Source organism: Oncorhynchus keta, chromosome 1 (assembly GCF_023373465.1).
Source record: "Oncorhynchus keta strain PuntledgeMale-10-30-2019 chromosome 1, Oket_V2, whole genome shotgun sequence".
In the NCBI taxonomy this organism is placed as follows: domain Eukaryota; kingdom Metazoa; phylum Chordata; class Actinopteri; order Salmoniformes; family Salmonidae; genus Oncorhynchus; species Oncorhynchus keta.
Window position 1 is genome coordinate 13,397,331 of NC_068421.1, and position 144,179 is coordinate 13,541,509.

Genomic DNA, 144,179 nt, shown 5'->3' on the forward strand with positions numbered 1-144,179 from the left:
GTGATCTGTAATAAGTTATAGCCTGTCAGTTATTACAACAACTGTTGTTGTTTCTGAACGGAATAGTCCATGACAGTGTGTGACAAACTAATGTTCTTTCAATATTAACTAATGTCCTGTAACACTTAGAAGGCATGCCAATACACCGTCAATCACCAAAGCACAACATGATAACAAGTCACTATCAAAGTCAGTGTGCAAATATTGCTCAATCGCAGGACTACTAAACATCCATAACATCTTATCAACTGGGTCGTTCCACCAATTAAGTGCCTTTTGAGTAATGAATTTTAAATAGTTTATTTAACCTAATTCTAACATTCTGTCATAAAGAGCTTGCAAGTTATACATTTCACTGTACTTGTGCATGTGACAATAAAACTTGAACTTGAACTAAAGAGCAAATGTTCAACTTAATAAAAAACAGTTTTTCCCATCTCTAGCAGTTGATAAAACATATTTTCTATAGTAAGTGCCTATTAAATGCCCAAAAAAGTAACAGGGTTGAAAACTTTATCTTAAATCAGCCCGAAATCCCCCTGTGACAGGGGGAATGGAAGCTTGTTGTGTGCAACAGGAAGGGACAATTGAATACAAGCTTCACAATAAATAAAAAATGTGAATACATCTCTAGCCTGTTTATCTATGGGTAACAGGGTTGACATAGTATACACGACCTGCTCAGTTTTCCACCACAAAACACCATAAAATGTCCTTAAAGAGTAAATCCAGTTCATCTGGTTTTAAGGAATAATTCCCCATGTTAAAATGAGAGTTTGGTTTATTTAACAGGGTTGACATTAAAATGAGGGATAGGATTGGAATCACTAATAACATTAAATAATTCATAATTCATTACTTTTTTTTAAAGCAAGTCTATTCATATTAAAAATCCGATTATTGTGTGAGTTGAATCCATAACCCAGCCATTGGTTATTGTGTGAGGTGAATCCATAACCCAGCCATTGGTTATTGTGTGAGTTGAATCCATAACCCAGCCATTGGTTATTGTGTGAGGTGAATATATACTCCAGCCATTGGTTATTGTGTGAGTTGAATCCATAACCCAGCCATTGGTTATTGTGTGAGTTGAATCCATAACCCAGCCATTGGTTATTGTGTGAGGTGAATCTATACTCCAGCCATTGGTTATTGTGTGAGTTGAATCCATAACCCAGCCATTGGTTATTGTGTGAGTTGAATCCATAACCCAGCCATTGGTTATTGTGTGAGTTGAATCCATAACCCAGCCATTGGTTATTGTGTGAGTTGAATCCATAACCCAGCCATTGGTTATTGTGTGAGTTGAATCCATAACCCAGCCATTGGTTATTGTGTGAGTTGAATCCATAACCCAGCCATTGGTTATTGTGTGAGGTGAATCTATACTCCAGCCATTGGTTATTGTGTGAGTTGAATCCATAACCCAGCCATTGGTTATTGTGTGAGTTGAATCCATAACCAAGCCATTGGTTATTGTGTGAGTTGAATCCATAACCCAGCCATTGGTTATTGTGTGAGGTGAATCTATACTCCAGCCATTGGTTATTGTGTGAGTTGAATCCATAACCCAGCCATTGGTTATTGTGTGAGTTGAATCCATAACCCAGCCATTGGTTATTGTGTGAGTTGAATCCATAACCCAGCCATTGGTTATTGTGTGAGTTGAATCCATAACCCAGCCATTGGTTATTGTGTGAGTTGAATCCATAACCCAGCCATTGGTTATTGTGTGAGGTGAATCTATACTCCAGCCATTGGTTATTGTGTGAGTTGAATCCATAACCAAGCCATTGGTTATTGTGTGAGTTGAATCCATAACCAAGCCATTGGTTATTGTGTGAGTTGAATCCATAACCAAGCCATTGGTTATTGTGTGAGTTGAATCCATAACCAAGCCATTGGTTATTGTGTGAGTTGAATCCATAACCAAGCCATTGGTTATTGTGTGAGTTGAATCCATAACCCAGCCATTGGTTATTGTGTGAGGTGAATCTATACTCCAGCCATTGGTTATTGTGTGAGTTGAATCCATAACCCAGCCATTGTTTATTGTGTGAGTTGAATCCATAACCCAGCCATTGGTTATTGTGTGAGTTGAATCCATAACCAAGCCATTGGTTATTGTGTGAGGTGAATCCATAACCCAGCCATTGGTTATTGTGTGAGGTGAATCCATAACCCAGCCATTGGTTATTGTGTGAGTTGAATCTATACTCCAGCCATTGGTTATTGTGTGAGTTGAATCTATACTCCAGCCATTGGTTATTGTGTGAGTTGAATCCATAACCCAGCCATTGGTTATTGTGTGAGGTGAATCCATAACCCAGCCATTGGTTATTGTGTGAGTTGAATCTATACTCCAGCCATTAGTTATTGTGTGAGTTGAATCTATACTCCAGCCATTGGTTATTGTGTGAGGTGAATCTATACTCCAGCCATTGGTTATTGTGTGAGGTGAATCTATACTCCAGCCATTGGTTATTGTGTGAGTTGAATCCATAACCCAGCCATTGGTTATTGTGTGAGGTGAATCTATACTCCAGCCATTGGTTATTGTGTGAGTTGAATCCATAACCAAGCCATTGGTTATTGTGTGAGTTGAATCCATAACCAAGCCATTGGTTATTGTGTGAGGTGAATCTATACTCCAGCCATTGGTTATTGTGTGAGGTGAATCTATACTCCAGCCATTGGTTATTGTGTGAGGTGAATCTATACTCCAGCCATTGGTTATTGTGTGAGTTGAATCCATAACCAAGCCATTGTTTATTGTGTGAGTTGAATCCATAACCAAGCCATTGTTTATTGTGTGAGTTGAATCCATAACCCAGCCATTGGTTATTGTGTGAGTTGAATCCATAACCAAGCCATTGTTTATTGTGTGAGTTGAATCCATAACCCAGCCATTGGTTATTGTGTGAGTTGAATCCATAACCAAGCCATTGTTTATTGTGTGAGTTGAATCCATAACCAAGCCATTGGTTATTGTGTGAGTTGAATCTATACTCCAGCCATTGGTTATTGTGTGAGTTGAATCCATAACCAAGCCATTGTTTATTGTGTGAGGTGAATCTATACTCCAGCCATTGGTTATTGTGTGAGGTGAATCTATACTCCAGCCATTGGTTATTGTGTGAGGTGAATCCATAACCAAGCCATTGTTTATTGTGTGAGTTGAATCCATAACCAAGCCATTGTTTATTGTGTGAGTTGAATCCATAACCCAGCCATTGGTTATTGTGTGAGTTGAATCCATAACCAAGCCATTGTTTATTGTGTGAGTTGAATCCATAACCCAGCCATTGGTTATTGTGTGAGTTGAATCCATAACCAAGCCATTGTTTATTGTGTGAGTTGAATCCATAACCCAGCCATTGGTTATTGTGTGAGGTGAATCTATACTCCAGCCATTGTTTATTGTGTGAGTTGAATCCATAACCAAGCCATTGGTTATTGTGTGAGGTGAATATATACTCCAGCCATTGTTTATTGTGTGAGTTGAATCCATAACCAAGCCATTGGTTATTGTGTGAGGTGAATATATACTCCAGCCATTGTTTATTGTGTGAGTTGAATCCATAACCCAGCCATTGGTTATTGTGTGAGTTGAATCCATAACCAAGCCATTGTTTATTGTGTGAGTTGAATCCATAACCCAGCCATTGGTTATTGTGTGAGTTGAATCCATAACCAAGCCATTGTTTATTGTGTGAGGTGAATCCATAACCAAGCCATTGGTTATTGTGTGAGTTGAATCCATAACCAAGCCATTGGTTATTGTGTGAGTTGAATCCATAACCAAGCCATTGGTTATTGTGTGAGTTGAATCTATACTCCAGCCATTGGTTATTGTGTGAGTTGAATCCATAACCAAGCCATTGTTTATTGTGTGAGGTGAATCTATACTCCAGCCATTGGTTATTGTGTGAGGTGAATCTATACTCCAGCCATTGGTTATTGTGTGAGGTGAATCCATAACCAAGCCATTGTTTATTGTGTGAGTTGAATCCATAACCCAGCCATTGGTTATTGTGTGAGTTGAATCCATAACCAAGCCATTGTTTATTGTGTGAGTTGAATCCATAACCAAGCCATTGTTTATTGTGTGAGTTGAATCCATAACCAAGCCATTGTTTATTGTGTGAGTTGAATCCATAACCAAGCCATTGTTTATTGTGTGAGTTGAATCCATAACCAAGCCATTGTTTATTGTGTGAGTTGAATCCATAACCAAGCCATTGTTTATTGTGTGAGTTGAATCCATAACCAAGCCATTGTTTATTGTGTGAGTTGAATCCATAACCAAGCCATTGTTTATTGTGTGAGTTGAATCCATAACCAAGCCATTGGTTATTGTGTGAGTTGAATCTATACTCCAGCCATTGGTTATTGTGTGAGTTGAATCCATAACCAAGCCATTGTTTATTGTGTGAGTTGAATCCATAACAGACGGACAACTCTGAAACACCGACCAAAGGACTACAGAGGACCGTTGCCTGTCACACCCACCACCAGACCCAGCCAGGTAAATGCCCAATGGCTGACATGTTATACTGTCTAGATAGACACTGTAGATATGGAAGTGTCTGTCAAGTTACTTACTCTTCTCTGCTTCTGCAAATACAGAAAGGAATCTTGAATCTTGCCCTGGAGGCAGAACTGAATGATTTCCACTACATGGGCCAGATGCGAAGTCAACATTTTGGACTTCACTTCAGGTTAGGGTTAGACATTAGGGTTAGCTGTGTTGTTGAGGTTAGTGTTATTGTTAATCGAGCTCTCACAGTCTCATGTCAGAATTAGATGTTCCTCCATGTTTCTCAAACATCACATTTCAAAGTTGTTCCAAATTTCACATTTCAAAGTGATAAAGGTTAAGTTTGGACATTAACTCCAAGTGTTTTCAGTTAGGGTTAAATTTAGGCATTAACTCCAAATTATAAAGGTTTGGGATAGGCTTACCTTCTTTTTTTTTTACATCAAAAACAACTTTCTATTGCAGGATTCAAACTTGCAACCTTTGGAATTAGAGGCAGATCCTTACACCCATTTGCCATCCCCCATCTACAACACCAGAGCAAAACCGAAACCTACTTGAAGGTAACAGTGCTCACTGTTGCCCCTAGTGGATGACATCTCCCGTTGTCCTCAGACAACATGGATGGATGTCGAATACTGACTTGTATCACGGATGACCTGGCTGTAAGGTTCGGGTTAGGTTTAAAATCAGATGTTATGACAATAAGATTCCTGACAATAAATGCCAACCTACTACAGAAAGGGTAGGAGCTAGAGGAAGGAGCAAGGTAGAGAGAGACTGGTCATAGGGCAATTCTGGCAAAAATGTCAAATGGGCTGGCTCACCTTAAGCCTAATGGGCTTGTCTAAACTCTAAGTTTGGCACAAAAGTATCCTTATTCAGCTAATAATAGGTGCCTCGAGATAGAATGGGCGTAAATACGGGTTCCAGTCTGTCCCTGGAGTAAGGTGTTGTTTTGGGATACCGTTTTAATTTGTCACCAGAAAATTCAAGGTCAACATCTTCCCCCCCTTTCAGATTACACCTTCAGAGACTTTTGCCTCCCTGACAGAGTGACCTGCCCTCCCAAGCAAGGTGTGAGGACCCTCATCCTTCCTGTCTCCACACATTCCCATTCTTCTTCTCCTCTGCTGCCGCACCTCTCAGGGCAGAATGGACCAGTCTGTGCAGGAGCTGTTTCTGAACTTCACAGTAGTCTTGATCACTGTGCAGCTCATGTGGATCCTAGTCAAGACCTACCAGGCCTGAACCACCAGGGGACAGATACAGCGGGAGAGAGATGAAGGGCTGAGAAATGGGGGGAACTGGGTGGTACATTTCAATCCAGTTACTGCAGTTGCAAACAATCTTGAAAGCTTACTGGGCGACAGGTAGCCTATTGGTTAGAGAAGTGGGCCAGCAGCCCGGGTTGCTTGCATCATCCTAGATGCCATTGCCTGCTGTTGTGTCCTTGAGCGAGGCACTTGACCCCCTACAATTTCTCTGCGGCTGATCCATGCGTCTGACCTATTGCTTCCAGTCCCTCGTCTGTGTTTGTCTCAGGGGTTTGGGGTGTGAGCATAAAGACACATTTCCATTAACGGACAACATAGCGAACGGACAATATAGCGAACGGACAATAAAATACAATACATCTTATATTATCTTAACTCTGAAACATAGCAGTTGCACATGGTTCTTGATAAATGAAGTGAATACAAGAAATTGAAAGGTATAGATATAGCTTCACTGCTTCAGCAGTGTGCTAAGAAAGACATGCAGTTCCTCACTCCTGCCTCTTAGAGGGACTGTAGTGTTGGAGATGAGTTGGCAAGCATTCTGTTTACACGCTCTACAATAAAAATAACTGTTATTGTACCCAAAATGTTTTCTCTTGTTTGATGCATCCAACATTATGTTTTAAATAATACACGTGCACCCAAATCATGAAAGTAAGCAGAGCACACACCCTACCTACATTTTTTGAAAATGTAAGAGAACCCCTTTTTGGTTCCAGATAGAACTCTTTTGGGTTCCACGTAGAACCATTTTGGAGTCCGTTTTGTTTTGGAAGCTAAACCCCTTGTCTTTATACTCAGTTAGGCCATGGAAATCAGCAATAAAACACTTATAAAGCATGGATTTACAAATATACAGTATAGTATTTTTATTTGATTGAACAAAAAATAATTTATTAGTCCTATGCGATCTTATTGAACGTGCACTTGTATTCGTCTAAATCGTTTGATCATTATCTGTTTTATTTCATTAGTTCTTAGACAGTATATCAGTGGATTGATCATGGGAGGGAGCAGGCTATACAACATGATAACAACAATACGTAAATCAGTGCTGAATCTAATGCCGATATTACTGGCCAGATAAATAAAACACCTGGGGAGAAAATACAGGGCAATGATGATCATCTGACCACTGCAGGTAGAAAGGGTTTTGAGGCGGCCTTGGGAGCTCGCAATCTGAACAACTGCCACAATAATAGAGCAATATGAGAATATAATGAAAGCAAGAGGTCCCAGTAATACCACCATTGCTAAAACAAAAGCAGGAAAACTATAAGGAACCCTATCAGTGCATGCAAGCGTTGTTATAGCGATATGATCACAGTAGCACTGCATGATTTTGTTTGAGTCACAGTAAGGAAGAGGATAGGCCCTAATTACCATTGAAAGAGAGGGAAGATGTGCAAGCACCCACGCAGTGACATTGAGTATATGAATAGTGGAGTTGTTGAAAATCATTGGGTATCTGAGCGGGAAACAGATTGACACGTATCGGTCTAAAGCCATTATCAATAGGAGAAGGCTAGTTACGGATCCAAAATAGTGAACTAAGTACATTTGCAAAAAACAACCAAAGAAAGAAATTGCTCCTGCCTGAAACCAATATCTGGCAATAATCTTTGGTAAAGTGGTGGTGCTGAATAGCACGTCAGACACAACCAGATTCAAAATGATAAAATACATGGGTTTATGGAGAACGTTATGAGTTGCGAACAAGATAATAACAACAACATTTCCTATTAAAATGCAGCAATAAACGAGGAATAATACAGTTGAGGCAAGACCATAGAACTCTGGCTGAAGTCCAGGGAACCCAACGATGACAAACTCTGTCACAAAGCTGTGATTCCTCACTGACATGGTGATGTGTTCTCTTAGAACCAACACTGGAAAGTAATGAACATTTATGTTATAGTACATTATCCATCATTGCAACCTAGAGCAACCTAAACGTTTTTAACAGGTTTTTGTCAAATCAAATGTAACATTGCTCATGATACTGCAGTGTCAAATCCTACATTGACATATGCATATGTGACTTTCATGTAAATCATGCATATTGTCAGAAGAAGATTTTAACAAAGAAATGTTATGATTGCAGATTTCATTTTGGGATTTGGCCCATTGTGCATTTACCAATAATGATTTCAGCTCACAGAGAGAAATGTTTTGCAATGCCAACAATCACAATATATATGTATTTTTTTTAGTTTGTAGATAACCGTCAGTAAACCTTGGAAAATGATAATGTATAATTTATTCATTGATATGATTAATTACATGTGAATGTATTACATTACATTACATTTAAGTCATTTAGCAGACGCTCTTATCCAGAGCGACTTACAAATTGGTGCATACACCTTATGACATCCAATGACTTACATAATGTTTAACCAGGACCTTTAAAGCTAAACTAATCATGAACAACAGGCCTTATGCATGGATTTACTAAATGTAGTAGGAAACAAACAAAGCAATAATATGTGTAAGAAGTTTAAAAGCAGACTTTCAAATAAGGTGTTGGCAAATCAAATGAGAAACGAAGTACCTTCATCAGTCATCATCCATGTTCTCAGTTTGATACACCCAAAATCAAATACATTGTTAGAGAAATGTCCTTACCTCGATTACAGTAAACTAAAATGTGAAAACGAAGACACTTCCTGAGAAGCTCTTCACCAAAGATCTTTATGCTCACAATTTATATACTAAGTGACCGAATAATTTATGATGACGTTGACAAGTTCTGGAGATGGCAAAGCCACAAGGGGAAAAACTACCCAGTGAGCTAACGCAATACTCTTTCCACAACAAGAAACCCAACATGCTGTGTCTGTGTCACTCTAATGAAATGTGTTCCCTACTGAGCAGGTTAAACAGAATCATGGCCTTCCTTGTATGTCAGTTTTGGATTTTAAGGTAGGATTTGGTACTCAGTTTCTATTGTTGTAGGGAATTCTGAACATAATCAAAAATCCTCTGATTCAAAACAAACGTAATTTTTGGCTATACCTGGCAATAATCTTTGGTAATATGAATATGAATATCAGAAACAACCCAATTTAAAATAACAAAATAGATAATGTTCTTCGTACAACAATTAACACTAAATGCTATATATGTGTCAATCTAACAAGGTGTTCGCTACTGTTACACAGCGTTATGTCCATTTTGGCATTGAGGTCAGGATTTGGTACTCAGTTAATATTGTTGTAGGGACAAGTTTTTCCAAACATAATAACAGAACTCAATCTCTGATTAAAAATCAACTTGAATCATTGGCTGACAGCAAATACATTATCTTTCTGTGGAGCAATTGACTTCTTGAATATTTTCACAAGGCTTGTTTTCATATGTTTTGTCTTGAAACAGTATATCAGTGGATTGATCATGGGAGGGAGCAGGCTATACAACATGATAACAACAATACGTAAATCAGTGCTGAATCTAATGCCGATATTACTGGCCAGATAAATAAAACACCTGGGTAGATAATACAGGGCAATGATGATCATCTGACCACTGCAGGTAGAAAGGGTTTTGAGGCGGCCTTGGGAGCTCGCAATCTGAACAACTGCCACAATAAAAGAGCAATATGAGAATATAATGAAAGCAAGAGGTCCCAGTAATGCCAGCATGGCAAAGATAAAAGCAGGAAAACTATAAGGAACCCTATCAGTGCATGCAAGCGTTGTTATAGCGATATGATCACAGTAGCACTGCATGATTTTGTTTGAGTCACAGTAAGGAAGAGGATAGGCCCTAATTACCATCATCAATGGGCCGGCTTTCGCAACAATCCAAGCAGTGGTACTGAGAATATGAATAGTCGAGTTTTTGATAATCATTGGATATCTGAGCAATCGGTCTAAATGTGATACAATGCGTCTCGGTGAGAGGTGTAGGAGTCAGGCGCAGGAGAGCAGGGATGTCTGAGAAGCGTGTTTAGTAATATAGTCCACCAATACAAATATGGCACAGACAAAAATCCCCGAAAAACTACGCTCTCTCGGATACTCAGAAACTTGTGCAAATGCACTGAGGAACAAACACAGTTCCAACACTTTACATTCACGTGCGTAATGTGCCCTATATACACACTGAAATAAACGCAATTGAAACCAGGTGTGAAAAGGAACACAGACAAAACAACTAGAAAAGGAAAAAGGGATCGGTAGAAGTCGTGACAGTATCCCCACCATGACGCGCGGCTCCCGCAGCACGACGACGCGGGCCTCGAGGACGACCCGGAGGACGAGGCGCAGGGCGATCAGAATGGAGGCGGTGAAACTCCCTGAGCATAGGTGGATCCAGTTCGTCCTCCACCGCCACCCAGCATCTCTCCTCTGGACCGTACCCCTCCCAGTCCACGAGGTGTCCAGTATGGACCGAACTGCATACGCCGGCGCCCCCCCGATTACCAGGCGGGGGGCGGAGGGACCTCCAGGACCTAATCTTCTTGAAGCGGACCAGCCACCACCGGCCTGAGGAGAGACACATGAAACAAGGAGTTAATACGGTAATACGGGGGAGCTGTAACCTATAACACACCTCGTTTATTCTCCTCGGGACTTTGAATGGCCCCACAAACCGCGGACCCAGCTTCCGGCAGGGCAGGTAGAGGGGCAGGTGGAGGGTCGAGAGCCAGACCCGGACACACCGGGGCCTCGCTGCGGAGGCGGTCGGCACTGGCCTTCTGCCGCCCTTCGGCCCGTTTAAGGTACCCATGGGCGGCCTCCCAGGTTTCCCTTGAGCGTCTCACCCAATCGTCCACCACAGGAGCGTCGGTCTGGCTCTGATGCCATGGTACCAGGACCGGCTGATAGCCCAACACACGTTGGAAGGGTGACAGGTTCGTGGCGGAGTGAGTTCTGGGCCATCTCTGCGCAGGGGATGTACTTCGCCCACTCCCCTGGCCGGTCCTGGCAATACGACCGCAGAAACCTACCCACATCCTGGTTCACTCTTTCCACCTGCCCATTACTCTCGGGGTGAAACCCAGAGGTTAGGCTGACCGAGACCCCCAAACGTTCCATGAACGCCTTCCACACCCTGGACGTGAACTGGGGACCCCGATCAGAAACAATATCCTCAGGCACCCCGTAGTGCCGGAAGATGTGAGTAAACAGGGCCTCCGCAGTCTGTAGGGCTGTTGGGAGACCGGGCAAAGGGAGGAGACGACAGGACTTAGAAAACCGATCCACAACGACCAGGATCGTGGTGTTGCCCTGTGATGGTGGCAGATCGGTCAAGTAGTCAACCGACAGGTGTGACCAAGGCCGCTGTGAAATGGGAAGGGGTTGTAACTTCCCTCTGGGCAGATGCCTAGGAGCCTTGCACTGAGCGCACACTGAGCAGGAGGACACATAAACCCTCAAGTCCTTGGCTAAAGTGGACCACCAGTACTTCCCACGAAGACATCGCACCATCCTACCGATCACCGGGTGACCAGAGGAGGGGGATGTGTGAGCCCACCAAATGAACCTGTCTCTAACCTCCAGCGGAACATACACCCGTCCCGCTGGACACTGTGGTGGAGTGGGCTCAACACGCGATGCTCGCTCAATGTCTGCGTCCACCTCCCACCTTACAGGTGCCACTAGACAAGAAGCTGGGAGGATGGGCGCAGGATCAATGGCCCACTCCTCCGTATCACATAGTCGGGACAGTGCGTCTGCCTTAGTGTTCTGGGAGCCTGGTCTATAGGAGATGGTGAACCTAAATCAGGTGAAAAACATGGCCCACCTTGCCTGACGAGGGTTCAGTCTCCTCGCTGCCCGAATGTACTCTAGATTACGGTGGTCAGTCCAGATGAGAAAAGGTTGTTGGGCCCCCTCAACCCAATGTCTCCACACCTTCAGGGCTCTGACAACAGCTAGCAGCTCCCGATCCCCCACGTCATAGTTTCGCTCCACCGGGCTGAGCTTCCGGGAAAAGAAAGCACAGGGGCGGAGCTTCGGTGGCGCACCCAAGCGCTGGGAGAGCACGGCTCCAACCCCAGCCTCGGATGAGTCTACCTCCACTATGAATGCCAAAGAGAGGTCCGGATGCGCCAGCACGGGAGCCGAGGTAAACAGAGCCTTCAGGCGACCAAAAGCCCTGTCCGCCTCAGCCGACCACACCAGACGCGTCGGGCCCCCCTTCAGCAGTGACGTAATGGGAGCAGCCACCTGCCCAAAACCCCGGATAAACCTCCGGTAGTAGTTGGCAAACCCGAAGAACCGCTGCACCTCCTTTACCGTGGTTGGAGTCAGCCAATTACGCACGGCTGCAATGCAGTTATCCTCCATCACCAACCCCGATGTGGAAATGCGATACCCAAGGAAGGAGACGGCCTGTTGGAAGAACGAGCATTTCTCAGCCTTGACGTACAGGTTATGCACCAACAGTCGCCCAAGTACCCTGCGCACCAGAGACACATGCGCGGCACGTGTAGCGGAATAGACCAGAATATCATTGATGTAAACCACCACACCCTGACCGTGCAGGTCCCGGAGAATCTCATCCACAAAAGATTGGAAGACTGCTGGAGCATTCTTCAACCCGTACGGCATGACGAGGTACTCATAATGGCCGGATGTGGTACTAAACGCTGTCTTCCACTCATCTCCCTCCCGGATACGCACCAAGTTATATCCACTCCTGAGATCCAGTTTTGTGAAAAACCGTGCTCCGTGAAATGACTCAATCGCAGTGGCAATGAGAGGTAGCGGGTAACTATACCCCACCGTGATGGAATTTAGACCTCTATAGTCAATGCACGGACGCAGACCTCCCTCCCTCTTCTTCACAAAAAATAAACTTGAGGAGGCAGGTGAGATGGAGGGCCAAATGAACCCCTGCCCCAGAGATTCCGATATGTATGTCTCCATAGCCAACGTCTCCTCCTGTGACAGGGGATACACGTGACTCCTGGGAAGTGCAGCGCCTACCAGGAGATTTATCGCACAATCCCCTCGTCGATGAGGTGGTAATAGCCAAATCGGCATATTCTGAGGGAATGTGCACGGTGGAGACTTGGTCTGGACTCTCCACCGTTGTAGCACCAATGGAAACTCGTACACACCTGCCTGAGCACTCCTCCGACCACCCCTGTAGAGCCCTCTGTTGCCACGAAATCCTGGGGTTGTGACGGGCCAACCAGGGGATCCCCAACACCACCGGAAACGCAGGAGAATCAATGAGGAAGAGACTAATTCTCTCCTCATGACCCTCCTGCGTAACCATACCCAGTGGAGCCGTGGCCTCCCTGACTAGCCCTGACCCTAATGGTCGGCTATCTAAGGCGTGCACTGGGAAGGGTTTGTCAAGCTGAACAAGGGGAATCCCTAACCTGTTCGCTAAACCACGGTCAATAAAATTCCCCGCCGCGCCTGAATCTACTAGCGCCTTATGCCGGGAAAGAGGGGAAAATTCAGGAAAAACAATCCATACATACATGTGACCAACAGGGGGCTCAGGGTGAGCCTGGTGCCGACTCACCTGAGGTGTCCGGGCAGTGCTCGGCCTGGCGTCTCGACTCCCGGGGGGACCCCCCCAGCACCGGTCAGCAGTGTGCCCTCTGCGACCACAGCTGACACAGGAAAGGCCCCCTCCTCCGGTCGCCCTCGCTGAAGCACCTCCTAGCTCCATGGGTGTTGGAGTGGTGGAGCTGGGGGATGGAACTGACAGAGCCCGATCTGGACGTCCGCGGGTCGCCAGCAAGTTGTCCAACCGAATGGACATGTCGATCAATTGGTCCAAGGACAGGGTGGTGTCTCTACAGGCCAGCTCCCTACGGACGTCCTCACGCAAACTACACCTATAGTGATCGATCAAGGCCCTGTCATTCCATCCCGCGCCAGCGGCCAAGGTCCGGAATTCTGGAGCAAAGTCCTGAGCACTCCTCCTCTCCTGCCTCAGATGGAACAGCCGTTCACCCGCCGCTCGACCCTCAAGTGGGTGATCGAAACACGGCCCAAAAGCGGCGGGTGAACTCTGGGTAGTGGTCCCTCGCCGAGTCAGGATCGTTCCATACCGCCTTGGCCCACTCCAGGGCTTTACCTGCGAGGCAGGAGAAGAGGGCGTTCACGCTCTCACCCCCCGAAGGAGCCGGACGAACGGTCGCCAGGTATAGGTCCATCTGGAGTAAGAAGCCCTGGCACCCGGCCGCCGTCCCGTCGTACTCCCTCGGGAGGGCGAGTCGAATCCCACTGTGCTCAGGCAATGAAGGAGAGGGTAGAGGTACTGGTTGGGGTGTGGCTGATAACGGTGTGGGAAGGCCACCTCTCTCCCATCTCTCCATCTTCGCCATCACCTGATCCATGGCGGTCCCCAGTCGGTGTAACACTGCAGTGTGGTGTTGAACTCGCTCCTCCACGGACCCTGGCAGTGCGTCTGCTCCTGCTGACTCCATAATTATCTGGTGCAGGATTCTGTGATTCAATGCGTCTCGGTGAGAGGTGTAGGAGTCAGGCGCAGGAGAGCAGGGATGTCTGAGAAGCGTGTTTAATAATATAGTCCACCAATACAAAAATGGCACAGACAAAAATCCCCCCCCCAAAACTGTGCGTAATAGAGAAAACAACAAACATCAAATACAATTGAGTGCAATACACACAGGTCTAATCCTGCACGAATTAAGGCAGGTAACAGGTGCCCTATATACACACAGAAATAAACGCAATTGAAACCAGGTGTGAAAAGGAACACAGACAAAACATCTAGAAAAGGAAAAGGGATCGGTAGAGGCAAGTAAGCCGGCGCCGCCCGAACAGGGAGAGGAGTTACGGTCGGTACAAGTCGTGACACTAAAGCCATTATAAATATAATATATGAATTTACAGTTCCAAAATAGTGCACTAAGTACATCTGGACAAAACAACCTGTGAATGAAATGGCCCCTGCTTGAAACCAATACCTGGCAATAATCTTTGGTAATGTGGTGGTGCTAAAGAGAATATCAGAAACAACCAGATGTAAAATAACAAAATACATGGGTTTGTGGAGATCCCGGTCTGTTGCGAACAATACAAGAATAACAACATTTCCTACTGCAGTGCAAAAATACACCAAGAATAATACAGTTGAGGCAAGACCGTAGAACTCTGGCTGAAGTCCAGGGAACCCAACGATGACAAACTCTGTCACAAAGCTATGATTCCCAGCTGACATGATGATGATCTCTTAGACAACCTGCGGAAATAAAGGATTCATTCATTATTGAATCCTTCATTGAAATCTAAATGGAAATGTTATCTATTTCATCGTAAAGTATATGAGTTACCCTCATGACTTAAAATGTTATATTGTATGAAGTTGTAACTCATTTTATTGGGCCTAGTTTTGTCAACTCAATTTGATTTGACCTAACTTAAGTTACCAGGCTGCCTTTCATCTTTAATGTACAGTATGTCAACTCAGGAAATCAAGTTGAATTAACAAAACTAGGCAAAAACTAGGGAGCACAATTGGTTGTATTACATTATAAGTTCATACATTTTCATACATTTTATATCAACGGAGTAAAATCTTTTTGTTGTTAACGCTAAACATTTTACAGTGAAAAGTACATTAATAGGATGTTAATGCAACATGTATCACTATAGGTTAATGTACATATCTCTTCTAGCATACCGGTATGTTCAGTGTAAATGAAGGGAAGGAGACAGGTTAAAGAAGGATTGTAAGCCTTGAGACATTTGAGAAATGTATTGTGTATGTGTGCCATTCAGAGGGTGAATGGGCAAAACAAAATATTTAAGTGCCCTGGAACAGGGTATGGCAGAAGGTGCCAGGTGCAGCGGTTTGTGTCAAGAACTGCAACGCTGCTGGGTTTTTCACACTCAGCAGTTTCCTGTGTGTGTGAAGAATGGTCCACCACCCAAAGGACATCCAGCCAACTTGACGCAACTGTAGGAAGCATTGCCGTCAACATGGGCCAGCATCCCTGTGGAACACTTTCGAGACCTTGTAGAGTCCATGCCCCGGCGAATTGAGAATGTTCTGAGGGCAAAAGGGGGGTGCAACTCAGTAATAGGAAGGTGTTCCTAATGTTTGGTATACTCAGTGTATGTCCCACTACATATTACTGTCAAGATATGAAGACATTTAAAGAACAATACTAAAATAATGAATAACCATAATGTAATTATGTATGTTTTCCACCTGTCCAATAGCATCACTCCATGTTGATATTTCCCAGAACACTCCATCAGTGCTGTCTGTGGTGGCAGCGGGACACAGATGCAAGGCCTCCATAATTCCAGTAAGAGACAGTCCCCTGGATTATATTAATCCTCTTGGAATACCTATGGAATCCTGGAATGAGAGCGGCTCGGAAAACTCTCTCAGCAGTCCTGCTGTGACCCCAGTGTGTGTGTGTTATACATTTAACTGTACTTGTGCATGTGACAATAAAACTTGAACTTGAACAAAAGAGCAAATATTCAACTTAATAAAAAACAGTTTTTCCCATCTCTCGCAGTTGATAAAATATATTTTCTATAGTAAGTGCCTATTAAATGCCCAAAAAAGTAACAGAGTGGACTGTAACAGGGTTGAAAACTTTTATCTTAAATCAGCCCGAAATCCCCCTGTGACAGGGGGAATGGAAGCTTGTTGTGTGCAACAGGAAGGGACAATTGAATACAAGATTCACAATAAATAAAAAATGTGAATACATCTCTAGCCTGTTTATCTATGGGTAACAGGGTTGACATAGTATACACGACCTGCTCAGTTTTCCACCACAAAACACCATAAAATGTCCTTAAAGAGTAAAACCAGTTCTCACCTGCTTTTAAGGAAGAATTCCCCATGTTAAAATGAGAGTTTGGTTTACAGGGTTGATGTTAAAATGAGGGATAGGATTGGAATCACTAATAACATTAAATAATTCATCATCTTCAGAAATGACTTTTTTTTAAAGCAAGTCTATTCATATTAAAAATCAGATTTATTGAATTTCAATGTGGTCTATTTTAAAGGCTGCTTAATTTAATATAACGGGCTTGTAAAATGCTATATTTCCTTTTAGTGCCCATGTGGCCCACTAAAAGGATACAGGGAGTCATAGAGGTGAATTGTGTGAGGTGAATCTATACTCCAGCCATTAGTTATGGTGTGAGGTGAATATATACTCCAGCCATTAGTTATGGTGTGAGGTGAATCTATACTCCAGCCATTAGTTATGGTGTGAGGTGAATATATACTCCAGCCATTACTTATTGTGTGAGGTGAATCTATACTCCAGCCATTAGTTATGGTGTGAGGTGAATCTATACTCCAGCCATTAGTTATGGTGTGAGGTGAATCTATACTCCAGCCATTAGTTATGGTGTGAGGTGAATATATACTCCAGCCATTAGTTATGGTGTGAGGTGAATATATACTCCAGCCATTAGTTATTGTGTGAGGTGAATCTATACTCCAGCCATTGGTTATTGTGTGAGGTGAATCTATACTCCAGCCATTAGTTATTGTGTGAGGTGAATCTATACTCCAGCCATTAGTTATGGTGTGAGGTGAATATATACTCCAGCCATTAGTTATTGTGTGAGGTGAATCTATACTCCAGCCATTAGTTATGGTGTGAGGTGAATCTATACTCCAGCCATTAGTTATGGTGTGAGGTGAATATATACTCCAGCCATTAGTTATGGTGTGAGGTGAATCTATACTCCAGCCATTAGTTATTGTGTGAGGTGAATCTATACTCCAGCCATTGGTTATTGTGTGAGGTGAATCTATACTCCAGCCATTAGTTATGGTGTGAGGTGAATCTATACTCCAGCCATTAGTTATGGTGTGAGGTGAATCTATACTCCAGCCATTGGTTATTGTGTGAGGTGAATCTATACTCCAGCCATTAGTTATTGTGTGAGGTGAATCTATACTCCAGCCATTAGTTATGGTGTGAGGTGAATCTATACTCCAGCCATTAGTTATGGTGTGAGTTGAATCTATACTCCAGCCATTAGTTATGGTGTGAGGTGAATCTATACTCCAGCCATTAGTTATGGTGTGAGGTGAATCTATACTCCAGCCATTAGTTATTGTGTGAGGTGAATCTATACTCCAGCCATTAGTTATGGTGTGAGGTGAATCTATACTCCAGCCATTAGTTATGGTGTGAGTTGAATCTATACTCCAGCCATTAGTTATGGTGTGAGGTGAATCTATACTCCAGCCATTAGTTATTGTGTGAGGTGAATCTATACTCCAGCCATTAGTTATGGTGTGAGGTGAATCTATACTCCAGCCATTAGTTATGGTGTGAGTTGAATCTATACTCCAGCCATTAGTTATGGTGTGAGGTGAATCTATACTCCAGCCATTAGTTATGGTGTGAGGTGAATCTATACTCCAGCCATTAGTTATTGTGTGAGGTGAATCTATACTCCAGCCATTAGTTATGGTGTGAGGTGAATCTATACTCCAGCCATTAGTTATGGTGTGAGTTGAATCTATACTCCAGCCATTAGTTATGGTGTGAGGTGAATCTATACTCCAGCCATTAGTTATGGTGTGAGGTGAATCTATACTCCAGCCATTGGTTATTGTGTGAGGTGAATCTATACTCCAGCCATTGGTTATTGTGTGAGGTGAATCTATACTCCAGCCATTGGTTATTGTGTGAGGTGAATCTATACTCCAGCCATTAGTTATGGTGTGAGTTGAATCTATACTCCAGCCATTAGTTATGGTGTGAGGTGAATCTATACTCCAGCCATTAGTTATGGTGTGAGTTGAATCTATACTCCAGCCATTAGTTATGGTGTGAGGTGAATCTATACTCCAGCCATTGGTTATTGTGTGAGGTGAATCTATACTCCAGCCATTAGTTATGGTGTGAGTTGAATCTATACTCCAGCCATTGGTTATTGTGTGAGGTGAATCTATACTCCAGCCATTAGTTATGGTGTGAGTTGAATCTATACTCCAGCCATTAGTTATGGTGTGAGGTGAATCTATACTCCAGCCATTAGTTATTGTGTGAGGTGAATCTATACTCCAGCCATTAGTTATGGTGTGAGGTGAATCTATACTCCAGCCATTAGTTATGGTGTGAGGTGAATCTATACTCCAGCCATTAGTTATGGTGTGAGGTGAATCTATACTCCAGCCATTAGTTATTGTGTGAGGTGAATCTATACTCCAGCCATTAGTTATGGTGTGAGGTGAATCTATACTCCAGCCATTAGTTATGGTGTGAGTTGAATCTATACTCCAGCCATTGGTTATTGTGTGAGGTGAATCTATACTCCAGCCATTAGTTATGGTGTGAGTTGAATCTATACTCCAGCCATTGGTTATTGTGTGAGGTGAATCTATACTCCAGCCATTAGTTATGGTGTGAGTTGAATCTATACTCCAGCCATTGGTTATTGTGTGAGGTGAATCTATACTCCAGCCATTAGTTATGATGTGAGGTGAATCTATACTCCAGCCATTAGTTATGGTGTGAGGTGAATCTATACTCCAGCCATTGGTTATTGTGTGAGGTGAATCTATACTCCAGCCATTAGTTATGGTGTGAGTTGAATCTATACTCCAGCCATTAGTTATTGTGTGAGGTGAATCTATACTCCAGCCATTGTTTATGGTGTGAGTTGAATCCATAAACAAGCCATTGGTTATTGTGTGAGGTGAATCTATACTCCAGCCATTGGTTATTGTGTGAGGTGAATCTATACTCCAGCCATTGGTTATTGTGTGAGGTGAATCTATACTCCAGCCATTGGTTATTGTGTGAGGTGAATCTATACTCCAGCCATTGGTTATTGTGTGAGGTGAATCTATACTCCAGCCATTGGTTATTGTGTGAGGTGAATCTATACTCCAGCCATTAGTTATGGTGTGAGGTGAATCTATACTCCAGCCATTAGTTATTGTGTGAGGTGAATCTATACTCCAGCCATTAGTTATGGTGTGAGGTGAATCTATACTCCAGCCATTGGTTATTGTGTGAGGTGAATCTATACTCCAGCCATTAGTTATGGTGTGAGGTGAATCTATACTCCAGCCATTAGTTATTGTGTGAGGTGAATCTATACTCCAGCCATTAGTTATGGTGTGAGGTGAATCTATACTCCAGCCATTAGTTATGGTGTGAGTTGAATCTATACTCCAGCCATTAGTTATGGTGTGAGGTGAATCTATACTCCAGCCATTAGTTATGGTGTGAGTTGAATCTATACTCCAGCCATTAGTTATGGTGTGAGGTGAATCTATACTCCAGCCATTGGTTATTGTGTGAGGTGAATCTATACTCCAGCCATTAGTTATGGTGTGAGTTGAATCTATACTCCAGCCATTGGTTATTGTGTGAGGTGAATCTATACTCCAGCCATTAGTTATGGTGTGAGTTGAATCTATACTCCAGCCATTAGTTATGGTGTGAGGTGAATCTATACTCCAGCCATTAGTTATTGTGTGAGGTGAATCTATACTCCAGCCATTAGTTATGGTGTGAGGTGAATCTATACTCCAGCCATTAGTTATGGTGTGAGGTGAATCTATACTCCAGCCATTAGTTATGGTGTGAGGTGAATCTATACTCCAGCCATTAGTTATTGTGTGAGGTGAATCTATACTCCAGCCATTAGTTATGGTGTGAGGTGAATCTATACTCCAGCCATTAGTTATGGTGTGAGTTGAATCTATACTCCAGCCATTGGTTATTGTGTGAGGTGAATCTATACTCCAGCCATTAGTTATGGTGTGAGTTGAATCTATACTCCAGCCATTGGTTATTGTGTGAGGTGAATCTATACTCCAGCCATTAGTTATGGTGTGAGTTGAATCTATACTCCAGCCATTGGTTATTGTGTGAGGTGAATCTATACTCCAGCCATTAGTTATGATGTGAGGTGAATCTATACTCCAGCCATTAGTTATGGTGTGAGGTGAATCTATACTCCAGCCATTGGTTATTGTGTGAGGTGAATCTATACTGCAGCCATTAGTTATGGTGTGAGTTGAATCTATACTCCAGCCATTAGTTATTGTGTGAGGTGAATCTATACTCCAGCCATTGTTTATGGTGTGAGTTGAATCCATAAACAAGCCATTGGTTATTGTGTGAGGTGAATCTATACTCCAGCCATTGGTTATTGTGTGAGGTGAATCTATACTCCAGCCATTGGTTATTGTGTGAGGTGAATCTATACTCCAGCCATTGGTTATTGTGTGAGGTGAATCTATACTCCAGCCATTGGTTATTGTGTGAGGTGAATCTATACTCCAGCCATTGGTTATTGTGTGAGGTGAATCTATACTCCAGCCATTAGTTATGGTGTGAGGTGAATCTATACTCCAGCCATTAGTTATTGTGTGAGGTGAATCTATACTCCAGCCATTAGTTATGGTGTGAGGTGAATCTATACTCCAGCCATTGGTTATTGTGTGAGGTGAATCTATACTCCAGCCATTAGTTATGGTGTGAGGTGAATCTATACTCCAGCCATTAGTTATTGTGTGAGGTGAATCTATACTCCAGCCATTAGTTATGGTGTGAGGTGAATCTATACTCCAGCCATTAGTTATTGTGTGAGGTGAATCTATACTCCAGCCATTGGTTATTGTGTGAGGTGAATCTATACTCCAGCCATTAGTTATTGTGTGAGGTGAATCTATACTCCAGCCATTAGTTATTGTGTGAGGTGAATCTATACTCCAGCCATTGTTTATGGTGTGAGTTGAATCCATAACCAAGCCATTGGTTATTGTGTGAGGTGAATCTATACTCCAGCCATTGTTTATGGTGTGAGTTGAATCCATAACCAAGCCATTGGTTATTGTGTGAGGTGAATCTATACTCCAGCCATTGTTTATGGTGTGAGTTGAATCCATAACCAAGCCATTGGTTATTGTGTGAGGTGAATCTATACTCCAGCCATTGGTTATTGTGTGAGGTGAATCTATACTCCAGCCATTGTTTATGGTGTGAGTTGAATCCATAAACAAGCCATTGGTTATTGTGTGAGGTGAATCTATACTCCAGCCATTGGTTATTGTGTGAGGTGAATCTATACTCCAGCCATTAGTTATGGTGTGAGTTGAATCCATAACCAAGCCATTGGTTATTGTGTGAGGTGAATCTATACTCCAGCCATTGGTTATTGTGTGAGGTGAAGCTATACTCCAGCCATTGTTTATGGTGTGAGTTGAATCCATAAACAAGCCATTGGTTATTGTGTGAGGTGAATCTATACTCCAGCCATTGGTTATTGTGTGAGGTGAATCTATACTCCAGCCATTGGTTATTGTGTGAGGTGAATCTATACTCCAGCCATTGGTTATTGTGTGAGTTGAATCCATAACCAAGCCATTGGTTATTGTGTGAGGTGAATCTATACTCCAGCCATTGGTTATTGTGTGAGGTGAATCTATACTCCAGCCATTGTTTATGGTGTGAGGTGAATCTATACTCCAGCCATTGTTTATGGTGTGAGGTGAATCTATACTCCAGCCATTGTTTATGGTGTGAGGTGAATCTATACTCCAGCCATTGTTTATGGTGTGAGGTGAATCTATACTCCAGCCATTGGTTATTGTGTGAGTTGAATCCATAACCAAGCCATTGGTTATTGTGTGAGTTGAATCCATAACCCAGCCAAAACACAACATGCATATTTTCCAGCACGCCTCATCTCTAATTCTTATAATTCAAAGAATGAGTATTGTATTTAGAACTACTGTAAACCAGCCCAGGCTTTAAAAATAACACTTGTGTCCCCCATCCCCTGGGTCCTATCCTCATCAGCAGAGGAGGTGTGTGTGAGGGTCCGCATGTGGTTGCATGTCAGGTTCCATTGTCAGGCTCCAGAGGGTTCGGCTCCACCCCACGGCCCAAACATCCAGAAACTATATCTGAACCGTGGTCAGTCGATTGGCAGGAGGTTACTTTAGGGGTGGACCCTGGCCCTCAGGACAGTTTTTTTTTATTTATTTTTTTATTTCACCTTTATTTAACCAGGTAGGCTAGTTGAGAACAAGTTCTCATTTGCAACTGCGACCTGGCCAAGATAAAGCATAGCAGTGTGAACAGACAACACAGAGTTACACATGGAGTAAACAATTAGCAAGTCAATAACACAGTAGAAAAAAAATGGGCAGTCTATATACAATGTGTGCAAAAGGCATGAGGAGGTAGGCGAATAATACAATTTTGCAGATTAACACTGGAGTGATAAATGATCAGATGGGCATGTACAGGTAGAGATATTGGTGTGCAAAAGAGCAGAAAAGTAAATAAATCAAAACAGTATAAAAACAGTATGGGAATGAGGTAGGTGAAAAAGGGTGAGCTATTTACCTATAGACTATGTACAGCTGCAGCGATCGGTTAGCTGCTCGGATAGCTGATGTTTAAAGTTGGTGAGGGAGATAAAAGTCTCCAACTTCAGCGATTTTTGCAATTCGTTCCAGTCACAGGCAGCAGAGTACTGGAACGAAAGGCGGCCAAATGAGGTGTTGGCTTTAGGGATGATCAGTGAGATACACCTGCTGGAGCGCGTGCTACGGATGGGTGTTGCCATCGTGACCAGTGAACTGAGATAAGGCGGAGCTTTACCTAGCATGGACTTGTAGATGACCTGGAGCCAGTGGGTCTGGCGACGAATATGTAGCGAGGGCCAGCCGACTAGAGCATACAAGTCGCAGTGGTGGGTGGTATAAGGTGCTTTAGTGACAAAACGGATGGCACTGTGATAGACTGCATCCAGTTTGCTGAGTAGAGTGTTGGAAGCCATTTTGTAGATGACATCGCCGAAGTCGAGGATCGGTAGGATAGTCAGTTTTACTAGGGTAAGCTTGGCAGCGTGAGTGAAGGAGGCTTTGTTGCGGAATAGAAAGCCGACTCTGGATTTGATTTTTGATTGGAGATGTTTGATGTGAGTCTGGAAGGAGAGTTTGCAGTCTAGCCAGACACCTAGGTACTTATAGATGTCCACATATTCAAGGTTGGAACTATCCAGGGTGGTGATGCTAGTCGGGCATGCGGGTGCAGGCAGCGATCGGTTGAAAAGCATGCATTTGGTTTTACTCGCGTTTAAGAGCAGTTGGAGGCCACGGAAGGAGTGCTGTATGGCATTGAAGCTCGTTTGGAGGTTTGATAGCACAGTGTCCAATGACGGGCCGAAAGTATATAGAATGGTGTCGTCTGCGTAGAGGTGGATCAGGGAATCGCCCGCAGCAAGAGCAACATCATTGATATATACAGAGAAAAGAGTCGGCCCGAGAATTGAACCCTGTGGCACCCCCATAGAGACTGCCAGAGGACCGGACAGCATGCCCTCTGATTTGACACACTGAACTCTGTCTGCAAAGTAATTGGTGAACCAGGCAAGGCAGTCATCCGAAAAACCGAGGCTGTTGAGTCTGCCGATAAGAATTTGGTGATTGACAGAGTCGAAAGCCTTGGCGAGGTCGATGAAGACGGCTGCACAGTACTGTCTTTTATCGATGGCGGTTATGATATCATTTAGTACCTTGAGTGTGGCTGAGGTGCACCCGTGACCGGCTCAGAAACCAGATTGCACAGCGGAGAAGGTACGGTGGGATTCGAGATGGTCAGTGACCTGTTTGTTGACTTGGCTTTCGAAGACCTTAGATAGGCAGGGCAGGATGGATATAGGTCTATAGCAGTTTGGGTCCAGGGTGTCTCCCCCTTTGAAGAGGGGGATGACTGCGGCAGCTTTCCAATCCTTGGGGATCTCAGACGATATGAAAGAGAGGTTGAACAGGCTGGTAATAGGGGTTGCGACAATGGCGGCAGATAGTTTCAGAAATAGCGGGTCCAGATTGTCAAGCCCAGCTGATTTGTACGGGTCCAGGTTTTGCAGCTCTTTCAGAACATCTGCTATCTGGATTTGGGTAAAGGAGAACCTGGAGAGGCTTGGGTGAGGAACTACGGGGGGCGGAGCTGTTGGCCGAGGTTGGAGTAGCCAGGCGGAAGGCATGGCCAGCCGTTGAGAAGTGCTTATTGAAGTTTTCGATAATCATGAATTTATCGGTGGAGACCGTGTTTCCTAGCCTCAGTGCAGTGGGCAGCTGGGAGGAGGTGCTCTTGTTCTCCATGGACTTCACAGTGTCCCAGAACTTTTTGGAGTTGGAGCTACAGGATGCAAACTTCTGCCTGAAGAAGCTGGCCTTAGCTTTCCTGACTGACTGCGTGTATTGGTTTCTGACTTCCTGAACAGTTGCATATCACGGGGCTATTCGATGCTATTGCAGTCCGCCACAGGATGTTTTTGTGCTGGTCGAAGGCAGTCAGGTCTGGAGTGAACCAAGGGCTGTATCTGTTCTTGGTTCTGCATTTTTTGAACGGAGCATGCTTATCCAAAATGGTGAGGAAGTTACTTTTAAAGAATGACCAGGCATCCTCAACTGACGGGATGAGGTCAATGTCCTTCCAGGATACACGGGCCAGGTCGATTAGAAAGGCCTGCTCACAGAAGTGTTTTAGGGAGCGTTTGACAGTGATGAGGGGTGGTCGTTTGACTGCGGCTCCGTGGCGGATACAGGCGATGAGGCAGTGATCGCTGAGATCCTGGTTGAAGACAGTGGAGGTATATTTGGAGGGCCAGTTGGTCAGGATGACGTCTATGAGGGTGCCCTTGTTTACAGAGTTAGGGTTGTACCTGGTGGGTTCCTTGATGATTTGCGTGAGATTGAGGGCATCTAGCTTAGATTGTAGGACTGCCGGGGTGTTAAGCATATCCCAGTTTAGGTCACAGAACAAACAGCTAGAACAAACTCTGAAGCTGAGATGGGGGCAACAGTGAGAGACTTGTTTCAAGTAATTTTCAAAATTAGTACAAATGGTGTCCCCTTGTTTACAGAGAGCTGACTGGTGGGTCCTTGATGATTTGCAGGCGGCATCTAGCTTAGTGTAGGAGAGCATATGTTTCTAACAGAACAAACTCTGAAGCTAGATGCGATCAATTCACAAATGGTGTCCAGGGCACAGCTGGGAGCTGACGGGGTCGGTAGCAGGCGGCAACAGTGAGAGACTTGTTTCTGGAGAGAGTAATTTTCAAAATTAGTAGTTCAAACTGTTTGGGTATGGACCTGGAAAGTATGACATTACTTTGCAGGCTATCTCTGCAGTAGACTGCGACTCCGCCCCCTTTGGCAGTTCTATCTTGACGGAAGATGTTATAGTTGGGTATGGAAATCTCTGAATTTTTGGTGGCCTTCCTGAGCCAGGATTCAGACACGGCAAGGACATCAGGGTTAGCAGAGTGTGCTAAAGCAGTGAGTAAAACAAACTTAGGGAGGAGGCTTCTGATGTTGACATGCATAAAACCAAGACTTTTTCGATCACAAGTAGAAGACAGACGGACAACTCTGAAACACCGACCACAGGACTACAGAGGACCGTTGCCTGTCACACCCACCACCAGACCCAGCCAGGTAAATGCCCAATGGCTGACATGTTATACTGTCTAGATAGACACACTGTAGATATGGAAGTGTCTGTCAAGTTACTTACTCTTCTCTGCTTCTGCAAATACAGAAAGGAGTCTTGAATCTTGCCCTGGAGGCAGAACTGAATGATTTCCACTACATGGGCCAGATGCGAAGTCAACATTTTGGACTTCACTTCAGGTTAGGGTTAGACATTAGGGTTAGCTGTGTTGTTGAGGTTAGTGTTATTGTTAATCGAGCTCTCACAGTCTCATGTCAGAATTAGATGTTCCTCCATGTTTCTCAAACATCACATTTCAAAGTTGTTCCAAATTTCACATTTCAAAGTGATAAAGGTTAAGTTTGGACATTAACTCCAAGTGTTTTCAGTTAGGGTTAAATTTAGGCATTAACTCCAAATTATAAAGGTTTGGGATAGGCTTACCTTCTTTTTTTTACATCAAAACCAACTTTCTATTGCAGGATTCAAACTTGCAACCTTTGGAATTAGAGGCAGATCCTTACACCCATTTGCCATCCCCCATCTACAACACCAGAGCAAAACCGAAACCTACTTGAAGGTAACAGTGCTCACTGTTGCCCCTAGTGGATGACATCTCCCGTTGTCCTCAGACAACATGGATGGATGTCGAATACTGACTTGTATGACGGATGACCTGGCTGTAAGGTTCGGGTTAGGTTTAAAATCAGATGTTATGACTTTGTGCCTATGCCAGCTAGTGACCATTCTGCAGAGCTGCCTTCGGGGCAAGATTCCTGACAATAAATGCCAACCTACTACAGAAAGGGTAGGAGCTAGAGGAAGGAGCAAGTTAGAGACAGACTGGTCATAGGGCAATTCTGGCAAAAATGTCAAATGGGCTGGCTCACCTTAAGCCTAATGGGCTTGTCTAAATTCTAAGTTTGGCACAAAATGATCATTATTCAGTTAATAATGGGGGCCTCGAGATAGAATGGGCGTAAATACTGGTTCCAGTCTGTCCCTGGAGTAAGGTGTTGTTTTGGGATACCGTTTTAATTTGTCACCAGAAAATTCAAGGTCAACATCTTCCCCCCCTTTCAGATTACACCTTCAGAGACTTTTGCCTCCCTGACAGAGTGACCTGCCCTCCCAAGCAAGGTGTGAGGACCCTCATCCTTCCTGTCTCCACACATTCCCATTCTTCTTCTCCTCTGCTGCCGCACCTCTCAGGGCAGAATGGACCAGTCTGTGCAGGAGCTGTTTCTGAACTTCACAGTAGTCTTGATCACTGTGCTGCTCATGTGGATCCTAGTCAAGACCTACCAGGCCTGAACCACCAGGGGACAGATACAGCGGGAGAGAGATGAAGGGCTGAGAAATGGGGGGAACTGGGTGGTACATTTCAATCCAGTTACTGCAGTTGCAAACAATCTTGAAAGCTTACTGGGCGACAGGTAGCCTATTGGTTAGAGAAGTGGGCCAGCAGCCTGGGTTGCTGGCATCATCCTAGATGCCATTGCCTGCTGTTGTGTCCTTGAGCGAGGCACTTGACCCCCAACAATTTCTCTGCGGCTGATCCATGCGTCTGACCTATTGCTTCCAGTCCCTCGTCTGTGTTTGTCTCAGGGGTTTGGGGTGTGAACATAAAGACACATTTCCGTTAACGGACAACATAGTGAACGGACAATATAGCGAACGGACAATAAAATACAATACATCTTATATTATCTTAACTCTGAAACATAGCAGTTGCACATGGTCCTTGAGAAATGAAGTGAATACAAGAAATTGAAAGGTATAGATATAGCTTCACTGCTTCAGCTGTCTGCTAAGAAAGACATGCAGTTCCTCACTCCTGCCTCTTAGAGGGACTGTAGTGTTGGAGATGAGTTGGCAAGCATTCTGTTTACACGCTCTACAATAAAAATAACTGTTATTGTAGCCCAAAATGTTTTCTCTTGTTTGATGCATCCAACATTATGTTTTAAATAATACATGTGCACCCAAATCATGAAAGTAAGCAGAGCACACACCCTTCCTAGATTTTTTCAAAATGTAGGAGAACCCCTTTTTGGTTCCAGATAGAACTCTTTTGGGTTCCACGTAGAACCATTTTGGAGTCCGTTTAGAACCCTCTGTGGAAAGGGTCCTACATGGAACTCAAAGGTTCTTCAAAGAATAATCCTATGGGGATAGTCAAATAATTATTTTAGGTTCGAGACAGCACCTTTTTTCTAAGAGTGTAGAGAACTTCACCTGGACTACCTGTTGATTGTGTGATGATGAAACAATAACAAACAAGCTGTTTGTTTTGGAAGCCAAACCCCTTGTCTTTATACCCAGTTAGGACATGGAAATCAGCAATAAAACACTTATAAAGCACACATGTACAAATTTACAGTATAGTATTTTTATTTGATTGAACAAAAAATAATTTATTAGTCCTATGCGATCTTATTGAACCTGCACTTGTATTCGTCTAAATCGTTTGATCATTATCTGTTTTATTTCATTAGTTCTTAGACAGTATATCAGTGGATTGATCATGGGAGGGAGCAGGCTATACAACATGATAACAACAATACGTAAATCAGTGCTGAATCTAATGCCGATATTACTGGCCAGATAAATAAAACACCTGGGTAGATAATACAGGGCAATGATGATCAGCTGACCACTGCAGGTAGAAAGGGTTTTGAGGCGGCCTTGGGGGCTCGCAATCTGAACAACTGCCACAATAATAGAGCAATATGAGAATATAATGAAAGCAAGAGGTCCCAGTAATACCACCATTGCTACAACAAAAGCAGGAAAACTATAAGGAAACCTATCAGTGCATGCAAGCGTTGTTATAGCGATATGATCACAGTAGCACTGCATGATTTTGTTTGAGTCACAGTAAGGAAGAGGATAGGCCCTAATTACCAGTGAAAGAGAGGGAAGATGTGCAAGCACCCACGCAGTGACATTGAGTATATGAATAGTGGAGTTGTTGAAAATCATTGGGTATCTGAGCGGGAAACAGATTGACACGTATCGGTCTAAAGCCATTATCAATAGGAGAAGGCTAGTTACGGATCCAAAATAGTGAACTAAGTACATTTGCAAAAAACAACCAAAGAAAGAAATTGCTCCTGACTGAAACCAATATCTGGCAATAATCTTTGGTAAAGTGGTGGTGCTGAATAGCACGTCAGACACAACCAGATTCAAAATGATAAAATACATGGGTTTATGGAGAACGTTATGAGTTGCGAACAAGATAATAACAACAACATTTCCTATTAAAATGCAGCAATAAACGAGGAATAATACAGTTGAGGCAAGACCATAGAACTCTGGCTGAAGTCCAGGGAACCCAACGATGACAAACTCTGTCACAAAGCTGTGATTCCTCACTGACATGGTGATGCGTTCTCTTAGAACCAACACTGGAAAGTAATGAACATTTATGTTATTGTACATTATCCATCATTGCAACCTAGAGCAACCTAAACGTTTTTATCAGGTTTTTGTCAAATCAAATGTAACATTGCTCATGATACTGCAGTGTCAAATCCTAAATTGACATATGCATATGTGACTTTCATGTAAATCATGCATATTGTCAGAAGAAGATTTTAACAAAGAAATGTTATGATTGCAGATTTCATGTTGGGATTTGACCCATTGTGCATTTACCAATAATGATTTCAGCTCACAGACAGAAATGTTTTGCAATGCCAACAATCATAATATATATGTATTTTTTTTAGTTTGTAGATAACCGTCAGTAAACCTTGGAAAATGATCATGTATAATTTATTAATTGATATGATTAATTACATGTGAATGTATTGACTTACATAATGTTTAACCAGGACCTTTAAAGCTAAACTAATCATGAACAACAGGCCTTATGCATGGATTTACTAAATGTAGTAGGAAACAAACAAAGCAATAATATGTGTAAGAAGTTTAAAAGCAGACTTTCAAATAAGGTGTTGGCAAATCAAATGAGAAACGAAGTACCTTCATCAGTCATCATCCATGTTCTCAGTTTGATACACCCAAAATCAAATACATTGTTAGAGAAATGTCCTTACCTCGATTACAGTAAACTAAAATGTGAAAACGAAGACACTTCCTGAGAAGCTCTTCACCAAAGATCTTTATGCTCACAATTTATATACTAAGTGACCGAATAATTTATGATGACGTTGACAAGTTCTGGAGATGGCAAAGCCACAAGGGGAAAAACTACCCAGTGAGCTAACGCAATACTCTTTCCACAACAACAAACCCAACATGCTGTGTCTGTGTCACTCTAATGAAATGTGTTCCCTACTGAGCAGGTTAAACAGAATCATGGCCTTCCTTGTATGTCAGTTTTGGATTTTAAGGTAGGATTTGGTACTCAGTTTCTATTGTTGTAGGGAATTCTGAACATAATCAAAAATCCTCTGATTCAAAACAAACGTAATTTTCGGCTATACCTGGCAATAATCTTTGGTAATATGAATATGAATATCAGAAACAACCCAATTTAAAATAACAAAATAGATAATGTTCTTCGTACAACAATTAACACTAAATGCTATATATGTGTCAATCTAACAAGGTGTTCGCTACTGTTACACAGCGTTATGTCCATTTTGGCATTGAGGTCAGGATATGGTACTCAGTTAATATTGTTGTAGGGACAAGTTTTTCAAAACATAATAACAGAACTCAATCTCTGATTAAAAATCAACTTTAATCATTGGCTGACAGCAAATACATTATCTTTCTGTGGAGCAATTGACTTCTTGAATCTTTTCATAAGGCTTGTTTTTACATGTTTTGTCTTGAAACAGTATATCAGTGGATTGATCATGGGAGGGAGCAGGCTATACAACATGATAACAACAATACGTAAATCAGTGCTGAATCTAATGCCGATATTACTGGCCAGATAAATAAAACACCTGGGTAGATAATACAGGGCAATGATGATCAGCTGACCACTGCAGGTAGAAAGGGTTTTGATGCGGCCTTGGGGGCTCGCAATCTGAACAACTGCCACAATAATAGAGCAATATGAGAATATAATAAAAGCAAGAGGTCCCAGTAATGCCAGCATGGCAAAGATAAAAGCAGGAAAACTATAAGGAGCCCTATCAGTGCATGCAAGCGTTGTTATAGCGATATGATCACAGTAGCACTGCATGATTTTGTTTGAGTCACAGTAAGGAAGAGGATAGGCCCTAATTACCATCATCAATGGGCCGGCTTTCGCAACAATCCAAGCAGTGGTACTGAGAATATGAATAGTGGAGTTTTTGATAATCATTGGATATCTGAGCGGAAAACAGATTGAAACATATCGGTCTAAAGCCATTATAAATAGAATATATGAATTTACAGTTCCAAAATAATGCACTAAGTACATCTGGACAAAACAACCTGTGAATGAAATGGCCCCTGCTTGAAACCAATACCTGGCAATAATCTTTGGTAATGTGGTGGTGCTGAAGAGAATATCAGAAACAACCAGATGTAAAATAACAAAATACATGGGTTTGTGGAGATCCCGGTCTGTTGCGAACAATACAAGAATAACAACATTTCCTACTGCAGTGCAAAAATACACCAAGAATAATACAGTTGAGGCAAGACCGTAGAACTCTGGCTGAAGTCCAGGGAACCCAACGATGACAAACTCTGTCACAAAGCTATGATTCCCAGCTGACATGATGATGATCTCTTAGACAACCTGCGGAAATAAAGGATTCATTCATTATTGAATCCTTCATTGAAATCTAAATGGAAATGTTATCTATTTCATCGTAAAGTATATGAGTTACCCTCATGACTTAAAATGTTATATTGTATGAAGTTGTAACTCATTTTATTGGGCCTAGTTTTGTCAACTCAATTTGATTTGACCTAACTTAAGTTACCAGGCTGCCTTTCATCTTTAATGTACAGTATGTCAACTCAGGAAATCAAGTTGAATTAACAAAACTAGGCAAAAACTAGGGAGCACAATTGGTTGTATTACATTATAAGTTCATACATTTTCATACATTTTATATCAACGGAGTAAAATCTTTTTGTTGTTGACGCTAAACATTTTACAGTGAAAAGTACATTAATAGGATGTTAATGCAACATGTATCACTATAGGTTAATGTACATATCTCTTCTAGCATACCGGTATGTTCAGTGTAAATGAAGGGAAGGAGACAGGTTAAAGAAGGATTGTAAGCCTTGAGACAATTGAGAAATGTATTGTGTATGTGTGCCATTCAGAGGGTGAATGGGCAAAACAAAATATTTAAGTGCCCTGGAACAGGGTATGGCAGAAGGTGCCAGGTGCAGCGGTTTGTGTCAAGAACTGCAACGCTGCTGGGTTTTTCACACTCAGCAGCTTCCCGTGTGTGTGAAGAATGGTCCACCACCCAAAGGACATCCGGCCAATTTGACGCAACTGTAGGAAGCATTGCCGTCAACATGGGCCAGCATCCCTGTGGAACACTTTCGAGACCTTGTAGAGTCCATGCCCCGGCGAATTGAGAATGTTCTGAGGGCAAAAGGGGGGTGCAACTCAGTAATAGGAAGGTGTTCCTAATGTTTGGTATACTCAGTGTATGTCCCACTACATATTACTGTCAAGATATGAAGACATTTAAAGAATAATACTAAAATAATGAATAACCATTCTTCAGCAACCTATTTTTGCCCAATGTGTGGCATGTCAATACAAAAGCTGCATCTCACAATAAATCTTTCAATGGAGTCTTGTCATGAAGTGAAGTTATCCAATGTTATCATCTAAAGATTAGAGAACATATTCCATCTCATTCAGAAATTCAGAAAACACATTAAGAAGATGCATAAAGTGAGTTATCAAGACATGCCATGTAACTCCAGATCTGCATAGTAGTAAATCAGGGCTTACCCAAGTCTGATGTCTGACATGGACACTTAGCGTGTCCAATTTATAATAACGGTTGACACCCCGTGACATAATTCTGCACCTGACCTTACTCCCTAAGGTCATTTTCCTCAAGGTGTTTATGAGGGGTTTTCTCTTGTTTGTCGTTATTTATTTCAATCATGATGTAATGATGCAAAATAAGACATTTTATTTCATCATACTTAATGATAAAAGCTAGCTAGTTAATATCTTAATCTATCTCATAAATCTAGCTAGCTGCTATGGGAGACCAACATGGTGATGACCTCTTTGGGTTTAATGGTGGCCATCTTGAAGCATGTGGGGACAGCAAAATTGGGTAGGGAGCGATTGAATATGTCTGTAAACACACCATCCAGCTGGTCAACCCATGCTCTGAGGACGAGACCAGGGGTGCCGTCTGGGCCAGCAGCCTTGCGAGGGTTAAAATGTTTAAATGTCTTACTCATGTCGGCCACGGAGAAGGAGACGGGGGGGGGGCTGCAGTCCTTGTTTGTGGGTGGCAACAGTGGCACTGTAATACACTCAAAGCGGGCAAATGTGTTAAGTTGGTGTCCGTGACGTGGCTGGTTTTCCTTTTTGTAGTCCGTGATTTCCTGTAGACCCTGCCACATACGTTTCATGTCTGAGCCGTTGAATTGCAACTCCACTTTGTCCCTATACCAACATTTTGCTTGTTTGATTGCCTTGCGGAGGGAATAACTACATTGTTTATATTCTGCCATATTCCCAGTCCTCTTTCCATGGTTAAATGCGGTGGATCATGCTTTCAGTTGTGCGAATGCCACCATCCATCCACAGTTTCTGGTTAACAACCTATATAGCACTGTAACTGTAATGCAATTAACAACCCAAATAGCTCTAACAGTCATCAACTTGATAAGCTATATAACATTGAAACAGTAATCCAATTAACAACCCAAACAGCTCTAACAGTAATCCAATTAACAACCCAAACAGCACTGTAACCGTAACCCAAATACAATTTACACATACAGTTTATACACCGGATGAATATACACAAGATGTACTAAGAATGATATGTAGAGCAGTAGAATGATATGTAGAGCAGTAGAATGATATGTAGAGCAGTAGAATGATATGTAGAGCAGTAGAATGATATGTAGAGCAGTAGAATGATATGTACAGCAGTAGAATGATATGTACAGCAGTAGAATGATATGTACAGCAGTAGATATAAACTCTGCAAAAAAGGAAACGTCCCTTTTTCAGGACTCTGTCTTTCAAAGATAAATCGTAAAAATCCAAATAACTCGACAAATCTTCATTGTGAAGGGCTTAAACACTGTTTCCCATGCTTGTTCAATGAACCATAAACAATAATAAACATGCACCTGTGGAACGGTCGTTGAGACACTAACAGCTTACAGACGGTAGGCAATTATTAAGGTCACAGTTATGAAAACCTAAGATACTAAAAAGGACTGTGTACTGACTCTGAAAAGCACCAAAAGAAAGATGCCAAGGGCCCCTGCTCATCTGCGTGAACGTGCCGTAGGCATGCTGCAAGGAGGCATAAGAACTGCAGATGTGGCCAGGGAAATACATTGCAATATCCGTACTGTGAGACACCTAAGACAGCGCTACAGGGAGACAGGAGGGACAGCTGATCGTCCTCGCAGCGGCAGACCATGTGTTACATGCAGGTGCCTTGGTGGAAGAGTGGGGTAACATCTGACAGCAAGAACTGGAAATTCTGGTGCAGTCCATGAGGAGGAGATGCGCTGCAGTTATTAATGCAGCTGGTGGCCACACCAGATACTGACTGTTACTTTGATTTCCCCCCCTTTGTTCAAGGACAGATTATTACATTTTTGTTAGTCACATGTCTGTGGAACTTGTTCAGTTTATGTCTTTGTTATGTTCATACAAATATTTACACATGTTAAGTTTGCACGTAAGTCTCACACGTTTTGGCTGCGGTTGTCCATCCTGATGGCCAGCGTTATCAGGGACTCAAGGTCCTCTCTCAGCTCCCGAGCGGCCAGTTCATCCTTGGAGTTAGGTGGAAAGCGATGACCAGTGCCTCAGTTTTCCACCCACCTTTGGCGGCGAGGGTTCGGGAACTCAATAGTGAAGTCAGCCACTGGTCTAGCCTCTTGGGGGAGGTAGAACAGTCGGCTAGCTGCTTCTCGGCGGAGACTGGGTGGTTGAAGGTGGTGGTTAAAGAATCTTCGCAGCTCGGCAGTGAAGGATAATATAGAGTTGCATGACGCTGTTCCAACACCGCCGTAGCACCAGAGAGCACTGAGTTAGGAAATCCTTGCCTCCTCCCGTGTGGCTGCCACAACGTTCGAGGGCTGGGATCTTGGGTTACCGTTTCAGGTTCCCTGGAGGAACTAAGGCGATGCCTGTTGCACTGGGCGATGAGACTTGGGCATTGGCTCCTCCTGAGCTAGGGTTTGGCCGTGGTTGGAGGGAATCGGTAAGTGCCCGGAGGGTCTCTAATATTTGGGAAGTTGTTCTTGCTGCCGCCCCTGCAGTGCTCCTTCTTGGGTTATAGCATTCTGGATCTGGCTGATCTCCGATGGGTCCATGTTGAGGCAGAAGTTTTCTGTGAAGTGCTGAAGTTGGACCCAGGTGCAGAGAAGAGACCAGATGAGGAATCAGTGTTTAAGGATAAACATAATACTTTACTGAGACACATTAGCTGCAGGATCACAGTACACTCGAAAACTCACTCAGGAAACGGACACACGGTAAACAGTTCAAGCTTCTGCAAAGAACAACAGAAAACACACCTCTCTTAATAGGGAAATCATAATGATTAAATTGGACACAGCTGAGTGTCATTATCGTCTCTAGGACTGTCTCTGCCGCCCTCTGGTGACAGGTGGAACCATGACACCTTGTGAAGGTTAATACGCTTGAATGACTTACTCACATTGGCCACAGAGATTGGGAGGACACAGTCCTCATGAGTGACGGGGGCCCACCTCAGTGGCTGGATGTTGTTTTCCATGAGCGGCGAAGGTGTTTAGTTTGTCCCTTTATAAACCGGGATTGTCTGGAGTCCCTGCCACATGCGTCTCCTGATTGAGCCATTGAATTGCGAGTCCACTTGTCGTTTTGTCTCTTCTATTGCCTTACGGAGGTCAAAGCTGGTCTGTTTGTACAAGTTCATGACCTTGCTGTGACCTTGCTGTCATTAAATGTGGTGGTTGGCCCTTTCAGTTTTGTGTGAAATCTTCCATCTATCCACTGTTTTTGGTTTAGATAAGATCTAATCAATAAACATCTTCCTTGCACTTCCTAATCAGCCCAGTCACTGAGTTAGTGTACACGTCGATACTCTTCCTAGAGGCGACCCGGAACATTTCCCTGTCTGCGTGATCAAAACAGTCTTGAAGAAAAGATTCCGATTGGTCACACCAATGTTGAACACTCCTTACCACAGGAGTTTCCTGATTAAGTTTCTGCCTATAGGCGGAGAGGGGCAGGATGGAGGCATGATCTGATTTCCCGAAATTAGGTTCTTGTAGCCGTCCCCAAAGGGAGAGGAGCAATAGTCAAGCGTGTTCTCTCAGGCTTTAGCACAGGAGATGTTTTTGCACCAAGTCCAGTGTAGTTCCTTTAGCACTGTTGTGGTGTCGTCTTGGAGGGGAATATACACCGCAGTGACAATAATCAAGAAAATTCTCTCTGCAGGTAATGCAGTCGATATTTGCTAAGATATTCTAGAGAACAAAATTATTTGAGTTCCTGTACGTTACCACAACCACACCGTGAGTTGTTAATCATGGGACATACCCATCCACATCTGTTTTTCCCGGAGAGTTATTTCTTCCTGTTATCGCACAAAACGGAGAACCCCGGTGGTTATATGGATGGGGACAATATATCTGGAGAGAGCCATGCTTCCATAAAGCAGAGTATGTTACAGTCCCTTATGTCTCTATGAAAGGAGATCCTCTACTATATTACCCAAACTTGTCCTTTCTTTGACGGTCCATGAGGGAGTGAACAAGTGCACACTTTGGCAAGGAGCTAGAGGGAGAAATGGAATTGGCCTAATGCATGTTTCACTTGCAAGGCCGGAATTCAATCATAGTGTACATACAACCTTTGCTTCAGATACAATTATGGCACATTACGGCACTGCAACAACAATAAAGAGTATTGTTGATATTGTGCTATTCTATCAGAAATCACCTTATAGCTAGAATCCTTTGTAGAAACAATATCAAAAAGACCACCCTGCCTCTGTTTTGGTAAAAAGCTGAGGGATAGGCCTGTAGAAATGTAACCACTTTCAAATTCATAGACATAGCCATGGGTGCAAGGAATACTAGGTTTCAATCCAATATGAGATAGATATCCACCAGAGATGTGTTCCCATCAAACTCACTTATTGTGGATACAAGTCTGTGCGTGATGAAGTAGTGCATATAAAATAAGGTTTGTGGTTAAATTCCCATGCTCCCAATGAAAAACACAAGTTAAATGAGTTTCCTTCGCATTTTCAACTCTTCTGATGGTTTTGTCACAGAAGCTGTTGCGTTATATACTATAGCAAATGTGTCCACTCTAGTCTTGGCATGTGTGCTGTAGCCAAAAGCCTGCAGATACAGTGTGTATAGGCTACCTACATTTGATTATCATGGATATGAGCGTTATTGTTTTATGTGTCCAATGGCAGCCAACCATCCATCATCATGTCACAAGAAAAATACCCTTGATATTTATTGGAATGGAATATCAAGATCATCAGGTGCACTTTCACCACCCTGTGAAGTTCATCACAACTTATTTCATCTGTAGTCTAATAAATGGCATGGTTTCCCGAGTCGTAGTGGGAGGACCACACAACATATCATCACGTGACTCCAAGTTTACGTCGATATTATTATATCACTATTTGTGCAAAAATGTGTTTCCACTGCAATGTGTTACCTAGTTCATTTTACCAACAAAAAGATCACACCATATCAAACAAACAAATTCTGTTGGTATTTATACAATTGTTGCCACATATCCTGTTTAATTCAGCCTAGTTGTGACTTTTTGAATGCGTTTAACATTTTAGTTGTAACTGTGTTTTAAGGTTTACAGTGTTTGCTTACATTTACATTGTTTTACTCCAACGTTTGTAAACAATCTAATTTTGGGTTCTAAATGGGTCAAACAGCTGAACTAATCTCATTGTAACCGCATTCAGAGGTGGAAGAAGGATCGGACCAAAGCGCAGCGTGGTAAGTGTTCATGATGATTTATTCTAAACGAACTGAACACTGAAATAAAAAACAATAAACGATGTGACCAAAATGAACACCTAAACAGTACCGTGTGGCCTAAAGACTCACACGGAAACAAACACCCACCAACCAAAAGTGGAACCCAGGCTACCTAAGTATGATTCTCAATCAGAGACAACTAGCGACACCTGCCTCTGATTGAGAACCATACTAGGCCGAACACAAAAACCAACATAGAAAAACAAACATAGACTGCCCACCCCAACTGATGCCCTGACCATACTAAAACAAAGAATAAAATAACAGAACTATGGTCAGAACGTGACACTCATGAGGAATGTATAGGTTACAGTGAGCGCCAAAAGTATTCAACACCCTGAGGAAGGCACAGTGATGCTGAAACGTTGGTAAATACCCATTAAATTGGCACAGTGATGCTGAAACGTTGGTAAATACCCATTCAATTGGCACAGTGATGCTGAAACGTTGGTAAATACCCATTCAATTGGCACAGTGATGCTGAAACATTGGTAAATACCCATTCAATTGGCACAGTGATGCTAAAACATTGGTAAATACCCATTCAATTGGCACAGTGATGCTGAAACATTGGTAAATACCCATTCAATTGGCACAGTGATGCTGAAACGTTGGTAAATACCCATTCAATTGGCACAGTGATGCTGAAACATTGGTAAATACCCATTCAATTGGCACAGTGATGCTGAAACGTTGGTAAATACCCATTAAATTGGTACAGTGATGCTGAAACATTGGTAAATACCCATTCAATTGGTACAGTGATGCTGAAATGTTGGTAAATACCCATTCAATTGGCACAGTGATGCTGAAACGTTGGTAAATACCCATTAAATTGGCACAGTGATGCTGAAACATTGGTAAATACCCATTCAATTGGCACAGTGATGCTGAAACATTGGTAAATACCCATTCAATTGGCACAGTGATGCTGAAACGTTGGTAAATACCCATTCAATTGGCACAGTGATGCTGAAACATTGGTAAATACCCATTCAATTGGCACAGTGATGCTGAAATGTTGGTAAATACCCATTAAATTGGCACAGTGATGCTGAAACATTGGTAAATACCCATTCAATTGGCACAGTGATGCTGAAACATTGGTAAATACCCATTCAATTGGCACAGTGATGCTGAAACGTTGGTAAATACCCATTCAATTGGCACAGTGATGCTGAAACGTTGGTAAATACCCATTCAATTGGCACAGTGATGCTGAAACGTTGGTAAATACCCATTCAATTGGCACAGTGATGCTGAAACGTTGGTAAATACCCATTCAATTGGCACAGTGATGCTGAAACGTTGGTAAATACCCATTCAATTGGCAAAGTGATGCTGAAACGTTGGTAAATACCCATTCAATTGGCACAGTGATGCTGAAACGTTGGTAAATACCCATTCAATTGGCACAGTGATGCTGAAACGTTGGTAAATACCCATTCAATTGGCACAGTGATGCTGAAACGTTGGTAAATACCCATTCAATTGGCACAGTGATGCTGAAACGTTGGTAAATACCCATTCAATTGGCACAGTGATGCTGAAACGTTGGTAAATACCCATTCAATTGGCACAGTGATGCTGAAACGTTGGTAAATACCCATTCAATTGGCACAGTGATGCTGAAATGTTGGTAAATACCCATTCAATTGGCACAGTGATGCTGAAACGTTGGTAAATACCCATTCAATTGGCACAGTGATGCTGAAACGTTGGTAAATACCCATTCAATTGGCACAGTGATGCTGAAACGTTGGTAAATACCCATTCAATTGGCACAGTGATGCTGAAACGTTGGTAAATACCCATTCAATTGGCACAGTGATGCTGAAACGTTGGTAAATACCCATTCAATTGGTACAGTGATGCTGAAACGTTGGTAAATACCCATTCAATTGGCACAGTGATGCTGAAACGTTGGTAAATACCCATTCAATTGGTACAGTGATGCTGAAACGTTGGTAAATACCCATTCAATTGGCACAGTGATGCTGAAACATTGGTAAATACCCATTCAATTGCTGGGAGTTTATACATGGAGTGTGCGACTTTCTTTATTTTGATAGTTTATAGTTTATTCGCCATTAGTCGGCACTTCCACACAAACACATTTTTTCTGGGTGTTCTCCAGCTCATGTTTTTTAATCCACGTTACAGATCAAATTAATTCGGAGAGTGACAATTTTGTTGTTGCTTTGGCTCTTAACTCCAGCACTTTTGTATTTGAAACAATACAATGACTATGAGGTTAAAGTGCAGACTGTCAGCTTAAACTTGAGGGTATATTCATCCATATGGGGGGAACCATTTAGAAATGAAAGCACTTGTTGTACATAGTCCCCCCATTCGAGGGGTCCAAAAGTATTGGGACAAATTCACAAATATGTTTATTCAAATCGTCAAAAGTTTTAGTATTTGGTCTCATATTCCTAGCATGCAATGATTACATCGAGCGTGTGAATCTACAAACTTGTTGGATGCATTTGCTGTTTGTTTTGGTTGTGTTTCTGCTTGTTTTGAGCCCAATAACAGGGGAGGTTAGTATTTTTGGTGGGTATGATATTTGTCCATCTGTGACACTTTCACTCGTCATTATTCACCATTCACTCAGGACTATCCGTAACCATGGTAGCATCCACATTAATGGAGACGTGTTTAGAATGTATTATTCACCATTCACTCAGGACTATCCGTAACCATGGTAGCATCCACATTAATGGAGACGTGTTTAGAATGTATTATTCACCATTCACTCAGGACTATCCGTAACCATGGTAGCATCCACATTAATGGAGACGTGTTTAGAATGTATTATTCACCATTCACTCAGGACTATCCGTAACCATGGTAGCATCCACATTAATGGAGACGTGTTTAGAATGTATTATTCATTTACACGTCCCAAAACATCTACCAACAGCAGATTGTAGCTTTATAAATGATATTGGCATTGTTTAGTGATGTTAACTAACTTTCAAATGAACACTTTTACTAAGCAATTCAGTGTTGAGTAAACAATGCTAAATACAAATACGTGGTAAAAATAGAGAAATACATTTTTGTTTTATTACATTTTGTTTTTATAAAGAATACTCAATAATTAAGCATATGTACACCATAAGGAATTGGATGAATTCAAATAATTGCAAAAGTTTGAGTAGTTGTGTTACATAAATCAAGATACAGCAGGGACACTCTCCTTCTGTGGATCAGTCGATTTTTTGAATCTTTTCATCAAGCTCTGTTTTATATATTTGGTTTTGAAACTGTAAATCAGTGGATTGATCATGGGAGGGAGCAGGCTATACAACATGATAACAACAATACGTAAATCAGTGCTGAATCTAATGCCGATATTACTGGCCAGATAAATAAAACACCTGGGGAGAAAATACAGGGCAATGATGATCAGCTGACCACTGCAGGTAGAAAGGGTTTTGAGGCGGCCTTGGGGGCTCGCAATCTGAACAACTGCCACAATAATAGAGCAATATGAGAATATAATAAAAGCAAGAGGTCCCAGTAATACCACCATTGCTAAAACAAAAGCAGGAAAACTATAAGGAGCCCTATCAGTGCATGCAAGCGTTGTTATAGCGATATGATCACAGTAGCACTGCATGATTTTGTTTGAGTCACAGTAAGGAAGAGGATAGGCCCTAATTACCATCATCAATGGGCCGGCTTTCGCAACAATCCAAGCAGTGCTACTGAGAATATGAATAGTGGAGTTTTTGATAATCATTGGATATCTGAGCGGAAAACAGATTGAAACATATCGGTCTAAAGCCATTATAAATAGAATATATGAATTTACAGTTCCAAAATAGTGCACTAAGTACATCTGGACAAAACAACCTGTGAATGAAATGGCCCCTGCTTGAAACCAATACCTGGCAATAATCTTTGGTAATGTGGTGGTGCTAAAGAGAATATCAGAAACAACCAGATGTAAAATAACAAAATACATGGGTTTGTGGAGATCCCGGTCTGTTGCGAACAATACAAGAATAACAACATTTCCTACTGCAGTGCAAAAATACACCAAGAATAATACAGTTGAGGCAAGACCGTAGAACTCTGGCTGAAGTCCAGGGAACCCAACGATGACAAACTCTGTCACAAAGCTATGATTCCCAGCTGACATGATGATGATCTCTTAGACAACCTGCGGAAATAAAGGATTCATTCATTATTAAATCCCCATTTTCACAAACTTCAAAGTGTTTCATTTCAAATGGTATCAAGAATATGCATATCCTTGCTTCAGGTCCTGAGCCACAGGCAGTTAGATTTGTTTAGATGTCATTTTAGAGGAAATTTAAAAAAAGGGTCCGATCCTTCATTAGCATCTTATTGATATTACAAGTGATATAAAATGATTGATCACATTACATTTCCCACTACATATGACTATCAAGATATTAGGCCTTGTAAAGAATATTACAAAAGTAATGAATTTTGCATAATTATTTTTTCAATACTTTCGACTGCATCGCCCAATTTATGGCATGTCAATACAAAGGCTGCACCTCACAATAAGCCCTTCAATAAGCCTTTCATCTAAAGATTAGAGAACATATTCCATATCATTCATAAATTCAGAAAATACATTAAGAAGATGCATAAAGTGAGTTGTCAAGACATGCCATGTAACTTCAGATCTGCATAGTAGTAAATCAGGGCTTACCCAAGTCTGATGTCTCACACGGACACTTGCCGTGTCCAATTTATAATAACGGTTGACACCCCGTGACATAATTCTGCACCTGACCTTACTCCCTAAGGTCATTTCCCTCAAGGTGTTTCTGAGTGTTTTTCTCTTTTCTTTGTCATGTAAACTCAGCAAAAAAAGAAACTTTTCAGGACCCTGACTTTCGAATATAATTTGTAAAAATCCAAATAACTCAACAGATCTTCATTGTAGGGTGGAGGGTCCGTCATGGTCTGGGGCGGTGTGTCACAGCATCATCAGACTGTCATTGCAGGCAATCTCAACGCTGTGCGTTACTGACATCCTCCTCCCTCTTGTGTTATTTTTCCTGCAGACTCATCCTGACATGACCCTCCAGCATGACAATGCCACCAGCCATACTGCTCCTTCTGTGCGTGATTTCCTGCAAGACAGGAATGTCAGTGTTCTGCCATGGCCAGCGAAGATCCAGGATTTCAATCCCATTGAGCACCCCTGGGACCTGTTGGATCGGAGGGTGAGGGCTAGGGCCATTTCCTTCCAGAAATGTCTGGGAACTTGCAGGTGTCTTGGTGGAAGATTGGGGTAACATCTGACAGCAATAACTGGCAAATCTCGGTGCAGTCCATGATGAGGAGATGCACTGCAGTACTTGATGCAGCTGGTGGCCACACCAGAAACTACTGACTGTTACTTTTGATTTTTACCCCCTCTTTATTCAGGGACACATTATTCAATTTATGTTCGTCACATGTCTGTGGAACTTCTTCAGTTTATGTCTCAGTTGTTGAATCTTATGTTCATCCAAATATTTATACATGTTAAGTTTGCTGAAAATAAATGCATTTGACAGTAAGAGAATGTTTCTTTTTTTGATGAGTTTCTTATTTAAATCATGATGTAATGATGCAAAATATCTACACAAACACAGACTATTCAAAGACACATTTTTATTTCATCATACTTATCAATTTAAAAAGCAAGGTAGTACACATATATGGTTACCTATCTTAATAAATAAAAACATATTATTTTTCTGTTGTTAGCTTTCTTAACCCATTTGTTCCCAGACATGCCACGATGGAAATCATATGCCATTAGTAACCCTAACATGTAATCCATATAGTTTATAGTTTTAAGTTCCTCGGCGTGACATGGGGATTTATGTGGTTTGTTTTGTCTGGGGTTGTTTGTAGTTATGGGATTGTGGTTAGAGTTGTACTCTAGGTAAGTCTATGGTTCTCAATCAGAGGCAGGTGTTTATCGTTGTCTCTGATTGGGAACCATATTTAGGCAGCCATATTCTTTAGGTCTCTTGTGGGTGATTGTTCCTGTCTTTGTGTTTGTGGCACCAGATAGGACTGTTTCGTTTTTTTCACGTTTCTTGTTTTGTAGATTGTTGTATTTTCATCTTTATTAAATATGTACAAAACTAACCACGCTGCATTTTGGTCCGCCTCTCTTTCACCAGAAGAAAACCATTACAGAATCACCCACCAACCAAGGACCAAGCGGCGTGGTAAACAGAGGCAGCAGCAGCAACAGCAGCAGCAGGAGAAGCGACAGGTGCAGCAGGAGCAACAGCAGCAGCAGCAAAAGCAGCAGCAGGAGAAGCAAGAGGCAACAGCAGCAGCAGCAGCAGTGGGAGAGGCTGCACTATTTGGAAAAATGAACTTGGGAGGAGATCCTTGACGGTAAAGGACCCTGGGCAGAGCCAGGGGAATATTGCCGCCCCAAAGCCGAGCTGGAGGCAGCGAAAGCAGAGAGGCGGCATTATGAGGAGCTAGCACGGCAGAGCGGCTGGAAGCCCGAGAGGCAGCCCCAAAAAATTATTGGGGGGGGGCACATGGAGAGTGTGGCAGAGTGAGGAGCCAGACCTGAGCCAACTCCCCCTGTTTACCATAAGGAGCCATGGATGTTATCGGAACTATCGGCGAAGCTGAGGGCTGAGTCTGAGAGGGTCGATGAGTTATTGGACAGAAAGGAGGAGAGTGAACGGATGGGAGATGAGGAGACACTCGAGGAGGTGTTAATATAATTGGGGGAGTGCGAAGAAAGAGAGCAGTTGATTTGGCGTAGTATGCAAGGCATTCGCCCTGAGGTGCGTGTCCCCAGCCTGGTACCACCAGTGCTGGCACCCCGTACCAGGCTGTCTCTCCATCCCATCAACACAGGTGCTCCTGCCTGTCCGGCGCTACCAGAGTTTCCGCCCCTCAGTCCAGAGGCGCCAGAGCCCCTCAGTCCAGAGGCGCCAGAGCCCCTCAGTCCAGAGGCGCCAGAGCCCCTCAGTCCAGAGGCGCCAGAGCCCCTCAGTCCAGAGGCGCCAGAGCCCCTCAGTCCAGAGGCGCCAGAGCCCCTCAGTCCAGAGGCGCCAGAGCCCCTCAGTCCAGAGGCGCCAGCGCCACTCAGTCCAGAGGCGCCAGAGCCCCTCATTCCAGAGGCGCCAGAGCTCCTTAGTCCAGCGCTGCCAGAGCCCACCTCTCCAGCGTTGCCGGAGCTGCTCGTCTGCCCAGCGCCGACTGAGCTGCCCGTCTGTCCAGAGCCGCCAGAGTCTCCCGTCTGTCCAGAGCCGCCAGAGTCTCCCGTCTGTCCAGAGCCGCCAGAGTCTCCCGTCTGTCCAGAGCCGCCAGAGTCTCCCGTCTGTCCAGAGCCGCCAGAGTCTCCCGTCTGTCCAGAGCCGCCAGAGTCTCCCGTCTGTCCAGAGCCGCCAGAGTCTCCCGTCTGTCCAGAGCCGCCAGAGTCTCCCGTCTGTCCAGAGCCGCCAGAGTCTCCCGTCTGTCCAGAGCCGCCAGAGTCTCCCGTCTGTCCAGAGCCGCCAGAGTCTCCCGTCTGTCCAGAGCCGCCAGAGTCTCCCGTCTGTCATAAGCCGCCAGACTCGCCAGTCAGCATGGAGCCGCCAGTCAGCCAGGATCCTCCAGAGCCGTCTGTCAGCCAGGAGCTGCCAGAGCCGTCTGTCAGCCAGGAGCTGCCAGAGCCGTCAACCAGCCTGAGCTATCTCTCAGTCCTGAGTTACCTCTCAGTCCTGAGCTACCTCTCAGTCCTGATCTACCTCTCAGTCCTGATCTACCTCTCAGTCCTGATCTACCTCTCAGTCCTAAGCTACCTCTCATTCCTGAGCTACCCCTCAGTACCGAGCTACCTCAGTACCAAGCTGCCTCTCTGTCCCGAGCTGCCCCTCTGTCCCGAGCTGCCCGTCTGTCCCGAGCTGCCCGTCTGTCCCGAGCTGCCCGTCTGTCCCGAGCTGCCCCTCTGTCCCGAGCTGCCCGTCTGTCCCGAGCTGCCCGTCTGTACCGAGCTGCCCGTCTGTCTCGAGCTTGGTGAAGTGGGGTCCACGTCCCGCGCCAGAGCCGCCACCGCGGACAGACGCCCACCCAGACCCTCCCCTATAGGTTAACATTTTGCAGCCGGAGTCCGCACCTTGGGGGGGTACTGTTACGTTCTGACCTTTATTTCTTTTGTTTTGTATTTATTTAGTATGGTCAGGGCGTGAGTTGGGGTGGGCAGTCTGTTTGTTTTTCTATGATTTGAGGATTTGTATGTTTCGGCCTAGTATGGTTCTCAATCAGAGGCAGGTGTCATTAGTTGTCTCTGATTGAGAATCATACTTAGGTAGCCTGGGTGCACTGTTTGTTTGTGGGTGATTGTCTATGTTAGTTGCTTGTGTCAGCAGAGGTCTCATTTATAGCTTCACAGTCGTTATTTGTTTATTGTTTTTGTATAGTTGGTATTCAGTGTTCAGTGCTTTCTTTTATTAAATATTCATCATGAACACCTACCACGCCGCATTTTGGTCCTCCGATCCTTCTCGCCTCTCCTCTTCAGATGAAGAGGAGGATGACCGTAACAACTGCACTGTCAGAACTAGAAGCACAAGCAATTCGCTACACTCGCATTAATAACATCTGCTATCCACGTGACCAATAAATTTGATTTGATATTTCAATTTAAAAAAAGTGTGTTTTATTCAAGTTGCAATTGTGACCGATGGAAACATACAGTGCTCTGACTATAATAAAATTAAACCTCCATTCCTCAGCCCCAATATCTGTATACCTCAGCCCACTTACCCACACTCATAAACCCAATTACCCCCTCACCCAAGGCCTGTCACCCCCATGTCCTAACCCTAAAACCCATATGCCAATACCCTGTTGATACAGTCAAGTACCAATTCACCCATATCCTAGACCTAAATACCCTATTTGTTACTTGTTCCTTTGCCAATACACTTCATCCCTGTTACTTGCCTAATCTCAGCCCTTTTACCCACTTAGGCCTGTATTCCCCAAGTCACCAACCATAACCTACATCCAGCTATACGCTACACCCCCCAACCCTGTTATTTGCATATATTAGTCCTGTGACCTCTGACCTGTATATGATAATCATTTCACATATAAACTCATAGTACAGTTTTATAACATGTGCCCAAATCACTTTTTTATTATCACAATATATATATATATATATATATATATATATATATATATATATATGTAATGTCATTACACGTCATGATTCTTATTAGACAACTACTGCCTATTGGAATCCAAAAATAGGTGTAAAAACTGCACTCGAAAACATGCATACATGCTAATTTGCTCAAAGGCCTATAAGGCACATAAAGACTGACATATTTTGAGTGACCAGCCCTGTAGTTTTCATTGGTCTGTAATTGCTTGAATTGGACCCTGTGTCCTTTCATAGGTAAACTGCAATCATTGAGGGCCAAATCCCTAATATGATAACCCAATCTCTCTCATACTGTAAGTATTGCATTGATGACAATGGTGGATTCCATGCACAGATCTCAAGATAGGCCCTAGTCAGATAGGACCTAGTCCTGAGGGGAAATTCCTTCCTCCTCCACTTTATACAGTCACCACCAAAATTATTGGCACCCTTAGGTGCGTAGCACCCTTAAAATTATCTCTAAAATAAATAATACAAATACTAAGCTACATTGTATGCAAACATTTTTTTAAATCATATTATTTTATACTAACACAGTTGTTCTTTAACAAGTAATAAAACAAATCTGATTGGTGTCAAAATGACTGGCAACCCTAACCATTCTTTTAAATAAAATCAAACAGTCTGTTCTACTGTAAATCTCAGTTTGAAGTGACTGTATTTTGGCCTTTCAGCGATTGATGTTTCACTGGGGTATAAAAACGAGATAAAGCATGTCAAATCCATCTGTCATCCATCACCACTGGGAAAAGCAACAAACTCACAAACAAAAAGAGACAAATGGTTGTTGACTTTCATAAATCAGGCAATGGATGCAAAATCAACACCTGAAAAACCAAATATACCGCATAACACTATTAGGGCAACAATTAAGAAGTTAAACTTGCCTGGAAAAGTGTATCATGTCCTCACGCACAGTGAGGAAGAACGACCGGGAGGCACAGAAGAGTCCAAGTTGGAGAATAACAAAATTTGGTTGCATCTTCGGGTCACCAAGTCTCCAAATCTTCCATTAGAAGCCACCTCCATGCCAATAGGCTCTTTGGAAGGGTTGCCATCAAAAAGCCTTTACTGACAGCAAACAACAAATGTAAATGCCTGGAGTTACAACATTGCCACTTGGATTGGAACCGAGTGCTATGGTCAGATTAGATGAAAATAGAGCTCTTTGGCCACGCCCACCAATGGTGGGTTTGGCCTCGAAAGAAGGATGCATATGCAGAAAAGAACCTTGTACCTACGGTAAAATATTTTGGTGAATCTTTGATTACATTTACATTACATTTAAGTCATTTAGGAGACGCTCTTATCCAGAGCGACTTACAAATTGGTGCATTCACCTTATGACATCCAGTGGAACAGCCACTTTACAATAGTGCATCTAAAATCTTTTAGGGGGGTGAGAAGGATTACTTATCCTATCCTAGGTATTCCTTAAAGAGGTGGGGTTTCAGGTGTCTCCGGAAGGTGGTGATTGACTCCGCTGTCCTGGCGTCGTGAGGGAGTGTGTTCCACCATTGGGGAGCCAGAGCAGCGAACAGTTTTGACTGGGCTGAGCGGGAACTGTACTTCCTCAGTGGTAGGGAGGCGAGCAGGCCAGAGGTGGATGAACGCAGTGCCCTTGTTTGGGTGTAGGGCCTGATCAGAGCCTGGAGGTACTGAGGTGCCGTTCCCCTCACAGCTCCGTAGGCAAGCACCATGGTCTTGTAGCGGATGCGAGCTTCAACTGGAAGCCAGTGGAGAGAGCGGAGGAGCGGGGTGACGTGAGAGAACTTGGGAAGGTTGAACACCAGACGGGCTGCGGCGTTCTGGATGAGTTGTAGGGGTTTAATGGCACAGGCAGGGAGCCCAGCCAACAGCGAGTTGCAGTAATCCAGACGGGAGATGACAAGTGCCTGGATTAGGACCTGCGCCGCTTCCTGTGTGAGGCAGGGTCGTACTCTGCGGATGTTGTAGAGCATGAACCTACAGGAACGGGCCACCACCTTGATGTTAGTTGAGAACGACAGGGTGTTGTCCAGGATCACGCCAAGGTTCTTAGCGCTCTGGGAGGAGGACACAATGGAGTTGTCAACCGTGATGGCGAGATCATGGAACGGGCAGTCCTTCCCCGGGAGGAAGAGCAGCTCCGTCTTGCCGAGGTTCAGCTTGAGGTGATGTTATTGGTCTGTTTTGCTTCTACTGATCCTTGGGCCAATGTTAAGGTCAACCACATCATAATCTCCACCAAGTACCAGGACATTTTAGCCAAAAACCTGGTTGCCTCTGCCAGGAAGCTGAAACTTGGCCACAGGGGGATCTTCCAGCAAGACAATAACCCCAAGCACATATCAAAATCCAGAAATTAATAGTTAATTGTACCACAAATCAACATTTTGCAATATCTCAGCCTCTTAAAACCTGTGGTTTGATTGAAGAAGGCAGTCCATCACCGTAGATTAAATCAAATCGTATTTGTCACATGCGCCGAATACACAGGTGTAGACCTTACCATGAAATGCTTACTTTACAAGCCCAACAATACAGTTCAAGAAAGAGTTAAGAAAATATTTACAAAATAATCTAAAGTAAAAAAATAATAAAAAGTAACACAATCAAATAACAATAACGAGGCTCTATACAGGGGGTACCGGTACCGAGTCATGTGCGTGGGTACAGGTTAGTCAAGGTCATTTGTACATGTAGGTATGGGTAAAGTGACTATGCATAAATAATAGACAGAGCGTAGCAGCAGTTCTAAAACAAATGGAGTGGGGGGCATGTCAATGTAAGTAGGCGGTGTCAGAGGAAGGCCCAAAGAATTGTCGAAGACTCCAGTCACCCAAGTCATAGACTGTTCTCTCTGCTACCTTATGGTAAGCAGTACCGGAGCGCCAAGTCTAGGACCAAAAGGTTCCTTAACAGCTTCTACCAGCAAGCCATAAAACTGCTGAACAATTAATCAATGGCCACCCCGACTATTTACATTACTATATAGGTCCTGGATGTCAGGAAGCTTGGCCCCCGTGATGTACTGGGCCGTACGCAGTACCCTCTGTAGTGCCTTATAGTCAGATGCCGAGTAGTTGCCATACCAGGCGGTGATGTAACCATTCAGGATGCTCTCAATGGTGCAGCTGTAGAACCTTTTAAGGATCTGGGGACCATTTGCAAAAAAAATTCAGTCTCCTGAGAGGGAAAAAATGTTGATGTGCCCTCTTCACGACTGTCTTGGTATGTTTGGACCATAATAGTTTGTTGGTGGTGTGGACACCAAGGAACCTGAAACTCTCGACCTGCTCCACTACAGCCCCGTCGATGTTAATGGGGGCCTGTTCGGCCCGCCTTTTCAAAGGATGTCAAGGATCTGGAAAGATTCTGTAAGGAGGAAAGGTCACCTCCCAATGTGTTCTTCAATCTCATGAAACATTATAGTAAAAGGCTGAGTACACAAAGTATGTTTTGCTCATCTTTATCAAGGGTGTCAATAATTTAGGTTGTTAATTGATTATGTCTTTGGCTGCAACCTTTTTAATATTGCATTCCCTTGATCTCCCTTCTCTCTCAACCGTTCATACTCTGTGAGGAGGTTTGGACAAGTTGAGGTCATTCATTAGTGTAGTCACCCTTTCACAGACAGTGCAGTGCCAGGGGACTGCTAAGGGTCAATGGGAAAATATATTATGCAATCCCTAAGCCCAGCTTGTCTAATGATATTAGTAAACCACTTATAAATCCCCTAGGAAGAAAAGTAAGCAGCAGCCTGTTAAACGATCCCAGAGGGGTTTCAGTATTAATAAATTGATACAGTAGGTAACATCCCCAGCGACTGTTCTGAGATGTGATGTTCCGAAATGTAATCAGACCAAGACAAGAAAGTGTGTATGAGCTTTCACAGGCAGCGTACATAGCCCATTCATAACCATAATAGCAGCAACTATGATGGGCTACTGTAGAAAAAGACTAACACCATGACTTGGTTACCTTATCTTTCAACGTGAAAAGTCAGATAATGGTCAAATAAGGACAGGAGGAAATTCTATTAAAAAGATAATGTAATTATTATTTTCACTTTATAGTATACATTATAATGTATAATGTTTTGTTTGCCCAAATCATAGTATTTGGGAATCCCTGCTTGGGCCTGGTAAAAGTGGTTCAAAGTCTATGGTGTGATTTTAATAAAGATACACCTTGAGAAGAAATACACTTCAGCTAAACAAAAAGGGACAAAATGTAGACACAAAATTGCTTAGTTATTATGATATAGTATGTATACAGTATGAATATAATTTGTTGAGAGAAGGTCAAAGACCATTGTTTGCACATGCATAGTGAAATCAGAACAGCAAAACAGGAACACACACACACACACACACACTCCTCACTAATCACACACAAGGGAACACTAATTGGACAGCAATCCTTAAAGACTTAATTTGTTGTATGTTGTTGGAAGACAGGAGTTGCCTCTGAGGATCATATACAGTACAAACAAACTTCTCTGTCTTGCAAGAACATGGCACATGTACCCTAATACACAATAGTTACTTGTGTTTTATATTCAGTATTTTTGCTTGAAATGTATTTTAGTTTGGATAAATCATCAGAGGAAGTTTTATGGGAATTAGAAACTTAAATGACTACTTTTCAACCAGTAGGCATCATAGGTACCTGACGATCATAAAAGCATTAGCATCGTATGAGTGGTAGACCTACATCAGAGTTGTAGGTAAGATGACAGGTTATCCACAATGTGGTCCTTTGTAGCTCCGTTGGTAGGTCATGGTGTTCGTAACGCTAGGGCAGTGGGATCAATTCCCGTGACCAAACAAATGTGACATAAATGCACACATGACAACAAGTTGCTTATTAATGGATAAATGGCATACAGGTATATTTGATTTGATTTCACATGATCAACCTAGTGTCCACGCAAAAGTCATGAAATGGGACAATGAGTGACAGAGTACTGACTGGATCAACTGCCTGCCCCCAGAATGACTGCATCTGGTCACTCCATTCAGCTACATGCCGAGCAATACAATTAAGCAATAAGGCCTGAGCAGGTGTGGTATATGGCCAATATACCACGGCTAAGGGCTGTTCTTACACACGATGCAATGCAGAGTGCCTGGATACAGCCCTCAGCCGTGGTATATTGGCCATATACCCCAAACCCCCGAGGTGCCTTATTGATAGGCAGACTAAATAACTGTTTTGCCCGCTTTGAGGACAATACAGTGCCACTGACACGGCCCGCAACCAAAACATGCGGACTCTCCTTCACTGCAGCCGAGGTGAGTAAAACATTTAAACGTGTTAACCCTCGCAAGGCTGCAGGCCCAGACGGCATCCCCAGCCGCGCCCTCAGGTCATGCGCAGACCAGCTGGCTGGAGTGTTTACGGACATATTCAATCAATCCCTATACCAGTCTGCTGTTCCCACATGCTTCAAGAGGGCCACCATTGTTCCTGTTCCCAAGAAAGCTAAGGTAACTGAGCTAAACGACTACCGCCCCGTAGCACTCACTTCCGTCATCATGAAGTGCTTTGAGAGACTAGTCAAGGACCATATCACCTCCACCCTACCTGACACCCTAGACCCACTCCAATTTGCTTACCGCCCAAATAGGTCCACAGACGATGCAATCTCAACCACACTGCACACTGCCCTAAGCCATCTGGACAAGAGGAATACCTATGTGAGAATGCTGTTCATCGACTACAGCTCAGCATTTAACACCATAGTACCCTCCAAACTCGTCATCAAGCTCGAGACCCTGGGTCTCGACCCCGCCCTGTGCAACTTGGTACTGGACTTCCTGATGGGCCGCCCCCAGGTGGTGAGGGTAGGTAACAACATCTCCACCCCGCTGATCCTCAACACTGGGGCCCCACAAGGGTGCGTTCTGAGCCCTCTCCTGTACTCCCTGTTCACCAACGACTGCGTGGCCACGCACGCCTCCAACTCAATATCAAAGTTTGCGGACGACACAACAGTGGTAGGCTTGATTACCAACAACGACGAGGCGGCCTACAGGGAGGAGGTGAGGGCCCTCGGAGTGTGGTGTCAGGAAAATAACCTCACACTCAACATCAACACAACTAAGGAGATGATTGTGGACTTCAGGAAACAACAGAGGGAACACCCCTCTATCCACATCGATGGAACAGTAGTGGAGAGGATCATATTTGCTATGGTTATAATGTCCTCCAAGAACAACAAGAGGAAGATGTACAGCACTTACTTCAGTCACCTGATAGTGGTAGTGTGCCATCACGTTCCTTTATTTGTCTGTGTAGTCTTGACCAGGGTAGGTGTGGTGCTGACCTTGGAAGAGCGTCATGGCTTGATGATCAGGGCTAATCTCGGACCCTCTCTTGTAAATCCCTTTGTATACTGTAATAAGAACCAAACTAAATGTTGAAGATGTTTAACAAAGTTAAGCCCACTGAATAAAAAAAAGTTTATTGAAGTCTTTGTTGTGTAGCTTACTGTATGAGTGAATGTAAAATCGTGTCAGTTTCCATGCTCTGTAGATGCATGCGAGCCTACAGTATGTTTTCATTTCACTACTATGTTCTCTATTGGCAATAGCAGACATGAGGTATAAGTCAATACAAATCTGATATAAAACTTGCTTTCATGTTTGCGTCAGCCTTCTGTCAGGTGGCCTAACTCTGATGAATGTTATTGGGTCATCTGTCTCTTTAGCTTTCCTTCTAAATCGTCAACACGTCATCAACCTACAGTAGCTCAATTAGCCCTGGAACACCTCAGCAGTGCTACGGTGCTAGCCATTTTGTAGTGTACTTCATGAAGAATAAATAAATTGCACATGAGATTTAGTTTATTCAACCTAGACTATACACATCAATGTTTTAGATTTTTCCTGAGAAAAACAATATCATATGCCATTTAGCAAACGCTTTTATCTAAAGCGACTTACAGTCATGTATGTATACGTTAGTATGGTTAGTGAAAGGATTGAACCCACTATCCAGGCGTTGCAGCGTTCTATGCTGCTCCCACTGAGCTACAGAGGAATGGTGTTCTTCGTCTTACAGTAAATGACCAGTTTGATTTTGTTTTTATACATCACATTGCATCTGTAAAGTCAATTAGCAGACACACCATCCTGAATGACTGGCAAAGATGTAAATCCTCCCTGTCTAGGCCTAGTCCCTGCCCCTGGACTGATTCAAGGAGTCAATAGTCAGTTAATACTCCATTATCTCATGTGTAATTGAAATATCAGGACACTATTGGCAGCATTAGTTAGTCTAATGGTTTATTTTGGGATGTGTTGATGCGTGTAGTTTTCAGCATGATGTCTATTGAGACACATTTAAAAACAAAGCACGACTGTTCTTTCTGACCTGCGAACAACTTAATGGTCATGATTCTAACCCCCATATGACATGCTGGTCATAATTCAGACTTCAATACATTGTGGTGGTCATGATAAAGACATCTTCATCTTGTTGTAATTTGGTTACCTGAAGTCAAATGTCATTTTTTATCAGAAAATACTGTAATTATAATGTTGACTGCAGCACCAATTTTTGTGCCGGGTTTCACACTCACATAGTTGTATATTAGTTATCAATATAAAATGAGTGTTACTCATTGACATTGATTCTCCATCACCCGACCTCAACCCAATTGAGATGGTTTGTGATGAGTTGGACTGCAGAGTGAAGGAAAGGCAGCCAATAAGTGCTCAGCATACGTAAGAACCCCTTTCAAGATATTTGGAAAAGCATTCTAAGTGATCTGGTTGAGAGAATGCCAAGACTGTGCAAAGCTGTCATCAAGGCAAAGGGTGGCTGCTTTTAAGAATCTCAAATAAAAAATATATTTAGATTTGTTTAACACTCTTTTGGTTACTGCATGATTCCATATGTGTTATATCATAGTTTTGACATCTTCACTATTATTCTACAATGTAGAAAATAGTCAAAAAAAGGAAAAACCTTGGAGTGGGAATGTGTGTCCAAACTTTTGTCTGGTACTGTATGATAATGTTTGATCATGTACGTTTTGGATGTATGATCATGTATGTTTGGGATGTACAGTTATATATGATAATGCATGTTTTTGGATGTATAATGTGTGTTTGGTATGCATGATATTGTATGTTTTGAATGTATGATAATGTATGTTTTGGATGTATGATATTGTACTGTATGTTTCGCTAAGACTGTTTCTTGACTTTTGAATTCTTGTACATTTCACGGCACACTTTATAATACATTTCATGAATAATCTATTAGAAATATTTAGATTATGGTAAATGTGACAAATGCTTCTAAATAGATTTCAAGGACTCCTATTATATCACTGGTTCATAATCTTTTTTCAGCTTAAACTACGTATAGCTCTGAAAACGTATGGTGTACCATGGGATTCCTTTCCAGGCTCCCACCTTCTCGCAAAGTTGATCTCCTCTAACAGAATAGCTGGACTTGTATCCTTAATTCATTATAAATGATCTTCACAAAATGCCAGCACCCTACAGTGCCTTACCTATCACAAAGAAGTGAGAATGAGACCAAGAGAACCTTGGGCTCAAATGGGACTGGCTCATGGTATGGAACAACATTTGTTCTTCATCTGGAAACCATTCCCATCAGCTGGATTTATTTCACTCCTGGCAGTAGACTTAAACTACAGCTTGTAGATGATGATCAACATTACAAATGCTCTTGTTCAACATTACAAATGCTCTTGTTGGAAACACGTTTTTAGGTCAAATTCAAAGTAAGATATTTCCGTTCTGTTCTGTTCTTATGCTGTGTCCCAAACCCGTAATTACACTGCTCCTTAATAGTTATGTATATTCACCACAGAATACAAGAACTGCAACACTATGTATTTTTCTTTTTCTTGTACATCCTTTAATTGATTTATTCCTTGTTTTATCTCTCTTTCGTTCCTCGTTTCTCCCACTGCATGCTGATTGTATGTTAACTTATACTGAATATATTAACAATAAATCAATACTTTTGTTCCTCGTTTCTCCCACTGCATACTGCTTGTATGTTAACTTACACTGAATATATGAACAATAAATCAATACTTTCGTTCCTCGTTTCTCCCACTGCATGCTGATTGTATGTTAACTTATACTGAATATATTAACAATAAATCAATACTTTTGTTCCTCGTTTCTCCCACTGCATGCTGATTGTATGAACTGCTTGTATGTTAGCTTACACTGAATATATTAACAATAAATCAATACTTTTGTTCCTCGTTTCTCCCACTGCATACTGCTTGTATGTTAACTTATACTGAATATATTAACAATAAATCAATACTTTTGTTCCTCGTTTCTCCCACTGCATACTGCTTGTATGTTAACTTATACTGAATATATTAACAATAAATCAATACTTTTGTTCCTCGTTTCTCCCACTGCATGCTGATTGTATGTTAGCTTACACTGAATATATTAACAATAAATCAATACTTTTGTTCCTCGTTTCTCCCACTGCATACTGATTGTATGAACTGTTTATATGTTACCTTATACTGAATATATTAAAAACAAATAAATAATTGTTCACAATTTTTTTTTAAATGTAGTGATTATAAAGCTTATACATGCTTATTAATGCTTACAAATATTTACAAACATGTATTTATTTAAGGTTTATAAATAACTTATTAATCCTTATTCATGAAATGTCTTAGTGTTACTCATTTGACCTTTGAACAGAGCCCTACAGTGTGTCTCTGCCAGTGAATATGTTTTAGTGCCATCTAGTGGAACTAATGAATGTATGTTATTTGATTAGAGTTGAACTCTTTCAACGTAAATACTGTTTATCTAGATACTTTGTAAAACTTTACCTCCATGCCATAATTGTATGTGATGATCACTATATGTGACAAATACCTGTCCTCCCTCATCATGCCCTGTACTGTCCGCATTCATAATGATTTTACCTGGATATGCTGTGCCTTTCTGTTAATAGTTTTATTTTAATTTTATTTTTTTAAATGTAGTCTTTAACTAGGCAAGTCAGTTAAGAACACATTCTTTATGGTGGATGCAAAATGAATTCGTCCAGTAATTAATGTTATTATAATATATAAACACTCCATGATTACAGCTGTGGCATAAAAACTTGTATCTGAAAAGCACCAAAAAAAAAAATTTGAAATTAGAAGTTTGAATTGAATTTATCACAATAAAATATGTTAAATCTATTATATGCAAATATTAAGTGTTCAACAGAAGAATAGTCAGACATTGTTTTATTGCAATTATCTAAATAATTAGAGTGTTCATAAAACAGTAATAACAGAAAACTGCTGAAATGAAATAGATACAAAATGCAAGGGGAATGTCACCTTACTTGGAAACGTTTCTTATATCTACAGTTCTTGAGTTTTTGCTGCAGATTTGAAAATCCGATCAACAACTCCACGCAAAGTCTCATTTGTGAGAAATAACTTTTGTCTTTACAAACAGTTTGATGATTTTCTCCCGCAGCTCCTCTGTCTTTAGGCTGTAGATGATAGGGTTGAGCATGGGTGGCAGGGTGACAGACACAGTGAGGATGGCAGTCAGGAGGTCTGGGGACTGCACCAAGCGCAGGTTACCTAGGAGGGAAGAGACAAACAGACACACATCCAGTGACTTTGACATGTTGATTGATAGTATTAACAGTCAATTATGATATTCAGCTAAGATAAGAAGGAACTTGTGTGCTGAGACATGCTGTACGCTCCCACGTCAAAGCCTAGCAACCAGACAACTCAGATGTGCGGCAGGTAGCCTAGTGGTTAAGAGGTTTGAACCAGTAACTGAAAGGTTGCTGGTTTGAATCCAAAGCTGACTATGTGAAAAATCTGTCAATGTGCCCTTGAGTAAGGCACTTAGCATCTACTAAAATGCAATGTGCTAGTGCTCTTTTTAATGACAACTTATACAGTACAATAAACACAAACTTGGGGGCAAATTAGTCAGAGTCCTCCTTCATTCCTGACCTACACTTAGGGAGAATACAGTTTACAGCAGGTATACAAGTTGTGGCGAAGAGCACATAAACATTTCGCTGAACCTTTTATACCTGTGGGAAACTGTGAACGTGACGATTATATTTGATTTGTGTTTACCTAGGACGTAGGCCATGATGACAGGGAGGTAGTACACCAGTACCAGTAGCAGGTGAGTGAGACAGGTGTGGAAGGCTTTCCACCGCTGGGTAGTGGAGGCAAACTTCAGCACCGCAACCACCACCACAGCATAGGTGAAGATGATGAAGGACAGGGGGCCTAACAGGACAGCCAGAGTTTTAGCTGTTGCTAGTTTCCTGTTGAAAGAGATGTCAGAGCAGGCCAGTCTGTATACAGGGCCGTGCTCACAGCAGCAGCTCTGCACCACCCTAGAGGCACAGTAAGGCAGGCTAGAGGCCAGGGCGACAGGGTAGACCTCCAAGAGGAAGGCCAGGGTCCAGATCCCTAGCAGGATGAGCAGCATCCTCAGGTTGGTGTTGATAGTGAGGTAATGCAGAGGGAAACAAATGGCTATCACACGGTCGTACGCTAGGAGAGCCAGGGAGAAGGACTCCATATCACCAAATAAATGCATGAAGAACATCTGAGAAAAACACGTCCCAAAGGAGACGTAGTTCAGATTGAACACAAATACAGGCACCATCTGGGGGATGATAACACTGTTCAAAGAGATGTCCACCACAGCTAAATTGCACACTGCAACATATTTTGGATTTTGAAGGCTTGGGTTCATAATGAAGACTGCTAACAGAACAAAGTTACCCATTAGAGTGATGATGTATATTATAGAGAGAGCTAGGATGAGGTAGTTCTTATTGCCCAGTGTGTGGAAGGCTGTGATGTAGAATCCATCATCTGATGATCCCGTTCCATTGTAAAGCACAGAAAAACCCATTTGAGGGGCCACTGTGTGTCTGGAAGAGAAATACAGATTACTGAAATGGAAAATCAATCAAAATCCCCAAGTTATCTGATGATACATAATAAAGTGACTAAGGCACCAAGACCATCTCAAACTAAACAGCCTTCCTGTTAATTTCATACCTCTCTAACACTATTTTACAATAATACTGAACACCCACTGTACCAACACCAATAATACTGAACACCCACTGTACCAACATCAATAATACTGAACACCCACTGTACCTACATCAATAATACTGAACACCCACTGTACCAACATCAATAATACTGAACACCCACTGTACCAACATCAATAATACTGAACACCCACTGTACCAACATCAATAATACTGAACACCCACTGTACCAACATCAATAATACTGAACACCCACTGTACCTACATCAATAATACTGAACACCCACTGTACCAACATCAACAATACTGAACACCCACTGTACCAACATCAATAATACTGAACACCCACTGTACCAACATCAAAAATACTGAACACCCACTGTACCAACATTAACAATACTGAACACCCACTGTACCAACATTAACAATACTGAACACCCACTGTACCAACATTAACAATACTGAACACCCACTGTACCAACATTAACAATACTGAACACCCACTGTACCAACATCAATAATACTGAACACCCACTGTACCAACATTAACAATACTGAACACCCACTGTACCAACATTAACAATACTGAACACCCACTGTACCAATATCAACAATACTGAACACCCACTGTACCAATATCAACAATACTGAACACCCACTGTACCAACATTAACAATACTGAACACCCACTGTACCAATATCAACAATACTGAACACCCACTGTGCCAATATCAACAATACTGAACACCCACTGTACCAACATTAACAATACTGAACACCCACTGTACCAACATTAACAATACTGAACACCCACTGTACCAATATCAACAATACTGAACACCCACTGTACCAACACCAACAATACTGAACACCCACTGTACCAACATTAACAATACTGAACACCCACTGTACCAACACCAACAATACTGAACACCCACTGTACCAACACCAATAATACTGAACACCCACTGTACCAATATCAACAATACTGAACACCCACTGTACCAACACCAACAATACTGAACACCCACTGTACCAACATCAATAATACTGAACACCCACTGTCCCAACACCAATAATACTGAACACCCACTGTCCCAACACCAATAATACTGAACACCCACTGTCCCAACATCAATAATACTGAACACCCACTGTCCCAACACCAATAATACTGAACACCCACTGTCCCAACACCAATAATACTGAACACCCACTGTCCCAACACCAATAATACTGAACACCCACTGTCCCAACACCTATAATACTGAACACCCACTGTCCCAACATCAATAATACTGAACACCCACTGTACCAACATCAATAATACTGAACACCCACTGTACCAACACCAATAATACTGAACACCCACTGTAGCTCTGCTTTTAACAACGTTTTGGAGGCAGCCTTTGTGTGAACTGAAGGACAATTAGACAAATCCACCATTATAAATAGTTGTGATAAAGAATGCAATCGTCATTTGGGTTTAATTAGAGTGAGAAAACAAGTACATATTTATATATTAACAACTCATTAAAGCCAATGTTAATAGATGAGGACCTAATTATCACCATCTTATTTTATCATATCAGGGCCTAATGATCTCTTTTGACTATAATGTTTACACTCATTAGGTTCTCTGCTTTAATTATGACAACAACAGTTAAGGATAATCTAGTTTAAACCGCTCAGTTAAACCGCTCAGCCTCCAGGGAAAGGTTCATGACAATAAACACCAACCTGCACCTTTTGGTCTTCCCATTTGCCTTTTCTAACTCTTGTTCTGGACTCCCTGTAAGATCATTTAAAAATCCCTGGCTTATCTCGACATGTCTTCTAAACCCAAACGCTATCCCTGACCGTTGGAAGTGAGTTTGAGCAATGTAAAATGTATAAAAAAAATATGTTATGTGAACTTGCAACACAAATGGCTGAGCTGATCAAACAACCAGTTAAAATACATATGTTCTCTATAATATATTTCCCGGGGTGCTATTCAGCAAGTTGCATTTCACTTGTCAGGGACCAGTTGACAACTAAAATGTATATTTCAGAGGCTGAAATATGCATCAGATGCATTAAACCAGTGTAGCAACAAAGTACAGTGCCTTCAGAAACTTTTCATACCCTTTGACTTATTCCACATTTTCTACCCCATCTATACACAATACCCCATAATGAAAAAGCAATAAAATGTTTTTAGAAATGTTTGCAAATTAATTGCAAATTAAATACAGCAATATCTTTCTTTCATAAGCACTGCAGAGGCTGCTGTGTGGGGGAGGCGCTCCCTTCTTTGAATGTGTGGAGTTACAAATGCCTTTCCCAGCTTCTCCAACAACACCTTCCTCTTGTTCCGCTTATCAGGCATCCAGCTGGGGTTGATCTTGTTCCATATCACGAAGGCATTGTATGAGGACACATCAATGATGTTATGGAAGACGACCAGGGGCCAGCGGGCAGTCATCCTCCTGCAGCTGTAAGTTCCAATCACCTTTGTTGTGGTTGTAGTCCAGGATGATGGCTGGCTTCCTGTCCTCACAATCACTGATCTCAGCCGTTTTGTGCAGTGTGCTCAGGAGGACCACATTCTTCTTCCTCTTTGGGAGGTAAGAAACTAGAGTGGTGGTGGGGGTGAAGGAACTTTGATGAGAAGGTCTCTCTAATCCTTGTTTTGCATGGAGTGCAGTGGGGAGCTCAGGCTTGTTCTTTCTAACCTTGCCAACCATGGTGATGGTTGGCACATCTTCCTCTTCAGAAGCTGCTGACTGAGTTCATAAGAGGTGAAGAAATTGTCACACGTGACATTGTGCCTCCTCAGTCCATATGTCACATCAAGCACAACCCGCATCCCCTGGTTCTTCTCTGGGCCTCCGCTGGTCAGCTTCCCTGTGTAGACTTGCATCTTCCAAGCGTAGCTGGATTGTGCATCACAGGCCACCCATATCATGATGCCATACTGGGCAAGCCAGACCCTCCACCCACTACTCCCAGACCTCTCGTGGCCGACAGTTTCTCTCACACGTCTTGCAGGTCTTGATTCACGATTATCAAATCGTAGCATTCTTGAGAAAGTGTGAAAGACTTTCAGTGGCATCATGGCACAGAAAATCTCCTTTCCACTCTCTGCATCCCAGAGACTACATGTAGCCTCGCCTCTGGACCTAAACACACCCTCTAAGATTAGCAGCCCTATGTAAGCATGCAGGTCAATCTCATCCATCCTTTTCCAGTTGTCTCCGTATTTACGGAAACCCTCCAAATTTGTCATCTCCAGGATGCTTTGTTCGATGGCTGGTGTGATGAACATGTAGAATGTTGAGACGATGTCCTAGACATGTGCAACTGCATGTCTTGTGGGCCCTGGGGTCATGACCTTTTGTGCTGCCATCCTGCCCTGGCTGTCATATGGTGACAAGGACCATGTTATTTTGCTGTTCTTTTCCAGAACTGTCTCTCTTTCAGCTTGGGGGATTTCTCCATCTGAAGATGATGCACGTGCTCTGCATTGTATTCTTCCCCATCGTATTCTTCAGATACCTCTATCCTCTTCTAAATCATTGTTCTCTTGTTCCTCCTGGACATCTGAAAAAATTAGATCTACGACCCGTTCGTCACTGACACGTGCATTCATGGCTTCAGCAGAGAGAGAACTGGGGGGACTGTCATCTGCAGCACCTTTATAGCCTCGAACTGCATTCCTCATTAGAAAACAATGCTTTCAATAAATGTTTATTTTCTCTGAAATTGATTACAATTTTTTCTGTGAACTTGCGCCATGTGTGGGGTCGTGGAGGGGAGATGCTGCACGTGCACAATACAGTTTTAGTTTTGAGTTCAATCAGTAGCACACAATCTCAATTTCTCATTGTGTGTTTGCGTCTTTGTGGTTTTTGTGGTGTGTATTTTTTTTAATAATTGCCGGGTCAAAAATGACCCTGAGAAAATCTTTGAACCCTGGTGGTGTACAGCTTTCATGGAAATATGAACAAACGCGATGTTTGACTTTTTCTAATGTTGAGGTCACTCTAGGAAAAGTCATCAAATTTCAAGTTGAGAAAATATAATTTAGGGGGTTTTCTCTGCTGTTAGTCATAGTGGTGGGTATTTTTTAACCCTTAAGACAACACACAGGTGTCGTGACGTTGTATTAGTTCAAATCAAATCAAATGTATTTATATAGCCATGTACATCAGCTGATATCTCAAAGTGCTGTACAGAAACCCAGCCTAAAAAATACTTTAAAAAAAAAAATGTGACAACTTAATGTGACAACTGTTGCTCATCGAATGATTAAAGGTTTCTATTTGCGTGATTAACTGAATCAAGCAATTATTAACTCATTAACCTGGGGCACCATGGGAGAATTAGTTTTATTGAGTTTCTATTTCCCAAATTAACCCAAAGAATATCAGAATATCAATGTTACAACAGCCGCTAAATAACTAGTTACCTCTACAGTCTAATTCTGAACGTCGTATAGCCCGTGAATCTGCACGGACCCGGGTCTCACCAATGAGTTCGTACCACACCAATCTTAGTTGATTTTTATTTAATAGATTGCTAAAATGATGATAAAAGATAGACATACACAAAAACACCTTTTAAATTATTTTTTTTACAGTGACAGTGCACATTAATCAACGTTTCAGTAAAAGTGACGGTTTTAGCCAGCTGGCTAATTTTCAACTGCAGTCCCTCAGAATATTATAGGCTGTTGATTAGAACTTAGTATAACAGGCCAACACACTATGGTGCGTGTTTCCCAAAATGGGGATTTGAAAGAAAGAGAAAAAGAGAAAGTACATGAGAGAAATAAATATTTGGGTGAATTTATCAGCTATGCTTATTCTCCAGCTTCAGTGATTTTTGCAATTCGTTCCAGTCATTGGCAGCAGAGAACTCAAATCAAATCAAATCAAATCACATTTATTTGTCACATACACATGGTTAGCAGATGTTAATGCGAGTGTAGCGAAATGCTTGTGCTTCTAGTTCCGACAATGCAGTAATAACCAACAAGTAATCTAACTAACAATTCCAAAACTACTGTCTTATACACAGTGTAAGGGGATAAAGAATATGTACATAAGGATATATGAATGAGTGATGGTACAGGGCAGCATAGGCAAGATACAGTAGATGGTATCGAGTACAGTATATACATATGAGATGAGTATGTAAACAAAGTGGCATAGTTAAAGTGGCTAGTGATACATGTATTACATAAGGATGCAGTCGATGATATAGAGTACAGTATATACGTATGCATATGAGATGAATAATGTAGGGTAAGTAACATTATATAAGGTAGCATTGTTTAAAGTGGCTAGTGATATATTTACATAATTTCCCATCAATTCCCATTATTAAAGTGGCTGGAGTTGAGTCAATGTCAGTGTGTTGGCAGCAGCCACTCAATGTTAGTGGTGGCTGTTTAACAGTCTGATGGCCTTGAGATAGAAGCTGTTTTTCAGTCTCTCGGTCCCAGCTTTGATGCACCTGTACTGACCTCGCCTTCTGGATGATAGCGGGGTGAACAGGCAGTGGCTCGGGTGGTTGATGTCCTTGATGATCTTTATGGCCTTCCTGTAACATCGGGTGGTGTAGGTGTCCTGGAGGGCAGATAGTTTGCCCCCGGTGATGCGTTGTGCAGACCTCACTACCCTCTGGAGAGCCTTACGGTTGAGGGCGGAGCAGTTGCCGTACCAGGCGGTGATACAGCCCGCCAGGATGCTCTCGATTGTGCATCTGTAGAAGTTTGTGAGTGCTTTTGGTGACAAGCCAAATTTCTTCAGCCTCCTGAGGTTGAAGAGGCGCTGCTGCGCCTTCTTCACGATGCTGTCTATGTGAGTGGACCAATTCAGTTTGTCTGTGATGTGTATGCCGAGGATCTTAAAACTTGCTACCCTCTCCACTACTGTTCCATCGATGTGGATAAGGGGGTGTTCCCTCTGCTGTTTCCTGAAGTCCACAATCATCTCCTTAGTTTTGTTGACGTTGAGTGTGAGGTTATTTTCCTGACACCACACTCCGAGGGCCCTCACCTCCTCCCTGTAGGCCGTCTCGTCGTTGTTGGTAATCAAGCCTACCACTGTTGTGTCGTCCGCAAACTTGATGATTGAGTTGGAGGCGTGCGTGGCCACGCAGTCGTGGGTGAACAGGGAGTACAGGAGAGGGCTCAGAACGCACCCTTGTGGGGCCCCCGTGTTGAGGATCAGCGGGGAGGAGATGTTGTTGCCTACCCTCACCACCTGGGGGCGGCCCGTCAGGAAGTCCAGTACCCAGTTGCACAGGGCCCAGGGTCTCGAGCTTGATGACGAGCTTGGAGGGTACTATGGTGTTGAATGCCGAGCTGTAGTCGATGAACAGCATTCTCACATAGGTATTCCTCTTGTCCAGATGGGTTAGGGCAGTGTGCAGTGTGGTTGAGATTGCATCGTCTGTGGACCTATTTGGGCGGTAAGCAAATTGGAGTGGGTCTAGGGTGTCAGGTAGGGTGGAGGTGATATGGTCCTTGACTAGTCTCTCAAAGCACTTCATGATGACGGAAGTGAGTGCTACGGGGTGGTAGTCGTTCAGCTCAGTTACCTTAGCTTTCTTGGGAACAGGAACAATGGTGGCCCTCTTGAAGCATGTGGGAACAGCAGACTGGTATAGGGATTGATTGAATATGTCCGTAAACACACCGGCCAGCTGGTCTGCGCATGCTCTGAGGGCGCGGCTTTTTATTTTTACATTGTTGCTGCTTGCTGTGTATTATTTATGCATAGTCTCTTCACCGGTACCTACATGTACAAATTGCCTTGACTAACCTGTTACCCCGCACATTGACTCTGTACTGGTACCCTCTGTATATAGCCTCGTTATTGCTATTTTATTGTGTTACTTTTTATAAAAACATTTATTTTAGTTTATTTAGTAAATATTTTCTTAACTCTTTCTTAACTTCTTAACTGTTTCTTGAACTGCATTGTTGGTTAAGGCCCCCTAAGTAAGCATTTCATGGGAAGGTCTACCTACACATGTTGTGTTCGGTGCATGTGACAAATACAATTTGATTTGCCATAACAAAGAGGTTGAAAACTTACTGACTCAATACGTTTTACTGTTTCATTTTTAATTCTTTTTTTTTTAATAAAAAAAAAGATTCCACTTAAGGGGCCAGTGCCCCCCAAAATATAGATTTAATCAATTTTTAATTCAGGCTGTAACACAACAGAATGTGGAGAAAGACAAGGGGTGTAAGTAATTTTTGAAGACACTGTATGTGGGTTTATCCGGTTAATGGTTTAGGGGCATCCTCTTGTGGCTTATTGATTGGGCATGATCAATATCACTACAACTCAAACACCCTCTCTATGTTTCTGTGCTGTGTGTTAGTGTGTGTGTGTTTAGAATCAGATACACTCTTAAGAAAGTGGGACAAAGAATAAGGGGTCTGTATAAGAAGTCATGAATCATGAAAGAGGATTAAAAAAGCACACAGACTTACAGGATAACTGTGATATATCAGACATTATAGGTATGACAAAGAAAAAACGTTTTACTGGTCTTATGTTGGTAATCAGTTTATAATAGCAATAAGGCACATAGCAATAAGGCACTTTGGGGGTTTGTGGTATATGGCCAAAATACCACGGCTAAGGGCTGTATCTAGGCACTCTGCATTGCGTCATGCATAGGAACAGTACTTAGGCAGAGAATATTGGGCATATACCACACCTCCTCAAGCCTTATTGCTACATTATGCAATCTAATCAATTGATAACATACTAACTTATTCTGAATATAAAATAAACATTTACATTGTGCATGTGTGTTACTGAATTCCCTGTTCACTAAACTCAGAAAGACTTATAAGATAAGATCAATGGAGCTGTGTTAGAAGAATCATAGTCTGAAGAGAGGAATAGGTAGAGTCTGTCAGTGAAGATGCAGCCAGTGAATGAGTAGATTGGGGACCTGGGCTCCACATTCTAAAAGGATACCTCACACTCCTCATAATCTACTAACTCCCCCACCTTCAGAGGCTTCTCTCTCAGCCAGAGAATAAAGCTGGGCCCAGCGTGAACCGAGTATTCCCTATTTTTCAGGCCCACAGTCTAGTATCCATTTGCTTTACTCAGTTGTTTACCTCCCTGTCAACGGACTCTCTGTACACTCCTAAATCCCAGCCAGTCTTCCTCTTCACCTGCACCTCATAGTAGAAACTCCCTTAGGAGAATCCCTAATTTTCACAAAAATAGCGATTATTCTAAAACCTCTGTGGGTTAGCAGGTAGATTCGGAGGTAAACTATGTGACCAAAAGTATGTTGACACCTGCTCGTCGAACATCTCATTCCAAAATCATGGGCATTAATATGGAATTGGTCCCCCCTTTGCTGCTATAACAGCCCCCACTCTTCTGGGAAGGCTTTCCACTAGATGTTGGAAAATTGCTGTGGGGACTTCCATTCAGCCACAAGAGCATTAGTGAGGTCGGGCACTGACGTAGGGCAATTAGGCCTGGCTCGCAGTCAGCGTTCCAATTCATCCCAAAGGTGTTCATTGGGGTTGAGGTCAGGGCTCTGTGCAGGCCAGTTAAGTTCTTCCACACTGATCTCGAGAAAGCATTTCTGTATGAACCTCGCTTTGAGCATGGGGATATTGTCATGCTGAAACAGGAAAGGGCCTTCCCCAAACTGTTGCCACAAATTAGGAAGCACAGAATCGTCTAGAATGTCATTGTATGCTGTAGCGTTAAGATTTCCCTTCACTGGAAGTAAGCGGCCTAGCCAAAACCATGAAAAGCAGTCCCAGAACATTATTCCTCTTGGATAGTTGGCACTATCCATTTGGGCAGGTAGCATTCTCCTGGCATCCGCCAAACCCAGATTCTTCCATCGGACTGCCAGATGGTGAAGCGTGATTCAGCACTCCAGAGAACGCATTTCAACTGTTCCAGAGTCCATTGGCGGGGATTCCATTTCACAATAACAGGACTTACAGTTGACCAGGGAAGCTTTAGCAGGGCAGACATTTGTTGGAAAGGTGGCATCCTATGACGGTCCCACGTTGAAAGTCACTGAGCTATTCAATACGGACCATTCTACTGTCAATGTTTGTCTCTGGAGAATGCATGGCGGTGTGCTCAATTTTATACACCTGTCAGTAACGGGCGTGGCTGAAATAGCTGAATCAACTTATTTGAAGGGGTGAGATGGATGAGATGAGAAAATGCTGTATCAGCATGTCTTCAAGAAACTGCTCCATCACTTTATTGAGTGTTTTTCAGCTCTCTTCACAGTCAACACACCCAGACCACTGAAAACACTGGTCTCAGACCTACATCTACATATCTACCTCAATTGCCTCGTACCCCTGCACATCGACTCGGTACTGATACCCCGTGTAGATAGCCAAGCAATTGTTACTCATTGATTTACTTGTCTCAAACAAAATATAAATGTTAAAACCGCAACAAAAATCCATAGCTCGACTTGTCTCATGAGTCAGAAGAATTTCCCTAACACATACTTTTAAGTTGATTATACTGGTAACACTTTGCTTTGCACGGTCATAACCATGTCATAACCATGTCATAACCATGTCATAACAGCTGACATAACTTGTTGTAACATATATTGCATTATTTTATGGCTGGTTATGTCATCTACATAAGAGTGTCAAGACCAATGTTTATTAAAATGATTTTTTTTGTCCTGCCAAAAAGTTTACTTTCGTTTGAAAGTGTGTTTCTTAAGTCCTTTGTTGTTGATGTAATTAATTCTTTAGTCATGGGGTGGCAGGGTAGCCTAGTGGTTAGAGCGTTGGACTAGTAACCGGAAGGTTGCGAGTTCAAACCCCCGAGCTGACAAGGTACAAATCTGTCGTTCTGCCCCTGAACAGGCAGTTAACCCACTGTTCCCAGGCTGTCATTGAAAATAACTCTTAACTGACTTGCCTGGTTAAATAAAGGTAAAAAAAATAAAAAACTGTCATAATATGGTCATAACACTGTCATGCCACATGCTGTATATTTACACCTGTTGTGACATATAATGCTTCTTGACAGTATCATAAAGTGTATTTTCTTAGTCCAAGTAAAGTGACATGATCATAATGCCTCATGACATTGTCGTAAAGTGTATTTTCTGAATGTTATTTAAAATCATGACTAAATAATGATTTACATCAACAGCAAAGGAAACAAACTTTCAAACAAAAGGTAACTTTTAGGCAGGAAAAAAAAACACATTTTAATAAATCTTATGTAGGTGTCATAATTTATATTGCGTTATTCTATGGCTTGATTATGACCTTGTCATAACGTGTTTAGACGCAGGGTGTCAAGTAAAGTTCAGAAATAGTTTATTTTTGAGTCGGGTCACCTAAAAGACAAAGTACATTGTAACCAGAGCCATTCCAGCTGAGTTGTAGTTGGTCAAGTGTTCCCACTCGTTCACAGATGGCTGACTCAATAACCTCAATAATCTTGCTGTCAACCATTCCCTAGAGGTCCATTACCAGGGCTAAGTAAGGAGGTAGAGGGACCCAGGAGAGGAGCATGTGTGCCGCACACTTCCTATCGACACTGCTGTAAACAAAGCAATCATTAACCTAATGAGCAAAGTTTCAAAGAAAGCAAACATTGTAGTTGCTACTGTACACACATGGTTGGTAAGTGTACTCTTCAATAACAAGGCCTAAGGTGAGGAGAGACCCTCCAATGACACGAGTTCACCGAAGCAGCCAATGAGGTGCAAGCTATGATGACACCACTGTGTCGTCTAATTCCATTGGGTGCTTTATCGGAGCAACATCTCTAAGCTTCATTTCAGTTGTAACAGAGGCGACGGAGAGAGGACCTTCATTACATCAACAGTCATATGTACAGATGTATTTTATTTTCTGTTCAGGCACTGTAGAAGATAACAATACTACACATTTGCTGTCTAGTGTCTACAAAGCACACTGAATAAATCCTTATGGGAGTCTACTGAATAAGAATGGATGTTTATTCCTATCACGTGTCCTCCGTCAACAAAACACCTTTTAAACAGAGTTTGTTAACTGTAATTTGCACATTATCAGGCTGCAAATCACCTTGTGAACCTCATGTTCAGTGTTAAGATGGAACATTTTGAGACACAATTGCCCCAGATTCAATATTTTCAATTGAGGATACTATATTTCCTCAATGACCAACAGTCTTTCTATAAGCAATATATATGTAATGCATTGCACGATAAATGCAAAATAGGCATATAGTTTACAAAGGTTCTCATTAAAGCCAGGAGGTTTTATGAATGCTTATAGCAAACTATACAACTCTCTCCTCATCTTTGGTGAAATAAGACATAAATGAACAGAAATTAGCTGACAAAAGGAGAGGAAATGCTCCACCACTCAAGACAGTCTAATTCATGTTCAATTGTTGTTTGCTGACAACTTTTGACCTTTGAGTGTGACATACATTTTATTTATTTATATTGTATAAATCCTGTTTTTATTTATTATGTAACCTTTATTTAACTAGGTAAGTCAGTTAAGAACAAATTATTATTTACAACGACGGCCTGTTCAACTCCACTGTGAAACCCTTCAACAAAATAGCCTATTGCAACCCAGTTCTTTATTGTTTCTATGTGAGTGCTTTATCTGCTTTATCTGCAGGATTTTTCCATGGCTTTGCTCTGATGAAGGCCTGAACAACCATGGCCCTGCCAAACCATGTCTGCAGCAGATCTGGGTTCAAATAGATTTGTATTGGAGTATTTGTTAACTTAAATATTTGAGTATTTGTTATTTAAATAATTGAGTATTTTCCTTTCTTATATATATGCATGTAACAACATGTTTCAATACGTATTAACACTGATGCACTGTATATCTACAGTACAAGGCTATCAGTGACTAACAATTCCTATACATTTAAGTCAATGTTTGATGGGACTTTCTTCAACTCTTCAAAAATGGTGTGATGCTGTCGTGAGGTTCAACACTACAGGAGGATGGGGAATCGAACCACAGATGTACTTGACAGTTTTTTTCTAACGGCAAAATAGACTAGTCCTCTGAAGGGAGATATTTGACTGTCCTAATAGGCTCTCTAATCTACACTGTTCGGTAATCTGGTTTTGCGTGCGGTTATAGCTTCACACAGAAATTGACACAGGCCTTTGTATCGGTTCCTTCTGAACTTATTCATCAATGACTTCATCGATATCAGTGCCATGATTCCAAGGGTCATGTCAGATGTATTGTCTGAGGATAGGAATATCAGTTACTCAGCATGCTTGGTTCAGGCTTTCTGTATTCATATGTATGGCGGGATGACACTTCTCAGATTGTCTATCATGTCTTTTGATCTCTACATACAGTACCAGTCAGAGGTTTAGAACACCTACTCATTCAAGGCTTTTTCTTTCTTTTTACATTTTTCTTTTACATTGTATAATAATAGTGAAGACATCAACACTTTGAAAAAAACATATATGGAATCATGTAGTAACCAAAAAAGTGTTCAACAAATCATAAGCAGCAGAACTCCATGCACTACTTGCGGCAAATCCAAGATGGCAGCATGTCAAGTCGTTTGTCTATGACTAGTACATTTTAACATACTAATAACCTATTTATTTATGGTTGAGTAACTTCCTTGTTGTGTAGTGCAAACTATTTTGTTTTTGCTGGTGTAAAGATCACTGGTCCTCCTCAACTCGGCACTTCATTACTTGAAGTTGACCAAAGTAACGCTATCTCTGGTTGGCCTGAGTTTCTTCTTCGTCTGCTGAGTGTCTCGTCCAAGCTGCTCCGTTTTGCTCTTCGCCTGGCTGTCAGTGGCAGCTCAACAATCACCAACCCGTTCTCTCAATTGACCTCAACACCCAATCGACTCACACGCGCAAATACTCACATTCAGACTCATAAATAGACAATGTCCCTCTCTCCCCTTACCTTCGTTGGCCTCTATTTTTTACATTTGTCAGAGAAAATGATAATTTTCGTGGTATTGCTTTGTGCACTGACTTTACTGAACTCTGGAGAAAATTAACATTGTCGCTGGGTGAGGACATCTGACAATGTGCTCTCCCGTCCATTAGACATTTTGTCTGCAGGAACTCGCTCTTTTTCACTTGGTGTAAAGGGTGTCGTTGTCGGATGAGGAATAATCGGACCAAAGCGCAGCGTAGTAAGTGTTCATGCTTTTTATTTAAACTAAACACTATAACAAAATAACAAAGAGAATAAACAAAACCGAAACAGTCCTGTCAGGTGCAGAAACACAAAACAGAAAATAACTACCCACAAAGCATAGGTGGGGAAAAGCTACCTAAGTATGGTTCCCAATCGGAGACAACGATAGACAGCTGTCCCTGATTGAGAACCAAACCCGGCCAAAACAAAGAAATACAAAACATAGAAAAAGGAACATAGAATGCCCACCCAAATCACACCCTGACCAAACCAAAATAGAGACATAAAAAGCTCTCTAAGGTCAGGGCGTGACACTCGTCTACTCGTCCAAGTGCCGATGTATTTGTGGCATGATGTGAACAGTACGAATGTGTCGCTACCAAAGTCTAATGGTTTTAAATGACTGTTTTGTATTGTCTGGAAACTCACTTGTAAAATTCGCTTGCAGTAGGTCTCTTAAAAAAGAGAAGCCGTGCAAGGTTATTAAACAGAGATGCCAAGTTATTCTTCTTTTGTTGATATCAGGTAACGTGCAACCTAACCCTGGCCCTGATATGCAATGTCTCCAAACCCCCTCTGATTTTAAATCAAGATCTGGTTTTGGTATTTTTCATTTAAATGTACGCAGCCTGATGTCAAAAATTGATGGGGTTAGGATTTGGGCTAAATCAACTGATGCTGATGTAATTGTGTTTTCTGAAACCTGGCTGTTATAGACCCCCCTCTGCTCTCGGTGATGCATTTTCTTCTTTGACGCACCTCATGTCTAAACTTCTTTACAGTGAAATTATGTTGATTGGGGATCTCACCTGGTGTTGGTTAAAGCCGGTGTCTGATGATTTAAAAATGTTTTGTCATTCTATGAATCTTACCCAGTTGATTAACTCACCCACCCGCCCAAATCTTAAATTCCCAGATAAATCTACCCTGATTCATTCGATATTGACAAATGCTCCACATAAATATTCTGCGGTTGGTGTTTTTTGTAATGATTTAAGTGACCATTGTGCTGTTGTTGCTGTTAGAAATACTAAGGTTCCTAAGACAAATCCACGTTTTATTCGTAAGAGAAATTCGAAGTGTTTTAATGAGCAGGTTTTCTTTCATGATTTGTTTTATTTTGACTGGAGCAAGATTGAGCTTATCCCTGATGTGGAAACAGCCTGGAAATTATTCTAAACCCAGTAGTATATGGTATTAAAACTAAAGAGAAGATAGTGAAATTACTTAAGCTTTTCTCCATATCAAAAGGCTCAGTTAGAGCAGTAAAAGTCAACGTTCATTCTTCATTGTTCTGTTTGTTATACACTGAGTGTACAAAACATGAAGAACTTTCCTAATATTGATTAACACCCTTCCCTTTTGCCATCAAAACAGCCTCAGTTCATCGGGGCATGGAATCTGCAAGGTGTCGAAAATGTTCCACAGGGATGCTGGTCCATGTTGACTCCAATGCCTCCCACAGTTGGCGAGATGTCCTTTGACTGGTGGACCCTCAGTGAAACACACAGGAAACTGTTGAGCGTGAAAAACCCAGCAGCCTCGCAGTTCATGGTACAAAATAAACTTAAAGAAAATAATACTCAAGTGTAAGTTAGAAACTATAGGGACATCAATATATATTAGAAACCATAGGGACGTCAATATATATTAGAAACCATAGGGACATCAATATATATTAGAAACTATAGGGACGTCAATATATATTAGAAACCATAGGGACGTCAATATATATTAGAAACCATAGGGACGTCAATATATATTAGAAACCATAGGGACGTCAATATACTGTATATTAGAAACCATAGGGACATCAATATATATTAGAAACCATAGGGACATCAATATATATTAGAAACCATAGGGACGTCAATATATATTAGAAACCATAGGGACATCAATATATATTAGAAACCATAGGGACATCAATATATATTAGAAACCATAGGGACGTCAATATATATTAGAAACCATAGGGACATCAATATATATTAGAAACCATAGGGACGTCAATATATATTAGAAACCATAGGGACATCAATATATATTAGAAACCATAGGGACATCAATATATATTAGAAACCATAGGGACGTCAATATATATTAGAAACCATAGGGACGTCAATATATATTAGAAACCATAGGGACGTCAATATATATTAGAAACCATAGGGACGTCAATATATATTAGAAACCATAGGGACATCAATATATATTAGAAACCATAGGGACGTCAATATATATTACAAACCATAGGGACATCAATATATATTAGAAACCATAGGGACATCAATATATATTAGAAACCATAGGGACATCAATATATATTAGAAACCATAGGGAAGTCAATATATATTAGAAACCATAGGGACGTCAATATATATTAGAAACCATAGGGAAGTCAATATATATTAGAAACCATAGGGACGTCAATATATATTAGAAACCATAGGGAAGTCAATATATATTAGAAACCATAGGGACGTCAATATACTGTATATTAGAAACCATAGGGACATCAATATATATTAGAAACCATAGGGACGTCAATATATATTAGAAACAATAGGGACATCTATATATATTAGAAACCATAGGGAAGTCAATATATATTAGAAACAATAGGGACATCTATATATATTAGAAAACATAGGGACATCTATATATATTAGAAACCATAGGGAAGTCAATATATATTAGAAACAATAGGGACATCTATATATATTAGAAACCATAGGGATATCAATATATATTAGAAACCATAGGGAAGTCAATATATATTAGAAACCATAGGGACGTCAATATATATTAGAAACCATAGGGACATCAATATACTGTATATTAGAAACCATAGGGACATAAATATATATTAGAAACCATAGGGACGTCAATATATATTAGAAACCATAGGGACATCTATATATATTAGAAACCATAGGGACATCAATATATATTTGAAACCATAGGGATGTCAATATATATTAGAAACCATAGGGAAGTCAATATATATTAGAAACCATAGGGACGTCAATATATATTAGAAACCATAGGGACGTCAATATATATTAGAAACCATAGGGACATCAATATATATTAGAAACCATAGGGATATCAATATATATTAGAAACTATAGGGACGTCAATATACTGTATATTAGAAACCATAGGGACATAAATATATATTAGAAACCATAGGGACGTCAATATATATTAGAAACCATAGGGACATCTATATATATTAGAAACCATAGGGACATCAATATATATTTGAAACCATAGGGATGTCAATATATATTAGAAACCATAGGGAAGTCAATATATATTAGAAACCATAGGGACGTCAATATATATTAGAAACCATAGGGACATCAATATATATTAGAAACCATAGGGACGTCAATATATATTAGAAACCATAGGGACATCAATATATATTAGAAACCATAGGGACGTCAATATATATTAGAAACCATAGGGACATCAATATATATTAGAAACCATAGGGACGTCAATATATATTAGAAACCATAGGGAAGTCAATATATATTAGAAACCATAGGGACGTCAATATATATTAGAAACCATAGGGACATCAATATATATTAGAAACCATAGGGACATCAATATATATTAGAAACCATAGGGAAGTCAATATATATTAGAAACCATAGGTACGTCAATATATATTAGAAACCATAGGGACGTCAATATATATTAGAAACCATAGGGACATCAATATATATTAGAAACCATAGGGACATCAATATATATTAGAAACCATAGGGACGTCAATATACTGTATATTAGAAACCATAGGGACATCAATATATATTAGAAACCATAGGGACGTCAATATATATTAGAAACAATAGGGACATCTATATATAATAGAAACCATAGGGAAGTCAATATATATTAGAAACAATAGGGACATCTATATATATTAGAAAACATAGGGACATCTATATATATTAGAAACCATAGGGAAGTCAATATATATTAGAAACAATAGGGACATCTATATATATTAGAAACCATAGGGATATCAATATATATTAGAAACCATAGGGAAGTCAATATATATTAGAAACCATAGGGACGTCAATATATATTAGAAACCATAGGGACGTCAATATACTGTATATTAGAAACCATAGGGACATAAATATATATTAGAAACCATAGGGACGTCAATATATATTAGAAACCATAGGGACATCTATATATATTAGAAACCATAGGGACATCAATATATATTTGAAACCATAGGGATGTCAATATATATTAGAAACCATAGGGAAGTCAATATATATTAGAAACCATAGGGACGTCAATATATATTAGAAACCATAGGGACGTCAATATATATTAGAAACCATAGGGACATCAATATATATTAGAAACCCTAGGGACGTCAATATATATTAGAAACCATAGGGACGTCAATATATATTAGAAACCATAGGGACGTCAATATATATTAGAAACCATAGGGACGTCAATATATATTAGAAACCACAGGGAAGTCAATATATATTAGAAACCATAGGGATGTCAATATATATTAGAAACCATAGAGACATCAATATATATTAGAAACCATAGGGACATCAATATATATTAGAAACCATAGGGACATCAATATATATTAGAAACCATAGGGAAGTCAATATATATTAGAAACCATAGGGACATCAATATATATTAGAAACCATAGGGAAGTCAATATATATTAGAAACCATAGGGACATCAATATATATTAGAAACCATAGGGAAGTCAATATATATTAGAAACCATAGGGACGTCAATATACTGTATATTAGAAACCATAGGGACATCAATATATATTAGAAACCATAGGGACGTCAATATATATTAGAAACAATAGGGACATCTATATATATTAGAAACCATAGGGAAGTCAATATATATTAGAAACAATAGGGACATATATATATATTAGAAAACATAGGGACATCTATATATATTAGAAACCATAGGGAAGTCAATATATATTAGAAACAATAGGGACATCTATATATATTAGAAACCATAGGGATATCAATATATATTAGAAACCATAGGGAAGTCAATATATATTAGAAACCATAGGGACGTCAATATATATTAGAAACCATAGGGACGTCAATATACTGTATATTAGAAACCATAGGGACATCAATATATATTAGAAACCATAGGGACGTCAATATATATTAGAAACAATAGGGACATCTATATATATTAGAAACCATAGGGAAATCTATATATATTAGAAACCATAGGGAAGTCAATATATATTAGAAACAATAGGGACATCTATATATATTAGAAACCATAGGGACATCAATATATATTAGAAACCATAGGGAAGTCAATATATATTAGAAACCATAGGGACGTCAATATATATTAGAAACAATAGGGACATCTATATATATTAGAAACCATAGGGATATCAATATATATTAGAAACCATAGGGAAGTCAATATATATTAGAAACCATAGGGACGTCAATATATATTAGAAACCATAGGGACGTCAATATACTGTATATTAGAAACCATAGGGACATAAATATATATTAGAAACCATAGGGACGTCAATATATATTAGAAACCATAGGGACATCTATATATATTAGAAACCATAGGGACATCAATATATATTTGAAACCATAGGGATGTCAATATATATTAGAAACCATAGGGAAGTCAATATATATTAGAAACCATAGGGACGTCAATATATATTAGAAACCATAGGGACGTCAATATATATTAGAAACCATAGGGACATCAATATATATTAGAAACCATAGGGATATCAATATATATTAGAAACTATAGGGACGTCAATATACTGTATATTAGAAACCATAGGGACATAAATATATATTAGAAACCATAGGGACGTCAATATATATTAGAAACCATAGGGACATCTATATATATTAGAAACCATAGGGACATCAATATATATTTGAAACCATAGGGATGTCAATATATATTAGAAACCATAGGGAAGTCAATATATATTAGAAACCATAGGGACGTCAATATATATTAGAAACCATAGGGACATCAATATATATTAGAAACCCTAGGGACGTCAATATATATTAGAAACCTAGGGACGTCAATATATATTAGAAACCATAGGGACGTCAATATATATTAGAAACCATAGGGACGTCAATATATATTAGAAACCATAGGGACGTCAATATATATTAGAAACCATAGGGAAGTCAATATATATTAGAAACCATAGGGAAGTCAATATATATTAGAAACCATAGGGACGTCAATATATATTAGAAACCATAGAGACATCAATATATATTAGAAACCATAGGGACATCAATATATATTAGAAACCATAGGGAAGTCAATATATATTAGAAACCATAGGGACATCAATATATATTAGAAACCATAGGGAAGTCAATATATATTAGAAACCATAGGGACATCAATATATATTAGAAACCATAGGGAAGTCAATATATATTAGAAACCATAGGGACGTCAATATACTGTATATTAGAAACCATAGGGACATCAATATATATTAGAAACCATAGGGACGTCAATATATATTAGAAACAATAGGGACATCTATATATAATAGAAACCATAGGGAAGTCAATATATATTAGAAACAATAGGGACATCTATATATATTAGAAAACATAGGGACATCTATATATATTAGAAACCATAGGGAAGTCAATATATATTAGAAACAATAGGGACATCTATATATATTAGAAACCATAGGGATATCAATATATATTAGAAACCATAGGGAAGTCAATATATATTAGAAACCATAGGGACGTCAATATATATTAGAAACCATAGGGACGTCAATATACTGTATATTAGAAACCATAGGGACATAAATATATATTAGAAACCATAGGGACGTCAATATATATTAGAAACCATAGGGACATCTATATATATTAGAAACCATAGGGACATCAATATATATTTGAAACCATAGGGATGTCAATATATATTAGAAACCATAGGGAAGTCAATATATATTAGAAACCATAGGGACGTCAATATATATTAGAAACCATAGGGACGTCAATATATATTAGAAACCATAGGGACATCAATATATATTAGAAACCCTAGGGACGTCAATATATATTAGAAACCATAGGGACGTCAATATATATTAGAAACCATAGGGACGTCAATATATATTAGAAACCATAGGGACGTCAATATATATTAGAAACCACAGGGAAGTCAATATATATTAGAAACCATAGGGACGTCAATATATATTAGAAACCATAGAGACATCAATATATATTAGAAACCATAGGGACATCAATATATATTAGAAACCATAGGGACATCAATATATATTAGAAACCATAGGGAAGTCAATATATATTAGAAACCATAGGGACATCAATATATATTAGAAACCATAGGGAAGTCAATATATATTAGAAACCATAGGGACATCAATATATATTAGAAACCATAGGGAAGTCAATATATATTAGAAACCATAGGGACGTCAATATACTGTATATTAGAAACCATAGGGACATCAATATATATTAGAAACCATAGGGATCAATATATATTAGAAACAATAGGGACATCTATATATATTAGAAACCATAGGGAAGTCAATATATATTAGAAACAATAGGGACATCTATATATATTAGAAAACATAGGGACATCTATATATATTAGAAACCATAGGGAAGTCAATATATATTAGAAACAATAGGGACATCTATATATATTAGAAACCATAGGGATATCAATATATATTAGAAACCATAGGGAAGTCAATATATATTAGAAACCATAGGGACGTCAATATATATTAGAAACCATAGGGACGTCAATATACTGTATATTAGAAACCATAGGGACATCAATATATATTAGAAACCATAGGGACGTCAATATATATTAGAAACAATAGGGACATCTATATATATTAGAAACCATAGGGAAATCTATATATATTAGAAACCATAGGGAAGTCAATATATATTAGAAACAATAGGGACATCTATATATATTAGAAACCATAGGGACATCAATATATATTAGAAACCATAGGGAAGTCAATATATATTAGAAACCATAGGGACGTCAATATATATTAGAAACAATAGGGACATCTATATATATTAGAAACCATAGGGATATCAATATATATTAGAAACCATAGGGAAGTCAATATATATTAGAAACCATAGGGACGTCAATATATATTAGAAACCATAGGGACGTCAATATACTGTATATTAGAAACCATAGGGACATAAATATATATTAGAAACCATAGGGACGTCAATATATATTAGAAACCATAGGGACATCTATATATATTAGAAACCATAGGGACATCAATATATATTTGAAACCATAGGGATGTCAATATATATTAGAAACCATAGGGAAGTCAATATATATTAGAAACCATAGGGACGTCAATATATATTAGAAACCATAGGGACGTCAATATATATTAGAAACCATAGGGACATCAATATATATTAGAAACCATAGGGATATCAATATATATTAGAAACTATAGGGACGTCAATATACTGTATATTAGAAACCATAGGGACATAAATATATATTAGAAACCATAGGGACGTCAATATATATTAGAAACCATAGGGACATCTATATATATTAGAAACCATAGGGACATCAATATATATTTGAAACCATAGGGATGTCAATATATATTAGAAACCATAGGGAAGTCAATATATATTAGAAACCATAGGGACGTCAATATATATTAGAAACCATAGGGACATCAATATATATTAGAAACCCTAGGGATCAATATATATTAGAAACCATAGGGACGTCAATATATATTAGAAACCATAGGGACGTCAATATATATTAGAAACCATAGGGACGTCAATATATATTAGAAACCATAGGGACGTCAATATATATTAGAAACCATAGGAAGTCAATATATATTAGAAACCATAGGGACGTCAATATATATTAGAAACCATAGAGACATCAATATATATTAGAAACCATAGGGACATCAATATATATTAGAAACCATAGGGACATCAATATATATTAGAAACCATAGGGAAGTCAATATATATTAGAAACCATAGGGACATCAATATATATTAGAAACCATAGGGAAGTCAATATATATTAGAAACCATAGGGACATCAATATATATTAGAAACCATAGGGAAGTCAATATATATTAGAAACCATAGGGACGTCAATATACTGTATATTAGAAACCATAGGGACATCAATATATATTAGAAACCATAGGGACGTCAATATATATTAGAAACAATAGGGACATCTATATATATTAGAAACCATAGGGAAGTCAATATATATTAGAAACAATAGGGACATCTATATATATTAGAAAACATAGGGACATCTATATATATTAGAAACCATAGGGAAGTCAATATATATTAGAAACAATAGGGACATCTATATATATTAGAAACCATAGGGATATCAATATATATTAGAAACCATAGGGAAGTCAATATATATTAGAAACCATAGGGACGTCAATATATATTAGAAACCATAGGGACGTCAATATACTGTATATTAGAAACCATAGGGACATAAATATATATTAGAAACCATAGGGACGTCAATATATATTAGAAACCATAGGGACATCTATATATATTAGAAACCATAGGGACATCAATATATATTTGAAACCATAGGGATGTCAATATATATTAGAAACCATAGGGAAGTCAATATATATTAGAAACCATAGGGACGTCAATATATATTAGAAACCATAGGGACGTCAATATATATTAGAAACCATAGGGACATCAATATATATTAGAAACCCTAGGGACGTCAATATATATTAGAAACCATAGGGACGTCAATATATATTAGAAACCATAGGGACGTCAATATATATTAGAAACCATAGGGACGTCAATATATATTAGAAACCACAGGGAAGTCAATATATATTAGAAACCATAGGGACGTCAATATATATTAGAAACCATAGAGACATCAATATATATTAGAAACCATAGGGACATCAATATATATTAGAAACCATAGGGACATCAATATATATTAGAAACCATAGGGAAGTCAATATATATTAGAAACCATAGGGACATCAATATATATTAGAAACCATAGGGAAGTCAATATATATTAGAAACCATAGGGACATCAATATATATTAGAAACCATAGGGAAGTCAATATATATTAGAAACCATAGGGACGTCAATATACTGTATATTAGAAACCATAGGGACATCAATATATATTAGAAACCATAGGGACGTCAATATATATTAGAAACAATAGGGACATCTATATATATTAGAAACCATAGGGAAGTCAATATATATTAGAAACAATAGGGACATCTATATATATTAGAAAACATAGGGACATCTATATATATTAGAAACCATAGGGAAGTCAATATATATTAGAAACAATAGGGACATCTATATATATTAGAAACCATAGGGATATCAATATATATTAGAAACCATAGGGAAGTCAATATATATTAGAAACCATAGGGACGTCAATATATATTAGAAACCATAGGGACGTCAATATACTGTATATTAGAAACCATAGGGACATCAATATATATTAGAAACCATAGGGACGTCAATATATATTAGAAACAATAGGGACATCTATATATATTAGAAACCATAGGGAAATCTATATATATTAGAAACCATAGGGAAGTCAATATATATTAGAAACAATAGGGACATCTATATATATTAGAAACCATAGGGACATCAATATATATTAGAAACCATAGGGAAGTCAATATATATTAGAAACCATAGGGACGTCAATATATATTAGAAACCATAGGGACGTCAATATATATTAGAAACCATAGGGACGTCAATATATATTAGAAACCATAGGGACATCAATATATATTAGAAACCATAGGGACGTCAATATATATTAGAAACCATACGGACGTCAATATATATTAGAAACAATAGGGACATCTATATATATTAGAAACTATAGGGACGTCAATATATATTAGAAACCATAGGGACGTCAATATATATTAGAAACCATAGGGACATCAATATATATTAGAAACCATAGGGACATCAATATATATTAGAAACCATAGGGACGTCAATATATATTAGAAACCATAGGGACATCAATATATATTAGAAACCATAGGGACGTCAATATACTGTATATTAGAAACTATAGGGATGTCAATATATATTAGAAACCATAGGGACGTCAATATATATTAGAAACCATAGGGACGTCAATATATATTAGAAACCATAGGGACATCAATATATATTAGAAACCATAGGGACGTCAATATATATTAGAAACCATAGGGACATCAATATATATTAGAAACCATAGGGACGTCAATATACTGTATATTAGAAACTATAGGGACGTCAATATATATTAGAAACCATAGGGACGTCAATATATATTAGAAACCATAGGGACATCAATATATATTAGAAACCATAGGGACGTCAATATATATTAGAAACCATAGGGACATCAATATATATTAGAAACCATAGGGACGTCAATATATATTAGAAACCATAGGGAAGTCAATATATATTAGAAACCATAGGGACGTCAATATATATTAGAAACCATAGGGACGTCAATATATATTAGAAACCACAGGGAAGTCAATATATATTAGAAACCATAGGGACGTCAATATATATTAGAAACCATAGAGACATCAATATATATTAGAAACCATAGGGACATCAATATATATTAGAAACCATAGGGACATCAATATATATTAGAAACCATAGGGAAGTCAATATATATTAGAAACCATAGGGACATCAATATATATTAGAAACCATAGGGAAGTCAATATATATTAGAAACCATAGGGACATCAATATATATTAGAAACCATAGGGAAGTCAATATATATTAGAAACCATAGGGACGTCAATATACTGTATATTAGAAACCATAGGGACATCAATATATATTAGAAACCATAGGGACGTCAATATATATTAGAAACAATAGGGACATCTATATATATTAGAAACCATAGGGAAGTCAATATATATTAGAAACAATAGGGACATCTATATATATTAGAAAACATAGGGACATCTATATATATTAGAAACCATAGGGAAGTCAATATATATTAGAAACAATAGGGACATCTATATATATTAGAAACCATAGGGATATCAATATATATTAGAAACCATAGGGAAGTCAATATATATTAGAAACCATAGGGACGTCAATATATATTAGAAACCATAGGGACGTCAATATACTGTATATTAGAAACCATAGGGACATCAATATATATTAGAAACCATAGGGACGTCAATATATATTAGAAACAATAGGGACATCTATATATATTAGAAACCATAGGGAAATCTATATATATTAGAAACCATAGGGAAGTCAATATATATTAGAAACAATAGGGACATCTATATATATTAGAAACCATAGGGACATCAATATATATTAGAAACCATAGGGAAGTCAATATATATTAGAAACCATAGGGACGTCAATATATATTAGAAACCATAGGGACGTCAATATATATTAGAAACCATAGGGACGTCAATATATATTAGAAACCATAGGGACATCAATATATATTAGAAACCATAGGGACAACAATATATATATATTAGAAACTATAGGGACGTTAATATATATTAGAAACTGTAGGGACGTCAATATATATTAGAAACCATAGGGACATCAATATATATTAGAAACTATAGGGACGTCAATATATATTAGAAACTATAGGGACATCAATATATATTAGAAACCATAGGGACATCAATATATATTAGAAACCATAGGGAAGTCAATATATATTAGAAACCATATTCAATATATATTAGAAACCATAGGGACGTCAATATATGTATATTAGAAACCATAGGGACATCAATATATATTAGAAACCATAGGGACGTCAATATACTGTATATTAGAAACTATAGGGATGTCAATATATATTAGAAACCATAGTTACGTCAATATATATTAGAAACCATAGGGACGTCAATATATATTAGAAACCATAGGGACATCAATATATATTAGAAACCATAGGGACGTCAATATATATTAGAAACCATAGGGACATCAATATATATTAGAAACCATAGGGACGTCAATATATATTAGAAACCATAGGGAAGTCAATATATATTAGAAACCATAGGGACGTCAATATATATTAGAAACCATAGGGACGTCAATATATATTAGAAACCATAGGGACGTCAATATATATTAGAAACCATAGGGACGTCAATATATATTAGAAACCATAGGGACATCAATATATATTAGAAACCATAGGGACGTCAATATATATTAGAAACCATAGGGACGTCAATATATATTAGAAACCATAGGGACATCAATATATATTAGAAACCATAGGGACGTCAATATATATTAGAAACCATAGGGACGTCAATATATATTAGAAACCATAGGGACGTCAATATATATTAGAAACCATAGGGAAGTCAATATATATTAGAAACAATAGGGACATCTATATATATTAGAAACCATAGGGAAGTCAATATATATTAGAAACAATAGGGACATCTATATATATTAGAAACCATAGGGACATCAATATATATTAGAAACCATAGGGAAGTCAATATATATTAGAAACCATAGGGACGTCAATATATATTAGAAACCATAGGGACGTCAATATATATTAGAAACCATAGGGACATCAATATATATTAGAAACCATAGGGATGTCAATATATATGAGAAACCATAGGGACGTCAATATATATTAGAAACCATAGGGACGTCAATATATATTAGAAACCATAGGGACGTCAATATATATTAGAAACCATAGGGAAGTCAATATATATTAGAAACAATAGGGACATCTATTTATATTAGAAACCATAGGGACATCAATATATATTAGAAACCCTAGGGAAGTCAATATATATTAGAAACCATAGGGACGTCAATATATATTAGAAACCATAGGGACATCAATATATATTAGAAACCATAACCAATATATATTAGAAACCATAGGGACATCAATATATATTAGAAACCCTAGGGAAGTCAATATATATTAGAAACCATAGGGACGTCAATATATATTAGAAACCATAGGGACGTCAATATATATTAGAAACCATAGGGACGTCAATATATATTAGAAACCATAGGGACGTCAATATATATTAGAAACCATAGGGAAGTCAATATATATTAGAAACAATAGGGACATCTATATATATTAGAAACCATAGGGACATCAATATATATTAGAAACCCTAGGGAAGTCAATATATATTAGAAACCATAGGGACATCAATATATATTAGAAACCATAGGGACGTCAATATATATTAGAAACAATAGGGACATCTATATATATTAGAAACCATAGGGAAGTCAATATATATTAGAAACAATAGGGACATCTATATATATTAGAAACCATAGGGACATCTATATATATTAGAAACCATAGGGAAGTCAATATATATTAGAAACAATAGGGACATCTATATATATTAGAAACCATAGGGATATCAATATATATTAGAAACCATAGGGAAGTCAATATATATTAGAAACCATAGGGACGTCAATATATATTAGAAACCATAGGGACGTCAATATACTGTTTATTAGAAACCATAGGGACATCAATATATATTAGAAACCATAGGGACGTCAATATATATTAGAAACAATAGGGACATCTATATATATTAGAAACCATAGGGACATCTATATATATTAGAAACCATAGGGAAGTCAATATATATTAGAAACAATAGGGACATCTATATATATTAGAAACCATAGGGACATCAATATATATTAGAAACCATAGGGAAGTCAATATATATTAGAAACCATAGGGACGTCAATATATATTAGAAACCATAGGGACGTCAATATATATTAGAAACCATAGGGACATCAATATATATTAGAAACCATAGGGACGTCAATATATATTAGAAACCATAGGGACGTCAATATATATTAGAAACCATAGGGACATCAATATATATTACAAACCATAGGGACGTCAATATATATTAGAAAACATAGGGAAGTCAATATATATTAGAAACAATAGGGACATCTATATATATTAGAAACCATAGGGACATCAATATATATTAGAAACCCTAGGGAAGTCAATATATATTAGAAACCATAGGGACGTCAATATATATTAGAAACCATAGGGACGTCAATATATATTAGAAACCATAGGGACATCAATATATATTAGAAACTATAGGGACGTCAATATATATTAGAAACCATAGGGACATCAATATATATTAGAAACCATAGGGACGTCAATATATATTAGAAACCATAGGGACATCAATATATATTAGAAACCATAGGGACGTCAATATATATTAGAAACCATAGGGACGTCAATATATATTAGAAACCATAGGGACATCAATATATATTAGAAACCATAGGGAAGTCAATATATATTAGAAACCATAGGGACGTCAATATATATTAGAAACCATAGGGACGTCAATATATATTAGAAACCATAGGGACATCAATATATATTAGAAACCATAGGGACGTCAATATATATTAGAAACCATAGGGACGTCAATATATATTAGAAACCATAGGGACGTCAATATATATTAGAAACCATAGGGACGTCAATATATATTAGAAACCATAGGGACGTCAATATATATTAGAAAACATAGGGACGTCAATATATATTAGAAACTATAGGGAAGTCAATATATATTAGAAACCATAGGGACGTCAATATATATTAGAAACTATAGGGACAATATATATTAGAAACAATATCAATGTATATTAGAAACTATAGGGACCAATATATATTAGAAATTATGGGGACGTCAATATACTGTATATTAGAAACTATAGGGACGTCAATATATATTAGAAACCATAGGGACGTCAATATATATTAGAAACCATAGGGACGTCAATATATATTAGAAACCATAGGGACATCAATATATATTAGAAACTATAGGGACGTCAATATATATTAGAAACCATAGGGACATCAATATATATTAGAAACCATAGGGACGTCAATATATATTAGAAACCATAGGGACATCAATATATATTAGAAACCATAGGGACGTCAATATATATTAGAAACCATAGGGACGTCAATATATATTAGAAACCATAGGGACATCAATATATATTAGAAACCATAGGGACGTCAATATATATTAGAAACCATAGGGACATCAATATATATTAGAAACCATAGGGACGTCAATATATATTAGAAACCATAGGGACATCAATATATATTAGAAACCATAGGGACGTCAATATATATTAGAAACCATAGGGACGTCAATATATATTAGAAACCATAGGGACGTCAATATATATTAGAAACCATAGGGACGTCAATATATATTAGAAACCATAGGGACGTCAATATATATTAGAAATTATAGGGAAGTCAATATATATTAAAAACTATAGGGAAGTCACTATATATTAGAAACCATAGGGACGTCAATATATATTAGAAACTATAGGGACGTCAATATATATTAGAAACTATAGGGACGTCAATATATATAAGAAAACAATAGGACGTCAATATATATTAGAAACTATAACGTCAATATATATTAGAAACTATGGGGACATCAATATACTGTATATTAGAAACCATAGGGACGTCAATATATATTAGAAACCATAGGGACGTCAATATATATTAGAAACCATAGGGACGTCAATATATATTAGAAACCATAGGGACATCAATATATATTAGAAACCATAGGGACATCAATATATATTAGAAACCATAGGGATGTCAATATATATTAGAAACCATAGGGACATCAATATATATTAGAAACCATAGGGACATCAATATATATTAGAAACCATAGGGAAGTCAATATATATTAGAAACCATAGGGACGTCAATATATATTAGAAACCATAGGGACGTCAATATATATTAGAAACCATAGGGACATCAATATATATTAGAAACCATAGGGACGTCAATATATATTAGAAACCATAGGGACATCAATATATATTAGAAACCATAGGGACATCAATATATATTAGAAACCATAGGGACGTCAATATACTGTATATTAGAAACTATAGGGATGTCAATATATATTAGAAACCATAGTTACGTCAATATATATTAGAAACCATAGGGACATCAATATATATTAGAAACCATAGGGAAGTCAATATATATTAGAAACCATAGGGACGTCAATATATATTAGAAACCATAGGGACGTCAATATATATTAGAAACCATAGGGACGTCAATATATATTAGAAACCATAGGGACGTCAATATATATTAGAAACCATAGGGACGTCAATATATATTAGAAACCATAGGGACGTCAATATATATTAGAAACCATAGGGACGTCAATATATATTAGAAACCATAGGGACGTCAATATATATTAGAAACCATAGGGAAGTCAATATATATTAAAAACAATAGGGACATCTATATATATTAGAAACCATAGGGACATCAATATATATTAGAAACCCTAGGGAAGTCAATATATATTAGAAACCATAGGGACATCAATATATATTAGAAACCATAGGGACGTCAATATATATTAGAAACAATAGGGACATCTATATATATTAGAAACCATAGGGAAGTCAATATATATTAGAAACAATAGGGACATCTATATATATTAGAAACCATAGGGACATCTATATATATTAGAAACCATAGGGAAGTCAATATATATTAGAAACAATAGGGACATCTATATATATTAGAAACCATAGGGATATCAATATATATTAGAAACCATAGGGAAGTCAATATATATTAGAAACCATAGGGACGTCAATATATATTAGAAACCATAGGGACGTCAATATACTGTTTATTAGAAACCATAGGGACATCAATATATATTAGAAACCATAGGGACGTCAATATATATTAGAAACAATAGGGACATCTATATATATTAGAAACCATAGGGACATCTATATATATTAGAAACCATAGGGAAGTCAATATATATTGGAAACAATAGGGACATCTATATATATTAGAAACCATAGGGACATCAATATATATTAGAAACCATAGGGAAGTCAATATATATTAGAAACCATAGGGACGTCAATATATATTAGAAACCATAGGGACGTCAATATATATTAGAAACCATAGGGACATCAATATATATTAGAAACCATAGGGAAGTCAATATATATTAGAAACCATAGGGACGTCAAAATATATTAGAAACCATAGGGACATCAATATATATTACAAACCATAGGGACGTCAATATATATTAGAAAACATAGGGAAGTCAATATATAAGACACAATAGGGAAATCTATATATATTAGAAACCATAGGGACATCAATATATATTAGAAACCATAGGGACAACAATATATATATATTAGAAACTATAGGGACGTTAATATATATTAGAAACTGTAGGGACGTCAATATATATTAGAAACCATAGGGACATCAATATATATTAGAAACTATAGGGACGTCAATATATATTAGAAACTATAGGGACATCAATATATATTAGAAACTATAGGGACGTCAATATATATTAGAAACCATAGGGACGTCAATATATATTAGAAACCATAGGGACGTCAATATATATTAGAAACCATAGGGACGTCAATATATATTAGAAACCATAGGGACATCAATATATATTAGAAACTATAGGGACGTCAATATATATTAGAAACCATAGGGACGTCAATATATATTAGAAACCATAGGGACGTCAATATATATTAGAAACCATAGGGACATCAATATATATTAGAAACCATAGGGACGTCAATATATATTAGAAACTATAGGGACGTCAATATATATTAGAAACCATAGGGACGTCAATATATATTAGAAACCATAGGGACGTCAATATATATTAGAAACCATAGGGACCAATATATATTAGAAATTATAGGGAAGTCAATATATATTAGAAACCATAGGGACATCAATATATATTAGAAACCATAGGGACGTCAATATATATTAGAAACAATAGGGACATCTATATATATTAGAAACCATAGGGAAGTCAATATATATTAGAAACAATAGGGACATCTATATATATTAGAAACCATAGGGACATCTATATATATTAGAAACCATAGGGAAGTCAATATATATTAGAAACAATAGGGACATCTATATATATTAGAAACCATAGGGATATCAATATATATTGGAAACCATAGGGAAGTCAATATATATTAGAAACCATAGGGACGTCAATATATATTAGAAACCATAGGGACGTCAATATACTGTTTATTAGAAACCATAGGGACATCAATATATATTAGAAACCATAGGGACGTCAATATATATTAGAAACAATAGGGACATCTATATATATTAGAAACCATAGGGACATCTATATATATTAGAAACCATAGGGATATCAATATATATTAGAAACCATAGGGAAGTCAATATATATTAGAAACCATAGGGACGTCAATATATATTAGAAACCATAGGGACGTCAATATATATTAGAAACCATAGGGACATCAATATATATTAGAAACCATAGGGACGTCAATATATATTAGAAACCATAGGGACGTCAATATATATTAGAAACCATAGGGACATCAATATATATTAGAAACCATAGGGACGTCAATATATATTAGAAACCATAGGGACAATATATATTAGAAACAATAGGGACATCTATATATATTAGAAACCATAGGGAAGTCAATATATATTAGAAACAATAGGGACATCTATATATATTAGAAACCATAGGGACATCTATATATATTAGAAACCATAGGGAAGTCAATATATATTAGAAACAATAGGGACATCTATATATATTAGAAACCATAGGGATATCAATATATATTAGAAACCATAGGGAAGTCAATATATATTAGAAACCATAGGGACGTCAATATATATTAGAAACCATAGGGACGTCAATATACTGTTTATTAGAAACCATAGGGACATCAATATATATTAGAAACCATAGGGACGTCAATATATATTAGAAACAATAGGGACATCTATATATATTAGAAACCATAGGGACATCTATATATATTAGAAACCATAGGGATATCAATATATATTAGAAACCATAGGGAAGTCAATATATATTAGAAACCATAGGGACGTCAATATATATTAGAAACCATAGGGACGTCAATATATATTAGAAACCATAGGGACAACAATATATATTAGAAACCATAGGGACGTTAATATATATTAGAAACCATAGGGACGTCAATATATATTAGAAACCATAGGGACATCAATATATATTAGAAACCATAGGGACGTCAATATATATTAGAAACCATAGGGAAGTCAATATATATTAGAAACCATAGGGACGTCAATATATATTAGAAACCATAGGGACATCAATATATATTAGAAACCCTAGGGAAGTCAATATATATTAGAAACCATAGGGACGTCAATATATATTAGAAACCATAGGGACGTCAATATATATTAGAAACCATAGGGACGTCAATATATATTAGAAACCATTCAATATATATTAGAAACCATAGGGACGTCAATATATATTAGAAACCATAGGGACGTCAATATATATTTGAAACCATAGGGACGTCAATATATATTAGAAACCATAGGGACGTCAATATATATTAGAAAATATATATTATTAAAAACAATAGGGACATCTATATATATTAGAAACCATAGGGACATCAATATATATTAGAAACCCTAGGGAAGTCAATATATATTAGAAACCATAGGGACATCAATATATATTAGAAACCATAGGGATGTCAATATATATTAGAAACAATAGGGACATCTATATATATTAGAAACCATAGGGAAGTCAATATATATTAGAAACAATAGGGACATCTATATATATTAGAAACTATAGGGACATCTATATATATTAGAAACCACAGGGAAGTCAATATATATTAGAAACAATAGGGACATCTATATATATTAGAAACCATAGGGATATCAATATATATTAGAAACCATAGGGAAGTCAATATATATTAGAAACCATAGGGACGTCAATATATATTAGAAACCATAGGGACGTCAATATACTGTTTATTAGAAACCATAGGGACATCAATATATATTAGAAACCATAGGGACGTCAATATATATTAGAAACAATAGGGACATCTATATATATTAGAAACCATAGGGACATCTATATATATTAGAAACCATAGGGAAGTCAATATATATTGGAAACAATAGGGACATCTATATATATTAGAAACCATAGGGACATCAATATATATTAGAAACCATAGGGAAGTCAATATATATTAGAAACCATAGGGACGTCAATATATATTAGAAACCATAGGGACGTCAATATATATTAGAAACCATAGGGACATCAATATATATTAGAAACCATAGGGACGTCAATATATATTAGAAACCATAGGGACGTCAAAATATATTAGAAACCATAGGGACATCAATATATATTACAAACCATAGGGACGTCAATATATATTAGAAAACATAGGGAAATCTATATATATTAGAAACCATAGGGACATCAATATATATTAGAAACTATAGGGATGTCAATATATATTAGAAACCATAGGGACATCAATATATATTAGAAACCATAGGGACGTCAATATATATTAGAAACCATAGGGACATCAATATATATTAGAAACCATAGGGACATCAATATATATTAGAAACCATAGGGACGTCAATATATATTAGAAACCATAGGGACATCAATATATATTAGAAACCATAGGGACGTCAATATATATTAGAAACCATAGGGACATCAATATATATTAGAAACCATAGGGACATCAATATATATTAGAAACCATAGGGACATCAATATATATTAGAAACCATAGGGACGTCAATATATATTAGAAACCATAGGGACGTCAATATATATTAGAAACCATAGGGAAGGAAACCACGTCAATATATATTAGAAACCATAGGGACGTCAATATATATTAGAAACCATAGGGACGTCAATATATATTAGAAACCATAGGGACGTCAATATATATTAGAAACCATAGGGACGTCAATATATATTAGAAACCATAGGGACGTCAATATATATTTGAAACCATAGGGACGTCAATATATATTAGAAACCATAGGTCAATATATATTAGAAGTCAATATATATTAAAACAATAGGGACATCTATATATATTAGAAACCATAGGGACATCAATATATATTAGAAACCCTAGGGAAGTCAATATATATTAGAAACCATAGGGACATCAATATATATTAGAAACCATAGGGATGTCAATATATATTAGAAACAATAGGGACATCTATATATATTAGAAACCATAGGGAAGTCAATATATATTAGAAACAATAGGGACATCTATATATATTAGAAACTATAGGGACATCTATATATATTAGAAACCACAGGGAAGTCAATATATATTAGAAACAATAGGGACATCTATATATATTAGAAACCATAGGGATATCAATATATATTAGAAACCATAGGGAAGTCAATATATATTAGAAACCATAGGGACGTCAATATATATTAGAAACCATAGGGACGTCAATATACTGTTTATTAGAAACCATAGGGACATCAATATATATTAGAAACCATAGGGACGTCAATATATATTAGAAACAATAGGGACATCTATATATATTAGAAACCATAGGGACATCTATATATATTAGAAACCATAGGGAAGTCAATATATATTAGAAACAATAGGGACATCTATATATATTAGAAACCATAGGGACATCAATATATATTAGAAACCATAGGGAAGTCAATATATATTAGAAACCATAGGGACGTCAATATATATTAGAAACCATAGGGACGTCAATATATATTAGAAACCATAGGGACATCAATATATATTAGAAACCATAGGGACGTCAATATATATTAGAAACCATAGGGACATCAATATATATTAGAAACCATAGGGACGTCAATATATATTATAGGGAAATCTATATATATTAGAAACCATAGGGACATCAATATATATTAGAAACTATAGGGATGTCAATATATATTAGAAACCATAGGACATCAATATATATTAGAAACCATAGGGACATCAATATATATTAGAAACCATAGGGACATCAATATATATTAGAAACCATAGGGACGTCAATATATATTAGAAACCATAGGGACGTCAATATATATTAGAAACCATAGGGACATCAATATATATTAGAAACCATAGGGAAGTCAATATATATTAGAAACCATAGGGACGTCAATATATATTAGAAACCATAGGGACGTCAATATATATTAGAAACCATAGGGACATCAATATATATTAGAAACCATAGGGACGTCAATATATATTAGAAACCATAGGGACGTCAATATATATTAGAAACCATAGGGACGTCAATATATATTAGAAACCATAGGGACGTCAATATATATTAGAAACCATAGGGACGTCAATATATATTAGAAACTATAGGGACGTCAATATATATTAGAAACCATAGGGACATCAATATATATTAGAAACCATAGGGACGTCAATATATATTAGAAACAATAGGGACATCTATATATATTAGAAACCATAGGGAAGTCAATATATATTAGAAACAATAGGGACATCTATATATATTAGAAACCATAGGGACATCTATATATATTAGAAACCATAGGGAAGTCAATATATATTAGAAACAATAGGGACATCTATATATATTAGAAACCATAGGGATATCAATATATATTGGAAACCATAGGGAAGTCAATATATATTAGAAACCATAGGGACGTCAATATATATTAGAAACCATAGGGACGTCAATATACTGTTTATTAGAAACCATAGGGACATCAATATATATTAGAAACCATAGGGACGTCAATATATATTAGAAACAATAGGGACATCTATATATATTAGAAACCATAGGGACATCTATATATATTAGAAACCATAGGGATATCAATATATATTAGAAACCATAGGGAAGTCAATATATATCAATATATATTAGAAACCATAGGGATCAATATATATTAGAAACCATAGGGACATCAATATATATTAGAAACCATAGGGAAGTCAATATATATTAGAAACCATAGGGACGTCAATATATATTAGATAGGGACATCAATATATATTAGAAACCATAGGGACGTCAATATATATTAGAAACCATAGGGAAGTCAATATATATTAGAAACAATAGGGACATCTATATATATTAGAAACCATAGGGACATCAATATATATTAGAAACAATAGGGAAGTCAATATATATTAGAAACCATAGGGACATCAATATATATTAGAAACCATAGGGACGTCAATATATATTAGAAACCATAGGGACATCAATATATATTAGAAACCATAGGGACGTCAATATATATTAGAAACCATAGGGACATCAATATATATTAGAAACCATAGGGACGTCAATATATATTTGAAACCATAGGGACGTCAATATATATTAGAAACCATAGGGACGTCAATATATATTAGAAACCATAGGGAAGTCAATATATATTAAAAACAATAGGGACATCTATATATATTAGAAACCATAGGGACATCAATATATATTAGAAACCCTAGGGAAGTCAATATATATTAGAAACCATAGGGACATCAATATATATTAGAAACCATAGGGATGTCAATATATATTAGAAACAATAGGGACATCTATATATATTAGAAACCATAGGGAAGTCAATATATATTAGAAACAATAGGGACATCTATATATATTAGAAACTATAGGGACATCTATATATATTAGAAACCACAGGAAGTCAATATATATTAGAAACAATAGGGACATCTATATATATTAGAAACCATAGGGATATCAATATATATTAGAAACCATAGGGAAGTCAATATATATTAGAAACCATAGGGACGTCAATATATATTAGAAACCATAGGGACGTCAATATACTGTTTATTAGAAACCATAGGGACATCAATATATATTAGAAACCATAGGGACGTCAATATATATTAGAAACAATAGGGACATCTATATATATTAGAAACCATAGGGACATCTATATATATTAGAAACCATAGGGAAGTCAATATATATTGGAAACAATAGGGACATCTATATATATTAGAAACCATAGGGACATCAATATATATTAGAAACCATAGGGAAGTCAATATATATTAGAAACCATAGGGACGTCAATATATATTAGAAACCATAGGGACGTCAATATATATTAGAAACCATAGGGACATCAATATATATTAGAAACCATAGGGACGTCAATATATATTAGAAACCATAGGGACGTCAAAATATATTAGAAACCATAGGGACATCAATATATATTACAAACCATAGGGACGTCAATATATATTAGAAAACATAGGGAAGTCAATATATATTAGAAACAATAGGGAAATCTATATATATTAGAAACCATAGGGACATCAATATATATTAGAAACCCTAGGGAAGTCAATATATATTAGAAACCATAGGGACGTCAATATATATTAGAAACTATAGGGACGTCAATATATATTAGAAACCATAGGGACATCAATATATATTAGAAACTATAGGGACGTCAATATATATTAGAAACCATAGGGACATCAATATATATTAGAAACCATAGGGACGTCAATATATATTAGAAACCATAGGGACATCAATATATATTAGAAACCATAGGGACGTCAATATATATTAGAAACCATAGGGACGTCAATATATATTAGAAACCATAGGGACATCAATATATATTAGAAACCATAGGGAAGTCAATATATATTAGAAACCATAGGGACGTCAATATATATTAGAAACCATAGGGACGTCAATATATATTAGAAACCATAGGGACATCAATATATATTAGAAACCATAGGGACGTCAATATATATTAGAAACCATAGGGACGTCAATATATATTAGAAACCATAGGGACGTCAATATATATTAGAAACCATAGGGACGTCAATATATATTAGAAACCATAGGGACGTCAATATATATTAGAAATTATAGGGAAGTCAATATATATTAGAAACCATAGGGACATCAATATATATTAGAAACCATAGGGACGTCAATATATATTAGAAACAATAGGGACATCTATATATATTAGAAACCATAGGGAAGTCAATATATATTAGAAACAATAGGGACATCTATATATATTAGAAACCATAGGGACATCTATATATATTAGAAACCATAGGGAAGTCAATATATATTAGAAACAATAGGGACATCTATATATATTAGAAACCATAGGGATATCAATATATATTGGAAACCATAGGGAAGTCAATATATATTAGAAACCATAGGGACGTCAATATATATTAGAAACCATAGGGACGTCAATATACTGTTTATTAGAAACGATAGGGACATCAATATATATTAGAAACCATAGGGACGTCAATATATATTAGAAACAATAGGGACATCTATATATATTAGAAACCATAGGGACATCTATATATATTAGAAACCATAGGGATATCAATATATATTAGAAACCATAGGGAAGTCAATATATATTAGAAACCATAGGGACGTCAATATATATTAGAAACCATAGGGACGTCAATATACTGTTTATTAGAAACCATAGGGACATCAATATATATTAGAAACGTCAATATATATTAGAAACAATAGGGACATCTATATATATTAGAAACCATAGGGACAATATATATTAGAAACCATAGGGACGTCAAAATATATTAGAAACCATAGGGACATCAATATATATTACAAACCATAGGGACGTCAATATATATTACGTCAATAAATTAGAAACATAGGGACGTCAATATATAAGTCAATATATATTAGAAACAATAGGGACATCTATATATATTAGAAACCATAGGGACATCAATATATATAGAAACCATAGGGACATCAATATATATTAGAAACCATAGGGAAGTCAATATATATTAGAAACAATAGGGACATCAATATATATTAGAAACCATAGGGACATCAATATATATTAGAAACCATAGGGAAGTCAATATACAATAGGGACATCTATATATATTAGAAACCATAGGGATATCAATATATATTAGAAACCATAGGGAAGTCAATATATATTAGAAACCATAGGGACATCAATATATATTAGAAACCATAGGGACGTCAATATACTGTTTATTAGAAACCATAGGGACATCAATATATATTAGAAACCATAGGGACGTCAATATATATTAGAAACAATAGGGACATCTATATATATTAGAAACCATAGGGACATCAATATATATTAGAAACCATAGGGATATCAATATATATTAGAAACCATAGGGAAGTCAATATATATTAGAAACCATAGGGACGTCAATATATATTAGAAACCATAGGGACATCAATATATATTAGAAACCATAGGGAAGTCAATATATATTAGAAACCATAGGGACGTCAATATATATTAGAAACCATAGGGACGTCAATATATATTAGAAACCATAGGGACATCAATATATATTAGAAACCATAGGGACGTCAATATATATTAGAAACCCAATATATATTAGAAACCATAGGGACGTCAATATATATTAGAAACCATAGGGACGTCAATATATATTAGAAACCATAGGGACGTCAATATATATTAGAAATTATAGGGAAGTCAATATATATTAGAAACCATAGGGACATCAATATATATTAGAAACCATAGGGACGTCAATATATATTAGAAACAATAGGGACATCTATATATATTAGAAACCATAGGGAAGTCAATATATATTAGAAACAATAGGGACATCTATATATATTAGAAACCATAGGGACATCTATATATATTAGAAACCATAGGGAAGTCAATATATATTAGAAACAATAGGGACATCTATATATATTAGAAACCATAGGGATATCAATATATATTGCAAACCATAGGAAGTCAATATATATTAGAAACCATAGGGACGTCAATATATATTAGAAACCATAGGGACGTCAATATACTGTTTATTAGAAACGATAGGGACATCAATATATATTAGAAACCATAGGGACGTCAATATATATTAGAAACAATAGGGACATCTATATATATTAGAAACCATAGGGACATCTATATATATTAGAAACCATAGGGATATCAATATATATTAGAAACCATAGGGAAGTCAATATATATTAGAAACCATAGGGACGTCAATATATATTAGAAACCATAGGGACGTCAATATACTGTTTATTAGAAACCATAGGGACATCAATATATATTAGAAACCATAGGGACGTCAATATATATTAGAAACAATAGGGACATCTATATATATTAGAAACCATAGGGACATCTATATATATTAGAAACCATAGGGACGTCAAAATATATTAGAAACCATAGGGACATCAATATATATTACAAACCATAGGGACGTCAATATATATTAGAAACCATAGGGAAGTCAATATATATTAGAAACCATAGGGACATCAATATATATTAGAAACCATAGGGAAGGACATCAATATATATTAGAAACCATAGGGACATCAATATATATTAGAAACCATAGGGAAGTCAATATATATTAGAAACCATAGGGACATCAATATATATTAGAAACCATAGGGATGTCAATATATATTAGAAACAATAGGGACATCTATATATATTAGAAACCATAGGGAAGTCAATATATATTAGAAACAATAGGGACATCTATATATATTAGAAACTATAGGGACATCAATATATATTAGAAACCAGGGAAGTCAATATATATTAGAAACAATAGGGACATCTATATATATTAGAAACCATAGGGATATCAATATATATTAGAAACCATAGGGAAGTCAATATATATTAGAAACCATAGGGACGTCAATATATATTAGAAACCATAGGGACGTCAATATACTGTTTATTAGAAACCATAGGGACATCAATATATATTAGAAACCATAGGGACGTCAATATATATTAGAAACAATAGGGACATCTATATATATTAGAAACCATAGGGACATCTATATATATTAGAAACCATAGGGAAGTCAATATATATTGGAAACAATAGGGACATCTATATATATTAGAAACCATAGGGACATCAATATATATTAGAAACCATAGGGAAGTCAATATATATTAGAAACCATAGGGACGTCAATATATATTAGAAACCATAGGGACGTCAATATATATTAGAAACCATAGGGACATCAATATATATTAGAAACCATAGGGACGTCAATATATATTAGAAACCATAGGGACGTCAAAATATATTAGAAACCATAGGGACATCAATATATATTACAAACCATAGGGACGTCAATATATATTAGAAAACATAGGGAAGTCAATATATATTAGAAACAATAGGGAAATCTATATATATTAGAAACCATAGGGACATCAATATATATTAGAAACCCTAGGGAAGTCAATATATATTAGAAACCATAGGGACGTCAATATATATTAGAAACCATAGGGACGTCAATATATATTAGAAACCATAGGGACATCAATATATATTAGAAACTATAGGGACGTCAATATATATTAGAAACCATAGGGACATCAATATATATTAGAAACCATAGGGACGTCAATATATATTAGAAACCATAGGGACATCAATATATATTAGAAACCATAGGGACGTCAATATATATTAGAAACCATAGGGACGTCAATATATATTAGAAACCATAGGGACATCAATATATATTAGAAACCATAGGGACGTCAATATATATTAGAAACCATAGGGACGTCAATATATATTAGAAACCATAGGGACGTCAATATATATTAGAAACCATAGGGACATCAATATATATTAGAAACCATAGGGACATCAATATATATTAGAAACCATAGGGACGTCAATATATATTAGAAACCATAGGGACGTCAATATATATTAGAAACCATAGGGACGTCAATATATATTAGAAACCATAGGGACGTCAATATATATTAGAAACTATAGGGACATCAATATATATTAGAAACCATTGGGACATCAATATATATTATTAACTATAGGGACGTCAATATATATTAGAAACCATAGGGACATCAATATATATTAGAAACCATAGGGAAGTCAATATATATTAGAAACAATAGGGACATCTATATATATTAGAAACCATAGGGACATCTATATATATTAGAAACCATAGGGAAGTCAATATATATTAGAAACAATAGGGACATCTATATATATTAGAAACCATAGGGATATCAATATATATTGAAACCATAGGGAAGTCAATATATATTAGAAACCATAGGACGTCAATATATATTAGAAACCATAGGGACAATATACTGTTTATTAGAAACCATAAGGACATCAATATATATTAGAAACCATAGGGACGTCAATATATATTAGAAACAATAGGGACATCTATATATATTAGAAACCATAGGGACATCTATATATATTAGAAACCATAGGGATATCAATATATATTAGAAACCATAGGGAAGTCAATATATATTAGAAACCATAGGGACGTCAATATATATTAGAAACCATAGGGACGTCAATATACTGTTTATTAGAAACCATAGGGACATCAATATATATTAGAAACCATAGGGACGTCAATATATATTAGAAACAATAGGGACATCTATATATATTAGAAACCATAGGGACATCTATATATATTAGAAACCATCAAAATATATTAGAAACCATAGGGACATCAATATATATTAGAAACCATAGGGACATCAATATATATTAGAAACCATAGGGAAGTCAATATATATTAGAAACAATAGGGACATCAATATATATTAGAAACCATAGGGACATCAATATATATTAGAAACCATAGGGAAGTCAATATATATTAGAAACCATAGGGACGTCAATATATATTAGAAACCATAGGGACGTCAATATATATTAGAAACCATAGGGACATCAATATATATTAGAAACGTCAATATATATTAGAAACCATAGGGACATCAATATATATTAGAAACCATAGGGACGTCAATATATATTAGAAACCATAGGGACATCAATATATATTAGAAACCATAGGGACGTCAATATATATTAGAAACCATAGGGACATCAATATATATTAGAAACCATAGGGACGTCAATATATATTAGAAACCATAGGACGTCAATATATATTAGAAACCATAGGACATCAATATATATTAGAAACCATAGGGAAGTCAATATATATTAGAAACCATAGGGACGTCAATATATATTAGAAACCATAGGAACGTCAATATATATTAGAAACCATAGGGATCAATATATATTAGAAACCATAGGGACGTCAATATATATTAGAAACCATAGGGACGTCAATATATATTAGAAACCATAGGGACGTCAATATATATTAGAAACCATAGGGACGTCAATATATATTAGAAACCATAGGGACGTCAATATATATTAGAAATTATAGGGACATCAATATATATTAGAAACCATAGGGACATCAATATATATTAGAAACCATAGGGACGTCAATATATATTAGAAACAAAACATCTATATATATTAGGGAAGTCAATATATATTAGAAACAATAGGGACATCATATATATTAGAAACCATAGGGACATCTATATATATTAGAAACCATAGGGAAGTCAATATATATTAGAAACATCTATATATATTAGAAACCATAGGGATATCAATATATATTGGAAACCATAGGAAGTCAATATATATTAGAAACCATAGGGACGTCAATATATATTAGAAACCATAGGGACATCAATATATATTAGAAACATCAATATATATTAGAAACCATAGGGACGTCAATATATATTAGAAACAATAGGGACATCTATATATATTAGAAACCATAGGGACATCTATATATATTAGAAACCATAGGGATATCAATATATATTAGAAACCATAGGGAAGTCAATATATATTAGAAACCATAGGACGTCAATATATATTAGAAACCATAGGGACGTTAATATATATTAGAAACCATAGGGACATCAATATATATTAGAAACCATAGGGACGTCAATATATATTAGAAACAATAGGGACATCTATATATATTAGAAACCATAGGGACATCTATATATATTAGAAACCATAGGGACGTCAAAATATATTAGAAACCATAGGGACATCAATATATATTACAAACCATAGGGACGTCAATATATATTAGAAAACATAGGGAAGTCAATATATATTAGAAACAATAGGACATCTATATATATTAGAAACCATAGGGACATCAATATATATTAGAAACCCTAGGGAAGTCAATATATATTAGAAACCATCAATATATATTAGAAACCATAGGGACATCAATATATATTAGAAACCATAGGGACATCAATATATATTATTAACTATAGGGACGTCAATATATATTAGAAACCATAGGGACATCAATATATATTAGAAACCATAGGGACATTAATATATATTAGAAACCATAGGGACATCAATATATATTAGAAACCATAGGGACGTCAATATATATTAGAAACCATAGGGACGTCAATATATATTAGAAACCATAGGGACATCAATATATATTAGAAACCATAGGAAGTCAATATATATTAGAAACCATAGGGACGTCAATATATATTAGAAACAATAGGGACATCTATATATATTAGAAACCATAGGGACATCTATATATATTAGAAACCATAGGGAAGTCAATATATATTGGAAACAATAGGGACATCTATATATATTAGAAACCATAGGGACATCAATATATATTAGAAACCATAGGGAAGTGAATATATATTAGAAACCATAGGGACGTCAATATATATTAGAAACCATAGGGACGTCAATATATATTAGAAACCATAGGGACATCAATATATATTAGAAACCATAGGGACGTCAATATATATTAGAAACCATAGGGACGTCAAAATATATTACAAACCATAGGGACATCAATATATATTACAAACCATAGGGACGTCAATATATATTAGAAAACATAGGGAAGTCAATATATATTAGAAACAATAGGGACATCTATATATATTAGAAACCATAGGGACATCAATATATATTAGAAACCTAGGGAAGTCAATATATATTAGAAACCATAGGGACGTCAATATATATTAGAAACCATAGGGACGTCAATATATATTAGAAACCATAGGGACATCAATATATATTAGAAACTATAGGGACGTCAATATATATTAGAAACCATAGGGACATCAATATATATTAGAAACCATAGGGACGTCAATATATATTATAAACTATAGGGACATCAATATATATTAGAAACCATAGGGACGTCAATATATATTAGAAACCATAGGGACATCAATATATATTAGAAACCATAGGGACGTCAATATATATTAGAAACCATAGGGAAGTCAATATATATTAGAAACCATAGGGACGTCAATATATATTAGAAACCATAGGGACGTCAATATATATTAGAAACCATAGGGACATCAATATATATTAGAAACCATAGGGACGTCAATATATATTAGAAACCATAGGGACGTCAATATATATTAGAAACCATAGGGACGTCAATATATATTAGAAACCATAGGGACGTCAATATATATTAGAAACCATAGGGACGTCAATATATATTAGAAACTATAGGGACGTCAATATATATTAGAAACCATAGGGACATCAATATATATTAGAAACCATAGGGACGTCAATATATATTAGAAACAATAGGGACATCTATATATATTAGAAACCATAGGGAAGTCAATATATATTAGAAACATTAGGGACATCTATATATATTAGAAACCATAGGGACATCTATATATATTAGAAACCATAGGGAAGTCAATATATATTAGAAACAATAGGGACATCTATATATATTAGAAACCATAGTGATATCAATATATATTGGAAACCATAGGGAAGTCAATATATATTAGAAACCATAGGGACGTCAATATATATTAGAAACCATAGGGACGTCAATATATATTAGAAACCATAGGGACATCAATATATATTAGAAACCATAGGGACGTCAATATATATTAGAAACAATAGGAAATCTATATATATTAGAAACCATAGGGACATCAATATATATTAGAAACCATAGGGAAATCAATATATATTAGAAATTATAGGGAAGTCAATATATATTAGAAACCATAGGGACATCAATATATATTAGAAACCATAGGGACGTCAATATATATTAGAAACCATAGGGACATCTATATATATTAGAAACCATAGGGACGTCAATATATATTAGAAACCATAGGGACATCAATATATATATTAGAAACCATAGGGACATCTATATATATTAGAAACCATAGGGAAGTCAATATATATTAGAAACCATAGGGACATCAATATATATTAGAAACCATAGTGATATCAATATATATTAGAAACCATAGGGAAGTCAATATATATTAGAAACCATAGGGACGTCAATATATATTAGAAACCATAGGGACGTCAATATATATTAGAAACCATAGGGACATCAATATATATTAGAAACCATAGGGACGTCAATATATATTAGAAACCATAGGGATGTCAATATATATTAGAAACCATAGGGACGTAAATATATATTAGAAACCATAGGGACGTCAATATATATTAGAAACCATAGGACGTCAATATATATTAGAAACCATAGTGACATCAATATATATTAGAAACCATAGGGAAGTCAATATATATTACAAACCATAGGGACGTCAATATATATTAGAAACCATAGGGAAGTCAATATATATTAGAAACCATAGGGAAGTCAATATATATTAGAAACCATAGGGACGTCAATATATATTAGAAACCATAGGGACGTCAATATATATTAGAAACCATAGGGACATCAATACATATTAGAAACCATAGGGACATTAATATATATTAGAAACCATAGGGACGTCAATATATATTAGAAACCATAGGGACGTCAATATATATTAGAAACAATAGGGACATCTATATATATTAGAAACCATAGGGACATCTATATATATTAGAAACAATAGGGACATTAATATATATTAGAAACCATAGGGACATCAATATATATTAGAAACTATAGGGACGTTAATATATATTAGAAACCATAGGGACGTCAATATATATTAGAAACCATAGGACGTCAATATATATTAGAAACCATAGGGACATTAATATATATTAGAAACCATAGGGACGTCAATATATATTAGAAACCATAGGGACGTCAATATATATTAGAAACAATAGGGACATCTATATATATTAGAAACCATAGGGACATCTATATATATTAGAAACAATAGGGACATTAATATATATTAGAAACCATAGGGACATCAATATATATTAGAAACCATAGGGACATTAATATATATTAGAAACTATAGGGACATCAATATATATTAGAAACCATTGGGACATCAATATATATTATTAACTATAGGGACGTCAATATATATTAGAAACCATAGGGACATCAATATATATTAGAAACCATAGGGACATTAATATATATTAGAAACCATAGGGACATCAATATATATTAGAAACTATAGGGACGTTAATATATATTAGAAACTGTAGGGACGTCAATATATATTAGAAACTACAGGGACATCAATATATATTAGAAACTATAGGGACGTCTATATATATTAGAAACTATAGGGACGTCAATATATATTAGAAACCATAGGGACGTCAATATATATTAGAAACTATAGGGATGTCAATATATATTGGAAACTACAGGGACATCAATATATTAGAAAATATAGGGACGTTAATATATATTAGAAACCATAGGGACGTCAATATATATTAGAAACCATAGGGACGTCAATATATATTAGAAACCATAGGGACCTCAATAATATTAGAAACCATAGGGACGTCAATATATATTAGAAACCATAGGGACATCAATATATATTAGAAACCAAAGGGACATTAATATATATTAGAAACCATAGGGACGTCAATATATATTAGAAACCATAGGGAAGTCAATATATATTAGAAACCATAGGGACGTCAATATATATTAGAAACCATAGGGACGTCAATATATATTAGAAACCATAGGGACGTCAATATATATTAGAAACCATAGGGACGTCAATATATATTAGAAACCATAGGGACATCAATATATATTAGAAACCATAGGGACATCAATATATATTATTAACTATAGGGACGTCAATATATATTAGAAACTATAGGGACGTCAATATATATTAGAAACCATAGGGACGTCAATATATATTAGAAACTATAGGGACGTCAATATATATTAGAAACCATAGGGACGTCAATATATATTAGAAACGTTCTGACCTTTATTTCCTTTGTTTTGTCATTATTTAGTATGGTTAGGGTGTGAGTTGGGTAGGCAGTCTATGTTTGTTTTTCTATGATTTGGGGATTTCTATGTTTCGGCCTAGTCTGGTTCTCAATCAGAGGCAGGTGTCATTATTTGTCTCTGATTGAGAATCATTCTTAGGTAGCCTGGGTTTCACTGTGTGTTTGTGGGTGATTGTTCCGGTCTCTGTGTTTGCACCAGATAGGACTGTTTAGATTTTCGCACATTTATTGTTTTGTTAGTTATTTCATGTCTAGTACCTTTATTAAAGAACATGAATAACCACCATGCTGCATGTTGGTTCCACTTCTCCTTCCCCACAGGAAAACTCTTACAATAGGGACATCAATGTACACTCCCATACGTATTTATTTGGACTGTAAAACTAAAAGTTTTCATTTGGTTCTATACTTATACTATGACAATTTGTAAGTCGCTCTGGATAAGAGTGCCTGCTAAATGACTTAAATGTAAATGTTAAATGTACCAAATGAGTGAATAAGTGAATTTGTCCAAATATGTATGACACCTTCAAATGGGGGGGACTAGATACAAAAAGTGCATTCATTTCTAAACGCTAAAACAGAGATGTATAAAAATACCATCATATAAAACGTGTGATCTAAAATCCAACATGCTGGAGTATAGTGCCAAATTAAGTTTTAGCTTCGCTGTGCAAATAAATATGTTGGGGTGTTTATTTGTTAGCGGACCATTTCCAGACTTGGGGCCTGTTGCACAAAACTAGGATAGGGATTAAGCCAGGATATCTTGGTGATCCTGGCTCAATTGATCCGTAATCCGGTTGCACTAAAGATGGATAGGGGGCAGGAGGATATGTTATGGTATAAATTACCATGGAGATTTATTCTGTGGAGCTAGCCTGCTCCAGACCAGGCTAAATTCCAGGATCTATTTAATCTCATCCCTAATGTCAGTCAGCAGTCACCACAAATGGAAACCAATAGTTATTTCACTGCTCACTATATATTGTTATCACATATAACTAGACCCACTGTCATTATTTAAATGTTTGTGATCATTAATTTCAATGATTTTGGATAAAAAAATGATTTTTAGATGTTGCTATCATTAGATAATTTACAGTTTCCCATAGACTATATATAAAATGATAGAATATTAGGGCCACAGAGGGAAAAAAAAAGACAAGTCATAATATTGTAACCAGTTGTTTTAAAGGAGGACAGTTGTTAAAATGACAGATGCGGGGCATTTCGTGAAATTGTACTTCAGTATGATTTCATAAACAAAGACATGCTGATGTGCCAGAATATTAAGTATCACATTGTCATAAGTATCAAAACTGTAAAAACAATATGTAGCTTTTCTGCAGAAAGAACCAGCCTCATAAAGTTATGACTTTATCCTTTTTCTTCAGTGTGGCCCTAGTACTCTGTCATATAAACAAATACACATTGTGTTTTTATATTCATATGGAATGTGTAACATTATGTTCCTTTATTGAATAAGGACAAAACAAAGCAGGTAAACCATCAGCTCCTTTCGAAACTGAAGTCACAGTGACTCTACAAGATGGAAAGCACAGAATCCAAGCATATTATACAAAATGATACATACACATTCAAAGGTCTGTATATAACACACCCTGCATGTCTGCACACTAAAATAAATGCAGGACAAATCCATACACATCAACTGAACAGACAAATGAATGGATGCAGTAGCCTCCCTGCAGCCTTGTATTACACACAGTATACCGCACAAACATCATAAGAGGCCAAATTCGTAAAAAACGAACCCAAAAAACCCAAATTCCTCTGCCACCGCAGGACATATTTAACCAAAATTGAAAGCACACATACTAACTAAAATAATTCAACACACATTGGTCCCTCAGCAGCCGACCACTGTCGTCATCAGGGAAGATTGCCGGATTGTCCCAGTCCATGGCTGGTGGCACTCTGGGGGCCCTCTCCTTCCTCAGGCAGGCCACATTGTGGAGGACAGCACAAGCCACAGTAATATCACATGCCCTAACAGGGCTGACCCTTAATTTGTGAAGGCAGTGAAAGCGTGCCTTCAGGAGGCCAAAGGTCATTTCAACTCTGGTCCTGGCATGGGCATGGTTGTAGGCCTGCTGTGCTTCCTGGGGGTCTGTGAAAGGTGTCAGGAGAAAAGGCTGGCAGCCATACCCCCTGTCTCCCAGCAACACACCAGAGAATTCACCTGTCAACACAAAATCTCATCATTACTACCTCATAAACACAGTGATATTCTTGACACAGCCATGATGGTTATAAATAGGGGTTGTGTGGCTTACCTTGTGATAGATTTCAGAGGCCCGAAAGATTCTGGAGTCATGGACTGAGCCAGGCCATTTTGCCACAACATTGCTGATCACACAGTCAGCATTGCAGACCATCTGAAATCATAAGATGAGGAATATTACACCAATCAATGCACATCACTGGCAATGCAGAGTGTTCGTCAATGGACAATATCAAAAAGTTATGTTCACCTGAACATTAATGCTGTGAAAGGATTTCCTATTCACAAAAATCGGCCTCATGGGCACCTGAGGGGCTTTTATCCTATGTGTGTGCAGTCCACTGCACCAATGACATTGGGGAAACCTGTCACACAAAGTAATGAGTATCCTACTATGTGTTAACAGTTGTCCTGTAATTTGTAGATCCTCTTACCTGCAATCCTATAGAACTCCTCTTTGATGTCACAGAGTCTTCTGTGGCCAGGGAAGGAGATGAAGACATCTGCTAATGCTTTGATAGCCAGACACACACTCCTTATTGTGCGGCAAATTGTGGCCTTGTTCAGCTGTTCTGCATCCCCCACTGAGTACAGGAAGGCTCCACTAGCAAAAAAGCGCAAGGCCACACAAACCATTTGCTCCACACTCAGTGCATGGCTCCGTGCAGTGCGGTGCTTAATCCTGGGACCCAGTAGTCTGCATAGATACAGGTTTTCTGCAGATGGCATCAGGTATCTTTCATATAGATGGTCGTCAGGGAAGGCCAGTGGGTCCAACCGGTCCCTGAAGACCCTTTCTCGCCTGAAGGCTCTCCTCAGCACAAGTGCTTCTTCATCCACCACATCTCGCACGAATGGGCATGCCATTGTCAGAGCAGAAAGGAACACACAATTTTGGGCCTTCATATAGGCTAGTGGCCACACCTGGTGCTGGGGGGTGGGCAAAAGAGGGCGATGCCTTATAACGATGACTTGGTTGTACTGATTGCTGGGAAAATAAAAACCTTAGAAAGATGCCACCGTCCTGTGTGCTCACAATAAGAGCTCATATGTCATGGCTCACTTGACGAGAATATACCTAATTTTTATTTGAGCTGTGTCATCTTCTTGGAGCTGGGGAGGAAATACAAATAATGATTAATACATTTGTGTTACAGTTAGCATACAGTGTACATTGAAGGCATATCTCACCTCCCTCTCAAGTTTTTTTATTTCAAGGTCCAGTTTCCTAATTGTCCTCTTTTTTATTTCGGACTCCAGTGCAAGATTTTCCATCTTTTTCTTCTTGTACTGAATGTCTATGTCTGCCAGTTCTATTTGGCGCCGGAGGTGGTTGCCATACAACTTTCTGATAGCTTGTGAGCTCTGTGAACACAATACAATTAGCGCAGCTGGAATTTGGCAGGATGTGGTGTCCTTTTATTAATACGCACTATGTTGCCAGGCTGGTTTTCCCACTGTATAGCATCTGGGTCCTGTAAAAGAAATGAGATTTTTTGATTTTGATGAGGACTCCTCACCATTGTAGAGTAAATAGTACTTTCACAGTCTTACCATGATACCTCATGCCTTCTGGAATCCAGAGAGATGGTCTCCTCCTCATCATCATCATCATCGTCTCCATCATGTGCTGTTGCACTGGGGCCTTCACCCTATCACATTTAAATCGGATTCATATTGAAGCTAGTAGACAAGACATGCCAGGCCTACAGTATGCCTTTGATGGAGTACTCACTGGATCAGCATCGTCTGGTGCTTGTGCTGGTGGCTCTAACAGGAACACAGTGCTGCCAGACACTGCAAGGCAATAGGTAAACCAAAGTCAGACAGTCCAAATTGATTCAATATGAATGTGGTTGTATCCCATGTAGAGATGGAAGGACATACCTTGAATGAAGCGGGTGGCATCTTGGGAGGAACCTATGCTCGTCTCTTTCCCCCAGGGATCCCCTCTAAGACGGGCCTGCCTTTATTTAGCTCCAAGGCCATGTCCTCTGCTGGACCTCTGGTAAGGTCAGCCTTTGGTGACCCACCACCCGTGCCTTGTCTGTGGGTATTCTTTTCACTGCTAAAACAGTACAGACAATGTGTGAGCAGGCACCTTCTGGGTACAATATATGCTTGTGCTTTGTTAAATATTAGTCAGGGACCATACCATTCTGCAGAATGTTCTTGTATTTGATTTTGACCTGCTGCCATGTCCGTTTTGGCCCGTTCATGTTTAATCTACACACACACACACATTTAATGGAGTCACACTGCAAAAATTACTTGGTATTTGTCTTGTTTTCAGTAAAAATATATATTAAAAAAACTTAAATAAAGATGTATTTTCTTGATTTGCTAAATGACCTAGCAAAATAAGTATAGTTTAGACAAAAAATATAAACTTTAAGTAAATGTGTGCTTAAAACAAGCAAATAAAAAAATCTGTCAATATAATAAAAATTCTCTTGAAATAAGTTTACTTTTTCCATAAACACTTAATTTTAGAAAAGTTCTCGTTTCACTGGCAGATTTTTTTGCTTATTTTCCTAGGTAATTTTGCTCAAGAAAATATTCAAGATGTTTTTTAGATATTTTTTTTTTACTGAAAACAAGACAAAATATACTAAGAAAGAAAGACATTTTTGCAGTGCAGTGAGCAACCGACCTTGGGTCCTTTGAAAGGCGCTATATAAATTAAAGTGATTATTATTATAGCTCATCTATTTATTCAATTACATTTTATTTATATAGCACTTTTCACAATTGTTTCATTCTGTCAAAGCAGCTTTACATTAATTAAAGCAGGAGAAACACAAAAAACGGTGGACAACATAAGAAGCAGAGTACAACGGCTAAGATTAAACCGTACTGAGCGTAGTAACGTTAAATAATAATGTAAGGCTTTAATAATAATTTATCATAGCTTTATACAGTGTGATGGACTTACTTTACACAATTTCACTTATATCTGCAGTGCATTTCAATTAAAAATTTAACCGTTTCATAATTACAGTACAACTGCGTTTTTGGAGATGTGAATTAAATATTTGAATTGTAATTGTGATGTTTCAGCGGAGCGGTGAGTGTGTAATTGTGCACTACTTACGCATTCAGGCGGTCTGCAATACTTTGCCACGCTTTTTTTCTCTTTGCTTTATCACTGTGGCGGTGTTGCCTTTCTTCTTAATTATATCTTTTACCTCCTCGTATGCCTCCATGAGGATTTGTGCTTCCGACGGGGAAAAGTACGCGGCTCTAGTTGCCATGGTAAATCAGTTAATCTGTGATCTGTGGCGGGGTCTATTTGAGTGAGCCGTGAGCGCGCACCTATCCAGGATTGGTTTCACCTGGCTTAATGAATCCGTGTCTGCTCATCCTGGCTTGGTCTTTGTGCAACCAATTAAGCCTGGACGCACATGTTTTGGCTTCATTGAGCTCAGCTGAGTCATTTATCCCGGATGTCTTAATTCTACTTTTGTGCAACAGGCCCTTGAGCTGCATGTGCAAAATGTAATATAATGTATTCATGTGCAGAGCCTGTTTTTTTAGCTGCAACATGCATGGCCAGTCACAAACCACTCCCCATGGAGACCAGGGCTCAATCTATGTGTCCACCCTTCCTACTGTTGTACCACTTGCGTGTCTCCCCTCTGTTTCCAGCCATCTAAATAAAGGGTCAAATACTGTGTGTATATATATATATATATATATATGATGTACATTTCAGATTCATGTAAGTTGATTGTGTTTCAAGTTACCTGAATTTCCACAAAAAGAAACAAACACATATTTAACCGATTTCAATTTACTACACATATTTTCATTTTTACTTTGGTTTTATTTATGAAAACTGTCGTCTGGAATACACATTTTCTATTAACATCAAATTCATCATAAAATATAAAAACATTTATTTCAATAATTATTTCAATTTGTAAACAAAACTTTTCACTACTCTTTTCCTGACACATTTTCACTTTATATTTGTGTTTCTAGCCTTTTTAAGTATTGGTTCATTTCTTTGATTCAGCCTGGAACTGAGTTGTATCTGAGCTGTGATGAAGGGTGTTACACTACAATCAATAGACCAAATCTTCAGAAGCCACTTTTATCCACTTGGGCTGAAACCGACCCTCGTTTCTGAGAGGACGCCGATGCCTCTACTGGAGAGTTTCCAGACTGAATCATTGACCTGAAACAATGGTGAAACACTGGATTCTAGGCTGTATTTTGTGCAAAACAAATACACTAGAGGGCGCTGTGAACTAATTCAATTCATCAACATTGTTGTAATCAGCATCACAGACTTTAGAGATGAAGACAATTTCTAGACCTAAATAGAAATGTGTATGTCTCGTTTTCTGCATTTTAAATATGTCTTGTTTTGTGGTATGGGTTTGTAAGATGGATAGAAGAGGAACCATGTTGTTACTGTAGGCCTATAACTGAAACACGAGGTCATTACACAGCAGACACACTGATTGGAATATGTCTTTAATGTGACCAGACATAACATGGCAGAGGGAGTGCATAGGCCGATATATAACCATTTGTTTTTGTGTTAGCATTTGAGAATCCAGGGAAATATTGCCAGAGTATTAATTGGACATGATTAAAATTCAACATTATTTTACCAAATCAGACCAATGTTGAAGATATTGGAAATCAGTTGATCAATTTTAGACACATGTCCACAGATCAATAAGTCAAAATGAGTCCGTGTCTCACACCATCTGTGTTGTTGATCCATCTTTATACATGAATCCCCATGAAGTAGGAAAGATCGGCGCTACGCAATTTCATTGTTTTACTTAATGCATTTTAAAATGCAGACTATTATAACCATGATCAAAGATATCACAGGATGAATGACCTCTGTCATAGGGGGGCTTCAAATGGCTTTAAATGTCTCTCATAGTTTGATGTCTTTAGGAAGACCTTAATTTCACACTCCTCGCGTCCTCTCTCCTCTCTCCTCATCTCCATCACATAACCCATTGGAGGAGGAGATCACAGGGGAGGGACCCCTGACTTTCTCATGCAATGGGTTTTGATAAGGAGACGAGGAGAGAGGAGAGAGGACACGAGGAGTAGGCAGTTAAGAGCTTCACATTGACGTTGTGATTTACGTTGTCTTGTGAAACCTTGACAATCCACAAAAAGCACAGGGTTAAAATCTTCTTACTAGTTCATTCAAAATATGATCTTCTATTTACGTTGACTGTTGTTGGTTGACTCAAACCGTTTTTAAGTGTATTTTTGTGGGTTTATTTAATTTATTCCAACAAAATCAGTCTCTGATTAACACTAGTGTCCTAGGGCCTAAAATTAATGGCACCCAACAATGACTCTTCTGTCATTTCAAATCAGGTGAGTGATTTCTTGATACCCCGGGGTGGTTAATTGGTTTACTGGTTTTGGAATACAAGTGATACATTTACAGTTATTATAAATAAAGATAACAACAAGGGGTACATCAAGCTGCCAGACTGTAAAAAAACAGCAAAATAGCCTAAATACAATCGCACTGAGTAGATTGTGACAAATGTCAAAAATTCATATAGTTTTGGATAAATGATGTAGTGGTTCTCTTCAAATCTATGTCTACTATTGAAAACATAGCCTAGGATGGAAAGATCTTTGTCCGCAAGAAATGCATTGCTTTTACTCTGATATCCTTTGTTTTAAGACCATATATGATTGGATTTAAAGTTGGGGGGAAAATTAATGTGGAAACTCCTATGAGTCTCCGTAACTGCGGGGGAAATTGGCTCAGTCTGTATGAAATAACAGTGAGAAGACCTAAACACTCTAAGAGGAGAAAAACAATTAAATGTGTAGCACAAGTCTGCAGAGCTTTGCTTTTAGTGTCAGCTGATCCTTTGTTTCTAAAACATGTGACAAGTATCTGAATGTAAGTGTAGAGAATGGTAGAAACAACTATGACCTGCATGAGGGCAGTAATAAAGAGTCCATAGATGTTATTGATGGCTGTGTTAGCACAGACCATTTTCAACAGGGAGGGATTGTCACAGTATGAGTGTGACATCAGAGATCTGCAGCGTGGTAATCGAAGCAGCAGGAAAAAGAGCACCCCAATTAAAATCAAGTCACACACCCATAGCAGTGTGATGATTTTCCTGAGATGAGCATTGGTCATCAATGTGTTGTACCTCAAAGGGGAACATATGGCAATGTATCTGTCATACGCCATAGCAGTCAGAATGAACACAGCTCCCGTTCCATAGACATGAATAAAGAAAGCTTGTGTAACACAAGCAGAGTATTGAATGGTCCCTGTGTCAAGTAAAAGCTCTTTGATGAGCTGTGTAAAGAGTGCCGTGGAGCCTATAAGGTCATTGATGGGTAGGTTAAGCAGCAGAAGGTACATGGGCTGGTGGAGACTCCTATTGAGGATGATGGTGAGAATCAGGACCAGATTACAGAAGAGAATGACCATATAGCTCAGTGTGGCGAAAATAAATGCGGAAAATGCACTTTCAGGGGGGATATTGAAGCTTTCTAGTGTCAAAACAGAAGACACATTTGAGAAGTCATCCATTTTCTCGGATTCAGGCTTTCCTCTTCAAGCCTGGCGATGTAAGACAACAACTGTTATGTTTACAGTACATTTTAACAATGAAAACATTATTATAGTCACATTATGAAAACTGATGAATAGTTGAGTCATTAATAAATCAATTCATCAATACATGTTAGTAGTTCTAAATACTAGAACTGTATAAAAAATGGACAATAATACATTACCTTGACATTTATGTTAACAGAATACTGGAACAAGATTATGACCATGGATGAATACTGCTTGTTTATGGGGGGGAAACCAACCTTTTACATACAGTTGATTTTCCACAGCATAAAAATGATTTGCTTGTGACCAGGCACCCCTTCTTTTTAAAACTCAATGTGGTGAGTCATGACACCCAATTTTAAAACAAATCATATAGTGAGGAAATCACAGGATAAAATGTATACAACTCACGCTTTAGAGAAATCATTACCTGAAACTCTGTGAGAAACTAACTCTATCATATGACTTGGTAAGGTATTTATAGAGACTGTGAGGAACATTCGCCATTCCTCTGAGATATCTAATAGTTGATCTTCAAATAATGGGTTAGTCTCTCAAGAGAGGTCATGTGTGACTCATTATGAGGAACAAAATACTGTAATTGAAACAGAAAAATAAATTAAAGTGCTTATTAACTATCCAGTACATAATTTTATGTTTAGGATTTGTTTTTGTAGTAGTATGTTTTTCAAGTATTCATTCACTCCACATCTCTTCAACCAAAGCGATGGAAGGCTGCATCCATTCTTGGTGTGATTGGACCATAAGAACCTGGAATATCTCCGCACTGCCAAGTGCCTCAACTCCAGGCAGGCGAGATGGGCCCTGTTATTCACTCTTTTCCATTTCACTATCTCCCACCACCTGGGGTCCAAGAATGTGAAGCCTGGCGCACTCTCACGTCTGTACAACCACGCTACAACACCATTGCACCCCGAGATCATCTTCGCTGCACAGCTATTTTCAGGTCTCTCCAGAGATGTTCGATTGGGTTCAAGTCCGTGCTCTGACTGGGCCACTCAAGGACATTCAGCCACTCCTGCATTGTCTTGGCTATGTGCTTAGGGTCGTTGCTCGATCCTGACTTGTCTCCCAGTCCCTTCCACTGAAAAACATGATGCTGCCACCGCCAGTATCACTACTTGCACACCATCATCTGCTCATCTATCACTCCAGTGTAATTACTTTGCTACCATGGTCTATTTATTGCCTTACCTCCTCACGCCATTTGCACACACTGTATATCGACTTTCTTTTTTTCCAATTGTGTTATTGACTGTACGCTTGTTTACTCCATGTGTAACTCTGTGTTGTTGTTTGTGTCGCACTGCTTTGCTTTATCTTGGCCAGGTCGCAGTTGTAAATGAGAACTCGTTCTCAACTAGCTTACCTGGTTAAATAAAGATGAAATATATATATATATATTTTAAATGACTGAGTACCACTCTCCATATTTTCAAGCATAGTGGTAGCTGCATCATGTTATGGGTATGCTTGTAATCATTAACGACTGGAGAGATTTTTAGGATAAAAAATAAATGGCATGGAGTTAAGCACAGGCAAAATCCTAGAGGAAAGCCTGGTTCAGTCTGCTTTCCACCAGACATTGGGAGATTAATTTACCTTTCAGCAGGACAATAACCTAATACAAGGCCAAATCTACACTGCAGTTGCTTACCAAGAAGACAATTCATGTTCTTACAGCTGTAATTAAAACTTACAGCTGTATTCACTGCCTAAGGTATTTCTCCAAGGTTTTTTAGAAGGGGTGTGAAATCTTATGTAAATTAGATGTTTATGTATTTCATTTTCAATACATTTAAAACAATATCTAAAAACATGTTCACTTTGTCAATATGGGGCATTGGGGCATTGTGTGCATATGATTTAGCGCAGAGTCTATTTGCCCTATTAGGAAGCCCACTCTATGCAGTTCACTATGTGTACAGTTCACATCAGCTCAATCACAAATATCACTGTAATGCCTACCTCTGAAAATCCTCCCAGTAAAGCATAAAAATACAAAATTGCAAAAAGAATGGCTTACATTAACATATGTAGCCTAAGAAACAAAGTGCATGAAATCGGTAACTTGCTACTAAAAGATAACATTCATATCCTGACTATCTTAATTAAGCAATAAGGCCTGAGGAGGTGTGGTATATGGCCAATATGCCACGGCTAAGGGCTGTTCTTATGCACAACACATATCACAAACCCCTGAGGTGCCTTATTGCTATTATAAACTGGTTACCAATGTAATTAGAGCAGCAAAAAATATTTTTGGGTCATACCCGTGGTATACGGTCTGATATACCATGGCTGTCAGCCAATCAGCATTCAGGGCTCGAACCACCCAGTTTATAAACCCACTTAGATAGTAAAAACTGTTAAATCTCTGTGGATGGTACAGATGAGAGGGATGAGGCAAAAGGAATGGCAAATAAGTCTGGCTGCATAGCCGATTAGCAAACAATGTTAACTGAGAAATCGTTATGATACTGAACAAAAAGTAGAAGAAACTGTACTATGAAAAAAAAAAAAAATATGATTTAAAGGATTAATGCTAAAAAGCTTTGGAGCACCTTAAATGACATTTTGGGCAAAAAGGCAAACTAAGCTCCATCCTTCATTGAATCAGATGACTCATTCATCACACAACCAACTGATATTCCCAACTACTTTAATCATTTTTCGTCGGCAAGATTAGCAAATTTAGGAATGACATTCCAACAACAAATTCTGAACATACACATCCACACATAACTGACAAAATTATGAAAGACAATCACTGTAATTTTGAATTCCAAAAATTCAATTAGAATAGCAAAGCACACTTTACTGGCTCAAACAGCCGACCAATCCGCCAACCCTTAGTAAACCCCTACAGTATATGTCCATGGCCCCACGGTAATCAAATTAGCTAATTAAAAAATCCCCAGGAAAATGTGTCAGCTGTCATACACGTCGACCCAGAGCATCCCAAACGTGCTCGATGGGTGACATGTCTAGTGAGTATGCAGGCCATGGAAGAACTGGGACATTTTCAGCTTCCAGAAATGGTGTACAGATCCTTGTGACATTGGGCCATGCCAGGCCGTGCATTATCATGTTGAAACATGAGTTGGTGGTGGATGAATGGCATGACAATGGGCATCAGGATCTCGTCACGGTATCTCTGTGCATTCAAATTGCCATTGATTAAAATGCAATTGTGTTAGTTGTCAGTAGCTTATGCCTGCCCATACCATGACCCCACCGCCACCATGGGGAACTCTGTTCACAACGCTGATATCAGCAAACCGCTCGCGCAGTGAAGAGCACGCTTCTCCAGCATGCCAGTGGCCATCGAAGGTGAGCATTTGCCCACTGAAGTCGCTTACGACTCCAAACTACAGTCAGGTCAAGACCCTGGTGAGGACGACAAGCACGCAGATGAGCTTCCCTGAGATGGTTTCTGACAGTTTGCGCAGAAATTATTCAGTTGTGCAAACCCACCGTTTCATAAACTTGTCGTGCCCTCTTCACAACTGTCTTGGTGTGTTTGGACCATGATAGTTCACTGGTGATTTGAAACTCTCGACCCGCTCCTCCACTACAGCCCCGTCAATGTTAATGGGGGCCTGATCGGCCCTCCTTTTCCTGGAGTCCACAATCAGCTCCTTTGTCTTGCCCACATTGAGGGAGAGGTTGTTGTCCTGGCACCAGGAGGTCTCTGACCTCCTCCCTATAGTCTGTTTCATTGTTGTCGGTGATCAGGACTACCACTGTTGTGTTGTCAGCAAACGTAATGATGGTATTGGAGTCGTATTTGGCCACGCAGTCATGGGTGAACAGGGAGTACAGGAGGAACTAAGCATGCACCCCCGAGGGGCCCCAGTGTTGAGGATCAGCTTACAGATGTGTTGTGGGCTTTGTGGGCACTATGGTGTTGAACGCTGAGCTGTAGTCAATGAACAGCATTCTCACATAGGTGTTCCTTTGTCCAGGTGGGAAAGGGCAGTGTGGAGTGCGATTGAGATCGCATTATCTGTGGATCTGTTGGGGCGGTATGCAAATTGGCTGTGTACAGGTACAGGGATTGGTAAGCTGTTCTGACAGCTGATGCTTAAAGTTAGAGAGTTAGATATAAGACTCCAGCTTCAGTGAGTTTTGCAATTCGTTCCAGTAAGTGGCAGCAGAGAACTGGAAGGAAAGGCGGCCAGGGTGCTGCTATGGTGACCAGTGAGCTGAGATAAGGCGGGGCTTTACCTAGCAAAGACTTATAGATGACTTAGAGCCAGTGGGTTTGGTGACGAATATGTAGTGAGGGCCACCCAACGAGAGCATACAGGTCGCAGTGGTGGGTAGTATATGGGGCTTTGGTGACAAAACAGATGGCACTGTGATCGACTACATCCAGTTTGCTGAGTAGAGTTTTGGAGGCTATTTTGTAAATGACATCACCGAAGTCAAGGATAGTCAGTTTTACAAGGGTATGTTTGGCAGCATGAGTGAAGGAGGCTTTGTTACGAAATAGGAAGCCGATTATAGATTTAATTTTGGATTGGAGTTTGGAAGGAGAGTTTACAGTCTAACCAGTTTACAGTCTAACCTAGGTGTCTGTAGTTGTCCACATATTCTAAGTCAGAACTGTCCAGAGTAGTGATGCTAGTCAGGTAGGCGGGTGCGGGCAACAATCGGTTGAAGATCATGCATTTGGTTTTTCTAGCATTTAAAAGCAGTTGGAGGCCACGGAAGGAGTGTTGTATGGCATTGAAGCTCGTTTGGAGGTTAGTTAACACAGTGTCCAAAGAAGGGCCAGAGGTATACAGAATGGTGTTGTCTGCGTAGAGGTGGATCAGAGAATAACCAGCAGCAAGAGCGACATCATTGATATATACAGAGAAAAGTCAGAGAAGAGTCTGCCCGAGAATTGAACCCTGTGCCACCTCCATAGAGACTGCCAGATTTCCGGACAACAGGCCCTCCGATTTGACACCCTGAACTCTACCTGAGAAGTAGTTGGTGAACCAGGCGAGGCAGTCATTTGAGAATCCAAGGATTAGTCTGCCGATAAGAATGTGGTGATTGACAGAGTCGAAAGCCTTGGCCTGGTCGATGAAGACCGCTGCACAGTACTGTCTTTTATCGATGGCGGTTATGATATCGCTTTGGACCTTGAATGTGGCTGAGGTGCACCTATCACCCGCTCTGAAACCAGTTTGCATAGTGGAGAAGGTACGGTGAGATTCGATATGGTCGGTGATCTGTTTGTTAACTTGGCTTTCGAAGACCTTAGAAAGGCAGCGTAGGATGATTAAGGTCTTTAACAGTTTGGGTCTAGAATATCTCCCCCTTTGAAGAGGGGGATGACTGCGGCAGCTTTCCAATCTTTTGGGATCTCAGACGATACAAAAGAGAGTTTGAACAGTCTAGTAATAGGGGTTGCAACAATTTCGGTGGATAATTTTAGGAAGAGAGGGTCCAGATTGTCCAGCCCAGATGAATTGTTGGGATTCAGATTTTGCAGTTCGTTCAGAACTTCATCTGTCTGGATTTGGGTGAAGGAGAAGCGGGGGGGGGGCTTGGGCAAGGTGCTGCAGGTGGTGCTGAGCTGTTGCCCGGGGTAGGGATAGCCAGGTTGAAAGCATGGCCAGCCGTAGAAAAATGCTTATTGAAATGATCGTAGATTTATTGGTGGTGGTGATAGTGTTTCCTAGCCTCAGTGCAGTGGGCAGCTGGGAGAAGGTGCTCTTATTCTCCATGGACTTTAGAGTGTCCCAACACTTTTTGGAATTAGTGCTACAGGATGCAAATTTCTGTTTGAAAAAGCTAGCCTTAACTTTACTAACTGACTGAGTATATTGGTTCCTGACTTCCCTGAAAAGTTGTATATTGTGGGGGCTATTCGATGCTAATGCAGAAAGCCAGAGTATATTTTGTTGCTTGTCAAGGGCAGTCAAGTCTGGGGTGAACCCAGGGATATATCTGTTCTTCGTTCTACATTTTTTGAATGGGGCATGCTTATTTACGATTGCGAGGAAAGCACTTTTAAAGAGCAACCAGGCATCCTTTACTGACGGGATGAGGTCAATATCCTTCTAGGATACCCGGGCCAGGTCGATTAGAAAGGCCTGCTTGCTCAAGTGTTTTAGGGAACATTTGACAGTGATCAGGGTGGTTGTTTGACCGCGGACCCATTACGCACGCAGGCAAAAAGGCAGTGATCACTGAGGTCCTGGTTGAAGACAGCAGAGGTGCATTTAGAGGGCAAGTTGGTCAGGATGATATCTAAGAGGGTGCCCATCAAATTGTTTGGGCACAGACCTGGATAGTGTGATAGAACTCTGCAGGCTACCTCCACCACCTTTGGCAGTTTTGTCTTGTCGGAAGATGTTATGGTTAGGCATGGAAATTGAAGGATTTTTGGTGGCCTTCCTAAGCCATTATTCCGACATGGCTAGGACATCAGGGTTGGCAGAGTGTGCTAAAGCAGTGAATAAAACAAACTTAGAGTTAAAATGCATGTTAACCTTAACATGCATGAAACCAAGGCTTTTATGGTTATCCTGGGGAATGGGAGTGGTGCTGGGTGCTTCCGGGCCTGGGTTAACCTCTACATCACCAGAGAAACAGAGGAGCAGTAGCATAAGGGTACGGCTAAAGGCTATAAGAACTGGTTGTCTAGTGCTTTCGGAACAGAGAGTAAAATGAGCAGATTTCTGGGCACGGAAGAATAGATTCAAGGCATAATGTATGATAGGATGTGAGTACAGTGGAGGTAAACTTAGTCATTGTCACGCCCTGGTCGTAGTATTTTGTGTTTTTCTTCATGTATTTGGTCAGGCCAGGGTGTGACATGGGTTTTTGTATGTGGTGTGTAGATAGTGGGATTGTAGCTTAGTGTGGTGTTCTAGGTTAGTCTATGGCTGTCTGAAGTGGTTCTCAATCAGAGGCAGGTGTTTATCGTTGTCTCTGATTGGGAACCATATTTAGGCAGCCATATTCTTTGGTTGTATTGTGGGTGATTGTCCTGAGTGTCTTGATGTCCTTGTGCTGTGTTAGTTGACACAAGTATAGGCGGTTTTCGTTTGGTTTATTGTTTCGTAGTGTTTGTGTTTATTCGTGTTTACGTTGTTTGATTAAACATGGATCGTAATATACACGCTGCAGTTTGGTCCGACTCTCCTTCACCATATGAAAACCGTGACAGAATCACCCACCAAAGGACCAAGCAGCGTGTCAACAGGCAGGAGCAGCCCAAAGAGGAGAAGCGCAATAAGGATTTCTGGACATGGGAGGAAATCCTCGACGGGAGAGGACCCTGGGCTAAACCAGGGGAATATCGCCGCCCCAAGGAGGAATTAGAGGCGGCAAAAGCGGAGAGGCGCTGGTATGAGGAGGCAGCACGGCGACGCGGATGGAAGCCCGGGAATCAGCCCCCAAAATTTCTTGGGGGGGGGGGCTTACAGGGAGTATGTCTACGCCAGGTAGGAGACCTGCGCAAACTCCCTGTGCTTACCGGGGGGCTAGAAAGACCGGGCAGGCACCATTTTATGCAGTGGTGCGCATGGTGTTCCCAGTGCCGCTGCATAGCCCGGTGCGGTATATTCCAGCTCCGCGATTGAGCGTCGAGCCAAATGCCATGAAGCCGGCTCTACGCATCTGGTCCCCAGTGCGTCTTCTTGGGCCGGCTTACATGGCACCAGCCTTGCGCTCGGTGTCTCCGGTTCGCCTACATAGCCCAGTGCGGGCTATTCCACCTCGCCGCACTGGCAGGGCGACCGAGAGTATTCAACCAGGTAAGGTTGGGCAGGCTCGGTGCTCAAGAGCTCCAGTGCACCTGCACGGTCCGGTCTATCCAGTACCACCTCCACACCCCAGCCCTCCGGTAGCAGCTCCCCGCACCAGGCTTCCTGTGCGTGTCCTCGGCCCAGTACCACCAGTGCCAGCACCACGCATCAGGCCTACAGTGCGCCTCGCCTCTCCTGCGCTGTCGGAGTCTCCCGCCTCTCCAGCACTGTCGGAGCCTTTCTCCTCTCCTGCGCTACCGGAGTCTCCTGTTTGTTAAGCGCAGTCAGAGCTGCCAGCCTACATGGAGCAGTCAGAGCTGTCAGTCTGCATGAAGCAGCCAGAGCTGTCAGTCTGCAAGGAGCTGTCAGTCTGCAAGGAGCTGCCAGTCTGCAAGGAGCTGCCAGTCTGCATGGAGCAGTCAGAGCTGCCAGCCTGCATGGAGCAGTCAGAGCTGTCAGTCTGCATGAAGCAGCCAGAGATGTCAGTCTGCATGAAGCAGCCAGAGCTGTCAGTCTGCAAGGAGCTGTCAGTCTGCAAGGAGCTGCCAGTCTGCAAGGAGCTGCCAGTCTGCAAGGAGCTGCCAGTCTGCAAGGAGCAGCCAGATTCTTCCAGATCTGCCAGTCAGCCGGGATCTGCCAGAACTGCCAGTCAGCCAGGATCTGTCAGTCGGCCAGGATCTGCCAGTCAGCCAGGATCTGGTGGATTCATCAACCTGCTTGAGCTTCCTTTCACTCCTGAGCTTCCTTTCACTCCTGAGCTTCCTTTCACTCCTGAGCTTCCTTTCACTCCTGAGCTTAATTTCACTCCTGAGCTTAATTTCACTCCTGAGCTTAATTTCACTCCCGAGCTTCCTTTCACTCCCGAGCTTCCCCTCAGTCCCGAGCTTCCCCTCAGTCCCGAGCTTCCCCTCAATCCCGAGCTTCCCCTCAGTCCCGAGCTTCGCCTCAGTCCCGAGCTTCCCCTCACTCCCGAGCTTCCCCTCACTCCCGAGCTTCCCCTCACTCCCGAGCTGCTCCTCAGTATAGTGGGGTTCTGGGTGAGGACTACTAGGCCATGGTTGGCGGCGAGGGTGGACTATCTAGGGACGCAAGGAGAGGGGACTAGGACATTTACTGAGTGGGGTCCACGACCCGCGCCAGAGCCGCCACCATGGACAGGTGCCCACCCGGACCCTCCCTATTGATTTGAGGTGCGGTCGGGAGTCCGCACCTTGGGGGGGGTTTGTCACGCCCTGGTTGTAGTATTTTGTGTTTTTCTTCATGTATTTGGTCAGGCCAGGGTGTGACATGGGTTTTTGTATGTGGTGTGTAGATAGTGGGATTGTAGCTTAGTGGGGTGTTCTAGGTTAGTCTATGGCTGTCTGAAGTGGTTCTCAGTCAGAGGCAGGTGTTTATCGTTGTCTCTGATTGGGAACCATATTTAGGCAGCCATATTCTTTGGTTGTATTGTGGGTGATTGTCCTGAGTGTCTTGATGTCCTTGTGCTGTGTTAAGTATAGGCTGCTTTCGGTTTTCGTTTCGTTTATTGTTTTGTAGTGTTTGTGTTTATTCGCGTTTACGTTGTTTGATTAAACATGGATTGCAATATACACGCTGCAGTTTGGTCCGACTCTCCTTCACCATATGAAAACCGTGACAGGCATTGAGTGACGATGAGAGAGGATTTGTCTCTAGGGGCACCAGGTGAGGTGAGGTCACCGCATGTGTGGGGGGTGAAACGAAAAGTCTATCTAAGGCATATAGGGCAGGGCTGGGGGCTCTACAGTGAATTAAGATAATAATTCCTATCCAAAACAGCAATTGACAAGGCATTATGACATTAGGGAGAGGCATGTGTTGCCAAGTGATCATAGGGTCCAATGAGAAGCACTAGATGAGTCAGGGAGCCAATTCAGTAGTCACTGCTATGCTAGGCGAGCAGGATATACGGTTATTCAGACAGCTAGCGGGCCAAAACTCCATCCAACCAAAACAGGCTGAAATGTTTTCAAACAGCTCTTACACGAAAAGGGCATTATCATAATTTTCACAATTTCACAGTATTAAGTCTGGAAATATATATAAAACACAGAAAAATCACATTTTTGACTGCACTGGTCCTTTAAGTCATTGGGACTGTGTAAACCATAAAGCTGTCTAAAGGCCTTATCTTAAATAATTGGGACTGGGTATGATGACCAATTACACATACAGCTGTCTCATAGTCTGCTCGAGTACAATGACATAAGAGGCTTGTATAGACTGATGCAGTTCATTTTCAATTTAATAATTCGTGATCACATTCACATTCCTAATGACACTTATTGATAATATGTCATAGGGTTTCTTGGCTGATTGAACAATATAATACAGGACCAAGTGGTTCAGTCTGGGTGGCTTGGGAAATTGCAGGACTACTCATTCACATGACAGAATTTTCCACACTGAGGTCACCTTGCAATATATCAGTTTATATGAAACAACTTTATGCATATATTAAGATATCCCATAAAATACATGAGTAAAACATACCTTTAAAAATGCCACTGCCTAACATGTCCAGTTTACAAAATGCGATTGAATTGTATTCTCAAAACAAGTCAAGGAAGAAAGGTATTAAACAGATGTTAGGTATTTTTCTATGACAGGGGATTGATCGGCCTACACTACATCAGCAGAGTAAGTGGATGTTGCCCCGAAACAGATACATTTTCCATGTGATTAGCGGAGATATACGCATGAGCCCTAAGACACACAGGAAACCAGTATGGAGCTGACAGTTATGAAATATTCACTTGAACGCTATCTTTTTCTTCCTCACCACCATGAAAAATGCTTTTCTGATGTCCTTTGTTTTCATCCCGTATATAATTGGATTAATAATTGGTAAGAGCAGGTAGATCATCATACCGCACAGTTTCTGTGTATTAGGAGGTATGTTCTGAAAGCGATATGACAGTATTACAAAGGTGGAAGTACATTCAAAAAGAAGAAATGTCACTAGCTGAGCAACACAGGTGTTTACAGCCTTGCTCTTGGTGTCAGATTGTCGATTAATTATGCATATTACAAGAATGTTAATATAGGAAAATAGCTGAATACCAACACTGATGATCTGCATAACCGCTGTCATAGCCAAACCATAAATGTTGTTAGCTGTGACATCTTCTCCACATGAGAGGCGAAGTAGAGAGGGGTTGTCACAGTAGATATTTAGTATGTAAGCCTTGCACCTCTTAACTCGGGACTGAAGAGCAAACAGGGTCAATACCATGGCCATGTCCAGGCCCCAAGCAGCCGATATAACGACACATAGTGCAAAAGGTGTCATGATCGAGGGGTATTGCAGTGGTTTGCAAATGGCAAAATATCTATCAATTGACATCGCTGCAAGTACAAAAAGCACACCACCCCCGTACAGGTGGCAAAGAAAAGCTTGCAAAACACATGCGGGATAGTACACAGAGTGAGTCTGTGTCACGATGTCTGACAACACCCTGGGTAGCATAGAGCTGATTCCTACCAGGTCATTCAGGGGGAGGCTGAAGAGGATGTAAAACATGGGCTTGTGGAGAGTCCGCTGTGTGATGATCAACAGCAGGATGGTCAGGTTACAGAAAACAGAGAACAGATAGAGCAGGAGACCCATGATGAACACAGGGTAGATCATTGGGGTAGGGATGTCAAAACTGGCAATCTGCAAGTGGTAACTGAATGTCTGATTAAGAGTCTGGACCGACATAATCAAATACCTGTAAAGGAAGAAAAGCAAATCTGATGTACACATTTTAAAGTACTATTAAACTCATTGGTATGCAAATCTGACTCAATACTAGCAAAAATGTATCTTAAGCTAGTTAGCTCCAGTCTAGCTTAATGTACGGTTCTTATTGACATATTTACTGAATGATCAGATTGGTTATATTCACTCACTGTAGATGGTGAATTGAAATGTAATCATATTGTAGTTTATAATTGTAAACATTTATTGTCTTTATCTTAACATGTACTCTGCATTAAAGCAATGTGTATGTAAGTATACGGAATGTTATTCAGATGAATGGTATAGCTTACCTGAGGGTTTACCTGTCTGTCACGTTTTGTCTAAGAGCAAACAATTCCCTGCTACTACGTTGCCAATCTTTCTGAACTAGTTTGGACAAAGCTGCGGCACTAGCAGAAATATTGCCCTAACTCATTGTACAGTAGTGAGTTATTTAAAGGAAACAGATTCATGTGATTGTAATCCCAGAGAACCACTCACACATTCTGACGTAACTCAAGACTAAGTCATTGGTTGTTGGGATGATTGCATGTTGATGTATTAATTACTGTATTTAAATACATGATGATGTCATGTTGTGGTAAATTACAGTGTAGATATAACATTGGCTATATTTTAAACGTTAACACAAATAAAATGTCAATTTCTTTCTGAATTCCGTAATGACCTATGAAAAGGCTTTATTGTAAAATCACCACATGAGCACATATTAACTACAACACTTTTAAAATTTCCCAAAACTACAATGGGCTCTATTCAATCAATACCAGTGAAGTTCAGCTTTACTGTGTGATTGAAAATGAAAGTGTTTTCTCTTTAGCGGAGACAGCATTCACAGTAAACACTGCCTGCATACAGTGTGACGGCTGTATTGAAAATGTACTTTTACATTTATATCGCAGAATCTGTTATGTTTCAGCTTTACAGATTGAATTGAGTCCAAAGTAGAAAATAAATTGTACATTTAGAAAACAATAAAATATTAAATAAAAATGTTATGGGGAACAATACAAGCAAAATTACTCCTTGTGCTATACAAATCAAGGGCAAAAAATAGTATTTATACTATTTACTTTTAAGGGCAATCTGCAGCTCAAACAATAACAATGTCACGTTGTGACCTTTATTTCCTTTGTTTTGTATTTATTTAGTATGGTCAGGGCGTGAGTTGGGTGGGCAGTCTATGTTTGTTTTTCTATGATTTGGGGATTTGTATGTTTCGGCCTAGTATGGTTCTCAATCAGAGGCAGGGGTCATTAGTTGTCTCTGATTGAGAATCATACTTAGGTAGCCTGGGTTGCACTGTTTGTTTGTGGGTGATTGTCTATGTTAGTTGCTTTTGTCAGCACGGGTCTCATTTGTAGCTTCCCGGTCGTTATTTGTTTATTGTTTTTGTATTCAGTGTTCAGTTCTTTCTTTAATTAAATATCAAGATGAACACAAACCACGCTGCGTTTTGGTCCGCCTTTCCTTCAACAGAAGTAAACTGTGACAAACTAAGTGACAACTCACCACTGTTTTGGTAAACAGCCAACTTGCAGATGCTGTTATCCAAAGCCACTTATAGTCATACTGTCCCGGGAATCAAACCCACTATGCTGGTGTTACAAACACCATGCTTTACCAACTGAGCTAGAAAATGGTCTGGATAACTGTAATCTTTATCAAATTTATAGACAGAGCTATAGATGCAAGAAGTGACCATCCATGATATCAAAATGATAGTTTTAACCATGAGTGTTTGTTTACAATGGAGTGAAACAAGCGTATATGTTGGGTCCTGATGTGGGTACTACACTTGAACTAAGATAATGAGGCATTTATAATTATACTGTATTCTTCAAGAACCAATGGGTATTGTTAATTAATTTTAATGTCCAAAAATGGATGTACCAATCACAGATTAGACCTTAACATATATTTTCAAGTGTTCCCTCCCATATTTTACCTTAATGTTTAACTTTGTATGTTTCCCTCTGGAAACATATGTAAATGCTTTCTGATGATGAAAAAAATACAATAAAATACAAACAAAAAATACCAAGAAACCTTGAGATGTAAATAAAGATAAGGTAAAGGGATACAACTTAAAAGCACAATCTCTAATTTCAACTACCAGTCACTTTTAGGGATTCAGGGACTGCCAGTCCATGAGGTTGAAATGATAGTTTGATGAATGATTTGAAGCTATGGTATACTTCAGCAATAAGGCCAGAAGGGGTGTGGTGTATGGCCAATATATCACGGTTCTAACACACGACGCAACGCGGAGTGCCTGGATACAGCACTTAGCCGTGGTATATTGCATTTCGCTACACCTGCAATAACATTATGTGACCAATAACATTTGATTTGATTGGAATTATACCACAAACTCCCGAGGTGCCTTGTTGCTATGATAAACTGGTTACCAATGTAATCAGAGCAGTAAGAATAAATATTTTGTCATACCCGTGGTATACGGTTTGATATAACACAACCTTCAGCCATGGTATATCAGCATTCAGGGCTCGAACCACAATGTTTATAATTTGAATTGCTTACCAATACAAAGCACAGAAATAGTGATGAACTACCAATAGGAAGTATTACGTAACTATTCGTTTCATGTGTTCTGTGCAGAAACAATACACTGCCCCACATCTGGCTAAATTGTTACTGTAAACCACCATCATCAGAACATGTTTATAATTGGTTCAGACTGATACTTTGTTGAGAAATACTTTCAGTAGGGTGATTCGTATTTCACTTGCATTCAGCCCGTATACAATTGGATTCATAAGTGGAGATACTAGAAAGATGAGCATGCCCATAATCTTTTGCAAGTCAGCTGAGACAATCTTGAATCTGTGTGATAAAATTGTGAAGGTTCCTACAACCTCAAATATGAAGAATATGACCAACTGTGCCACACAGGTGTTCAAAGCCTTACTCTTAGCGTCAGACTTTCTTGTAACTAAGCAAGTGATCAGAATCTTCACATAGGAAAAAATCTGAATGGACACACTTATAACCTGCATGACTGCAGTGTTAAACAGTCCTATGACATTATTCAGTGTAGTATTACCACAGGTGAGTTTAAGAAGGGAGGGGTTATCACAAAACACATTCATTATGGAGGATCTACACCGGGGAAGCTTTATCTGCAGAGAGAACAGCAGTAGGATCAAGAGGAGGTCAAGACCCCAAACCAGTAAAATAATGACCGCCACATTCCTGGGTGTCATTATAGTACTGTACCTCAACGGCTGGCAGATGGCAACATAACGATCAAAGGCCATAGCCGCAAGAATAAAGAGAACCGCGCCTCCGTACATGTGGAGCAGAAACCCCTGAATAACACAGAGGGGGTAAAAGACCGTGTTTGTCTCAGTCACAATGTCTGACAGCACCTTTGGGAGCATCGCAGTGATTCCTATCAGATCGTTGAGAGGAAGGCTGAAGAGAATAAAATACATGGGTTTGTGAAGGTTCCTTTGCATGACGATGACGGACAGTAAGGTCAGGTTGCAGAACGCACAAAATGAATAGATAGCAATGCCCAGGAAAAAGATGGGATACTTTCCACCAGGTGGAATAAAAAATGGGTCCAGAGTTAACTTATAGCTGACGCTGAAGGATTCGTTCTCCATCAGAGCTCACCAGAGGGGTGCTGGAAACCTAGAGAGAACAATGTTAACAATGAGTCTAAGAACTATGTACATGAAATTGGATAAATGTTTAATATACAATACAATGCATCACCTTCCACGAACAGCACAGCATGAATCTTGGGAAGATGTAGGTGCCTCCAGGTTGGAGCACTGCTTTGTACCTATTGGACTTTGAAGAGTTCTTTTATTGCTGCCTTCTGACTGCTATGAGTCAGTCTCAGAATCCCATGAGATAGTGGAGCTTTAATTGCAAAATTAAAAGGATCAACTTAGCATGGGTTCAACATAAATTATAATAAATGAATGAATGAATTGAAATTAATCAGGGTTAGGGTTAAGGGCTTTACAGACAGGACGCGGCGCCATGGTTGCCCATTCACTTTCATTGTAGTGATCGGCAGTGCTCATGCACGTGATTTATACAATATTTTTTTGTATTATCCAGTAGTGAAAAAGGTACTCAACTTTCATACTTGAGTAAAAGTAAAGATACCTTAATGGAAAATGATTAAATTAGAATGTCACCCAGTAAATTAGTACTTGACTAAAAATCTAAAACTATCTGTATATAATGTATTTAAGTAGAGTGGGGGGAAAGTACTCAATTGTCATACTTAAGTCAAAAATAAGAGTAAATTCTATACCGTACATCAAAATCCTTTAATTAAGCTAACCAGACGGCACAACAAAAACAGACAGACACACTTCAACACTCAGACATCATTTACAAACAAAGTATTTGTATTTAGTGTGTCCACCAGATCAGAAGCAGTAGGGATGGCATTGCTTTATATTGATAGGCGTGTGAATTGGGGGATGCTGATGTCCTACCTAAAGCATTCGAAATGTAACAAGTACTTTTGGGTGTCAGGGTAGTAAAAAGTACATATTTTCTTTAGAAATGTAGTGAAAAAGTTGTAAAAAATATAAATATTAAAGTCCAGATACCCTTAAAAAACCTAAGTAGTACTTTAAAGTATTTTTACTTAAGTATTTTACACCACTGGTATTATCAACTGTAAACTGTGAAACACAAAACACATCTCCCCTCAATGAATATCATTAATTCATCCATTAATTCATTAATTCATTCATTCGCTCGTTAATTGATTAATTCATTCATTCATTCATTCGCTCGTTAATTGATTAATTCATTCATTCATTACGATTACAGTAACATTTACTTTTTTACAGTACAATTCACTCAAAGTCAAAATTATATCATGACATTCAGGAGCGCCTCTACTGGGTGCACGCACACACATTTTTTTATGGGCCTAACAGCTAAACATGTCAATAAAAAATTAAATATGGACCTAATAGTAAAGACATGTCAATTAAAAACTATATATGGGCCAAATAGTAAAGACATGTCAATTAAAAACTATATATGGGCCAAATAGTAAAGACATGTCAATTAAACAAAAATATATATTGACCTAATAGTAAAGACATGTCAATTAAAAACTATATATGGGCCAAATAGTAAAGACATGTCAATTAAAAACTATATATGGGCCAAATAGTAAAGACATGTCAATTAAAAACTATATATGGGCCTAATAGTAAAGACATGTCAATTAAAAACTATATATGGGCCTAATAGTAAAGACATGTCAATAAAATATTCTATATGGACCTAATAGTAAAGACATGTCAATTAAAAACTATATATGGGCCTAATAGTAAAGACATGTCAATTAAACAAAAATATATATTGGCCTAATAGTAAAGACATGTCAATTAAACATAAATATATATTGGCCTAATAGTAAAGACATGTCAATAAAAAAACAGCAGGTAGCCTAGTGGTTAGACATGTCAATTAAAAACCACTAGGTAGCCTAGTGGTTAGAGCATGTCAATTAAAAAAGTAACCACTAGGTAGCCTAGTGGTTAGAGCATGTATATGGACCTAAAGTAAAACCAATTAAAAACTATATAGCCTAGTGGTTAAGCAAAAATGGGCCTAATAGTAACCAATTAAACTAGGTAGCCTAATAGTAAAGACATGTCAATAAAAAACCACCAGGTAGCCTAGTGGTTAGAGCGTTGGGCCAGTAACCACTAGTTGGCCTAGTGGTTAGAGCGTTGGGCCAGTAACCACTAGGTAGCCTAGTGGTTAGAGCGTTGGGCCAGTAACCACTAGGTAGCCTAGTGGTTAGAGCTTTGGGCCAGTAACCACTAGGTAGCCTAGTGGTTAGAGCGTTGGGCCAGTAACCACTAGGTAGCCTAGTGGTTAGAGCGTTGGGCCAGTAACCACTAGGTAGCCTAGTGGTTAGAGCGTTGGGCCAGTAACCACTAGGTAGCCTAGTGGTTAGAGCGTTGGGCCAGTAACCACTAGTTGGCCTAGTGGTTTGAGCGTTGGGCCAGTAACCACTAGGTAGCCTAGTGGTTAGAGGGTTGGGCCAGTAACCACTAGGTAGCCTAGTGGTTAGAGCGTTGGGCCAGTAACCACTAGGTAGCCTAGTGGTTAGAGCGTTGGGCCAGTAACCACTAGGTAGCCTAGTGGTTAGAGCGTTGGGCCAGTAACCACTAGGTAGCCTAGTGGTTAGAGGGTTGGGCCAGTAACCACTAGGTAGCCTAGTGGTTAGAGCGTTGGGCCAGTAACCACTAGGTAGCCTAGTGGTTAGAGCGTTGGGCCAGTAACCACTAGGTAGCCTAGTGGTTAGAGCGTTGGGCCAGTAACCACTAGGTAGCCTAGTGGTTAGAGCTTTGGGCCAGTAACCACTAGGTAGCCTAGTGGTTAGAGCGTTAGGCCAGTAACCACTAGGTAGCCTAGTGGTTAGAGCGTTGGGCCAGTAACCACTAGGTAGCCTAGTGGTTAGAGCTTTGGGCCAGTAACCACTAGGTAGCCTAGTGGTTAGAGCGTTGGGCCAGTAACCACTAGGTAGCCTAGTGGTTAGAGTGTTGGGCCAGTAACCACTAGGTAGCCTAGTGGTTAGAGCGTTGGGCCAGTAACCACTAGGTAGCCTAGTGGTTAGAGCTTTGGGCCAGTAACCACTAGGTAGCCTAGTGGTTAGAGCTTTGGGCCAGTAACCACTAGGTAGCCTAGTGGTTAGAGCGTTGGGCCAGTAACCACTAGGTAGCCTAGTGGTTAGAGCGTTAGGCCAGTAACCACTAGGTAGCCTAGTGGTTAGAGTGTTGGGCCAGTAACCAAAAAGTTGCTAGATTGAATCCCAGAGCTGACAAGGTAAAAATCTCCTGAACAAGGCAGTTAACCCACTGTTCCTAGGCCATCATTGTAAATAAGAATTTGTTCTTAAACTGCCTAGTTAAATAAAGGTTACATTAAAAAAACAAAGACATGTCAATTAACATGGTGTTTTATGTGGCATGAACACAACCAGGCATGATGTTTTCATCTGATTGTCAAACAAATTACTTCAAAAAGTAGGCTACCTGCACACGTTGGTCCACTCCAAATCATTCCAGCTTCCCAACAGTACACTGTGCACCCACCATTTGATGAATGGTAGGAGACAGTGTGATGTCATTCAGCGATTTGCCTACACAGTGGTGTGTATTCATGGATGCCAATGGAAAATATTAAACTCTCAAAAAAAAAGAAGAAAAAAAAAAGATTATTCTTTCTTGTCTCGAAATTGTCATTGAATTTGCAAGTAGCTGAATCTATCTCATGGGATAAAGTCAAGTCATGCTCCTTTTGACCAGACAGCATCCGATACATTGGCTACACGTACAGGGGACACTGTTTCTCTCACTCGGATGCGTTCTCTGGTGAGATTGATGTGTCTTGCTGTCGGCGGGCATTTCTGTCAAATGATCAATATGAAGAGAGACCACCCCAGTGTTTTGGTACCTGTGGGGGAGCTCATGTCTCATTCAGATGCCTTATACAATATCCAATACAGTAAGACGTAGTTTATTTTTTAAATATCATTGACATCTAAAAACAAGTTATTGATATATGTTTTATAATTATAATACTCTGTTACGAGTCAGGATGTCTCTTTTGAACTTTTACTGTCTTATAAAGGCCCCATCTCGTATTCCATGTTTTGACCATTATTTATCTAATACAGTTCACTGTGGCTACTTCATTCCATGATTACATCAGCTAGAAGAGACTGTGTCATCTTGGTGTAAAAACATGTATTAATGAACACCGTAGAGAGCTGATTAAATGATGTCTCATTAACTGTCTCTTGTTGTAATTAATCCATTGGGACTTCAGAAACCTCTTGCCAGTTATTGGAGTCTCTCGCTAATGAAGCATGTTGAGAAAAAATACCACTGAGGCACAAGTTCAAATTAGACCTGCCTTATAGTTTGGTAGCATTACACATATGTCGATGAGATAAACCATAATGATGATATCTCAAATGTCCAATGCATTTCAATAGAGAGAAATGTATCTGCAGAAATGTATCTGCTAATCTACTAATCATAACAGTGTCTTATTGAATTATCCATGCCTGTAGCCCAGGCCTGCTCTAACCATAGTATCCATGTTGATGCTCCTTCAGAACAGATATCTAATCATATGTTAAAAGTGAATATTGAATATCTGCTCGTCTCTATTCCCCCTTCCTTCCTGACGTGTCAGGATGTCCACAGAGAGAAACATTTATTAAGTTTCTATTAGAACTAGAGGGGATAAGGGAATATGTGGACACTGACCGATGGGATTGCAGTGGAGACAAGCGGGCCTCTTTACCAAAGTGCTGTATAGAACTGGGGAATGGTCAGAAGGGATGGGTTAATCATCCCACCCAGGAGAGAGAGCTCTATTAGACAGGTTGGTGGTTAATTAGTTGAATCACGCTCTGGTCATTGTTAGTGGATGAATGGGTTACGGCGAGGCCACCAGAACCTCTCTCATGACTGGGGGAGTACTGTAGGATCCTGAGGGATGGAAGACTCCATGCCGCTGACTAACTATCCTCACTTTACCCACTGCTAGACCATCCTTCACAAACACACTGAATTGGTGGGGAATTACTTCTTCAAAAACATATATTCAAACCCCTTGAATCAAACCCCTTGACTTTTTCCACATTTTGCTGTGTTACTGCCTGCATTTAAAATCAATTAAATTTAGATTTATTTTTGTCACTGACCTACACACAATACCCCATCATTTTAAATTATTGTTTTATTAATGAAAAACGTAATTACTTGAGTCAAGAAGTATTCAAGCCCTTTGTTATGGCAAGCCTAAGTTCAGTAGTAAAAATGTGCTTAACAAGTCACATAATAAGTTGTATGGACTTACGCTGTGTGCAATAATGGAGTTTAAAATGGGTTTTGAATGACTACCTCATCTCTGCACCCCACACATACAATTATCTCTAAGGTCTCTCAGTCAAGCAGTGAATTTCAAACACAGATTCAACCACAAAGACCAGGGAGGTTTTCCAATGCTTCACAAAGAAGGGCACCTATTGGTAGATGGGTAAAAAAAATAAAAAGCAGACAATGAATATCCCTTTGATCATGATGAAGTAATAAATTACACTATGGATGGTGTACCAGTCATTACAAAGATACAGGCATCCTTCCTAACTCAGTTGCCGGAGAAGAAGGAAACCGCTTGGGATTTCACCATGAGGCCAACGGTGGCTTTAAAACAGTTACAGAGATTAATAGCTGTGATACAGTGCCTTGCAAAAGTATTCATCCCCCTTGGCATTTTTCCTATTTTGTTGCATTACAACCTGTAATTTAAATGGGATTTTATTGGGATTTCATGTAATGGACATACACAAAATAGTCCAAATTGGTGAAGTGAAATGAAAAAAATTACTTGTTTCGAAAAATGTTTTTTTTTTTATAAATGGAAAAGTGGTGCATGCAAAGGTATTCACCCTCTTTACTATGAAGCCCCTAAATAAGATATGGTGCAACCAATTAAATTCAGAAGTCACATAATTAGTTAGATTGCACACAGGTGGACTTTATATAAGTGTCACATGATCTGTCACATGATATCATTATATATACACCTGTTCTGAAAAGCCCCAGAGTCTGCATCACCACTAAGCAATGGGCACCACCAAGCAAGCGGCACCATGAAGACAAAGGAGCTCTCCAAACAGGTCATGGACAAAGTTGTGGAGAAGGACAGATCAGGGTTGTGTTATAAACAAAACATCATAAACTTTGACCATCCCACAGAGCACCATTAAATCCATTGCAAAAATCCCAAGAGAGGGCCACCCACCAAAACTCACAGACCAGGCAAGGAGGGCATTAATCAGAGAGACACCAAATAGACCAAAGCTACAAAGCTCCACAGCAGAGATTGGAGTATCTGTCCATAGGACCACTTTAGGCCGCACACTCCACAGAGCTGGGCTTCACGGAAGACTGGCCGGAAAAAAAGCCACTGCTTAAAGAATAAATAAGCAAACACATTTGGTGTTCTCCAAAAGGAATGTGGGAGACTCCCCAAAGATATGAAAGGAGGTGCTCTGGTCAGATGAGACTAAAATGTAGCTTTTTGGCCATCAAGGAAAACGCTATGCCTGGCGAAACACTGGCGAAACACCTCTCATCACCTCGAGAACACCATCCCCACAGTGAAGCATGGTGGTGGCAACATCATGCTGGGGGGATGTTTACATCGGCAGAGACTGGGAAACTGGTCAGAATTGAAGGAATGATGGATGGCGCTAAATACAGGGAAATTCCTAAGGGAAACCTGTTTCAGCCTTCCAGAGATTTGAGACTGGGATGGAGGTTTACCTTCCAGCAGGACAATGACCATAAGCATACTGCTAAAGCAACACTTGGGTGATTTAAGGGGAAACATTTAAATGTCTTGAAATGGCCTAGTCAAAGCCCAGACCTCAATCCAGCTGATAATCTGTGCTATGACTTAAAGTTTGCTGTACACCAACGGAACCCATCCAACTTGAAGGAGCTGGAGCCGTTTTGCCTTGATGAATTGGAAAAAATCCCAGTGACTAGATGTGCCAAGCTTATAGAAACTTACCCCAAGAGACTTGCAGCTGTAATTGCTGCAAAAGGTGGATCTACAAAGTATTGACTTTGTGGGGTGGAATAGTTATGTACGCTCGTTTTCAATTGTTTTTGTCTTATTTCTAGTTTGTTTCACAATAACACATATTTTGCATCTTCAAAGTGGTAGGCATGTTGTGTAAATCAAATGATACAAACCACCAAAAAAAACACGCTTTCATTTCCATTTTGTAAGGCAACAAAATTGGAGAAATGCCAAGGGGGATGAATACTTTCACAAGCTACTGTAGGAGAAAACTGAGGATGGATCAACAACATTATAGTTACTCCAAAATACTAACCTAAACAAGGCACTAAAGCAATTAACTTTTTGTCCTGAATACAACGTGTTGTGTTAGAGGAAAATTAATTTGGAGTGTACCACTCTCTATATTTTCAAGTATAGTGGTGGTTGCATCATGTTATGAGTATGCTTGTAATTGTTAAGGACGGGGGGGGTTAATCAGGATAAAAAATAAACAGAATGGAGCTAAGCACAATCCTAGAGGAAAGTCTGGTACAGTCTGCTTTCCACCAGACACGGGGAGATTAATTCACATTTCAGCAGGACAATAACCTAAAATACAAGGCCAAATCTACACTGGAGTTGCTCACCAAGAAGACAGTGAATGTTCCTGAGTGGCCCATTTACAGTTGTGACTTAAATCTACTTGAAGATCTATGGCAAGACCTGAAAATGGTTGTCAAGCAACGATCAACAATCAATTTGACAGAGGTTGACAGAGGTTAAAGAATTCAGGCAGTAACGCAAAAAACATGTGGAAGGGGTATGAATACTTTCTCAAGGCACTGTACTAAACATTGCTTTATCGGGATTTCTCAATAAGATGTTATGTTCTAGGTGTTCTGGTCTTTTACAGAACCATATTAGTTCAAATAGAAATCCGCCCACCAACTGAGAAGTAGATACAAAGCCTTCAGTCGTGCTCAAAAGACAACATCAGGAGATTCTTCAGAATTGTATGATTGAAAACATGAATACAACTAGATTGTAAGTTCTTGTTAATTCATTCTAAAGGACTATCTGATTTAATGAGTGAAGGTTAAGAATCTGATTTTACAATCCTCTTTTGTTTTATTGTAGTAAATTGAGTCCCCGTCTAAGTTCCCCCCCAAAAATACGAAATAAAATATATTTTGGCCTGTGACGACTTATGTATGTAAAATATGTATACATTTGACATTTTTTTAGGAACTCAACTCTCTATTGAGAGTTAGAGAATTTGAATACATAAGGTGCAATTTTGAAATTTGGTAGTTCTTTTTATACATCTTTCAAAGAGATTCTCCGGCACTTTTGTATACTTTTTAGCCAGTAGTTCTGAAAGTAGCAAGCCAAAAGTGGTCTACTAAAATTGCATTATGTGCAGATATGTGCACCAGGTTTATGCTCTCTCTTTCCCTCTCCTGTCTGTGCTTGATGTGCCTCTTACTAGCTGTCACTCATATGGCAAGCTCGTTGGTCAAACTCAAATTGCCAGGGGGTTGGCCCACATGGGGGAATAAGGAAGGGAAAGTGGCACAACACAGCTTCCTGAAAAACGGTTTCCTTCAAACTAGGGATTTTGTGGGTATTGAGGTAAGACAGTGATTCTGCTAAAATATTATTATGCATATTTTAACTACTATACACGTTTACACATCCATACCAAACTGCGAGGTGTCAGAAAAATACTTTGTAGTTGCCAAAGTTCCAGAGCATGGCATTAATACTGGTAATAAGAATGTGTTGTTAGGTGTCATGTTATACGGCTACAATTTACAGTGTGATTTTATGAATCCTTATTAAAAAGCTATTGTTTAAAAACCCTAAAAAGGTATTGTTTATCTTTTATATTTCTAAATACATAATGTCTATTTGTTCGGCCCGTGGCCCACAAGCCCCAAAAGTTTGAGCACTTCGTTTTTTTTAATGTAAAACAGTTTGGATAATGCACACCTACTTTTTTTATACACGAAATGTAGCCATACTAATTTGTTTTGACATCCACTAGTGTTTTCCTCTTCATTGCATCATTCCTTTCCCTGGTGGGAATTAGAGTTTAGGGATCTTAGATACAGTAATTAACCCTTTGTTATTAGCCTGATTTGTTCAACGTTACAGTACGTGGTGATCAGGGCGCTCATTAGTTCCACTTGTCCTTGTACAGCTTGACCAACAATGGAAAACAATGTCAGGTCACTATCACTTGACCCGCTGTCCATATCAGAAGTATGCACTTGCTCCACTTGGGTTTAATCTACAGTGAAATGATATCATTCAAAGAGGGCTTGCAGGCAGGCGGAAACATTTGTCATTTCACTGATCGAGGGCACAACATGATAGATCTAAGGCATTGTTGAGAGTATACCAGTACGCCCCTATGGCACCATCCATAAAATTGTTACATATTTATACACATTGAGCATATAATGCACAGTCTAGTTTACCGATAATTAAACCGCATAACTTGGTTTATTGTTGCATATCTATGTACCATAAGGACTGAATGCAGCAACCAATGTACATTATCTCAGACACATACTGGGCTACAGCAGGGTGAAGGCCAGAATAATTAAATCACTTACAGTATCAGTATAAAATATCAGTATTTGATCTTACAGCTAGTCTGGTCCCAAAACTTTTTGTGCTGTCTATCCAACTCCTATATGGAGTAATTGTCACACCAACCAGCCATGTTGGCCTGCATGGTGAGACAATGAAGACGGTGGAAACAGATCCAGGACCAGGCTAACAAACAGCTACACAATATCATTCAAAATCTAGTTGCCAGATGGCTTCCGTTAGTAATCCCTCATAAAATATTTTCAAAATCTTTAATGCAACTCAAGATGAGTTGTCATTTCAATCAGCCTAAGTATAGCTCAAGACTATGATGTGAAAATTCACATGGTGATAACAATGGAGGATCCTCAGAGGAGGAAGGGGAGAACCATCCTCCTCAGTGAGTTTCGCAAAAATAAAAATTGTGAAATGTTAAAAAAGTTATATTCACGTCACCAAATAATTAATTAAAACGAACTGTTTTGCAATGAAGGTCTATAGTAGCCTCAACAGCACTCTGTAGGGTAGCACCATGGTGTAGCCGGAGGACAACAAGTTTCCATCCTCCTCTGGGTACATTGACTTCAATACAAAACCTAAGAGGCTCATGGTTGTCATCCCGTTCCATAGACTTACACAGTAATTCTGACAACCTCCGCAGGACGTCCTCCAACCTGTCAGAGCTCTTGCTGCATGAACTGACATGTTGTCCACCCAATCAAAAGATCAGAGAATGAATCCAGTAGTGAAATTATAAGCTACAGCTAGCTAGCACTGCCCTGCCCTGCATAAAATGTGGTGGGTAGCTGACTCAGAGGGAGAAAGACAGTAGTTGAACAGTTTTAAATTATTTAAAAAGAAAGGAGAAGCAAGAGAGAGAGAGCGAGAGAGCTAGCTATATTTTATTGTATTTAGTTCACTTTCACCTACTTAGCTAGCGAATGCCGCTCGCTAGTTTAGCCCACGCAAACACCAAACAGAGAGGGATGCTATGTTAGCTAGCTGGCTATGGCTATCCAACACTGGAACTATTCCAAGTCAAGGTAAGCTTTTGGTTTTATTCATTTATTGCCACTGTGGCCCGCTGGTGTGCCTGCTAAACTGTTTGCTGACTGCGTGATTGTAGTGGGTTTACTAACACGTTAGTTCTCGTAGTTATATT

General features: G+C 38.9%; 12 protein-coding genes and 1 long non-coding RNA gene across 27 annotated transcripts in view; 3 read left to right on the forward strand and 10 right to left on the reverse strand.

Annotated features, from left to right (window-relative positions):
* Nucleotides 1–3,722: 3,722 nt before the first annotated feature.
* On the forward strand, nt 3,723–6,379 carry LOC118394802 (sarcolipin-like). The gene has a single exon (XM_052506829.1). It carries the CDS (start codon nt 5,696–5,698, stop codon nt 5,789–5,791), a length of 96 nt encoding a protein of 31 aa, XP_052362789.1. The 5' UTR covers nt 3,723–5,695; the 3' UTR covers nt 5,792–6,379.
* A 291-nt stretch (nt 6,380–6,670) lies between these two features.
* On the reverse strand, nt 6,671–8,513 carry LOC118390167 (olfactory receptor 2AT4). Of its 2 annotated transcripts, none has more exons than XM_052506598.1 (2): nt 8,375–8,513; nt 6,671–7,709 (listed from the first exon to the last, which is right to left on the reverse strand). In XM_052506598.1, the coding sequence occupies exons 1-2, from the start codon at nt 8,388–8,390 to the stop codon at nt 6,733–6,735; spliced, it is 993 nt and encodes a 330-aa protein (XP_052362558.1). In that variant the 5' UTR covers nt 8,391–8,513; the 3' UTR covers nt 6,671–6,732. The 2 variants fall into 2 exon arrangements, with proteins under 2 accessions (XP_052362558.1, XP_052362578.1); XM_052506618.1 differs by having other exon boundaries at nt 8,449–8,485.
* Nucleotides 8,514–26,708: 18,195 nt separating this feature from the next.
* On the forward strand, nt 26,709–27,640 carry LOC118390099 (sarcolipin). Its single transcript, XM_035780362.2, has 2 exons — nt 26,709–26,801; nt 27,305–27,640. The coding sequence occupies exon 2, from the start codon at nt 27,440–27,442 to the stop codon at nt 27,533–27,535; it is 96 nt and encodes a 31-aa protein (XP_035636255.1). The 5' UTR covers nt 26,709–26,801; nt 27,305–27,439; the 3' UTR covers nt 27,536–27,640.
* Nucleotides 27,641–28,593: 953 nt separating this feature from the next.
* Nucleotides 28,594–30,348, reverse strand: LOC127922776 (olfactory receptor 2AT4-like). Of its 2 annotated transcripts, none has more exons than XM_052506637.1 (2): nt 30,215–30,348; nt 28,594–29,634 (listed from the first exon to the last, which is right to left on the reverse strand). In XM_052506637.1, the coding sequence occupies exons 1-2, from the start codon at nt 30,228–30,230 to the stop codon at nt 28,658–28,660; spliced, it is 993 nt and encodes a 330-aa protein (XP_052362597.1). In that variant the 5' UTR covers nt 30,231–30,348; the 3' UTR covers nt 28,594–28,657. The 2 variants fall into 2 exon arrangements, with proteins under 2 accessions (XP_052362597.1, XP_052362647.1); XM_052506687.1 differs by having other exon boundaries at nt 30,289–30,325.
* Nucleotides 30,349–30,919: 571 nt separating this feature from the next.
* Nucleotides 30,920–35,871, reverse strand: LOC127922845 (olfactory receptor 2AT4-like). The gene is made up of 2 exons (XM_052506728.1): nt 35,073–35,871; nt 30,920–31,937 (listed from the first exon to the last, which is right to left on the reverse strand). The coding sequence occupies exon 2, from the start codon at nt 31,914–31,916 to the stop codon at nt 30,942–30,944; it is 975 nt and encodes a 324-aa protein (XP_052362688.1). The 5' UTR covers nt 31,917–31,937; nt 35,073–35,871; the 3' UTR covers nt 30,920–30,941.
* Nucleotides 35,872–41,448: 5,577 nt separating this feature from the next.
* On the reverse strand, nt 41,449–42,690 carry LOC118394519 (olfactory receptor 2AT4). The gene has a single exon (XM_052526678.1). The coding sequence runs from the start codon at nt 42,549–42,551 to the stop codon at nt 41,580–41,582; it is 972 nt and encodes a 323-aa protein (XP_052382638.1). The 5' UTR covers nt 42,552–42,690; the 3' UTR covers nt 41,449–41,579.
* Nucleotides 42,691–57,574: 14,884 nt separating this feature from the next.
* or40a1 (odorant receptor, family 40, subfamily A, member 1) lies at nt 57,575–61,028 on the reverse strand. Its single transcript, XM_035788378.2, has 3 exons — nt 61,000–61,028; nt 58,684–59,498; nt 57,575–58,167 (listed from the first exon to the last, which is right to left on the reverse strand). The coding sequence occupies exons 2-3, from the start codon at nt 59,477–59,479 to the stop codon at nt 58,001–58,003; spliced, it is 963 nt and encodes a 320-aa protein (XP_035644271.1). The 5' UTR covers nt 59,480–59,498; nt 61,000–61,028; the 3' UTR covers nt 57,575–58,000.
* A 50,983-nt stretch (nt 61,029–112,011) lies between these two features.
* Nucleotides 112,012–113,240, reverse strand: LOC127920624 (putative nuclease HARBI1). Its single transcript, XM_052506102.1, has 3 exons — nt 112,885–113,240; nt 112,128–112,806; nt 112,012–112,058 (listed from the first exon to the last, which is right to left on the reverse strand). The coding sequence occupies exons 2-3, from the start codon at nt 112,597–112,599 to the stop codon at nt 112,012–112,014; spliced, it is 519 nt and encodes a 172-aa protein (XP_052362062.1). The 5' UTR covers nt 112,600–112,806; nt 112,885–113,240.
* Nucleotides 113,241–113,310: 70 nt separating this feature from the next.
* Nucleotides 113,311–113,632, reverse strand: LOC127932279 (uncharacterized). Its single transcript, XR_008144723.1, has 3 exons — nt 113,581–113,632; nt 113,429–113,490; nt 113,311–113,345 (listed from the first exon to the last, which is right to left on the reverse strand). It is a non-coding gene; the product is annotated as an uncharacterized LOC127932279 (long non-coding RNA).
* A 2,527-nt stretch (nt 113,633–116,159) lies between these two features.
* Nucleotides 116,160–118,695, reverse strand: LOC118390230 (olfactory receptor 52B2-like). Its single transcript, XM_035780621.2, has 2 exons — nt 118,450–118,695; nt 116,160–118,273 (listed from the first exon to the last, which is right to left on the reverse strand). The coding sequence occupies exon 2, from the start codon at nt 118,241–118,243 to the stop codon at nt 117,305–117,307; it is 939 nt and encodes a 312-aa protein (XP_035636514.1). The 5' UTR covers nt 118,244–118,273; nt 118,450–118,695; the 3' UTR covers nt 116,160–117,304.
* Nucleotides 118,696–128,293: 9,598 nt separating this feature from the next.
* Nucleotides 128,294–130,253, reverse strand: LOC118390289 (olfactory receptor 52J3-like). Its single transcript, XM_035780752.1, has 2 exons — nt 130,102–130,253; nt 128,294–129,779 (listed from the first exon to the last, which is right to left on the reverse strand). Exon 2 carries the CDS (start codon nt 129,767–129,769, stop codon nt 128,819–128,821), a length of 951 nt encoding a protein of 316 aa, XP_035636645.1. The 5' UTR covers nt 129,770–129,779; nt 130,102–130,253; the 3' UTR covers nt 128,294–128,818.
* Nucleotides 130,254–130,466: 213 nt separating this feature from the next.
* On the reverse strand, nt 130,467–133,613 carry LOC118394813 (putative gustatory receptor clone PTE01). The gene is made up of 2 exons (XM_035788388.2): nt 133,556–133,613; nt 130,467–133,471 (listed from the first exon to the last, which is right to left on the reverse strand). Exon 2 carries the CDS (start codon nt 133,441–133,443, stop codon nt 132,508–132,510), a length of 936 nt encoding a protein of 311 aa, XP_035644281.1. The 5' UTR covers nt 133,444–133,471; nt 133,556–133,613; the 3' UTR covers nt 130,467–132,507.
* An 8,327-nt stretch (nt 133,614–141,940) lies between these two features.
* Nucleotides 141,941–144,179, forward strand: part of LOC118390359 (olfactory receptor 52E4-like) — a 5,382-nt gene continuing 3,143 nt past the window's right edge. For 12 of the 13 annotated variants that reach the window (XR_008113199.1, XR_008113239.1, XR_008113490.1 and 9 more), the window contains exon 1: nt 142,094–144,179. This exon is cut by the window's right edge. The gene's annotated coding sequence lies outside the window, so the exon portion shown is untranslated. Of the gene's footprint in view, nt 142,052–142,093 lie in introns of those variants that run through there. The other variant, XM_035780873.2, reaches the window with a different exon arrangement.

Excerpts from the sequence above, each read along its gene's own strand:
- LOC127920624 (XM_052506102.1), bottom strand. The coding sequence starts at position 112,599 with ATGAAGGCCCAAAATTGTGTGTTCCTTTCTGCTCTGACAATGGCATGC. Across the intron at positions 112,059-112,127 it reads GGAGTTCTATAGGATTGCAG|GTTTCCCCAATGTCATTGGT; the intron begins GTAAGAGGATCT and ends TTTGTGTGACAG.
- LOC118390289 (XM_035780752.1), bottom strand. The coding sequence starts at position 129,769 with ATGTCGGTCCAGACTCTTAATCAGACATTCAGTTACCACTTGCAGATT.
- LOC127922845 (XM_052506728.1), bottom strand. The coding sequence starts at position 31,916 with ATGTCAGCTGGGAATCATAGCTTTGTGACAGAGTTTGTCATCGTTGGG.
- LOC118390099 (XM_035780362.2), top strand. The coding sequence starts at position 27,440 with ATGGACCAGTCTGTGCAGGAGCTGTTTCTGAACTTCACAGTAGTCTTG.
- LOC118394813 (XM_035788388.2), bottom strand. The coding sequence starts at position 133,443 with ATGGAGAACGAATCCTTCAGCGTCAGCTATAAGTTAACTCTGGACCCA.
- LOC118390230 (XM_035780621.2), bottom strand. The coding sequence starts at position 118,243 with ATGGATGACTTCTCAAATGTGTCTTCTGTTTTGACACTAGAAAGCTTC.
- or40a1 (XM_035788378.2), bottom strand. The coding sequence starts at position 59,479 with ATGGGTTTTTCTGTGCTTTACAATGGAACGGGATCATCAGATGATGGA. Across the intron at positions 58,168-58,683 it reads CATCATGGCCTACGTCCTAG|GTAACCTGCGCTTGGTGCAG; the intron begins GTAAACACAAAT and ends CTTCCCTCCTAG.
- LOC118394802 (XM_052506829.1), top strand. The coding sequence starts at position 5,696 with ATGGACCAGTCTGTGCAGGAGCTGTTTCTGAACTTCACAGTAGTCTTG.
- LOC118394519 (XM_052526678.1), bottom strand. The coding sequence starts at position 42,551 with ATGTCAGCTGGGAATCATAGCTTTGTGACAGAGTTTGTCATCGTTGGG.